The 138,134-nt window shown below is 50.5% G+C and overlaps 7 protein-coding genes and 1 long non-coding RNA gene across 17 annotated transcripts in view; 3 read left to right on the forward strand and 5 right to left on the reverse strand.

The window, feature by feature from the left end:
- Positions 1-11,618: 11,618 nt before the first annotated feature.
- On the reverse strand, positions 11,619-24,422 carry MVK (mevalonate kinase). The gene is made up of 10 exons (XM_027689601.1): positions 24,313-24,422; positions 23,923-24,070; positions 22,795-22,942; positions 21,500-21,655; positions 18,519-18,622; positions 17,686-17,731; positions 16,772-16,862; positions 16,247-16,363; positions 13,420-13,573; positions 11,619-13,098 (listed from the first exon to the last, which is right to left on the reverse strand). The coding sequence occupies exons 1-10, from the start codon at positions 24,388-24,390 to the stop codon at positions 12,947-12,949; spliced, it is 1,194 nt and encodes a 397-aa protein (XP_027545402.1). The 5' UTR covers positions 24,391-24,422; the 3' UTR covers positions 11,619-12,946.
- Positions 24,423-24,848: 426 nt separating this feature from the next.
- MMAB (metabolism of cobalamin associated B) lies at positions 24,849-29,162 on the forward strand. The gene is made up of 8 exons (XM_027689667.1): positions 24,849-25,023; positions 25,105-25,198; positions 25,312-25,369; positions 26,122-26,194; positions 26,946-27,043; positions 27,356-27,420; positions 28,326-28,385; positions 28,546-29,162. Exons 1-8 carry the CDS (start codon positions 24,864-24,866, stop codon positions 28,631-28,633), a joined length of 696 nt encoding a protein of 231 aa, XP_027545468.1. The 5' UTR covers positions 24,849-24,863; the 3' UTR covers positions 28,634-29,162.
- Positions 29,163-32,544: 3,382 nt separating this feature from the next.
- UBE3B (ubiquitin protein ligase E3B) lies at positions 32,545-57,258 on the reverse strand. Of its 4 annotated transcripts, none has more exons than XM_027689295.1 (29): positions 57,150-57,258; positions 56,261-56,363; positions 55,644-55,837; positions 55,088-55,208; positions 53,736-53,795; positions 53,280-53,384; positions 53,090-53,186; positions 52,346-52,431; positions 51,624-51,706; positions 50,574-50,679; positions 49,803-49,923; positions 48,971-49,148; positions 48,415-48,584; positions 47,512-47,679; positions 46,569-46,740; positions 45,857-45,975; positions 45,137-45,251; positions 44,659-44,758; positions 44,182-44,301; positions 43,672-43,848; positions 43,481-43,591; positions 42,775-42,912; positions 42,542-42,607; positions 40,258-40,316; positions 38,512-38,694; positions 37,927-38,038; positions 37,512-37,604; positions 36,651-36,856; positions 32,545-32,703 (listed from the first exon to the last, which is right to left on the reverse strand). In XM_027689295.1, exons 3-28 carry the CDS (start codon positions 55,802-55,804, stop codon positions 36,665-36,667), a joined length of 3,213 nt encoding a protein of 1,070 aa, XP_027545096.1. In that variant the 5' UTR covers positions 55,805-55,837; positions 56,261-56,363; positions 57,150-57,258; the 3' UTR covers positions 32,545-32,703; positions 36,651-36,664. The 4 variants fall into 4 exon arrangements, with proteins under 4 accessions (XP_027545096.1, XP_027545095.1, XP_027545094.1 ...); XM_027689294.1 differs by lacking the exon at positions 32,545-32,703 and adding an exon at positions 34,206-34,683; XM_027689293.1 differs by lacking the exon at positions 32,545-32,703 and having other exon boundaries at positions 34,206-36,856.
- Positions 57,259-57,303: 45 nt separating this feature from the next.
- Positions 57,304-70,396, forward strand: KCTD10 (potassium channel tetramerization domain containing 10). Its single transcript, XM_027689298.1, has 7 exons — positions 57,304-57,414; positions 59,106-59,319; positions 64,277-64,446; positions 64,595-64,681; positions 65,303-65,355; positions 66,135-66,330; positions 66,953-70,396. The coding sequence occupies exons 1-7, from the start codon at positions 57,412-57,414 to the stop codon at positions 67,169-67,171; spliced, it is 942 nt and encodes a 313-aa protein (XP_027545099.1). The 5' UTR covers positions 57,304-57,411; the 3' UTR covers positions 67,172-70,396.
- A 773-nt stretch (positions 70,397-71,169) lies between these two features.
- MYO1H (myosin IH) lies at positions 71,170-88,903 on the reverse strand. Its single transcript, XM_027689297.1, has 31 exons — positions 88,763-88,903; positions 87,966-88,081; positions 87,340-87,538; positions 86,824-86,904; positions 86,224-86,403; positions 85,786-85,884; positions 85,051-85,164; positions 84,649-84,720; positions 83,834-83,953; positions 83,621-83,688; positions 83,206-83,311; positions 82,644-82,724; positions 82,243-82,334; positions 80,804-80,898; positions 80,529-80,575; positions 80,233-80,313; positions 79,558-79,663; positions 79,174-79,291; positions 78,796-78,909; positions 78,369-78,445; positions 77,696-77,764; positions 76,975-77,059; positions 76,063-76,222; positions 75,623-75,706; positions 75,042-75,135; positions 74,446-74,501; positions 73,849-73,984; positions 73,385-73,452; positions 72,919-73,016; positions 71,866-71,965; positions 71,170-71,320 (listed from the first exon to the last, which is right to left on the reverse strand). The coding sequence occupies exons 1-31, from the start codon at positions 88,886-88,888 to the stop codon at positions 71,297-71,299; spliced, it is 3,066 nt and encodes a 1,021-aa protein (XP_027545098.1). The 5' UTR covers positions 88,889-88,903; the 3' UTR covers positions 71,170-71,296.
- A 20,569-nt stretch (positions 88,904-109,472) lies between these two features.
- On the reverse strand, positions 109,473-115,859 carry LOC113970633. Of its 2 annotated transcripts, XR_003535240.1 has the most exons (4): positions 115,093-115,859; positions 112,635-112,759; positions 109,840-109,911; positions 109,473-109,755 (listed from the first exon to the last, which is right to left on the reverse strand). It is a non-coding gene; the product is annotated as an uncharacterized LOC113970633 (long non-coding RNA). The 2 variants fall into 2 exon arrangements; XR_003535241.1 differs by lacking the exon at positions 112,635-112,759.
- A 1,032-nt stretch (positions 115,860-116,891) lies between these two features.
- Positions 116,892-133,400, forward strand: FOXN4 (forkhead box N4). 6 transcript variants are annotated; one of them, XM_027689328.1, is made up of 10 exons: positions 116,894-117,279; positions 118,205-118,405; positions 128,171-128,334; positions 129,155-129,270; positions 129,364-129,495; positions 129,646-129,773; positions 130,366-130,462; positions 130,542-130,749; positions 131,434-131,817; positions 132,385-133,400. In XM_027689328.1, the coding sequence occupies exons 2-10, from the start codon at positions 118,323-118,325 to the stop codon at positions 132,633-132,635; spliced, it is 1,563 nt and encodes a 520-aa protein (XP_027545129.1). In that variant the 5' UTR covers positions 116,894-117,279; positions 118,205-118,322; the 3' UTR covers positions 132,636-133,400. The 6 variants fall into 6 exon arrangements, with proteins under 6 accessions (XP_027545133.1, XP_027545129.1, XP_027545132.1 ...); XM_027689331.1 differs by having other exon boundaries at positions 129,367-129,495; XM_027689329.1 differs by having other exon boundaries at positions 116,924-116,984.
- Positions 133,401-134,494: 1,094 nt separating this feature from the next.
- Positions 134,495-138,134, reverse strand: part of ACACB (acetyl-CoA carboxylase beta) — a 25,205-nt gene continuing 21,565 nt past the window's right edge. Inside the window, exons 49-53 of the mRNA XM_027689325.1 lie at positions 137,764-137,876; positions 137,072-137,226; positions 136,684-136,854; positions 135,939-136,075; positions 134,495-135,817 (exon numbers count right to left, since the gene is read on the reverse strand). Coding sequence (XP_027545126.1) covers positions 135,691-135,817; positions 135,939-136,075; positions 136,684-136,854; positions 137,072-137,226; positions 137,764-137,876 — 703 coding nt within the window. The 3' untranslated portion in view covers positions 134,495-135,690. The remainder of the gene's footprint in view (positions 135,818-135,938; positions 136,076-136,683; positions 136,855-137,071; positions 137,227-137,763; positions 137,877-138,134) is intronic.

Consider the following 138,134-nt stretch of genomic DNA (forward strand, 5'->3'; position numbering starts at 1 on the left):
GTCTGTTCCCACATCGTGTCACTTTAAAAGGTAACATTTTGTTAATGGAAAACATTGCCTGGCTCTTCCCTCTCCTCTCTCCCAGCCTCCTCCGATGCAGGACAGGACAGAGGACAGGCCATGTGCCACCAGTGCTGTTCACATGCCACCACTGCTGCCATTTTCTGACAAGTGTGAGGAGGAGGAGAAGGGGGAAGCACAACCCCGACCTTGAGTCACACAGGGAGCGAAGCCCAGCTCCCCCAGCCATGGCAGGGAAGGGGACAGTGGGGGCTCCTGGGGGACAGGGGTGTCACCTGCACCGTCCCACCAGGTACAACCACAGCACCCACGGCAGGGGGCTGCTCCTCCGGGGTCCCACAGAGCTGTGGGGGTCCCACACTGGTTGTTCCCTCCCAGGGCACAGCCAGACTCCATCTACGCCCTGACCCAGCCTTGGGGTCCCCAGTATCCCCCTGGGCAACAAGCTCAGCTGCAAAAAAAGGCAAAGCCAAGTCTGGGAGGGGCGGGGAGTCACCAACCCTGTGACAGCAGTGACAACAGGCACTGGAGACAGTTAAACAGCCCCAAACCCACAGGAGAAGAAGGGTATTTTTAGCTGGGCACAGTGTGCCACCACCACTGCCGTCACTGTCAGCGCCTGCCATCCCCTTGGCGATGGAGAGAGCCGGGCCCAGTGCCGGGGATGGGTGGCCGTGTGCCAGCGCCAGCGCTGCTCGGGTGACGCTGATTTTCCAAACACGGCGTGTAGGGGAGGGAGACGCTCCCCCGGCACAACGAATTCCCCAGCCCCCGCTAATCAGCAGCCAGTGCTTAATTGGCACATTTCTGCCTGGCTGGGGTCTCTGCCAAGGAGGGAGCCTCGGCGCTCCCGGCAGCCGCGGCTTCCTGTGCCCTCAGCCGGGACGGTGACAGCGCGGGGACAGGGTGGCTGAGGGCTCTGGGGCCACCCACACGTCTGGCCTTGACCGCTTCACTTGGCCTTGGATGGGTCCCACGCCGGTGCCACCGCCCTGTCCCCCAGACCAGCTGTGCTCTGGCATGGTGACACCGAGGAGCCGGCGGGGCCGGCAGGGCCGCGGGAGCTGCACGGGGGTGACGCCGGCGAGAGCCCCCGTTTGTGTCGTTCCCAACCTGCCACCGCGAATCAAAGGATCTGCCACGCACGCCACAGCCCTTTCTTCTCATATCACTCACACCACTTCCACGCTGCATTGTGACAATGGGGTGTAATTAAGGTGTCAGCATATCATTTAGCCTTTTCAATATAAAACCAGGAGACAGGCTGGGAAATCTGTAGTCTTCTTTAATGAGGAATGCAGGGGGAAAATAGGAGAAGTGGAGGTAGTGGCTTGGCGAGGGTGGGACAAAAGACACCTCAGTGGTGTGGGGCTTTGGAGCACACAGGGCACTGGGCTGGCACATGGCAGTGGGCACCTGTGCTCCACTGGGGCCACACCGTCCTGGAGGGAGAGGGGACCCTGCCGGGGCCAGGCACTCCGAAGGCTCTGGGAGCATCCCTGGGGGGACTGCAGGAGCCACCAGCACCCGGAAAAAGGGACTGGCAGTGCCATACAGGGCATTCCAGGTGGTTCCCATTTGGAAGTTGAGCTTGAATGGTGCTCCCACCCTGTGGGAGTCTTGCAGAGCCATGTGGGACATACAATGAGCTCATGGCATGTCACTGTGTGACAAGGGACAGAGCCATGTGTGCCATGAGCTCACTCTGGTGCCAGAGCAGCACCAGGTTTGATCAGTGCTGGGTCTACCACAGTGCTGTTGGTTTGCCAAACAGCCGTTCCAGCCTCACTAATATTTTTCCCAGTTCCCAGCAGTTACTACATTGGGAGACCCCATCTGTATCACCCCGAAAGCAGGATGTCCCCATTCCCCCACACCATCCCGTGGGCACTGCAGCACACCAGGGGCCGGCTGTGATCCAGAGGGCAGCCAGCGAGTTCAACACCATCAATAATCCCTGATGGCTACAGAAAGCATTTTCCCGAGGAATAAATTCTTGCTGCATCAAAAGGAAGCTACAAATCAATGCGGGAATCGCTCATTCCGAACGCTGGGAACTCGTCTCGCTACAGTGGGAAGCATTAGCTGGGAACGGAGGGGACACTGAGCTGGGTCTGGGATCATCAGTCCCTTCCATAAACCAGGGACCAAAATTAATCATGGGGTGAAACAGGAGTGGGATGATCCGCCCGGCTGTCCATGCTCACCCTGCTGCTGTGCCAGCCCTTGGAGCTGTGTGCCAGAGGCCACGGCTGAAAACTCCTGGTCCTGCTGCCAGCAGGAGCTGGGAGTGGGTAGGGAATTGCTGCTGGGATTTATTTTTCTTGTATAATGATCTCCATCAACTTTTCCATGCGGCGCATCCCCGCTCCCGGCCGGGCGGTTCAAAGCCACAGCGTGGTCCCGGCACAGCCTCCCGCCTCCATCCTGGCCTTTGTCTGTGCCGGCTCTGCTCTCAGGGCACTTTGGGAGAGATGGATGTGCAGCCCGCCGAGACAGACGTGTTCCAGGCGAGATCCTGGGAAGAGGTTTCCTTAGCAACAATAATGAAGTGTGAGCCAGAGAAAAGCTCTCCTGGCTCTGCTCCCTCCTCCGGGGACTCCCGGCAGGTTTGGGTACACCAGGGGGAGAAGCACATTCCAAGTGTCCGGGATGAGCGCTGGAGCGGGAGTGGAGCTGCTCTGCATCCTGGCATCAAGATTAGCTGGGAGAGGGGGATCTGGATGCCAGTGCTGCGTGTGCTGGGAAGCCAAACCATATGCAGGCATTGACCACGGCACTGCCCGAGGACCCGTGGCCACAGAGCGGGCTCAGCTCCCAGATCTCCAAACCACCTCTGCTCAGGAGGATGGAAATGTACCATGGAAGCAGCTCCCACAGTCCAGCTCAGGTGGGAAACCCCGAAATGTGGCAGGTGACCCCATTCCTGGCAATGCCAGGTGGCACAACCTGTGCAGCAGCTCCTGGTGGGATGCTTGGGAAGTGACATGTGGAGCATCCCTCTGGTTTCAGGGGCTCGGAACAGTCCCAGCCGCATGCGTCGGACACGTGGCTGCAGTGGCAGGTGCCGAGGTGGTTCTTCCCAGTGGGAATGGTGGTGGACTGGACGCTCCCCTCCACGGCCCGGTAGTACCCAGTGCCACCTCTAATTGGCAGTCCAAGTTTTTAATTATCTTGTTTGCATTGGAGTGTTCCCCTTTCACCCCTTCCTGAATGGAATTGCAGGTGAGGCACATGCTGGCAGGATGGGAGGGCCTGGAGAGGCCGGGGCTTCCCGCAAATCCCCCCATGGAGCTGGCAGGTTTAACGGGGCTCAGCCAGCAACTGCCACATCCCAATATTTAGTGTTGCAGGGAAGTCAATCAGTACATCATTAGTGCCCTGCTCCCTCCCCTCCTTACACAGCCCCACTTTAGGGGGCAAAACCAACCCAATTGGGCTCTTGCTCCATTTGGCATCGCTGGGATGGTGTCCATCCTCTGGGAAACATCTGCTGGAGCAAGAAGCAGGGGTGGTTCCACTGGGAGAGTCCTTGCTTATGCTCTGGGTTTGGTGGGACTCTCTGCATCCCACTGGGAACTCCCTCCCCTGGGTTGTATCTGTTCTGCAGCCTCAGTGTGGAGCCGTGGTGACACCCCCTCCTCCTGGCCCCGCCGGCTCTCCGGGCGATGGCACTGTGCCTCGAATCACAATTACAGTAAATAAATCCTATTAGAAGGACTTTTACTACCGCATGCTCCTCATTACAATATGCCCAAACCCCCGGCTCCTGGGATCGCCCTCGTAATGAGGCCGGGATGGATGGATGCGGGAAAATTAGCGCCGATACAAGTTAATTTGTTTTTATTAGCGCGGCGCTGGCAGAGGGGATGGGGGGGTGGGTGCCACCCCACTGGAGTGGTGCAGGGATGGGAACCCTCCTGTGGGAGCAGGTCCATGGGCTGGATCACTGTGTGTCACTGTCCCCTTGGCCACCGCCCGGCTGCCCTTGGCCTTGGGGACATCCCTGTCCCACGCCGGGGTGGGACGGGCAGATGGTGGCGAGGAACCACACACTGGACAAGGTCACATCTCATTAATAAAGGCTAATTAAGAGGAAATCATCAAAAAGAGGGGCTGGAGTTGTCTATATAACCCACGCTGGTGCTGCTGGTAATTAACTCTGGGCTGTGACAGCTCCTGTGGCCGGTGCGGCACCGGGGGGTCACCGGGACAGCCCTGCCCCCATCCCCTGCCCTGTGGCCACCAAGTCTCCCCTCGTGCCCCCCACAGCCCCAACAGCTGGACCTGAGGGAACAGCTGGGCCTTCCTTGGGCTTGGAAAATATAGATCACACCGTTAATAATACATACATTTATTAAAATTAAACCACCGGCAGATATGACATCCAGCGGCACTGAATTATGGATAGACCTCAGCCCAACCTTTGTTTTTAATTAAAAAGCCCCTTTCAGTAATTCCATTAAAGCAGCAGCTTATGTTTTCCTTCTCTTCCCCCCTTTCAAGCACACGATCCGGCAGCATTCAGGTTGCGCTGATGAAACGTCTTTGAAGTTTCATGAATTGCTGATGTAATTGAATAAAAATAATATTAAGGGGAGAGAGAAGGAGGGGAGAGAGAGAGACTTTTCTCTAAACCTAAATCCTAATGAAATCACCTTACTGCGCCGGGCGGAGTGACAGCGAGCCGCTGGATTTGTGCATATTCCCGTAATCCTAAACCCATTAGCCAGGAGGCTCCGTGCGAACCACATGTTGCGGATTACAGCCGGAAAAAAGGCTCCGACAAACCCCCAAACCTCCCTTTAATTGCTGTGGGGAGGCCCAGAGACACAGGACCCCCTCGAGGGCGGGAGGTGCAGTGAGTGTGTTGGGGCTCAGAGCCCTCAGAGCCCCCCCTGACAGCAGCTCATTAGTGCTTTTTTCAGGGAATTAAGGTGGAGAGCTTTCCAATTATTTTGCTGTGTACTGTTATTAATGGAAATTTGAATTTTTGCCTTCCCTCACCTGCTAATGGAAGATTCCTGGGGAGGGATGTCTGGCTGAAGGGGATGCTCGGGATGAGCTCTGGTGGCTGTGCTGGAAGGAGGTGGCTGTGGGAAGGAGGCCACAATCTCTGGGACCGGGAGGAGAAGGAAGGTGTTCCTCTCCATGGGAGAGCAACCTGGCCCGGTGGAAGGTGTCCCTGCCCCTGGCAGGAGTTGAAATAAGGTGATCCTTAAGGTCCCTTCCAACCCAAACCATTCCAGGATTCCACAATTCTATGACAAAGTTGCCTTTCTTTTCTTCTCTCCCTCCTAATTCTTTCTTTCCCAATTTAAGCTCCTCTTCAGGATAATGCAATAAAGACATGAAGCACCTAATTTTTGGTGGGGGACAACAGACACGACGGTGTATTTACCCAGTCAAACCATTATGAAATCCTACAATTAAGGCTTCAATCAGATAAATGCAATTACATAATACGATCTTATACGATATAATTAAAAACATCTGCAATCAAACCAAAGCCGATGGTACGGCAATCCTTAATCAGAAATTACCCAGATACAGCAGAGAGGCTCCATCCCGGAATATATTGGGACATGGTGGTGGCACCGCAGTCCCCCACCGGCACAGTCACCATGGCAGGATGATGGTGGCCATGGGTGACCACGGGGAGCTGATGGGAGCTCTGAGCCAGCCCGCCTGATCCCAGCCTTGCCATGCCCCAAAATCCATGCAACCTCCTCCAGGACATCAGCTCAGCAGCACCGTGGGCACACAGAGGTTGTGCCACAGACAAGGGTTCACTGGGGGCCTCCCCAGCCCTGCCGCAGTCTCAGGCTGGCAGTCCCATGCCTGCAAAGTGACTGGGAATTCTCCCTGGGAAGAGGAATAGGCATCACTGGCTGTTTTTTGTTGCACTGGCCATGCCAGCACCACATCCTGGTGCTGGGACAGGCTGAGCTGTGCTGGGAGTGATGTGGGTCCAGGGCTGAGTGCCCAGCCCTGGCACGGCCCTGCGTGTGCCAGCTGGCACCAAATGAAGACAAATGGGCTGGTGAGACATTCACATCCATTAATGGCAGCGCCGCGCTGGGAGCGCTGGAGATGCGCCGGCACTGGCAGGAGCAGCGGCAGCAGCCCTGGGTCCAGCACCCCATCGTGGGGGGCCAGGGGTGACAGGGGGCTCAGTGGGGCCAGCACAGCCCTGGGGCTCTCACACCCCCACCTCGGCTCTGCTCAGAGCCAGAGCCTGTCCCAGGCTGCTGGCGAGGGAAGGAGCTGGATGGGGTCCAGCACTGGCAGCACGGCCCTGACACAGGTCCCCCATCGCTCTGAGCCCCTCACCCTCTGCAGCCCCAGCTCCTGCCCTCTGCCTCTCATGGGGATTGTATGGAGGTGCAAACATGACCCCCCTTTGTACGTGCTGACCCATCTTGCATGTGGCTCAAGCATCCCAGGACAGCACGTGGCACTTCCAGGAGTGCAGCACCAGCCATTGGAAGTGATATCCAGCTGATGTGGTGTCTGTGCCGCAGTTGTCTGAGGGGCGGTCAGGAAGAGCCGTGGGGTGAGGCTGGAGCACTGACCCTGCCAACCTTTTCCACCCCCGACCTTTCCCCAGCCCCTCTTGGAAATGCCACAGAGCTCCCCGCCCGGATGGATTAAATGTCAGGGAAGGTGGATTGAATATTTCCAGCCGCTTCGTCGGGTGCTGCGGGTGGGTTTTCCAGCACTGTGAGCAGCTCCAGAGGGAGCAGGGGCTGTGATCCAGCCTGTCCCCATCCCCGTCCCCATGCCCACCCCCATTCCCGTGCCACCCCGGCGCAGGGCTGAGCCGGTCGAGCCGCTGGGACGATCCGCGCTCGGCTGCCTGCGAGCGTTTAAGCAGAATTGAGTGTGTGTTCAGGCACTTTCAAACACAAGTAATCTTCATCTGGGAGACGGGAAGTGAAATATGTTATTGCCGGGCGCAGTAAATTACCCGTGCCAGCCCTGCCGTATAAAACATCGCCGGCGCCGGCCAGCGCAGTCACTCACCCGCGTGGGGCCTCCACCGCCCCCATCCATTACGGAACAAACAGCTGATGGTCAGCACGGACCAGGTGCTGAGGCTTGTGTGGCCACTCCAGCACCAGCTCCCACCCCAGCACACGTAGGCAGGATCTGGTGTTGGGGGAAAGCACCAGAAGGTCAGTGGGAGCTGGGGACAGACCAGCAGCGGCACCGCCACCGGCTCCTCCAAGCAGCACATGGCGCTGGCTGGTTCCTCTCCTGCTCCCGGGAACAGCCCCAGTGGGGTCCCACATTGGGGTGTCCTTGTCATCGTGCGTGTGCTGCTCCAGCAGGGCGGACGAGCTGCCGCAGTTGAGTCGGTGGGAGGCAACCACACAACTCCCACTCCTTTATTTTCCTGGGAAAGACCTTTGGAAAGACAACCCTGAGCTCGTAAAATAAATAAAATAAATTCCTGCAACTTTAACAATCATTGTGTTGGATTTGGGAGATGTTATTCCTCGTGACAGACAAGGGCAATTATCTGCTATCCGCCAGCAGTTTTAGCCTAATTTCATTACTGCTGTGCAATTCTTCCCGAGCCGCCAGTCTATCACTGTCTCCCAGAAAGGATTAGCCGGCACTTTCTTCATCTTCAAATGAATTTTAGCTGTCATGCCCTTGATGAATAGAAGAGGGAGGACGGCGAGCCCACGCCGGCGAGTGTGGCAGCCCGGCTGTACCACAACGCCGGCACCGGCGCTCACCACGAGCATCACCCGTGCCGGGCACATCAGAGCCACCAGGACCAGGCAGCTGGGATGTGCCCTGGGATTTCCTGCCGTGCAGGACGAACCAGCCACGGGGTTTTCTTGGAGAGCACATTGAGGCGGGCAGGGCAGCGCAGGGCAGCGCAGCCTTTCTCCCGGCATCCAGGAGGGATTAAAATGACAGCATCTGTAATACAAGGAAATAATGAACACGCCGTCCTTCTCCCTCTCCAGGAGATGCTTATCTGTCAGCGTGGGCCACTGAGAGATAGAGAAAAGCAATTTAAACTTCAGAGACGAAGCTGCAGAGGATGCTGCGGGGAGAGATGTCCAGGCGATGGCCCCCCGTGAGGATCTGCCATGGTCCCAGAGCCGACGGGAGAATTGGTGCTTTGCTGTCCTGGCCAAGCTGGAATAAGGCACATGGAGCCCAAATCAATGGCCCTGTGCCCTCATGCCAGAGCCTCTTGTCCCCATGGCCTCAAGCTGTGCCGGGGGAGGTTCAGGTTGGACATCAGGAGGAATTTCTTCATGGAAAAGGTTGTTAAACATTGGAAGGGGCTGCCCAGGAAGGTGGTGGAGTCCCCACCCCTGGAGGTGTCCAAGGAATGACTGGACATGGCACTCAGTGCTCTGGTCTGGTTGACAAGGTGGAGATGAGATACAAGTTGGACTTGATGGTCTTAGAGGTCTTTTCCAACCTAAATGATCCCGGAATTCTGCAAAATAATGGGGGAAACTCTGGAGCCCAACAGTGTGAAGAGCCCAGTTGCGCCCCAGGACACATGGAGTGGGTCCAGGGACCGTCCAGGGTCCCCCCGGGATGTGGGAACATCACTTGCATTAATGGGAACTCCGGAGCCGGTGCCAGCACAGGGGCTTCATTATTTTTGTAAACATTAATTCCCACACGGCGCATCGTCCTGGTGGAATATTTTAGCACCTTTAATGCAATTTCCTGCTCCCTCTGAAATATCATTTTAATAGAACCAGCCGCACCATGTACCTGCTCCCTAATAAACCTATGCGACTTTAATGAACTAAATAGCAAATTACTTTTTTATTCAAGAATGAAATTTCATCATATTCATAATTCATATTTTATTTCAGACATCTGCTGCTGATTACATTACATTTAACTAAAATTAGATGATGCTCAGAATGTAATTAAGCCCCTGCCAAATTCTCTGGCCCACCAATACCAGGCTCGCTCAGCGGGGGCCGCTTGGAACCTAATATGTAATTAGGAGCTATTTTCTAGCTGTTTTTAAAGTCTGAAAATTAGCTGCCTTTATTAATCACACAGACAAATATAAAGCAGAGCCAACGCTTGCTGAAATTTCTAAAAAGGATTTTTTTTTAATTATACACCACATAGCGCTGAGACTCATTTTGAATGTTGATTTGTTGTGCACTGACATTTTGACAACTAGTTCTCAATTTGTCTGTCGTAGTTAGGCAACAACAAAGCAGACGGTAATACTTAACTTTCAAAACCTTCAGTGTGCAGGGAGGGGAGAAGGGTGGGGGAGACGGGGGGACGGGCTCCCCCAGGCCCTTGTGTGTTGGTGCTGAGCCCCGGGAATGGGTGAGCCCTGAAATCCCCAGGGACAGGTGGCAGAGGGGACAAGGAGCCCGTCTGCAGCGGGAGATGATACAAATTGCCCTTGAAATGACTCTGATGGGGGTCTCGACTTGCCCTGGGGGCACCCCCAGCCCCAGGGGGACCCCCAGACACCCCAAGCCCTCCAGGCTCCCTGTGCAGAGCTCAGGACACAGTGCTGAGCCCTTCCAGCCTTCCAGGCGCCCCCCGGTCCCACTCCCCCACCCTGATCCCAGCAGGGACCCTGGGAGTGTCAGGGAGCCCTGAGGGTCCCCAGCAGCCCCCCACCCCTCCGTGGCTGCGCGCTGACATTTCCTCTCTCTCCCTGACCCTGTTTCTGCTCTCTCCGTGCTCTCCAATAATGTCACTGCCTCCTCAGCATCTATTCACCGGAGCAGAAAGAAGCCACTGCTGACATGGAGTGAAAACAAACAATAATAATACCATCTGTGCCTGGCAGGGGCCAGGCAGGGAGCAGTGGGGTCCCGGGTCAGGGGAAGATGTGCTGGGGGGCACAGGAGCCCTCTGGGGTGGTGGGAGACACTCCAGGGGCGAGGCTGCCCCGTGCACTGGCTGTGAAGGAAAAGGAAGGTATTTTTACACAAAGTGTTTTCCTTTTGGTGCCAAGAAACTCCAGTGACCCCCCCAGCTCTCAAGGGGCCCCCACACTTGCCCTCGGCAGCCTGTCCAGGGTGGCCAGCGTGTTCCCAATTCCTCAATCCATCCCTGAGGATGGAGCACATCTTACCCTCCCCGTTCCTGCGCTGGCTATTAGAGGCAAAGCCAGGCTCGTTAGTCTTTCTGCAAAGCTCATAATGTGAAAAATGAAGCTTGAGAAAAATTAGCCAAATTACCAGGCTAATCCTTCAGCAGCAATCGCTGCTCCACTGCACATCCGTAACGTGGGAGCGGCCGGAGCGCGCGGCTGTGGGGTGGCTGGGAGAGGAAGGATGATCCGTGGGGAGAACACACTCCACGGGCTTCGGCTGGGCTCCAGTTCTGCTCCCAAGGCAGCAAAGTGCAGGAGAGAGGCGGCTGTGCCTCCTGCTGCATCCCCCGTGTCTGTTTGGGGCACCATTCCCATGGGAGCAGCTGCTCCTGCTGCTCACGGCTGATGAGGGGCAGGAATGGGGTGCCTGTACCCCAGAGCTCAAGGAATCACAGGAAGTGGTTGCAAGTTGTTGCAAATGAAGGGGTGATTCCCCTGCAGAAGTTGGGATACATTCCAGACATCCCTGGGTTATCCCAGTGGGTGTATGAGGCCCCTGCAAAGCCTCTGATGGAGCTGGCGAAGGAGGAATTTGGAAAGGAGGGAACGGGCACTCCCGTGCTCACAGATGGATGTGAAATCTGTGCTTACTTCCAACAGACTGGGACTGGCTCCAGGTGCTGATTTCAGCAGTTCTGGTCCCTGTGGCACAGGGAAGGCAGAGTCCCAGTGTTGGGGTGGGCAGGGTCCTGCTGGCAGTGCCACCCTGGCTCAGGGCCCTTCCCACAGCAGAGTCCCACAGACCCCAGCCCAGGGCACCCTCCTGCCCCCCACAGTGCCACACCCCTCCTGGGCCTGGGAACATCCCCCACTTCCACTGCAGCAGTGAGCAGAGTGAGATGAGCAAACCTGGAGGAAACCTGCAGAGGTGGCTGGTTCAGGCTGGACATCAGGAAGAATTCCCTCACGGAAAGGGTGGTCAGGCTTTGGAAGGGGCTGCCCAGGGAGGCAGTGGAGTCCCCACCCCTGGAGGTGTACAAGGAACGACTGGACGTGGCACTCAGTGCTCTGGGCTGGTGACAAGGAGGGGGTCAGTCAAGGGCTGGACTTGATGATCTTGGAGGTCTTTTCCAAGCTCAGTGATCCTGGGATTCTGTGAGTTCCCTCTCCATTCTCTCCCCCAGCCCTCGCTCCAGAGAAGGCAGTTAATGAGGCTCAGCCCCTGACGTGCCGTTTAGAAGTGAGTTTTCCCCGTGCTGGATTTGGCATTTCTTTGTGCCAACCCTCACAAAGTACAGACACATGTAAGTGGTTAAAGTCAACACGCTCCCAGATACTCACATTGATTACACTGTATTAGAAAATAGTAAATTATTTATCAGCCTTTCTGACTTGTGATTAGTGTAAAGCCGTTCTTGGATGCAAATTGGAATTGTAATTAGACATGTAGAAAGCCAGCATCTGAGACCTGCTCTCCTGAAGCAGTGTAAGGTACTGTTTTCCTTTTGTACCCAGAATAATTATCAAAGAACACTTTGCACATAAAAAAAATCCATCAATTTATTAAAACCAGAGACAGTTTTACATGTGATCAGGGAACTAAAGCTGGTCACCACGCTGCTGGGAGTTTAAAGCCAGAACATCTCAGGTTCTCACAGTTGCTTTTGTTACTCCTGGGCTGGAAGGGGAAGGTGAGTTCCACACCTCTGCCAATTCATTACTCAGTTTTAAATGAAGCAGTTCTTGAGCAGAGATACACTTAAAAACCCACTTAAAAAACCCACCCCAGACAAAGAGAACAATGATAAAACCCCTTTGGCAGGTACAGCAGAGACCACAGTCACTCAGAGTCAGCTCATGGCTCCCAGAGACTCCGGCTTCAGCCACTTCCCTGCCAATTCCCTTCTGTTCCGTGGCACAACTCATTAAAATTTTAGGAGTAAAAAAATCCATTTACATTTGTGTAATAAGTCTAAACGCATTTAGGTTTTAGAGTTTGCCAACTGCAACTTATGGTGAGCTTTTGAGGACGTGGTTTGGGTTTCTTTCCCCTACTTAATTACATCAAAGTAAACCCAACACCAGGCAGGGTCAGGGACGTGCTGGTTTAAGACTGAAGCGTGAGAGAACAGTTATTAAAAGCAGAAATTTTAAGCCTGCCCTTGCCTGGAGTTGCCCTCTTTGCAGGTGACAGGTGCTGTTTGAGCCAGACCTTGAGCCTGTGAATAAAAACAGAGTCCGACTACAGCACTCTGCTTATCAGCCCAGGCAGAGATTATGGAAAAGAGTGAAAACTGATAATTTCACTGGAATTGTGCTCTATCTTGCATTTTAATTACCCAACTCTTAATTAGTAGCAGTAAGAGCGGTATTAAAGGTTTCCTCTCTACTGTGAATTGGAGTCCAGAAGAAACAGAGATCTGAGTGTCAACCCTCAGCTGCCAAGATGTTTGTCACCCAAAAATGTCAAAGCACATCCACCTTGCCAGCCCCCTCCACGGGACACCAGGGAGAAAGGAGACACCACATGCATCTGAAGCAGCAAAGTGTCATTATCCTGTTGGAATCCAGTCAAGCCCCTCTCCTCCTGCCCCTTGGGATTAGCATAGCAGTTGAGAAAGTAAATTCAAACCAGGATTTTGAGAGCCTGGGTCAAACCCACACCTCACCCAAGAGCAGGTAGGTGCTCCCGGGTCCCCATGGCAGCCCCCAGTCCCAGTGACAGCAGGCTCAAAACTGGCTCCACACCCATGTGTAGAGGTCCTCAGTCACACAGGAGAGTGGGGAAGAAGTTTCCAGGCATCCAGGCACACAAAGCTCCGAGCTTTGGTGCCAAGGGCTCTTCTTGCCAGAGGCAGCAGCTTAACTCTGGGAGAGTATGTGCAGCACTTGGGTGTTCAGAGAGGAGAGGGAGTGCAGGGTCACCCCGGGGGCCCCGATCTTGGTCTCCCAGCATTCAAATCCACAGGCACACAAGTCTTGCTTGGCTGCTTCCACGGCCAGCGGGGAGGTGTCTGCCAAGAGGAAGGCAAGAGCAGCCAGTGAGGCAGCTGGGCCACCGCAGGGAGAGCAAAACAGGCCATGGCACCTTCAAACACATGGCCCCTGGCACGGGGCCAGTGCCCTCAGGGCCTGACACACATAAATGAATGCCCTGAACCGCCCCTGGATGACACACTGCAACCCCCACCCCCATACCGAGGTAGCTCTGCCAGACATCCCACCCCATCCCACCACAGCCACACCAGGGCTGGCAGTGATCCCTCTGCCCCCAAAGTTGAGCCCCCCAGGGCTGTGGGGAATGGGGAAGGATGCCTGGGGTGGCAGTCACTGACCTGGTGGCAGCAGAGTGATGGCACAGCCACCCCCACCAGCCCCGGTCAGTTTGCTGTGCAGCCCGTGGGATGCCGTCACCTGGCACAGCCTGTCCAGGGACGGGTGTCCAACCCCCAGCACGTTCAAGTGGTGTTGGTTTATGTCAAAGAATTCCTGAAAGCAACCACACAGAGATGAGGTGAGCACATGTGGAGACAGAAGGTCTTTACAGAAGTGGTAGAGAGGTGCAGGGGAGCTGCCCTACCTTCCAACTATCCTGTTTCTGCCAGAAATTTACCCACCAGCACCAGGCAACAAGGTTAGGACAGAGTCTGAGCCTTGGGTTGCTCATCTGTCCCTGTCCCCCTCATCCATTGTAGAGTGACAAGGGTACAACAGCTCCTGGACCTCCTCAGAAAACCCTGATCACTGCAAGCTGCCAGCAGACATTTATTCCAGAGCTCTGTGATGCCTCCTGACTCCTTTCCTCTCCCTGTCACACGAGTGTTGAGCAGGAGGCTGTGCAAGGCCGCGGGAAGGGCACTGAGCCAGCATCTCTCATTCCTGTCCCCCTGCCCTGCCATCCATCCAGCAGAGCTAAAACCAGGGACTTCTGACACGACTGAGGCACCACTGCAGAGGCCACACAGAGGTACCTTCCCCTGTTTGCTTTGGGCAGCACTTCTCCTCCTCATGGGCAGGGCCTGGGCCAGGAGCCAAGGGGCCTCTTGGCAGCTCCACACTGGGAATCTGGCACCCAGCTCGAGTGGGGTCGACAGAGTCCTTCCCTCAGGAGCAGCACAGGCCACCCTGTGAATGCACCCACACCCTCCTGGCAGTGCTGTGAGTGCAGCCCTGCCCACTGCCCCAGCCAGGCATAGATCTGCTGCTCCAGAGAGAGCTGCCCCAGCAGCCCCAAGGGATGGGCAACACCACACAGCTGGGAGTTACAGCTTCTCTCCTCCCAGTACAACAGGTGATGGATTCAGGACCAGAGGGAAGGGCTTAGTCTGTGCTCAGAGTAGGTCTGGAGCCTGGTCAGGAGCTGACACTGGACCCCAGGTACCACGGGGCCATCACAGCTCATCAGCACCAGCAGCAGAGGAAGGTTGTTCTCAGCAACACCACTCTGACACCCCAACTCCACCACCTCCAAAGCACGTGGTGGCTGCTCCCAGAGGCTGTCACAAGCCAGGGGACACAGGACCAGTCCCAGAAAGGCTCCCTAACAGCAGCCCTGTGTTCCCTCCTCCAGTCAGTGGCCAAAGCTCTTACCTGTCTGCAGCTCACAGTGAGCCAGGAGGGATGCACAGGGAACACAGGGGCACATCACCCTCTCTCAGCTCCACACGGGTCTCCTGCCAACACTATAAGGAGGGGACAGTGCAGGAATAATCCCTCTCCCCCTTCCAGAGCATTTCTGTCCTGTTTAAAGAACAGCAGGGAGAGGAAGGAGCCAGCAGCACACAGAGCTCAACCATCAACCTCCTGGGCTGGGCTGGACACACGTCCATCCAGAAGCCTCTTTACATGCCTGAGTGAGGGCACAGCACTGTCTGTGATGATCCAAGACACCTGTCATCTCCTGATCCAAAATCTGCCAGGAATCAGATGACAGCTTATGACACACTAGACTAGTTCGATGGGTCTAATACAGCACTGGCCAGAACAGCACATTTCAGAAACAGCCAAAAAAATATAATCAGCTGTGCTCTTCAAGCACAAGACAAAACAACAGATTCAAGACAGGAACCTGCTCACTGCAGAGCTGCTTCCTGGGTGTGGGATGCAAGGATGCTTTGGCATCTTCCATGTGAGGATCTCAGAGCACAACTCCAATTATCTCCCCTCTTCCCTGTACCCCAATACTTGCAACAGCCTGAGGACATGGAATTAAGGGGAAGAGCGGTGTGAAGCTGTGCTGTGAACAGACTCCAGACCTCCCCCAGCTGATGCCAGCTCAGTCCACCCTGATGGGTACAGGATCCCACCACCCTTTTGGTGCAAAGAGAGCAAGACTTTTCCACAAATCCCACAGGAGACCCCTCACAGCTGCGGAGGGAACAACCCACCAGCAAGAGCAAGGACGAGCAGAGTCCTCACAGAAGAGATCCAGATGCCAACAAAGATCTGCCTTGCTGGTACCAAGTGGTTCCTGACTGTCCAGGTTGGCTCCCAGGGCCAGGCCAGGTTTGGCTGAGCTGGGACACACATCCCTCCCCCCGGTGCTGGGGATCAGCATTACAGCACTCTCAGCACTTCTTCCACTCGGAAGCGTGTTCCTCCCCCCCAGCAGCCTCTTCTCTGTGAGCAAAGCCAAGACAAACAGATCTTTGTGTGCACCTCGTGCATCACTGTCAGGTCAGCTCTGGGCACAGCTCTGTCTGTCGTTCTCCGGAGCCAGGACGAGCGCAGGGCACTGGGAGCTGGCTCAGAACCAGCCCATCACAAACCAGTGGCTCTGGGCTCCCACTCCTCACTCCAGCCCTGGCAGTGAAAGAGCAGTTGCTTCACAGTGACTGCCAGAACGAGCACGGCTGGCCCATGGCACAGACATCACTCCACGATTCTTAGGGAAGGGAAACCAACTCTCCAGAGCCACAGGTCCACAGAGCCCCAGGCTCACTGCCCCCGTTCCCAACCCACAGCTGTGGAGAGGCAGCAGCAGCATTTTGTGTCTCCTGGCTCCAGGAAGGGCATTAAAAGCAGCACACACAGACCACGGCTTCGCTCGGAACTGAACATTTCCTGCCATCACATTTTTTTCTCAGACCTAATGTTCTTTAAATGACATTTTGATGTTCAACAGTAGCAGTGTCTAAAAATACTGGCGAACAAGCCCCTTACCTCCAGCACAGGGTAATACTCTGGTGATGGATTTGCAGGCATCTCTTCCAGAACATTTTGGCACTCCTGAGAAATGGCATCGATGGAGTCCAGCACCGGGTTCATTATTGCAGGGAACTGAGAAAGGGGGGGAAGGAAGAGGTGAGACACTGGCCTTCCAAAGCACTGGCATGAAACCGGCCCCAGTCTCTCTGAGCTGGGCAATTCCTCACCCCATTTGGGGCTACTCATTCACAGAGCACCCCACTGCAAGGCAGCGCTGCTCCTGCCTGCAGAAAATGGAGGAAGAGAGGGGAAGGCCAGAGGAATGAACTGTTCTTTTGCAAAGTGGTGATTTTCGTGGCAAGCCCTGTTAATGCTGGAGAAAAGGAGGAGATGAGTTGAACCCCCATTCCCAGGCAGCTGGGTTTTAGGCAGTAGATAGGAATGCAGTGACCACAGGAGGAATCTCCCAAAGGATCACTGTGGGAGCTACAGTCCCACATGAGGGTTATCTCCATCCCCACAACCACACAGGTGCTGCACCTTCAGGATCTTCTCCTTGACCCCAGCCACCAGGACCTTGGTGCTTCGAGGGACTTTTGTGTTGGTCAGCAAGATCCTCAGCATGGGCACCCTGAAAGCAACAGGAGATAGAGAATCCCAGAGCAGTTTGGGTTGGAAGGGACCTTAAAGCCCATCTCATTCCAAGCCCCTACCATGGGCAGGGAACATCTCCTGGCCTCTTTCCTTCACAGCCCCCAAGGCCAAAGCTCATTCTGCCTCAAAAGGCCTCTTTCAGACGCCCAAGATAAGAAGACCCATTAGTTTTACAAAACTTAAGCAGGTGCTTCAGTGCTGGGTTCAGGCTTTTTCCTCTTGGATACAAGGAACAACTGCACTAGTACTATAAATAGGACTGAAATGTATTTACTGAAATCTGTGGTTTTCAAGCAAAATTTTTCCTTTGAAATCCTCTCCATGAGGGTAGCCAGCAGTGGCCATTAACTGCTAATAGAGCAATTTCATGCACTGTGAAAGATTTTAATGGAGTCAGATTATCCTTGGCTGGCAGGAGGCAGAAGGAACACGCAGGACCCAGATTTCTCTCTGCCAGTGGGTTTTCCCCCCACCAGGTAAGCACAAAGTTCCCCCTCCCCACAATGTCATTTGCTGCCAGGAGCAGATCCATTCCTGCTGCCCATAATGCCATGAAATTAATATTGATCCTCCGTGCTGTGTTCATCTAATGCCAGATAATGACCAAACGTTTCATTGTCCCCCCCATCCACCCCAAACCAAGGCAACACTCAGGCTGCCCACCCCCCAAATGTGGCTGCAAAGCCCTTCCCACGCTCCAGCCACCTCCCATCATCCTCATACCCACAACACCCACCCAGAGCCTCCCTGACATGTTCCACCCACCGTGTGTGAGGGTTATTTTTAAACTCCAGTATTACCTCTTTAATGGTGTGATTTTTCCTGCTTGGTATCTCAGGGCTCCACCTAAAGTAAAATACATGTATTGTCTCGGCACAGGGTGAGTGCAGAGATAACACAGGAGCTCTTTCATCCTCAGAACCTCACCCAGAGCCTGTGACAGTAATTGCAAGAAACACCAGCTAAATGAACCATGTTCTCCAGCAGCACAAATGTGCCTCACCCTGCTGCCTTAATGAGAGGGTCTGGCCGGACGTAGTTAACCCAGGGCCCTTCCCTTTGCTCTCCTCCAATCTGGGATCACATCAAATAATTTTTTAAAAGGCAAACAGTTTGGCCAGCAGTAAATCTTCCCTGAAAAAAAACAGAATCCAGCAGCGCTTCCCTGGGGCAGAGCCAAGGACAGGGGTTTCCATGGACTGAATGGGTGAGCAGCCATCCTTCAGCATGGAATTTCATTGTCCAGAAGGAATGTCTCACTTGGCTCCTACCCTCACAGAGGCACTGCGATTAGGTCTCATTAGAAAGATTATTAACAGTCTCCAAGGACACTTTCAAAACACTGGGAAGTCTCTGCTAATTGAAACTAAATGACAGCTGTCCAACTGCATTTTCTCCAGCATTATCCCTGGGATGGGATTAGGCTTCTTTGTTCCTGCCAGAATGTTTAAAATATCAGTTATTTGTGGTGGGGTCTCTGCCCCATGGCACCTGCCCAGGGGGACACAGAGCCCTGGTGTTCCTGCAGCCAGTCCCAGCTCACAGATGGGGCAAACTGAAGGATTCCCTCTGCTCTGAACAAAACAGGGCTCTGGATTTGGGAGTTAACGTGGGGAGCAGCACACACACCTACCCCAGGTACCAACAGCATTATCCACACCCGATGGATTCCCATGGATCACCCGCTCCCCTTGGAAGGCCCAGCTGTTAATTAACGTCAGCTCTTCTTCTGTCCACCTGGAAGGCAAGAAAATGACCCCAACACACAATTACCCCAGGCCAGTGTGAGGGAGGGAGTAGATTCAGGGAGATCAAATTTAACAGGATGCAAGTCCAAACCCATCCCCACCTCAACAAACACATTGGAAAGGCTGAGGGAGTTGGGATTGTTCAGCCTGGAAAAGAGAAGCTAATAATTGTGGCCTTCCAGGACCTGAAGTGGCTAGAAGAAACATGGAGAGAGACCATATATAAGGTTCAGGAGTGACAGGACAAGGAGAATGGCTTCCACTGCCAGAGGGCAGGGTTAGGTGGGATACTGTGAAGGAATCCTTCCCTGTGAAGGTGGTGAGGCCCTGGCACAGGTTGCCCAGAGAAGCTGTGGCTGCCCCATTCCCGGAAGTGTCCAAGGCCAGGGTGGACTGGGCTTGGAGCAACCTGGGACAGTGGAAGGTGTCCCTGTCCATGGCAGGGGAGTGGGATGAGATGATCTTTGAGGCCTCTTTCTACCCAAACCATCCCATGATTCTCTGATCTTGGTGTGAGATCCTGCTCATCAACAGGCAGGACAGTGCACTTACAGGAGCAGAGGGTGAGAACAGAATGGTAAAAGCTGCATTTCAGATGTGCAACTTTAGCCCCTGGTGACCAGCTGCTCAGCTGCAGAGCCTCCCAAAATGGGTCAAAAAGTGTATCAGTTCTAACTCCATCATCTCCAGCAAATACTTTGATTTTTAGGGATTAACTCCAAACACTTGAAGTTGCGCCAAGTGCTGGCCCAGGGAGCACAGAAGGGAAGCAGACACACATCCAGAAGGTGTTATCCTAAAAATCGCAAAAGCAGGTTTTCTGTCATCTGAAAAGCAGTCACACAAACTGGCGAATGCTTTGGGAGTTTAAATGCTGGCACAGACTTTGGTGCTGGGTCAGACTCACAAGGATCAAGGCCCCTTACTGAACACACTAATTAACGGGCTGCAGAAGCAGAAAAAAGCAAAGGCAGAGCTGCCACTTACAGAGCAATTGCTGGCTGTGACTTCAGAGATTTCTCCCCCACTGCCTCCCAAAACCCTACGGCTTCCCACACATCCCCTTCAGAACTCACCAGTCTCTCAAACCCACTTGTTCCCTCCACACTGAATGATTCTGGCACCTCAAGGGAAGCTCAACACCCACAGGGAGCCAGCTGAGCCTCCTGCACCCTGCAGGGACATATTTACCTCACACAGGGACCCAAATCATGGAATGGTTTGGGTTGGGAGGGACCTTAAAGCTCAGCTCATTCCATCCCCTGCCATGGGGAAGGACACCTTCCACTATCCCAGGTTGCTCCAAGCCCCATCCAACCTGGCCTTGGACACTTCCAGGGATGGGGCAGCCACAGCTTCTCTGGGCAACTTGTGCCAGGGCCTGACCACCCTCACAGGAAGGAATTTCTTCCCAATATCCCATCTAAGCCTACTCTCAGTTTGAGCAGAGACACACCTCTGACGCTCCTTGCACACCACAAGCCTGCTCTACAGTCCATTCAACAGGTCTTTAGAATAAAATAGGTATTCCATGCTAGAGCACAGGCACAAATACAGATTTTGGAAAAGCCTCACAGAGTCTTGCAAGGCAAGGCAGAAGTTCCAAGAGCCACCTGCTGTGTGGAAGCTGTTTCCCTTCACTCCCACTTCCCCGGGCTTCAGCTGAACGTCTTTATCCATCTCCACACACCTTGCATCCCACTTGCCAGTACTTAATCTGTGGAGCACTCAGAGAACAGCTCCCAACACCACCACTCCCAGAGAGGAGCGAGGCTTGCTGTAAACCACTTGTTTTTAATCCTCTTTGAGAGGCTGCGATTCCTCCCGACACAGGAGCCATTATATCACGCTGTTCTTTTCTTGCCACGTTAAGCAAAAACCCTCTGAAGTCTGACACCCCCATCTCTCACTCTCCCCTCTGCATGCCAGCTGCAAGGAAGGAATTATGCTGGATCCACGCTGCAGCCAAGGGAATGAATGAAGACATCCTGGCTGCTCCGAGTGGAGCTGCCCTTTCAGTTCTCAGTGTGGGAGATTTGCCCGAGCACGGGGGACAAACTGCTCCCTCCAAGAACCTGTTTCTGGGTCAAGCTGCAAATTCTAGTTTAGAAGCAGAACACAGTCTCACAACCCCTCCCCTTGCCATCTCACTCTCATCCCATACCAAATACAGCCAGAAAAGGCTGCACCTGGCACAGGGAGCACAAGGAAGTTCTGACCCCCCCAGCTGTGGCACACAGCTTCAAACAGAGCCTCCTCTCACACAGGGCACAGCACACCAGGCCTCCAGGGCTGAGCTCCAAGGGTAGAAGGAAAGAAACTCTCTTTCACCAGCCACTGATAAAGGGGAAAGACAGGCAGGAGATCAGGAGGAAACGTAGCACACACAGAAAAAAACCCCAAAAACATGGGAAATACAGAAAACCCAGAAAGGATCCTGGAGGACTCAAAGCAAAACCTGGAAGACGCTCAGAGACAACAGAGGAAATTGAGGTTAAAAAAATTCAGCACATTAAAGTGTGTGTTTTATTTGCTTGGAAAAAAATCAAGCTTTTTTTTTTCCCCCTGTTTAACTATGTATATGTGACACCAGACAAAGGAAATGGGGTGAGTTTTATGATGTCTCTGCATCCAGCTGCTTTTATCAGGAGAAGTGAATGATAAATGTGATTTCAGGTCAGGGCTCTGGGACAGGGTTGGGAACACTAGGGAGAGACAGGAAATGGGCTCAGGGTGCCACTGCTGTGGTCACAGCCAAGAGAGCAGGAGAGGTGGCAGTGCCAGAATTCCTGGAGGTAAAAGGAAAGATGTGGCACAGGGAGCAGAGCTGTGGATCCCAGGCAAGGAGGCTTCCCCAGTTCCTTACCTGGCTGTGGAGTCTCCCTCCTGCAGTGGGCAGGAGATGGCCCCACACACCATGAGCAGGGCAGCAGCCAAGCACACGGCATAGGCAGCACTGGAGCCCAGCCCTGCTCCCGTGGGCAGCTCCGACCACACCAGGATGTCCACACTCGGAACGTCCCTGGAACACAGACACACAGGAATGACACAACCACCCCAAATTCCACCCTGAGACAACACTACAGAGGCAAAAGAGGCCAACTGGGACTGATTGGAGGGAAAGCTGGTTGAAAACTGGTAACATCAGCACACACATCTGACACACAGGGGCTTCAGGAGGACTCATTCTCCAGTGGAGTGGCCTAGCTAAGCCTGAGACAAAGCCTTGCTGAGCTGGATCCATGACTGGCACAGTTTGTCAGGCTGATAGCGGGGACACTCGGTAACTAAATACTTGAGCAGCATCACAAAGAGCCCCTTCAAAGACTGCTGTGAACATTATTTTAATAGTATTTCTAAATAAAGCGTAAATATCCCAAATCTGTAATTGCAGTTACATCCCACTGGAGCAATGGGAAGACGGAATATGAACACATCCCTGTCCCTCTGCTCCACTGAGCACACCTGGGTTGTGCTACAGACCCCAAACTGAAACCCTGGAGTTTTTCCCTGTGGGTGAGTGTCAGAACTCTGTACTGCTGGTCTCAGAGCTGTGACAGCCCCAGTGCCACCAGTGAGCAACTCCCAGACTGCAGGGCCAGCCACAATGCAGCTGCACATCCCAGCTCTTTAACCCTTGGTTTCTTTGATGTGAATACTGAAGTTGGGGTCTGACTTGGTTTCTAAAAGCCAACAGGGCTGTATCAGACTGACCACCTGCCCAGTCACACCAAGAGCATCAATGGTGCTGGGCAAATTTGGAAACTGGAGCAGCCCTGAGTTGGGCTTACCCCAACCTCTCCTATTTTTAGGGACATTTAGCCCACAAAAGGATCAAACAGCTCAGATAACAAATACAGGAGCTGCCAGCTAGAGTGAGGGATGTCTGTGTTGTGACTGTGGGATGCATTGCTCTGATTTAAGCCCCTTGATGCCTAAATGAAAGCAGGTGATTTCCAACCCACCTGCCCAGGGCACCCACCCACTCACCCACCATCTCAGCTCTCAAGTCTCCTGAGGGCCCAGAACCCAAATGAAGTGAGACTCCTTGTAATTCCTTATTTTGCTCCCAGGATTTGTTTTCTCCTCATGACTTTGCAACAGCAACTAATAGTGAACAACACCCAACAGGTTTATTTTGGGGCAGGAGAAGAGCCTTACCCATACTTAGCTGAAATAGCCAGGCACATGTACAGGAAGGCAAGGGTAGCAAGGCTATCAGGACCTGAGGCTTCAGCAGCAATTCCAGCAAACTCCCTCAGTGCATCCAGCTGCTCTAGGCTGGGGGACTTAGACTCCTCAAAGTCAGCTATGGAAGCAAGCAGGGGAGAATTTAAACACTCAGAAATCAGGGAATTGTTCAACTGAAAGCAATATTTACAACACCTCCTGTTACAGTAGGCAGAAACAGGTGGAGCCGATTTTAGGTTCTACCTCAGGGTTCATGGTAAAAATCAAACCAAATTCTCCACCAGCCACTCCGAAATCCAAGTGTTTCCAGCTGCAAATGTCTCCTTGGCTACACTTCCCAGTGATCACTATGGAGAACTAGGGAAGTCACAAACTCTTCATTAAAGAACGTGGATTCTGGAACTGGGATATTCTAGGGCTCTATCCAATACAAGATGTTGCAGAAATTCCAGTGAGGGCTGCTGGGGGGCAGAGAGGCAGGAAACAGGGCCCCTTATCCCTGCCTTCCTCAGGAGCCCAGCTCTGACCAGCTCCAGAGAGGCTCCTTTTTGGCCCCCCATCTGTCACACCCCTGGACATAGTCCCTGCCTGGCTCCTGCCTGTGTTCCAACACTGCCTGAGCTACAACAGCACAGGAACAGGTCCCTGGGAGCCTGAAACAGGAGGGGACAGACACTGAAGGGGGCACACACAGACACCTGAGCACCGGGGGGGGCACATGGAGGGAGGGTGCGGGGACAGGTCAGCAAAGCACACACACCGAGCAGGGTCAGAGACAGCGACGGAAACACTGCAAATAACCCCGTGGGGGGTCCCAGCACAGTCAGCACACGGGGGGGTCCTGCCCCATGGAGGGGTCTCAGCACAGTCACCCCATGGGAGTTCCAGCACTGTCACTCCATAGGGGGTCTGCACTGTCACCTCATGGGGGGATCCCTGCATTGTTGCCTCACGGGGGTCCCACCACAGTCACCCCACGGGCGTTCCTGCACGATCATCCCACAGGGAGTCCCAGCAGGGTCACCTCGCAGAGGGTCCCACCGAGCAGCACCGAGGGCGTCTCACCCCACCCGGACAGCGCTTCCCCCCCAGCCTTGCCTGCGATCCGGCCCCGCAGGGCCCGCAGCACGGGGGTGTCCCAGCTCCTCTCGACGGCGACCCCGGGCAGACAGACCCGAAGCCGGCCCTCGGTCCCGGGCCGCAGCCGGAGGAACGTCCGCAGGTCCAGCGCCACGGCCAGGGCCACCTGCGGGGGGAGAGCGGAGGTCATGGGGGGCCGGGCAGCGCTCACCGAGACAGGCACCCCTGACCCTGGCCGGCACCACAGCCTAGAACTCAGCACCCCTCACCCTGCCCGGTTCCCCTCCTCTTGTCCGGGCCCCTTTCACCTCCTCCAGCCTCAGCCCCAGCCCCCGCCTCTACTCCCACCCCCACCCTGCCATGCCCCCTCAGCTCTCCCAGCCCCCTCACTCTGCCCGTCCCCCTCACCTTGCCGTGCACCACCGCGTGCTCCCCGTGCACAATCACCTTGCCCGGCGCCGACACCACCAGACCCCGTTCCCACATCGCCGCCACCTTACGGCCCACGCCGACTGACAACCCCGCCCACCAATGACAGCCCCGCCCACTAATGGCAGCCCCGCCCCCCCACGGCCCAGCCAATAGCCGCGAGCTCTTCGGGGGCGGGACTCGGTGCTGGCCAATGGGGAGGCGGCGGCGCGCGGTGGCGCGGCGCTGGGGCGAGGGCGCGGCCGGGGGGCGGGACGGCGGCCGCGGAGGGTCACGGGGCGGCGGGGACGGCGGCCGGGAGGGATGTGGCGGCGGGCGGCCCTGGCGATAGCGGGCCGGGAGTTGTGGGAGCCGCTGGGGGCGGCGGGGCGGCGGGGCCGGAGCGGGGAGGGCAGGTGAGAGGGAGGGCCGGAACCCCCTCACGGTGTCGTTTCCCGCTCACGGCGTGGCTCCCCCACAGTGTGTGTCCTCCCCTCACCGTGTGTCCCCCCGGTGCCGCCCCCTATGGTGTGTGTCCCCCTCCACCCCTGATGTCTTCCCCTCACTGTTCTCCCGCTCCTCTCTGTGTCACCCCACCCCACGGTGTGTCCCCCCTTCACGGTTTGTGCCCCCGCAGCTCCGACCACGATCCCCCCGGTCGTGACCCCCCCGCCCGGTCCCCGCGGATCTACACCAGGACGGGGGACTCAGGTAGAGCCCGGGGGGCACTGAGGGGGCACCGGGGCATGGTCCCCCCACACCCCTGAGGGTCCCCCCCCGCCTTTCCCAAAGGATTCTCCAGCACCTTCACCGGGGAGCGGCGGCCGAAGGGCGACAGGATCTTCGAGGCCTTGGGAGCCACGGACGAGCTGAGCTCGGCCATCGGGTAACTCCGGCCAGGAGGGGCCGAACTCGGGGGGTTTTCGTGTGGAAAATCGTGTTTGTGGTGATTTCTCCATTCCCAGCTGACTCTCCTTTTTTTTTTTTGCTCTAACCAAGGCTGGCTGGTGAGTTTAGCAGTGAAAAGGGCCACAGCTTTGTTGGACAGCTTCACAAAGTGAGTATTAATGGTAATCCTCACCCAGTGCAGTCGCTGCATCTGTGCTACTGAAACATAAACTCACAGGAATCCAATGCATTTAGTCTTTAAATAAATAAATACTAAAGACTCCCTAGATTACTCTCTGAGAGGTAATTTCTTTAACCAAGAAGGAAAGTGGTAGATCAAGTGATCAGTTATGGGCAGCAAACTCATCTCTAGGTTCATTCAGAGTTAAGTCAGATACACATTATGGGTACAAGTTTTGTTGTCACAGAGCCTCGGGTTTGAAATTGGAGCACAGACCCACGTGGGCACAGCAGTGACATAGGTGGCAGCCTGTGAGTTTGGCTAATTAACTTTGCTGAGCACAGGAATGCAGAAAGAGCTAATCAGAGATTTTAGGAAGCTTTTCCAGGCTGCCTCTCCCGTATCCCAGGTTGTGAAGATGCCCTGTGTGGAGGGGGACGTGGCAGTGCTGTCTGCAGATTGTCCCTGCTTTCCCAGAGGTTTGGTGTCCTGCCAGCCAAGGCGTTCTGTGAGCACTCCCAGTGTCCTGCACTCAGCCAGGCTGGTTTGATGTGCCAGTGAAAACAAGTGCATGTGCTAATCTGGCTTCTCAAGCAGCATTTGGGGAGCACTTCCCTGCTCCCTCTGCAGCAGGCTGGGGATGAGGCACAGCAAGGGTGGGATCTTTGATCTACCTCCCCTGGCATGTCAGAGCTGGGGAGTGACAGCACTTGTGGTTTCTGTCCTGGTGCCACGTGCAGGTCCAGTGCATGCTGCAGGATGTGGGCTCCAACCTCGCCACACCGCTCTCCTCGGCCAGGGAGGCTCACCGGAGTAAGTCCTGCCTTTTCCTGGGATGGCAAAAGTTGGGCACAGCCTGGAAGGGGTTGTGTGGGTGGTTAGATACTGTGCAGTGTCAGGGTGTTGGGTGAGGCACAGGGAGGAGCAGCTGGGGAGGCTCATCCTGGAGAAAAGGAGGCTCAAGAGAGACCTTCTCACTCTTTACAAATCCCTGATGGGAGGGTGGAGCCAGAGCAGGTCGGGCTCTGCTCCCAGGGAACAAGGGACAGGACAAAAGGAAACGGCCTCGAGCTGTGCCAGGGGACATTCAGGTTGGACATCAGGAGGAATTTCCTCATGGAAAGGGTGGTCAGGCACTGGAAGGGGCTGCCCAGGCAGGCAGTGGAGTCCCCGTCCCTGAAGGTGTCCAAGGAACGACTGGATGTGGCACTCAGTGCTCTGGGCTGGGGAACAAGGTGGGCATCGGTCACAGGTTGGACTCGATGATCTTGGAGGGCTTTTCCAACCCAAATGATTCTGGGATTCTGTGAAGCACACACGTCCCTGGGTGCTGAGTGACTCACACACAGTCCCAGCAGCTGCTGTGCTTGTGGCACTCAAGTGATGTCAGGTGGCCCGAGACACTGGCCCAGCACCCACCCGGCCCTGCTGAAGCAGGAGGAATTTTTTGGGATGCTTTCTTAGGACTTGCTGATCTAAGGAAAGCAAAAATAGATCTCTGTGTGTCAACTGAATCGTTTCTGAATCACTTTTTTTCAGCTGATTCTCCTTTTCCCCTCTGCAGAACGTACATCTTTCAGCGAGAAGCCGGTGCTGGAGCTGGAGCAGTGGATTGACAGTTACTCAGAGCAGCTCCCACCCCTCAAAGCCTTCATTCTGCCCGTAGGTACTGCCTGTGCCTCTCACCCACTGCAGGAGGCTCACTCACTTCCTTGGGGGAGCCCTGCTCCACTGCTTACCACAGGAAAACAGGTTGGGAAGCCACTATTTCCATTGACAAATGCCAAATAAAAGCAGAGAGGATTTGGGAGTTAAATTTCCCCATCCTGCTGCACTCAGATGTCCCTCCCCTTGCCTGGCCATGGCACAGGGATCAGTCCCATGTGTGTGAGAGGTGCTCAGCTTTTCCAGGGAGGAGAGGGGAGGCTGTGCTGTTGGTGCAGACACTGAGGGGGTGTTTCCTTGCTGTTCCAGTCTGGAGGCAGGAGCAGTGCTGCTCTCCATTTCTGCCGAGCCGTGTGCCGCCGGGCTGAGAGGTGGTGAGTGCTGTGCTGAGGCAACACTGGGAAAAGGGGATGGGGACACTACAACAGCAGCAAACCAGTGCAGTGGGAGCCACCAGCCAGGGCTGGGCTGCACTCAGGGCTTGAGCCAAGCTTTTGTTTGTTTAATCCAGTTCCAGGGGTGCAGGCAGCACAGAGCCAGACTGTGTCTTCCCTCCCCTCAGCTGGGTCATCTGAGTTGAGACAGCACAGACAGGGTTGTGTTGAGCTGCAGCTCCGTGCTCAGCTCCTGTCTGGTCTGATAAATGTGGGAAGGTGGGGCACTGGCAGGTGTAAGATTCAGGGAAGCTCTGAGCGGCTTAAGGTGTCCCTGGAAGTTTTCAAGGCCAGGTTGGATGGGGGTTGGAGTGGCCTGGTCTGGTGAGGGATGTCCTTGCCCGTGGCAGGGGCTGGAACTGGATGGGCTTTTAGGTCCCTTCCAACCCACACCATTCTGGGATTCTACACCCCCATCCAACCTGGCCTTGGACACTTCCAGGGATGGGGCAGCCACAGCTTCTCTGGGCAACCTGTGCCAGGGCCTCATCCCCCTCACAGGGAAGAATCTCTTCCCAATATCCCATCTAACCCTGCCCTCTGGCAGTGGAAAGACATTTCCCCTGGTCCTGGCACTGCAGCCCCTGTAAATAGTCTCTCTCTGTCCAATCATAGCCATGGATGAGTATCCTTGGAGGAGCAGAGCTGGGAGCCTCCGGGACAGTCACAAGCATTATTGGCACCATTTATGCCTCCCAGATTCCTCTGGGGAAGCCAGAAACCTTCACAGATAGAGTGGGGACCCTGGAGGAGGTTGGGGAGTGAAGGGGCTTCAGCAAATTACAGCCCTTTGTGCACGCAGAGCTGGAAGGTTAAACACTAACATTTTCCTTTGCTTTTTCCAGCGTGGTTCCTTTAGTCCAAGCAGGGGAAGCAGATCCAAATGTGGCCAAATATTTAAACAGGTAAAAAAAAAATATAATCCCAAACCCTTATTCTGTCTTACTGAAGCATTCCTGATGGTGTTCCCATAGTTTTGGGAAAAAACTGCGGGGTTTTGCCTCCTGAGAAGCTTCTGGTATAAGATCTTTGAAGTGGTTTTCCTGCTTTTCCTTTGGTTTCCAGGCTCAGTGACTATCTCTTTGTCCTGGCACGTTATGCTGCAATGAAGGAAGGGAAGGAAGAGAAAATATATATAAAACCTGAGCCATAGCGGGGAGCTGGAATGTTTATTTCCTTCATCATGGGAAGATGAATCCAGCAGACTGCTTTTGCCCATCAAGGATGGGAAAGAGAACAGTCCTGGACTGGAAGTGGGATCTGCCAAGAACTTCCAGGTGAAATAACCATGACCTTGTTGATAAATCCTAAGAGGAACAGAATCACAGAATATTCTGAGTTGGAAGGGACCCAAAACCAGCTGTTCTGTTCACTGGGCCTGGTCCACACATCCCATGTGGCGATGGCACCGGAGTCACTGCTGCTCCCAGGCTGGAGTTGAGGCAGGAAAATTCCAAGAACACTTTGGAGATGCCTTTGTTTCCCTGGGCAGTGACAGGTGCTGTGGGAAGGCCTAGACAGGACTCTGTGAAGTGAAGAAAACAATCAGGTTCTCTGTGTCAGTCACAGTGCTGGTGTGGAGCAGCAGCTGGAGGGATTTGGGAATTGTGTCCACAGCTTTGAAATAATAAATGTGAACTTCCTTTTACCAAAGGGCCCTAAACTGTCACACTCAACACTGAGCCCTGTGTGCTTTTCTCTTCCAAGTCCCTTCCGATCCATCAGCCTTGGCTGGAGCTGAGCCGTGCAGATTTACAGGAATGCACCAGGAATTCCTTGGCTCTGGCTGCCTCTTGTTGTGCATGTGAGGAATGTCTCTGGTGCTGACAATCCAGTGCATCCTCTGCCAGGAATGGGGCTCACAGGATGGAGGGGTTAGAGGAGGAAAGGCCGAATCCCAGGGTCGTTCTGGGGTTGACTCTGGGTGGAGCTGCCCCTCGCAACAGGGACCAGCTGGGGGAGCAGAGACCTGGGGTTGGCACCCTCAGGGCACTGAGGTTGCAGGAAAAGGGATTGGGATGAGGAGCAGGGCCCTGACAGTGCCTCAGCTGGGGGTCTGGGTGAGAGGGGCTGACACCCCAAGGGTTGGTCTCACACCCTGCAGTGTCCACGCTGACTTCAGGAGCGTTTCCCCACAGAGCCCCCAACAGAACAGGCTGGAGCATGGCCTGGAGAACATTCTAGAGCTTGGAGAACCTGGCTGCAAACACCATGAGAGCAGAACACTGCTCAGCAGAGAAGACATCCTCTGTTCCAGCTTCCCAAGAGACTGAACACTCCTATTCCACATGTAAACACGCACATTCTAGCAGCAGCATGAGCTCACACCCACCCCCATGTCCTGCACAAAACACATACAATTCCAGCTTTGCAGCCAAGTCCAAGCCCCTTCCAGCTTGGAAATAAAATTGGGAAGAATCTATGTAGGACCTGGTGGTCTCAGTCTTCCCCCAGGGAACGCTGTGGGCTGGAAAGAGGTCATGCCCATCAAGGGCTTGTCCACTAAAGTGGAGGCAGCTTTTAAACCCATCCTGCACCTTCCCCTGTTCAATTATTTGAGCAGAAACAACCTTAAACTTGTTCCCAAAAGAGCCCCCGGCTCTGTGTCCCTTTTTGGGCAGCGAGGAACACCCAGCACTAACAGATCCCCTGTCTCATCACTCACCTGGCTTTTAAGCAGATATTTCATGGCTATTGTTAATGCACATTTTTCATGGAGTAATTTTCTGAGCCTCAGCCTGGAACACATCCCAGTGACAAATGCTCTAGATTTGGATGGTCCTGTCAGCTTCAGTGTCACCTCAGCCATTCCCCCAGTGCCTGCTCCAGACAGGCCATCCAGGTTTATGGGAGCTCTGGCTCCGGGAGCGTTACTGAACCTCAGGAATCGAGAGGCTTTTCAAGTTTAATTGAATAAAATCCTTTGCTATATAAATTCTTCATGAATGCTCCATAAATCAGCTCTGAGAGGGATTTATAGTAGTTCCTTTTTTTTTCCAGCTGGGGGGAAGAAATCTCACTACTGGTTTGGGACCAAAGCTGGCATTGTTTGGATTGCAAGGGGAAATAAATTTAGCTACTACACTTTAATATGATGGAGAGATTAAATTTATTGGGGTGCCCCCAGCAGCCCCCCTCTCCCTCTCTATCCACAGCAGTTGTTTCTGGGGGGCTGAGGCAGAGGGAAGCAGGTGCACGGTTTTAATTTAGGAGGGAGCAGAGACAAGGCTGAGTGTGGCCCAGAACTGGGCCAGGAGCAGACTTTCTGTCCTGAGGGTGTCTCTGAGGTCACCAGGGAGCCTCTGGCTGTTACACTGAGGGGCCTCAGGCTGAGGGAGCTGGGGGGGCTCAGCCTGGAGAACAGGAGGCTCAGGGGGGACCTTCTCGCTCTCTGCAAATCCCTGACAGGAGGGGGGAGCCGGAGGGGGGAGGGGGGTCAGGCTCTGCTCCCAGGGAACAAGGGACAGGATGAGAGGAAACAGCCTCAAGCTGTACCAGGGGACATTCAGGTTGGACATCAGGAGGAATTTCCTCATGGAAAAGGTGGTCAGGCATTGGAAGGGGCTGCCCAGGCAGGCAGTGGAGTCCCCATCCCTGAAGGTCTCCACTGGACGTGGCACTCAGTGCTCTGGGCTGGGGGACAAGGCAGGGATTGGGCACAGGTTGGACTTGATGGTCTTGGAGAGCTTTTCCAGCCTCAATGATTCTGGGATTCTGTGACTGCTCAGACCCTGGTGTACCCTCCTCCCTGTGCTGGGAGCAGAGACCAGTGGTGGGGACACAGGGCTGGAGAAGGGACCTGGTGCACCAAGTCCCAGTGCGTCCGAGCTGCCCCTGCCAACGATCCCACGGCACCGGAGGCCAGTGAGGCAGCAGGAGCAGAGCCACTACAATGAAACACAGGCTCTAAAACAAATAAAGCTCCTCAGCTCTGGGCTGGCATTTGTTTTTCCAAGCTCTTTGTCCCTACCCAGCAAATCCAGCCCTACAACATAGGGATTCTAGTGCCTGCACCTCATTAATATAACGGGGGAGGCAGATGCTTTGTCCGTGCAGTGCCCAGCCACATTCCTGCCTCGCAGGGCGCCTGCTCCCGGGCTGTGCCGGAGCTGCCAGCACAGACATATGTTGCTAAGGGTCGTTTATTCTTGTTTGTAAAATGTATGGCTGCTCCCGGCTTCCACACTGTCAAAACTGGAAGAACTGGCCCCAAAATCTCTTGCTGCATGATTGGATCAGACGCCTGTACATCTGTTAACGCTGTAGGAGCTGTAAAACGGAATAAGTTGTGCTATAACTCAAGCCCCTCGATTGCCGCCGCGACGCGGGAGCAGCGGAGCCGCTGATGCTCCGCCAGCAACGACACAACATTCATTTGGCCAGTCAGATGTAAATTTACACAAGGCAGCGTTTCCTCGGCCAGTGCACAAAAGGGAGGAGGGGGATGAGTGTCGACAGGATGTGCTGGACCCCTCAGCCTGGTGAGCTTTGGGGTGCACAGCCCCAGCAGTGGGAGCCAGCAGCAGTTCTGTGCTCCTCCTCTCGAGCTGGGGGAGCTGAACAGACCACAGCTCCACCAGGTCAAGTCCTCTGCACTCACAGGCCCCTGAAATCCCCATTTAGCATGAAAATGGTCAAAGTGAAACCCTCCCCACTCAAACAGGTCGTGCTGCAAATAAGGGAAGCCCTGGCTGGGAAGGGCAGGTGCAGTTATGGCACCCCAGGGTAAGAACCACCATCCCTGCCCTGGACAGGAGCAGGTTGGGCCTGTTTGTGTGCAGGAAGGGTCTGTCTGGGCCCCTCGGCTCCACCTGTGCTGCACCCTGGCCCCAAGTGCTCACCTCAGTGCTCATCCCAGTGCCCCATCTCTGCCTCTGCTGCTCCACAGGGCAGGCATAGAGAGGCAGTGACAGAGAGAGGGTTCAAACCACCCCCAGGGGAACCTGCAGAGGGTCAGTATTGAACAACTCAACCTTGGAAACAGCCACAAAAGCACTTTTGTGAGCACCAGTTCAGTGCCACTTACCCAGGTGTGGCAGTGCCACACAGGTGTGCCCCCTCTACCACCAGGGCACTGACCTGTTGCAGGAACTGCTGCACATCTTGGGAAAAGTGAGCAAACAAAAACAAGCTGCAGGAACATCAGATCTCGTTCTGCTCAGGGATGTGGAGACCAGAGCATGGCACACACTCCTCCCTCTCCATCTCAGCCTGTAAACAGCCCTGGAAAAGGGTGCAGGCCAAGAGGCTGCACAGAACAGGGGTATCAAACAGGGAATACCAGTTTGTGGAGTGTGGTGCTTGGGAGAGCCTGTAGGAGCAGGAGAGGAGCAGCAGAACAGCTGTGTGCTCCCAGACCCCCTGTGCCCACACAGCAGCCGCCGTGGCTGGGACACCCAGCTCTGCTCTGTGCCAGCACTGCTGAGGAAGCACCAGCCTCCACTGACCACTCCCAGCTCCACCCCGGGCAGTGCCCAGTGTTTGCACGGTCCTAGTGCCCCGGATGACCATGGTCCCACCTCACCCTCGGGATGCCCCAATCCAGGCTGGGATGCCATGAGAGCAGGCGCTGTGCAGGCCTGCCTGGCTGCTGCCAGCTTTCTGCCTTGGCAGCATCTGCTGTGGGGGCTCTTTTTGCTCTTTCTGACAGTGCCAGATGCCTCTGTGTCAAAACAATGGCACTTGCACACTGACTGGGAGCCTCTCCCTCGCTCCATCCCTGCTCCCGTTCCCCACGGAGCCCCAATGCCCACGGGGCCGGCCCGGGGCACCATGGGCACAGGGAGTGGGGCAGGAGGGCTCCAGAGCAGGGACAGATGAGCAGCAAAGGGCCACAAGGTCACACATATCGTGGGGGGAAGCTGGAGCAGCAGCAGGCACAGCTCCTCGCTCCTTCCAGAGCCAGGCCAGGGGAGAAATATGGAATATTGTTATCAACATCAAACCCCACATTGGGTCCAGTGGTTGAACCTCAGGGCTGCCCCCCTCTCCTGTGCTGGGGGATTCTGCCTGGGTTTCAAGCCTGTTTCCTTCTCTGCCAGTGGTCCCAGTCACCATTCCCAGACATGCACCAAGCACTGCTCACCCCAGCACTTGTCCTGGGCCAGGCTCTCCTCTGCCTGCATCCAAGGAGCATCAATATCCTCAGGAAGGTACCAAGGACCAAAGTCACAGCACCCTGCGGGACCAGGTAAAGCTCCTCCAAGACACGAGCAAATCCTGCTTCAAACAACACTGCCAGGTCCCTCTGGGGTCAGCAGCCCTCGGATCACCCCATCAGCATCATCCCACGGATCCCATCTCTCAGGGGCACCTGAGCACAGGCACCAGTAACCAGACTGGCAAAAGGGATTCCCAAGGGAGCACCTAGCTCTGTTCTCCGCCTGGAAGAGAATCCCAGAATCCCAGACAGGTTTGGGTTGAAAGAGACCTTAAAGCTCATCCAGTTCCACCCCCTGCCATGGGCAGGGACACCCTCCGGTACCCCAAGTTGCTCCAAGCCCTGTCCAACCTGGCCTTGGACACTTCCAGGGATGGGGCAGTCACAGCTTCTCTGGGCACCCTGTGCCAGGGCCTCACCACCCTCAGAGCAAAGGCAGATTCCCACTAAAGGCAGGTGCTCCCTGAGAGGTACCAGCCCCCCATATTCTGCTCTCCCTTCTGCCAGGAGCATCCCACCCGGGCATTCCCTGCCCTAGGAAAGGACAAGGAGACATCCAACCACCTGAGCTCAAACCAGCTTTATTTTCTCTGCAGTTCTGACACACAGGGATGTAACCAAGGTCTCCACGGTAGCGAGGCTTGGATAGAAAAGCTCCTCATTAATCTCCCGTGGCACAACCATCCCTGCCCTGCTCAACACCTGCAGGACACACAGAGCAGGCAGGACTGACACACCTTCCCCACCTTCTGCTCAGGTAAACACAAGTTCCAGCCTCCCCAGGACACAGAAATCAGCCCCTCCACAGAAATCCTAGTCCACAGCTACTGGGGAGTCACCACACAATCACATTTTATACACCAGCTACAATGGGGAGCAGTGTCTCGCAGTGCAACATTTCCAGGTTTAGAGGGACCAAGCTAAGTCTGTAGGAAGATCTTTCCTAGGAATTGTACTCCTGAGGAACAAAGGGAAAAGGGGAGCAAGGATTTTATTTCAGTGTTCAACAACTCACTGTGCTCTAGTTCAACACACTGCATTTCCTAGAAGAAAAAAAAGGAGATTTTGGGTGGCATTTAAACTATGAGTGGTCCAGGCCAGTGCCTAGACCTCCCAACTACACAGTCACCAACTGGTTAACGCCAAAATGCTCTATGTAAAAAAAAATAAATAAATTAAAGAGAGACATTTCCTATCATCTTTAATTTCTCTAATTTCTCTGACTCACAGCCCAGTGCCCTGAACCCTGTGGATGCAGACATTCCTGTCCGCACCAACACTTCCCATCGCTCCTGTTTAATATCACGGATTTGACAGAGAAAAAGGATCCTGACATTGCTTTCCAGATGCATTTCCAGGCATCAGTTCTAAAAAAAGAGTTATTTCTCTGAAAACCATCTGAACCAGGACAGGAGGATGAGGCAAAGGCCACCTCTCTGCTCGTGGTTGGTCGGTGCCAAGTGTTTCTGATCCATTTGAAATGTGGAACATCGTGGGAAAGGGGGTCTCCCAGAGCCCAGGAGCCTTCTCCATGCTGAGCACACCTGGGGACAGGAATCCCATGGGATGGACCAGCAGGGCAGCAGGTGAGGCAGGGTACAGCCAGAGCAGGGCAAGGTTTGCCAGTGCCAGGAGGGCAAAGGAAACCCAGGGCAGACACCACCAGCCTGTGCAGGAGCTTGTTTCATTAGTGGGGTGAAGGGGAGAAGGTGACTGTTTTCAATCCTGTCCCAAACAGAGCAATGCCATGGTTTTCCTCTGTGTCAGAATCCCAGCATGGACAGGACAGCCCAGGAACAGCCCAGTCTCTCCTCTCCCTGGCCCAGGCTGGGGCAGGACTTGCAACAGCACAAGGGACCAAGGTGGGAAACTGTAGAGACACTTTATCAGTGCCTCTGGACTTCATCAGAAATGGCAGGAAGGGTCCCCACCTTCCCAACACCCCTGTCACACCCTGCAAAGTCACCTGCTACAGGCGAACATCATAAGGCCAGAAAGAGACAAAGCGACCAAAATAAATAGTTTGGCAACAAAGCAAATGTGGCTGTTACACAGAGGCCCAGTCCTGGCTGGAAACAGCACATCTCCCTAACGAAAAGGGCCTGCAAATGAAGTGAAACTTCCATCCAAGAGGAATTTTGCCAGTGGAGGTTTCCAGAGAGGAACCTGTCCTGCCTGAGCACTGTGCTGGGGAGCAAGGGCTGCCTGAGCTGTGTCCTCTGGAGCTCCTGCCCTCTGGAAACTACATAAAGTTAAACCTTTTCTGCTCCTGAGAAATTGAGACACAATCCCTTCCCATCCAAAGCCCCGGCTCTGGCAAGAACTTGGCAGAGGCACAGCTGGCTCAGCACACTGACCCCACGCCTGCTGCTCCAGCTCTTAACCTCCAGCACTCCCAGACCTTCCTGAGAGCCACAGGGTCCATCTGCTCGTGTTTAACCTGCTGCTTCCCGGGTCTGGCATGTGGCTCCTTCTCTGAGACACACCAAGGGCCTTGGAGGGCACCTGGAACCCCCCTGCAGTACCTGAGTGAGCAGTGCCCGTCTGGGGCACATCCAATGCTGCTGCCTCCCACTCGTCTCCCTGTGGGCTCTGTCATCTCTCTGCCTTTCCCACAGACTCACTTCCACCCAGAGCAGCTCCTGGGAAAGGGGAAAGCAGCACTCCCACAGCAGCAGCTGCCTGGCCTGCCCAGCCTGCTGGGGGTCTCACGGTCACTAATCTGACTGGCACTTGGAATGTTCCTTTTGTGCTCCCCCGGGGTTTTGCTTTGAAAGACAATTTATGTGGGTGTCAAGTGAAGTGTTTTGGGTCAGGCCCATCACCTCCTCCAGCCTGGAGCTGTGCCCAAGAAGAGCCAGCCCTGAGCCCAGCAGCTCTTCCCGGGATCCCAGTAAACCTCCACTCCCAGCTGCATGTCTCCAGCCCTCAAGTGAGCCGTGGCTCCTGGGAGCTGATCCAGGCTCCATGCATGAAGCCTCCCCTCCGGCAGCAGCTCCGAGCCCCATACCGAGTGCAGGCCGCCTAGGACAGCTCAAAGCCAGTGTTCATGCTGATGGCATAGCGCAGCTTCTCCCTCAGGATGCTTTTCTTGCTGTAGTTGGGCAGCTTGAGGAGGTTGAAGCAGGTGGAGGAGGTCGGGAGCCGCCCGCCCGGCTCCTTCTTGCGGATGGTGAAAAAGCCGCGCAAGACGCTGCCCAGAGTGTCCCCCGTGTCCTGCAACAGGCACACAGCTGTCACCTCCCTCTGTGCCACGGGGCCTGCACATGGGGCAGGGTTGCCAGTACAAAACCTGCCACTGGCAACAGGGAGGGCCAAACCCCAAGGCTCTGTCTGCCCACAGGGAGTTCTGCTTGTAACTGCAGTGCTGTGACACGGGCAGAGTGCGCAGGGAGACAGGGGAGGGGGGGAACAGGGGAACACAGGGAGATCCTGAGGGGAAAACACAGCCCTCGACACAGGCAGAGAGAGCCCAGAGCTGCTGTGTGTGGGGAGAGGCAGGTGCAGCCATCAGCATTCTGTTGGGGGGTGGGATTGTTTTCACTGTGTCCTATAGAGCACAAACAGAATCATGAAATGGTTTGGGTTGGAGGGACCATAAAGCTCATCCAGTGCCACCCCCTGCCATGGGCAGGGACACCTTGCACTAGACTAGGTTGCTCCAAGCCCTGTCCAACCTGGCCTTGAACACTTCCGCAGCTTCTCTAGTTGCCAAATTCTCTGGGCAACCTCAGGGCCTCAGAACCCTCACAGGGAAGAATTCCTTCCTAATACTAACATCTAATCTTCCCACTTTAGGAGTTTCCTGGTCAGACAAAGGGGGAGAAGCTGGGCAGGGAATGCCTAAGCCAGGAGTAAGCAGAGTGCCCACCTGATCATCAGAGACTTCCACACAGCGGATGGAAAAAGGAGGCTTGAGGTAGGCAAAGCCCAGAAGTGGAGGCCTGGAGCAGCTGGTCACAAACTGAAAAAAGCATGGAGAGTGAAGATGGGAGCAGAGAGGGCAGGAACAGCCATACAGAAATAACACAGCACTGCTGGGACTGGCACTGTGCACCCCAATAGCACTGAGCTCTGGTGCACAGCCCTGCCTGAGGAGTGACAGCTGTGCAGAGCATTCATGGTGACACCAGAGCATTTTCAGGAACTCTGCCTGCTGGGCACGTCTGGGTGTCCAGGATTCTGATACTCCTTTTATCAGTGGCAGAAAGCACCCAGGGAACTGGAGAACAGCACTGGCCCACCCACCCAAAGCCCAGGCTGGGTTGCCATGATTTCCCACTTACCTTGAGAAACATGGCTCTCTCCTCAGGGCTGAAGTCATTGGCCAGGATGTCCCACAGCCAGATGATGACCCGGTGACTCCCATGGAAGCCCCCGTAGTACACGGTGTGTTTTCTGGGGAGACAAAGGTTTTGCCAGGCCTGTGTCACAGCAGCAGGAGGGGCACAGCTGACAAGTGCTGCAAGGATCAGTCATGTAGGATGGTTTGGGTTGGAAGGGACCTTAAAGCTCATCCTGTTCCAAACCCTCTGCCATGAGTCAGTTCACTGCTCCAGCTGACACTGACGGCGCTGAGTCCCCACCAGCACTTACTGGGCACTCGGTCAGAGGAAAGGGAAGGGCAGGGAGAAATTCTGCTCCCAGGAACCAGTGGAAGAAAGGACCCTTCCCATTCATTAATTATCCAAATTAGCTTTAAGGAACATGTTCCTCAGCTCTGTCTCTGCTTGCTCCTCAAATTCCAATGAGGAAGAGCACAACGTTGTGGATAAGCCAGTCTCCTCCAGCCTGCCATAAGCTCTGTGATGAAGGGGCTCAGTTTACTGGCTTGCTGAGGGGAGGCCCAGCAGAACGAGCTGCTCACTTACTTCAGGTCCTCGAGGTCAATCTCAGCGTTGTCCCCGGAGATCAGGCGCTGCAGCTCCGGCGCGGAAAACATCCGGATCCACTCGGGCTTGATGATGGACCTGAAGCCGCTGATGAGAGCGGCTGTCTGGTTCTTGATCTGGGTGTGCATCCGGAAGTGAGCCATGAGGTGGATGTAGCTGATCCTGGGTGGGACAGGGCAGGGCAGGTGGCAGGGAGGGATGGAGCAGCCAGGGGTACCCCCCGTGCCAGTCCTGACCTGTCTCTCCAGCCCCAAAGGGACTGTGACTGCCTGGAAAGGGATTATACTTTCCCATTCAGGGCTCTGAACTTTATTTAAGCACATAAAGATGTTGTTCTGCCCAGACTTTGCCCCCTTCCCCACCTCTGTGATTCTGCTCATTTCTTGGAGCTCCTGCACAACCCAGAGACTAATTGGCTCCAATAATCCCTTCATCAGCCTTGGCCAGACACAGCTCACAGAGGGGAGCACACACCCAACTCCTCTTTAAAGGATCAGATCCTCAGGCAGACACTCTTCTAGTGCTCCTGCCCCCATGGCTGGAGAATGAGCACACCAAAACCACACAGCACATTCCCATCTCCCTCCAGGAGTGTGGAAGAGGAGCCCTGTTTGTTACAGGGAGGCACCATTGGGCTTCCTCTTCTCACCCACAGGCAAAACACCTGAATTTGCTGATTCTTCTTCCTCAGCTCCCTGGCAGACCCCATCACAATCCCACTGACTGGGTTTTTGGCCAGGTCACCTCACTCCACAATTCCCAGACAGAGTTGTTCCCAGATTGCTTCGTCTCCCAACACTTCTGCTCCTTCCCAGCTCCCAGTTTGTGTGCAAAAGCTTCAAAGTTCCCACTGTAAATGATTAGAGCAACATCCAGGACTTTCAACTTTCTCCCTGAGCTGACTTCTGACAAGGCTGAGGAAGATTCTTTCAAATGCAAACTCCCTGGTCAGAGCTGGAGAAGGGAGAAGACTGGGAACATCAGACTGCAGAGCACGACTAGCACAGCCAAATCCTCAGGTAGGACGCAGCTTTCATTTGCCATTAAAGAGAACAACCCCCAGATTACCAGTTCAAACACACATCTGCTTAATAGATATTTCATCCTGCTTTTATGATCACTGAAGGGGATAGGGAAGAGAAAAAAAAAATGAAGGGAACAAAAAGGTGGGGTTGGCTTTCAGGCTCCCGAGTTGACATTTGAGATAACTATCTAAAAGCCGGTTATCTGTGAAAATAGCCCCAGGGCTCGGTGTCTCCTCTCATTTCCTGTGTCTAAAGAACGACTGTCGACTGCATTTGAATTCACCACTGTCTGCTCCGACCACGGTGCTTTATACAACTGCCACATGTTATCATTCTGAGGAGATCTGTCTGCTCCAAGGTGTCTTTGAGCATCTGTGCCCTCTGTGTTCACCACCGTGTGCCTGAATTGCTTTGAATCCATCTGTCTGTATCCATCACCATCATTAAATCCTGCAGAATCTCCCTGACTGTGTGCCTTTGACCTCAGAAGTGCTGTTTCAAGAAGTAAATTGTCAATTTTTATTTTGCAAATCAAATTTAATACAATTTCTGCCGATGAACTGTAACCAGTAAATTCCATTAAGATATTTATGTGCTCCTTCTACTCCAATCTATCTCAATTCATTCCAGATGCAAGCCCAAGGAACTAGAATAAAGTATTTCGCAGTAGTGACCTTAAAAATGTAATTGCTGTACTTACTTATTTTCATTGGTAACGGGAATGGTCTTCCCTCCAGGAACAAGTTCATGGCAAACAAGCTGAGGGAAGAAATGATTGGATTGCTAATTACTGCCTGGAACCACAATGGAAGGAAATACCATGCCAAGCTGTTACCTCCCCATAAAACATTTATTTTTACAATAAAACAGTAGGATTTAAAATTTAAGTAATAATCCTGCTTCTGCCTTGAACCAGCTTCACTTAACTATTAACAGAGCAATGGAACAGCAGGAACTCCAACTCTCCCACCAGCAGAGCCAGCCCTTCTCCCAGGAAGCCTCCTCTGCAGCCTGATCCATCACTGCTGAACCGCACACAAATCAATTCCAAGAGCCCTGGGGGACTGTCACAATCCCAGAATCCACGGGCTGAACAAGCTCAGAGCCTCAGATAGCTCAGTCTAACAGCACAATCCAAAGCTGGCTGATCCACAGGTCTCATCCAGGAGCTCCTGTCCCTCCAGCTGGGCACTCCAGGCAGCAAGGGAGAGAGCTGGGAAGGATCTCCCAGCCTGGTGCTCCCCTCTGGCTCAGGGACAGTGCAGGGTCCTCCAGGTGCTGGCTACACATGACTCATCTTTGCACAAACTGAGGCAGAAAGTCTTTATTCACACATCAGAGCGGCCTCCCTGCCTCAGCTCCAGGGGAATTCCAAGGTCAGGAGAGAGCAGAGCTCAAGGAATGAGCTCAGCTCACCTGTGCCCAACACCCCTACCCCAGCAGGGACACAGTTCATTCAGGGTTATCCCACCTGGCTCCTTCAGCACGGCCAAAGCACAGGGAAAACAGGAGAGCCTGGTTTATTTTTAACCTTAGTGTTCCACAGCCTTCCATATCTCATTGCTGGGCTCTATACCCTGTTTCCAACTTTTATTTTTCAAAAAAGCCCTCAAAGCTGAACCCTCAGCAATCCTGAGGCAGCAGGAAGGTGTCCTGCAGTGGGCACAGCCCCTGGTGGTGCAGAGCAGGGCTGTGTCCACACTCAGCTCTTCCCACTCACTGTGCAGGTGCATTTTCATGGCTAGTGCTGCTCCTGGACAAACTTGCCAGCTGAGGAATAAAAATGCAGCATGCCAAGCTCTCAAGGACAAGCTGCCCCAGACAGACACTCCCTGACTCAGTGGTCTCTGTGCCACTGGATCTATCCTACTCTCGGTGCCTGGGATCAGCACAGGCTGGGGGCTCCCCACGGAATTTGCAGCCACAACACACTGACAGCAAAGGCATTTTTATCTTATCTCTCCAGATTTTCCAGCTACACTCACACAACATCACAGAGCCCAGGGCTCAAGTGCAACCAAGTACCTTCAAGCCTTCCTAAGGGACTGACAAACAGCTTTTTCTTCTCTAGGCCAAGAGACCTCCTCACACGCTTCAAGTTTCTCTGACAGAAATAGCTGTGCTGGAAGAAAAGGAATTTCTCCCCACATAGAGATTCTTCTTTAAAAGAAAGGAAAACCAGTTATGCAGGGAAAGCATTAAACACTTTTTCAACTAGAAAGGAAAAAACCCTGGCAGCAGAAAAATTAAGGGTCAGAGGGCAATCTTTTTGTGGAAAAAGCTGTTCTCTGCTCACAGCTAAATACTGAATCTCTGAGCTGAGCTCAGAGAAGCCCTGAAGCTGAGCCAGCCTTGCAGCACAGGCATTTCTTCTGCAAAGAAGAGCAGAGCTCAGCCCTCACCACAATCAAACACAAGTTCATTTCCCAGTCAGTCCCACGGGGATTCCTGCTCAGATGGGCCACACAGAGCATCCACCTGACTATGCTCAGAAACACAGTTCCAGAGTAAAAAGTGCGAGCTGGGACACACTCCTGGCTTTTAGATGCTCAACATCAGCTCTCGGAGAGTTCAGCAGAGAATAATATTTGTTTTCTGCTGGCAAATTTGACTGCAGGTGTATTTCTCTGCTCTAAGGACAACAAATCTGCCACTTCTGGCACCCCAGGCTTATCACAGCAGTGGGCAACAACCCTCAGGACCCCTCAGTGCTTCAAAGGCTCTTCTGGTAGCACCGGCCAGACAAACAAGGAGACACTCCCACGTGGATCAGCTGGGATCTAACCAAGAGGAACAGCCAGGGCTGTGGATTCTAACAGTGCCCAGAATTCTGCTCATCATCATCTATCAGGAGCTGGACCCTGATGATCCTTGTGGGTCCCTTCCAACTGAGGATATTCTATGATTCTACTCCATGACAGCACAAAGAGGGTGTTTGGGACAAAGTAAGGATAAGGTCTGACATCTCACTGGAAAAAACCTACCTGACCCATCACATCTTCATCATAGGACAGTGTTAAGCCCAGGTCACTGATATCACCATCATAACGCTGGAGAACAACAGGGAAAGGGAAAGAAGGTCAGTGTTCAGCAGCAGAACCACCAGTTACATCCAGGGTGGTTTTAAAAAAGTTCAGTACCCCAAAGGCACTTGTAATGGACTGTTTCTAACAGCAGTGATCAGGGAGGTGAACAACAGGAAAGTTGATGCTCAAACCTTAATTGAAGTGAGATTTTTATAGAATTCAGAGTCCAAGGAGGGAAGTTCATCCACGGAGCTGTAGAAGACACTGTGGTGGTGCCCAAGGAGCTGACTCAAAAAGAAGGAAGCAAATGGTACATCCACAACTATTCCCTGTGGTCAAGAAAAATGCACAGGTAAGGTCTTGCCCCACATATGTTATGTGTGACAACTTTGGTTATCTGCAAGGCCTGCAGGTAGAGCTTGTGATGTGGAAAAAGTGCAAAGGGCATCTTTGCAAGGCACTGAAATCAGCTACAAAACCCACATCCTCTTAAAATCCATTAATTACTGCAGCAAGTGCAAAAAGGAACAGGGGAACTCGATGTTTCCTTTGAAAGAACTTACATGGAGTGGGTCATTCTGCCACTCCATCCACCTTTCTGACACGTCCCTTTAAGGCACCAACAAATGGATCCTTGGAAAGTGTAACACCAAAATAACAGACTATTCCAGCTGGTGCCCCAGCATCACGAGGAATAATCAAGGTGTGTCCCAGATTATTCTTAACACATGCCTGAAGAAATTCCAGGCTGTTCCACGATGAGTGTCTTTGTGCAAGTCCTTTTTCCAAACTCGCCTCTTCAGTAACACCTCCCCAAGCACAAGAGATGCTTTCAAAGGTACCCCCACAGAACTGTACCACCAGTGACAATATTCTGTTATGGTGCTTCTGGCTCACCTCATATACAGCCTTCCCAAGCATCTTCCCCACAAACTCGAAGAGCTGGAGGTAGTTCTCATGGATGTAGGATGTTGGGGATGGATACAGCCTCTCATCACCACTGGTGGTCTGTGCAGAGAGGTAAGAGCACAGTGAGCCAGTCTGTTCCTGTCTGCAGGGGGTCACCACAGTCAGCACCTGGGTCATACCTTGAACAGGTTGAGTGCAGGGTCAAACACTTTTTTAATTATCTCTTCCAGAAACTCTTTGAAGACCCCATCCTGATCAATACCAGCCTCATCGACTCCCAGATCATTCACAAACTTCACTCTGATCACTCCCTTCATGGCGTTCTGGGAAAGCTGCCGGAGCTGTTCGTATCCATCCTACACAGACCGGGAGATCCAGGGCACAGTCACGGAGGGAGACACATAAAACACCCACACAGACACGCAGCAGAGACAAGAGACAGATACACCATAGAAGCCTGCATTGCTATTGAACCTTGTGTTCAAAAAGAGCAGCATTTTCTGAGTCAAAACTCCAGGTCTGGAGCAGCTGAACTGAACAAAGGTCCAGCATTTTTCCTGTATCATCAGTTCTGAGACTGACGGGTCCCTCAACACCCATGGAGAAGGTAAAAACACACCCTGGGCCCATGTTTTTGTCAGGCCAAGGTGCTGGCCTGTTAGTTGGCTCCTGCAGGGCAGGTCCCTCACCTCCAGCATCCGTGAGCGGCGGATGGTGATGTGTGTGACGTGAGGGGATGCCGAGCTGGTTTCAACCAGCCCCAGCTTCTCCTTCTCCTTTGTGACCATGTTTCGGAAAAGCAGCACCCTCTTCAAAAAGAAAACAAATGTCAGTCTTCATCCACAAGGATCCTTATCCTACAGTGCAGCAGGGCTTTGGAACACACACCCAGAACTACTCCTGGTTGTCCCGATCCCAGCTGGGTCCAGAAATGCCAGTGGCACTCACTCACTCCATGCAGCTACCCACACAAATCAGTTCTGTCTCAACAACAGAAATCAAGACATTTAGAGGAAATATACTGGGGAGAGGTGGGAAGGAAGGAGAAGACTTCTGTTCAACTGGCATTTCAATCACAAAATGCTCCAGACACGTGTCCCTTCCACCCCAGCCCACCCAGCTCGGTGCCTTCTCAGCCTCCATCCTCTGCCCCCCGTACCACTCACGTTCTTGTGGGGAATGACGTGTGGGATGTACTGCAGGAGCAGCTGGGCTCGTTTCTTGTCCTTGTCCAGCTCCTGGAAGAGCACACTGGGTTTGAGGTCCCTTTACAAAGAAAGGCAGAGTTTCAGACATCCCTGAGAAATGCCCAGGTGTGGGGAATAGCTGGGGGCAGGAGACAGGAAACCTGCAATGATTCAAAGATGACTTAAGTGCTCAGGTGCACCCTTGTAAGAAGGTGAGAAGGCTGGAGGCACTCAAGCTCTTGGGTGCTGAGTCAGGTTTCAAAGCACCACCTAAACCTCACACTACGGAAAAGCAGCACAACATGAGGGGTGTTCTTAACTGCAAACACAGGGAGCAGTTCTCACCTCGATTTCACAGGCAGAATTTAAAGAATGGATCTCAAACCAGGCTACACAGAGGACCTGGGGCACTGGGACAGGCACAGAACTGCACATGACCCCTGCCCTGGACACTCACTTGCGCAGCCAGTGCTCGTCGGGAGCAAAGCGCCGGCGACAGTCCCGCTCATACAGCACCATGAGCCAGCCATGCACGGAGTGGAACAGCTCCAGGGTCTCCCCTCGGGCATTCTCTGCACAGAAGGGACAAAGCAGACATGCCCAGGCACCCCAGGAAACAGGAGTGGCCAAGAGCAACCCATTGATCACCAGCCCACAGTAACAGGACAGGTGTGTTCCTCCTGACCTTCACCGCCCTTGCAGGGATGGATTTTGTGCCTTGCAGGAGACACAGTGTCTTCTTTGATCAGAGCTACATCAAAGCCATCTCATTTCACAACAGAACTGGACTATCTCATCTAATTACCAGAGCTGAGCTGTACCCAAATTAACCAGCAGACAGATCAACACCAGATATCTGCAGAGACCTGAGCAGGCCTGGTCCCAGCACTGCATTACTGTCCAACACACAGCCCAGCCGTGCTAAACTTCATCCCTGCCAAAAACCAACATGCCTATCATGCCTGTTTGTTACACAAATTCTTACTGGAAATAGGAAAGTGCTCAGTATTTGATGCCAAGCACGACAGTGGCATCTGGACATCAAGAGACTGGGACATATTCCCATATAGTAGTGGGTTTTGTGCCAAGTAATAATTAGCAGAAGCTTTAAATTCCAAAATTAATGCCATTTGTTGTTCTAACAGTAGTATCAACTCAAGCTACTAAAAGCACTTACCTACAATTCCATCCCAGATCATCTTAAACACGAAGGAATTCAGGAAAGAGGAGATGGTAACGAGCTCCTCCAGCTTGAATGAAATCTGCTCTTCATAGACCTCTATGTCATCAAGAATCCTGTCAGAGCAAACAAATGCAAATGCACAAGTGTAAATTTAATTCCCTTTTGAAATTTTCATAAAGGCACATTATCCTTTAGCAGCAGCTCTTATTTCTATGACAACTGACACCCATGAGGATCTAAAGTCATAAACAACTAAACCTTATTTATGGATTTTGATTGATAGCAGATCCTAAGAGAAGATGGTATGAAAGCCTGAGATACAAGCAAAGCCAGAGTTTCAGGCTTAAAAGGACCTGCGCTATCACCCCAAAAAAAACTTTTGCACCATTCAAGCTAAGAGAACTGCCTCTCCTGACCAGCAAGGGCAATTTTTCACCCCCTTTCCCATCCTTTGTGCTGCTTCTTTCTCCTCCCAGTTTTATTACCAGTCCAGCCAGCTGGATATTCCTGAAGCAGCACATGGCTGATGGGGAAAGTCCTTTTGAAGCCCTTTATTTCTCAGGACTTCATCCCAAAATCTTGCTGCTTTACCCTGCCTAATTATCTTAATGAAAAGGCATAAAACCTTAACTACTTCTCCTAAAACTTCAGGAACACAACAGCTTCATATAACAAATGCAGGGAGCAGCCCCCACGTGCTACCTACGTGATGAGGTGGCGGGAACAGTCACAGAAGAGCATCAGCATGGCCAGCAGCCTCTTGGATTCCTCTGTGTCATTGTTCAAACACTCCAAGAAGAGTTTTAACCCACCCTGTGGTCCCAGCTCACAGATAAAAGCCCACAATTTGGGCAATAGATCATCCAGGTAGGTGAGACCTACGAAAATATAAAGCACACCCAGTAAAGCTCGTTCTGCTGCCTGTGAAGTCACGAATGTGACTCGGAGCTCAAAGACCCTTTTGCAAAGCAGAAGAGGAACATGAGCATCCCATTTGGCTCCCAAGGCTGTCTGCATTAACAGGACATGTACTATCATCAGGAAAGCAGAAAAAAAAAAAGCTTTTAATGAGGCATTGTTTGCACACCTTAAGCCTTTTCCCCCTAATTCTTTTGCAACTTAAGAAAATAATGAATTCCTGTGATCCCATCACCATTCCAGCACCTTGGAGATGGGAATACAACAAGGCTGTACCCCTGGTCACCACTACAGCCACAAAGCACCCATAGCTCTGCACTCTCTCTACCCATCAGACCAAAGCAGTGCTGATCTCCTCCTCCATCCATTCCCGAGACAGGTAATTTGTTCCCAAGATGTATGAAAGCATCCAGTGTTCCCACCACAGAAAGATTAATATTGCCAGCCTTCCCAAAAACACTGACTCAGGCTGAAGTTTGACATGGTGTAAGCAAGGTTTCACAAGAGGAAAACTTGCTTCAATTTGTATTCTGGAGAGTTAATGCTTGATCAAGTAGTGCTGAATGTTATTGACCAGCTGGATGATTCAGGATGGAACAAGCCTTCCACCCCACCCAGTCAATAAACTCTTGTCAGTAATAAAACTACCAACAAGTCAACAGAATTTAATAAGGGAAATCTCTTTTTTCTGCACATTGGAAAAGATTTGAAAAGCACAGAGGGGCCCTGACCTGTGAGGATCTGCAGGCGGATCTGGGTGAGCGTGGTCAGGGTGGTCTGGTACAGGACACAGATGCTGCAAACCTTCTGCACCTCCGCGGAGTCCACGCGCTTCCCCCCCACCGGCTTGAGGATGTTCCGGACAGAGGCGGATTTCTGGAACGCTCTCTTGAACAGGTCTGGGGACAGAGAAGCACAGAAGTGATGTTCAAAACCATTCCCACTGCCAGAGGGCAGGGTTAGATGGGATATTGGGAAGAAGTTCTTCCCTGTGAGGGTGGTGAGGCCCTGGCACAGGTTGCCCAGAGAAGCTGTGGCTGCCCCATCCCTGGGAGTGTCCAAGGCCAGGTTGGAGTAACGTGGTCTAGTGGAAGGTGTCCCTGCCCATGGTAGGAAAGTGGCCTAAATGATCTTTAAGGTCCCTTTCAACCCAAACAGCTCTGTGATTCCATGATTCTAACTGCAGTAACCACAGAATCTGGTGCTATGGGCAGCATCTAGAAAATATCCGATTTACAGTTACTGCAAATCCTCTTCTGCAGAACCATCACCTGTCACAGGTGCATGAGCCAGCTTCACCTTGCTTGTCACAGGGGAAACTGCCCCCCACCTTACCTTGGGAAATACTAAGTTATGCAGTAAACATTTCAGCTCCAGAAATGATGAAAAGAAACTGCTAAAACAAGCAAATATTTTCCCAGCACAAATAAGAGATTTTGCCCCAGGTCACAGAGCCACTCTGAGCAGGAATTACAAATAGGAGAGATCATATCCCCACCTCAGCAGCAGCAGCTGCTGCAAGTAATTACTCAAAGCTTTCAGCATAAGTGGAAAAGCCAAAGCCCTGCGAGTCTGGGAGTGAGACACATGTACAAACACACACAAAACCCCCCCTACAACCCTCCAGAACTGACTTTTCATAGGAAGGCTGTTCTGAGGGGAAACTGGCTGTGTTGGCAGCTGAGCTATTTCCTGATTTTCCAGCAGTTTCTTGCTGAGCACATCACTGAAGAGGATGCGGATCATATGGACTCCCCAGAGGTGCTGCAGTTGCTTTGTCAGCAGAGGCATGGACTCATTCAGTCTGGAAGGAAAGGCAGGGAGGCAGGTTGGAATAGAACACCAGGCAGTGACACTGATACATTTGCTCATAATCCAAATTGGAATATGCTCCCACCCTACAGATGGTCCTCATAGGAAGGGCTGATACACAGGTGCTGTATCAGTGTACCAGTATGGCCACTGGTCACCAGTTTAACTACACGCCATGAATTTACTCATGGAATAGTCTGTGTATGAAAGCAACAATTTACATTGTGCAGACAGAACCTGAAATATCTGAGAAATTATTCTGAACAGGTTCTCACTGTTCATCTCAAAACATAAAACACATTGCAACATATAAAAAAAAGGAAAATAAATAAAAGGAGAGGCTTAATCATCTCTCCCCATAAGGTCCTTCCCACTCACCCATAATCCACTGTCTGTGAAAACCAGCCCAGAACAGGGTGCCAGTGGGTGAGGTTGGATTTCTTCTGTGACACGTACTTCTGGCAGTAGGAGAGCATGTGGATGAGCACCCCCACAAAGTGGGCTGTCTCCTCCTCCAGGACCTGGTCATTCAGGGAGCCCAGGAACACCAGGTTACCTGGAGGAATGACCAGAAAAGCATGACTTAACAGGAACAGATGCTGTGGGACAGTGGTTACAGGTAAAACCAATCCTTCCTCAAGCCCAGGAAAGGATTTCTGTCAATAGTGATTCTTAGAGATCACCCTGCAGCAAGCCATTTCCAGTGACATGTCCCTTTGGCCACCTTCTCATCTGAGTGCCACCAACACCCTCTACAAAGCACTACAAGCTACAATCCATGGTTATTCCAGAGCTCCAACTGTTAATCTTGCAACTTTTACCGAAATGTGAATTTAAGTATTTCAGCAGCATGTCCATTGAGGGAACTGGATCCAAGTCTGCCACATTTCAATACTTTCTCCTTTCTTGGAGTCCAAGTCAAAAGCCGGTTGAGATGATGCTTCCCAGTTCAGCATGATGACATGCAGACAAAAGCAAGTCTCTGACCCTTCCCCCATCTGCAGGTCTCTGACCCTTCCCCCATCTGCGAGATCTTAAACCATGTTTGTAATGTCCCAATGACTCAGTTATTATTTGGAAAATATAAATAAATAATTATCTAAATAACGATCAAAAAATTATGAGTTGGAGGCAGCTCTGACCCACGGAGAAAGAAGATCTGACTCAAGACTCTCTTCCAAACATAGTAAGAAGTGTTGCAGGTGCTTACCCAGCAAACAGAGAGTGTGGCTCCCCTCCAGGCACACACAAACATCTCGGCATTGAGCCTCACGGCTCAAGAACAGGATGAACTTGCGGAACAGATCGTGAGATTCTATCACTGCCAGACGCTGAAAGACACAATTGACCTGCCCGTGAGGCACCACACAAAGCCCCGCACCTGATCTGCCACAGCACCTGGGACTGGCCTTTCTTTCCAAAGAAAGCAGCAAGTTGAGACTGTTGCCCTACAGAGAGTTTGACATGGAGCTGGCCTGGGAAATAAAACCCCTTGCAGGTGAACAGGTCATGTAGTAGTTGTAGACAGAGCTTTGCAATCATCTGTCTGCAAGGACACAGGATGCCCATTTGGCACAAAACCTGCCTGTCTGCACCAAGCAGATTAAATTGGATTAATGGACAGTCCACTAGTTACCTCCTCAGATCCTCTGCCATGCAACAGAGTGATTTTTGCTTTGGCTCTGTCTATGGTTACAGAAATGGAAGAGTAGGGCCATGAAAAATTCAAACTGTCGGTCATATATGCCTTTATTACTTATTTACTTATTTTAGGGCAGTTCAGCCCATCATCCCACCAGTGTTAATAATGTCTGTATTATAAATCCAGAGTATTTGTAAGGATCAAGCACTTTCACAACAGAGTTGAAACTGGCAAAGAGAGAAATGCAAAAGCTCTGTTCCAAGAGCTGACAAAATGGAATAACAAATGGTCTGATGTGACAATCAGCAGATTTTTGATCCTATGAGATCACCCACTTACCTCAGGTGTGAGAGTAGCAAGGTGAGTCATTATAGCAGGCACAGACATGATATGGATCAGGAAGGACCTCAACAGGTTGTCTGAGAACTGTGCAGCAACCACAGGGCTACAGAGAGAGAGGAACACTTCAGAGCACAACCTGACCCAGAAAAGCAAGACACAGCCTTCAACTGAGCTGTTCAGAACTGGTTACTGATTATTCCCTCAGCAGGAATCAGAGAATCATGGTTTGGGTTGCAAGAGACCTTAAAGACCACTTGGTTCCACCTCCTGCCATGGGCAGGGATACCTTCCATCAGACCAGGGTGTTCCAAGCCCTGCCCTTGGCCTTGAAGCATCACAAGAAAAACAACATTCACTTACACTTCTCTTCTCAGAGCAAGTTCACAGAACTGCTCTGGCTCAAAGGAATATAAGACAGCTCAGAGAATAAAGCATTTTTACACAGCACACTCACAACACTCTCAGGGTTAAATGGTTCACCTCCTAATTCCCCTTCTCCCCAGTGCCAGAAAATCAGTAATTAACTGCTTTCCTTAAGAAGAAGTTGGATGACATGGACACCCACTGCTTCTCTCCTGACCATCACACACTCACCATCCCAGCAGTGACAGCACAGAAAGGAAGTGACACCCAATTAACCACTAAGGTTTTAATGCTCATTAGTGGCTGCAGGTTTCCAAAGTGTTGCTTCAGGGACAAACTTTTCCCCTGCAGATGGAGTAAAAGGTACACCTGCAGCAGCAGTTCATCGTGGAGAGGCACAACAAGCTCACCTGGAGAGCTCTAACCCTTCTGAGGTTCAACAAACAGACCCTGCAGTCTGAGCTGAGCTGCACCCTCAAGTGCTGCTCACACTAATTACTGACTCAAAGGCATTCTGAGCTGAAAAAGGATGACAGCAAAGCAAGCCATTTGCCTAAAGCAGCTTCTTTCATCAGGGTGATGCTCTCAAAGGCATGAAAACACTGGCAGAAGGAGAAGTCTTTAAAAAGCACAGTAAAGACAAGTTTGGCTATAAATCCCCGGGAGCAGCTCCAGCTCCCTTACCGCAGTGCCAGGGAGAAGATGGCAGTTAAAGAGCCCTTGGACAAGGAAGGTCTGGATCTTGCCAAGCCATTAGTTAGCAAAATCTGGAATAAAAACCAAATAAATAAAATAAAAACCTTGTAGTACTCAGAAAAAAAAATTATGATTACTCCTAAAAGACATCAAGTTTATTTAATGCAGAGAAAAAGGACACCAAAGCAACCAAAAATGCAGTTCCTACAAGTTATTTGGCAGCACTAGAAGGGCTTCAGGTTAATAATGGCAGAACAGAGAAGCTGCACTCAAATCAGACACTCTACAGCACTTATTTCTCTAGGACCTGTACTCACAGGATGCTCAGGCTTTCCTAATTAACAGGCAATAGTTCGGTAATCCAATTCTCATTTAAAAGGTTAATTACATAAGTTCCAACAGACCAGTAAACAAACCCAACCCATACAATGTGGCAGCAGCAAATTTCAGGAAAAACATTTAAGATTCCTCTTTGTCCATCTCATTATGAGATGATTAAGAGGATTTAGATTCAGCAGTACAGACAGAAAGGAGGGAGTGGGGAGACTGTTTTACTGTTTTGAGAAAAATATGATCACAGACAAATCCCCAGCAGCTTCTTCCTGACACTCCATCACAGATCCAAATAGCTCTTTTAGGACAAGGAGCACAGGCAGGACTGGGGTTTGTTTGGATAAAGAGGAGACAGGAGTGTACCAGCTGAGACTGACCTGCAGCACAGAATAAAACCCCTTCTGGTTCAGGTGTCCCATGATGTTTGCACAGATGTGGTTCATTGCAGGCCTCAGGGTTTCACCTTTGGGTTAAAGCACTGGTGTCACCAAAAGAGCATCACAGCCCCACTCTACATTTCCCCACACACAGCACAGCACTTTGGAACTGCCCAAGCCCTCCTTGCACAGTGTCCTTATCCTTATCCACAACCCCATCATTTGGGCAGCATTTCACACGGTCTTGCTTGAGATGGAAGTCTCATTTCCTCACAATATTTGTCTATGTGTATTTCCTACAGAAACTGAGAGCTAAAAGCATATTCCCTATTCCCTTATCCCTGGACCACTTGGGGGAGGGAATTGAAATATTATAAAAACATTGTAACAACTGTTGGTGTCCTAAGGGAAACATTCTAATCTCAAGGGGAACAGTCTAATCCCAAGGGAATCCTTGTTTTGTGCAAGCACAGGAGCAAAATGAAACTTTGTGGTAACCATGGGGAGGGGACAAGGTGCAAAAACACAATCCCAAAATGGTTTGGGACCTTAAAGATCATTCAGTCCCACATCCTGCCATGAGCAGGACAACTTCCACTAGGCCAGGTTGCTCCAAGCCCCATCCAACCTGGCCTTGGACACTCCCAGGGATGGGGCAGCCACAGCTTCTCTGGGCAACCTGTGCCAGGGCCCTCAGAGGATTTTAATAGCGAGTCCCAAATCTTAAGGAATTAATGCACAAACCTTTTCCCCGGAGGATTTTCCAGGTCGAAGTGTCTGTGAAGGTGACGAGCATTGTGAGGTGCAGATTGACCAGTCTGGAGTCCTGCAGGATGTCAGGCTGTGATAACAAACATCAGGGTTAATAAACCTAATTACCTTTGTGCCAACTGTTAAATGTAGGGAGAGAAAACACAAAGAAAACAGTCCTTACCTTGAGCTGCTTGAGAAATTCACAGCAAAACCACAAAATATCTTTGATCTGCTTTATCCATAGGAGCGTGAGATCCTTGGAGAGAGCCAGGGACACGTACCACACCTGAGGAAGGGGGATACACTCAGTGATCAGTGTTTGTGCTTGGCAGAGCACATTGCCAGAAGTTTTGTAAGTGACCCCAGATGTGGGACCAAGACACTTCTCTCCCCAAACTCCCTGGTCAAAGGACACCACCCACTCCAGAATCAACTGCTCTTTAACTCCCATGGTTGTACACAATAAAAATATCAGAGCAATAGTAAAGGGCTTGCCCAAACTTTCACCATGGAATCTCTGCAGAGTTCAGAAGCTTCTGAAAGCTAAAAATTCAAATATCACCCATGTAAATCCCCACACATAGAATTTAAAATACAAACAACCCCCCCCACTCCAAACCAAACCCCTCCTGCTGACCTTGGGCTCGTTCTCCACATCCATGCTGTTAAGGATACAGCGGCACAGCTTTTCAAATCTCTGGGGAAATAATAAGGTGAGATTAGTTCTAACTACAGGAAGGGTTATTCTGGAAAAGCACGAGGAACAGCTCAGCAGAAGGAGCAAGATCTCCCTGGGTCAAACAGCAAATGTTCTACACACACACACACTCCAGTCAGTACTGATGGCTCCTTCCCTGGAAGCACACGCACACCGCTGCTGGGCAGAATTCCCTCCTTGAGCACAGAGCTCATCCACAGGAGGAATTCCTGCAGCCTCCCTGCTAAACTGCCTCCCTCACCAGCACCAGGAAAAGCATCTTCCTGCTGGGGTTCAGCAAGAACAGCTTAGTGCCAAAGAGTGCAGCAGTGTCCCAGACTCCTGGACATCCCAGCAGAACTCAGCCATCACATCCACAATGCCTGAATTATCATTTCAGTCCAGGTTTACATGTTCAGGCCATGTATTTCCCACATGCTTGCAAGGTATAAAGCCACCCTGAGCTAAGGAACTGGCTGCTGGGGTTATTCCAGCTGAGAGCAGTGTCTGGAAATGGAGTGGGAAGGAGTAGAGTCCAGTCCTTGGCTCAGCACGGGATGGACTTGCTGCTGGAAGGGGAGGGAGAAGAGGAACTAGAAGGGATTATTTCACCAATGCACCCAATTGCTGCAGTGCAGAGCTTCTGAGGGATGCCAGGCACTTAAAAATGTGTATGTAACATGCACAGGGCTTTTTCTGCTGCTGTATCTACAGAAAACTGCATTTGCAGCACAGACTTCAATGGAACAGAGATTGAAAAAAATCGCCCACTGCTGCAGTTTAAACACAGCCTTTCATTTCCCAGTTGTTTCCTTACAATCAGCCCTCACAATTTCCTGGAGCAAAATTCATCATCTCAGGGCTTCACTCTGAACCCACAAATTCAGGGCATGTTCAGAAAGCCAAGCCAGATATATCAGATATCAACAGACATAGATCAGACACAAAGAGCCAGCACAGCTCATTGGGAGCTGCCACAAGGTCCCCACCTGGGGAACTGCTGTGCCAAAATCCTCAGCACTGCTCAGTTCCTGCAGCTGGCACAGTCACCAGGAAAAACATCCACCAAACCATGCCCTGAATACAGAACCACTACTGAAAAATTCAAGGCATCTCCTGTTTCATTCCTACAGGCAGATCCCTCCAGGAAGGACCGGGAGACAGGGACCACATTTCTGAGGCCAAAATACATTGCAGGAACTTACGGGATCACTGGATAATGAATTAAACATATTTAACATGTTAAAACATGTCCTCAAAAGAAAAGCAGCAGGTCAGGGCAGTGTCCTCACCTCCTTGTCCTCTTTGGGATTGAACACAAACAGCAGTTTCCTGGCAATTCTGAACACAGACAGAGCACTTCTTTTACTTGAGCCAGATTCATTTGTACCAAAGAAATCATCCACCTCCTTCCTATCAAAGTGAGAAAAATGAGTTGTTAAAAGCCAAGAAAATCTCTCCAGATAAGAGCAAAGGTAGAATTCCAGGAGGAAAAGGGGAGGGAAAGGGAAAAGGGAAGGGAAATGGAAAAGGACAGAAGAAGAGGGACATTTTACAAGGGCCTGGAGTGACAGGACCAAGGGGAATGGCTTCCCACTGCCAGAGGGCAGGGTTAGATGGGACATTGGGAAGGAATGGTTCCCTGTGAGGGTGGTGAGGCCCTGGCACAAGTTGCCTAGAGAAGCTGTGGCTGCCCCATCCCTGGAAGTGTTCCAGGTCAGGTTGGACAGGGCTTGGAGCAACCTGGACTAGTGGAAGGTGTCCCTGCCATAGCAAGGGGTTGGAATGAGCTGATCTTTAACTCCCTTCCAACCCAACCCACCCCATGATTCCATGAATCCCACACACCTGATGTCCCTCTGGAGGCGGCAGCGGCACAGGAACCTCCTGACCAGGGCCTGGAGCTGCACAGCCGCTCGCTCCCTCTCCTTCAGCTCCCGCCGCTCCTCCCGCGCCTGCCGTGCCTTGTCCAGGAACTGCGCCCGGGAGCTCTGGCTGGCACTGAACATGGCTGGGGCTCTGGGGAGCAGACACCTGGAAAACTGGGAGCAGAGGGGGGAAAACACACAGGGTAGAGCAATTCTCTGCCTCTGCACTGACTGCAGCAACATCCAGGGAGGGGAGAACCCAACAGCAGAGGAATAAACGTGAGCACACACAGGCAGGGCCCTGTCACGGGGCTGCCCCAGGACACACACACTGACACAGGACCTTCCAGCACAGTCCACAGCTGCTGCAGGCAGAGAGATTTTGAGAAGAAAAAAATAAATAAACTGGTGTTCTGACACTGTTTTCCACTCCTGAACTCCACCTCCCCTTCCAGCCTCTATTATGTTCACAGGCAAGAAAAACTCTACAGGCAGAGACAGGGGACAAAGGGCACAAGGGACACTGATCTATTGCCATTCACCAGATAAAACACCCAGAGCCAACAGGAACTTTATAAACAGTGACAAGGAACTCACCTGAGGGGTCCCTTCTTCAGGAGAAGTGTGCAGTGCTCATTTACACACACACATGATCCCACCCAGTGCCTTGGGGCAGCTTCTGCACGGATCAGCACATTCCCTGTGGGTGGTTTGGAGGTTTAGAGCTTCCCTGTGCAGTTCTAAGTCCTTTGGGCCAGATTTCCCTCTCGGTGCACCAGCAAGGGAAGGGTAAGTGGGAAAAGCTCCAGGAGAGGAGCAGCAGCCCCAGGGCTGTGGGCAGTGGCTGCTGGGGAGCAGGGATAACTCCGTGTGGGAAGGACAGGGCGATCCAGGGCCACAGGGACCGGCGGGATCCGAGCAGGTGCCACCCCCGAGCTGTGGGGGGCAGGACCGGGAGCCACCACAGCCCCCGAAGTGGGCTCCACACCTCGGGACTGGGCCAGGCCGCGAGCAAAGCAGCCAGAGAGCGCCCCCGGACCCCTCTCACAGCCCCCCCAGGGCCCCTCTCATAACCCTCTCAGACCCCTCTTACAGTCCCTCCGGGCCCCTCTCAGAGCCTCCTCGGGACCTCCTCGCAGCCTGCCCGAGACCCTCTCGCAGCCTCCCGGCCGCCCTCAGAGCACCCCCAGACCTCCCTCAGCCCCCCCCCGTCCCCTCCCAGCCCCCCACCCGCGCTCACAGCCCCCCCCCTCCGGGCCCAGGCTCCCTCCGCGCCGCTCACCCCGCGGACCCCGCAGCCCCCGGGCCCTCACCGTCGCCCCTGGCGGACACCGGGCCGGCCGGGCCGGGCCGAGCGGCCCCGGGACCCTCCGGGACCCCCCGGTCCCCTCAGGCCGCGGCCGGAGCCCCCTCCTCGCACCCCGGGTCCGCTCCCCGGGTCCGGCCGCCAACCCGCTCCGCCGCTGCCGTTCCGCCCGTTGCTCACCGGCTCCGCGCGGGGAGAGCAGCCGGCGCTGGGCTCCGCTGGCACCGGAAAGGTTGGGCTGGGCCAGGACAAACCGGGTCGTGCTGGGCCGGGCCGGTCCAAGCCGGTGAAGCGGGAGCGTAGCGCGGCACCGCCCGGAGATGCCCGGCGGGACATCGGGCGGGTTTGGGGAGCGCACCCGGGCGGGGCCGGAAGGACACGAGGGGCGGAAGTTCCCCCGCCCGCCTCGCGCTCGTTCGGTCCGAGGGGCTGCGGCCCGTTCATGGTGAGGGGGGGACGGGGGCAAGGGGGGCGGGAGGAATGAGGGACGGACGGGGAGATCTTGGAGGGTAGAACTGAGGCATTCCAGGGGGGCTGAGGGGCTTCAGCCAGGGCGGGGGTTTGAGGGGGATCGGGAGGGGGGGACTGAGGGGGGCCGCGGGAGGGCGTTGGTTCGTGTGGGGGAGGATGAGGAGAGCTGGGGGGGCTTTGGACACCCGGGAGTGGGGTGAGAGGTCTGGGGCCTGTGGGGGCTGCAGCCCGGAAAGGGGGGGAGGCTGAGACGGGCTGGTGGGGTTGAGGAGGAGGCTCCGGCCGCGGGAGGCATTGAAGGGGGCCGGGGGGTCCTGTCCGGGGAGTGTGTGCGGGGGGCGCTGTCCTGTGGAGGATTGGGGTGAGGCAGCATTTGGGAGTCTGGCCCTCACGGTGGGATATGGGGGTGTGGGGGGGTCAGTCCCCACGGGTCGGGGGAGGTTCAACCCCGGGGTTGGGGCGCTCAGAGAGGAGAGCAGGTCCAGGGCCCCCAGGTGGGGTCCGACCCCCGCAGTCGGGGTGCTCGATTTGCACGTGTCCAAACTCCCCGGGTGTCCCTTGACCTGGGGCCGATTGTTTGGGGAGGACAGGGCAGGGGTTTGGGGTGTAGTCCCCCAGCTCTGTGTCGTGGGGGTGGCAGGGCACTGAGCTGAGGCTGCTGCCTGTGCTCCCCTGAGAGCCCCGGGCACAGGGACCATGCCTGGGCCAGCCCTGCCCATCCTGCTCCTCACCCTGGACACACAACATGGACACACAGCTCCAGCTCCATGGGGATTTGCCGCAGGACAGTGTTGTGTTTAGTGGCAGTGCAGCAAAACTCATTACAGGAAGCATTATCCTGGTGCTGTGGAAGGGGTGGGAGCTGGGTGTGCAGGGATGGGGGGTGTTAATCATCCCACCCTGTCCCTGTGAAGCAGAAGTCCAGGGAGACTCAGGGTGATTAAGGATTTGTGGTTAGCGGCTCTGGGGCATTTGTGGAGCTGAGCCAACCTGTGCCTGTTCCAGTGTGACCTCTTTAGCTCAGGGACAGGGAATGTGGCTGGGGGCCACTCTGTGTGTGGACTGCAGGTACAGGGAGTGAGGGGTGCTGGATGGTGGGATTTGGTGTGTGGAGAAATGTGGGAGGGCAGGGAACAGAGTGGGAAGCTCATCTGTGCTCTCCCTGGAGCCACGTGTGCTCTCTGGAGAGCTGTCTGTGCTCCAGGGGAAAAAAGCCTTGAAAATGCATTTTGACACATCTGCTCTAGTTGTGTGTGTTGGGAATTGCCCAATTATGTTCCAGATTATTGATGGAGTAAGAGCTTGAGCCGTAGGAGTTGCATAAGAAATGAAAGCAGTTGTTGTGGGAAAGTGTTGGCTTTGCAGTGCAAGACCCAGCTTAGCATTCCCAGGAAAAACCCTGAGAAAAAAATCAGGCCGAGTTGATTTCTGTCCTTCAATTTCTGATAGTCAGAAAGAAAACAAAACAAAACCAAAGGTCTAAAACATTTGAGAACTTCACAAAGGGGCCGAGGGGAGTCGGGGTGTGAAACACCCGCTGGGAACACAGGGTTGGGGGTCACACAGTGGGACTGCCAGTGTGGGGGCTCCTTCCTTGTCCCCTTGTAGGGGCTTCTTTCTTGACCTGGGAACTCCTTCCTTGACCTGGGGACTCCTTCCTTGCAGGAAGAGATGTCGGGAGAGAGCGTGGTGAGCTCAGCGGTGCCGGCGGCTGCGACACGCACGACGTCCTTCAAGGGCACGAGCCCCAGCTCCAAGTACGTGAAGCTGAACGTGGGGGGGGCCCTGTACTACACCACCATGCAGACCCTCACCAAGCAGGACACCATGCTCAAGGCCATGTTCAGCGGCCGCATGGAAGTGCTCACGGACAGCGAAGGTAAGGAACGGGCTGCTCCCACCCCCCCCCACCGCGTCCTCCTGCTGCAGGCAGAGCCAGAGGGGCTGGAGAAACATCAGAGAACAGATAGCAATTCCCAGTTGTGGGGCTGGGTGGATGGTCAGAGGGATGGAGCAACCGGGGATTGTGCAGCCTGGAGAGAAGGAGCTCAGGGGTGACCTAATTGTGGCCTTTCAGGACCTGAAGGAGCAAAAAGAAACATGGAGAGAGACTGGTTACAAGGGTCTGGAGGGACAGGACAAGGGGAATGGCTTCCCACTGACAGAAGGCAGGGATAGATGGGATATTGGGAAAGAATTCTTCCCTGTGAGGGGGGTGAGGCCCTGGCACAGGTTGCCCAGAGAAGCTGTGGCTGCCCCATCCCTGGAAGTGTTCTAGGCCGGGTCGGATGGGACTTGGAGCAACCTGGGCTAGTGGAAGGTGTCCCTGCCCGTGGCAGGGGAGTGGACTAAATAATCTTTAAGGCCTTTTCCAACCCAACCCATTCTGTGATTCCATGATTATGCAGCTAGGAAAAGATGTGGAACAAAAGACATGGGTGACTTGATAGGTGCCTGGACACCAGCAGGACACTAAGAAGGGCCAGTGCTCCTGCCAGGCCCAGGTAGCACCTGGAACATCTTTTCCTTTTGAAATACTGACACTAAAGCTCAGAAGCCCATGGAAAATGGGGGGGATTGTGATTAGGAATCCAGGAGTCAGGACTTGTGTGTTTACTTTGAAGCCCAGGAGGCTGTTCCGTCTTGTCTCCTTAAATATAAAACTTACTCTGAACGTGGTGGGGGGTTTATGAGCTAAAGCCTGATTTTTTTAAAATGAGATTATTTTCTTGTGAGACTCTTGTTTGTTTTCTTCACTAAAACTGAACCAGTTGCAAAATTTTCCGAGAATTTGTAGTTTTATATCAGCATTCCCATGTTTGGGGCATGTCACAGTTTAAGTGGAAGCTCAGCTTTATTTCTATGCTGATGTTTTGCCCATAACAATGTTTATGGACTGGGATACCTTTGCATTAACAACAGCTACTGCAAAGCTGAGCCTGGAGGTTCAAAACACCTTTCTTGGGACTATTATTATTTGAAAATTTTGTTTGAATTTGCTGAAGGTATAGCAAATTTGACACATGGTGAGGGGGGTTGGACTGACTGTGAGTGCTTTGGAATAGTCTGTATTTAGAGGCTTATAGGGCTCTTGTGATAGGAGGAAGTGGATTTGGAGGAGAAAAAATGTAAAAAATACAGTCTAATTAGCTGAATATTCCTGTTTTAGCCAGAAGTCTTCGTATTTAAGCTGGGGAAAACAAAGCTGTGTTGTTCCAGGTGTTATCCCAGGACAAAGCAGTAATGTGGGTCCTGTGGTTTGGGGCTCCAGATCAAAGGGGGGGGTCTGTGGGATACTTCTCATGGATACAGACTATGGAGGTTGCATAAAAAGGCCAGTCTTTGGGCCAGATTGGGGAAAAATCCTGTTAAAGGGGAATTAGTGCCCTGACTGGGAGCACTGGAGGCGTGGAAATGTGAACCCCCTCCCTTCGCTGCTAAACTTCAGGCAACTCCAGCAGGATCCTCCTGTCCCTCCCTAAAGCTGCTCTGTGCTTCACTAAATTTGATAATTCCAGAGTTCCCAAGGTTGGAAATGGATTGAAAATTCCAAATTTTTGGAAGCCCACCCTGGCATGATCCCAGAGCTTTCTCCAGGCATCCTGGGCAGGTACACGAGGGCTGGTACATCCCATTCCCAGGGCTCAGAGGCCCTGGAAATGCAGGTACTGTTTGCACCCCCAATCTGAGAGTAACTGGGCTTTCTTCTGCTAAAATGTCATGTTTGAGACATAAAATCCCAAGTTTGTTTTGCTGTGACTCCCACAGTGTCTGTGTGGGATTGTTCCATGAAGCCAGTTTGTGTTTTAATAGGAATTTGATACTTCCTGTATGTTGTAACCCAGACACTCCCATGGCAGCAGTTCTTGCTTTATCTCCCCTTGCCTGGAAACTGGGACAATAGCATTGGAGCTGTCAAAGGAAACACTTTTTATCTGGAATTCTTCAAAATCCTGCTAATTGGTCACACCCAAAACCTGGCACCAAGCAAAATGTTTCCTAGGAAAAGAAGCCAGAATGTTTCTTAGGAAAAGAAGCCAGACTTGGGGAGAAACTGGAGGGAGTGGAGTTTAACCAGTCTGGAATGTAGCACACAGGGTCCTGCTCTGTGTCTGGATCCTTGTGACCTCAGACCCAGCTCCCAGCCCCTTCTTCCAGCTGAACAATTCAAACCTGCTGCTCCTCAGGCTGTAGGAGAAAAGTCTGGAGTTCTCTGGCTGTGGGTGGCAGATGATTATTTTCAGCTTAGAAATTGGTGATGAACTGTAGCAAATCAGCATATTTGGAACATTTTATTTGCATGGTAATGAGCAGAGAGAAGGATTTGAGTTTTCCAGGTGCATCCATCTGTTTTCAGTTCTCTTTTGCTGCTGTGGGATTTTTCCTCTCACTCCCAGTGGGATTTTTCCCCTCACTCCCAGTGGGACTTTTCCCTCACTCCCTGCTGCTGTAGCCAGCTGATGGAGATACTGTTCTTTGTCCAGCTGCTGATAAGAGACTGGAGCATCAGGCAGTGTCCAGTGTCAGGCTCCTGTTTCACCTGTCAGAGCTTGGCTGGAAAATGTTGTCTGGTTTGGCTGAGTGTTTGGATCCTGTCGTGGACACTTCTTGTAAGACAGAAAGTTAATTCCCTGAAGGTGTGATGTGTGCATGTACCAAGGAGTGAGGGGAGGGGGGAATTCTGCCCCTCTGCCCAGGTGAGATCCCCCCTGCAGTGCTGCTCCAGCTCTGGGGTCCCAGCACAGGAAGGACATGGAGCTGTTGGAGTGAGTCCAGAGGAGGCACCGAGATGGTCAGGGGGATGGAGCAGCTCTGCTGTGAGGAAAGGCTGAGAGAATTGGGATTGTGCAGGGGGTACAAGAAACATGGAGAGAGACTGGTTGCAAGAGTCTGAAGGGACAGGACGAGGGGAATGGCTTCAGACTGACAGAGGGCAGGGATATTAGGAAAGAATTCTTCCCTGTGAGGGTGGTGAGGCCCTGGCACAGGTTGCCCAGAGAAGCTGTGGCTGCCCCATCCCTGGAAGTGTCCAAGACCAGATTGGACTGGGCTTGGAGCAACCTGGGACAGTGGAAGGTGCCCCTGCCCATGGCAGGGGTGTGAGACTGGATGAGCTTTAATGTTCCTTCCCACCCAAACCATCCCATGGTCTCTGATACATACAGCCTGTGGATTCTGTATCTCTGCCTAAATGGATACAGGAGAGTTTTGTAACACTGCAACTAAAAACCAGCTCTAACAGACTTCAGCTCAACCCACTTGTTGGCTCTGCTGTGGCTGAGGGGCGCTGGGGTCACCTCCCTGTGAGTCATCTCGTTTGGGCTGTTTGGGTGAAACAGAAGGTTTTTAAAGCTGTTTTAGTGGTCACTCATGTTTTGCAACACTGCTCCAAATGTTTTCTCATTTCCTCTCCCTCCACATGGAAATGAGCAATTCTGCTTTGGTTTCACCATCTGTAAACATGAAGTTGCAGCAGATTTTTCGAGCCTACAGAGGAATCAGAGAGGATAGCAGAAGGGGGATGGTAATTCTGCCCTCAGCTTGACTTTTACCTCCCTGGGTGTTGGTGTGCTCTGGTGAACTTGGGCAGCATCTGCACTTGTGGAATATGAATGTCCTTGTTCATTGCCATGGCTTATGCTTCCTCTTTGTCACAGAATCCCACAATAATTTGAGTGGAAAGGACCTTAAAGATCATCCAGTTCCAGCCCCGCTGCCATGGGCAGGGATACCTTCCACCAGATCTCCCACTAAAATGGGATTTCTTGCTTTCCATATTTCTGCATTGCCAAATGGGCTTTTTTCTGCTCCACTTGGATAAGTGTAATGCATTCATTAGGCTGGATGAGTCCTTTGTTCCATGGTTTCTCTGTCTCTAGTTCTGCCTCTTGCTTTCCAGTTTGTTTCTGGTCTGTAAAATCACACTTGGAGCACACATTGTGTGTTCTGCAGACAGCAGGAATGAGGGAGATGGGAAGCCTGGAGTAAAACTGCTGCAGTGTCTCAGTTTCCCTCAGGACAGCATGAAAGGGCTGTGTTCCCTTTCCAAACCGAACCGAATGTTCAGACTTTACTCGTAATTCCATTCATGCAGAACACCCAGGGTCTGCCTTAACCTACTTTCCTTATTTGTCCAAAATATGACTCCTTCCCCACAAGCGTTTCCTCACTGCATTCCTGAGCCTCAGCCTGAGAGTGGCCATCTGTTCAGGCAGGGAGACTCCAGCCTCCACTGCCTTGTGTTCCTCAGGGTCCTGATTCCAGCACCCAGAGGTGACATGTGGATCCTGCAATTGCAGCTGTCTGGGGAGAGCTCTGGTTGTAGCTCTTTTTGTGCACCTGGAGAAGACAAGGCTCTGGGGAGACCTTAGAACCCCTTTGAGTGGGGGTTTCCAGAGCTGGAGAGGGACTTTAGACAAGGGCCTGGAGTGACAGGACAAGGGGGAATGGCTTTAAGCTGAAGGAGGGAAATTTAGATGAGATATTGGGAAGAAACCTTCCCCATGGGAGTGGTAAGGCCCTGGCACAGGTTGTCCAGAGAAGCTGTGGCTGCCCCATCCCTGGAAGTGTCCAAGGCCAGGTTGGACGGGGCTTGGAGCAACCTGGTCTAGTGGAAGGTGTCCCTGCCTGTGACAGGGGAGTAGACTAAATAATCTCTAAGGTCCCTTCCCACCCAAACGATTCCATGATTTTGTTCCCACGGGGATCCGTACATGGCAGTGCTGTTGAGCTCCAGGGCAGGGACTGTCCCCCTGTCTGTCAGCACTTTGACACTGTCAGGGCCTTTTGCCACATTGGCCTCTGCTTGTCCTCACTGTGCTCTTCCCTGTCCCCAGGCTGGATCCTGATCGATCGCTGTGGGAAGCATTTTGGGACCATCCTGAACTACCTGCGGGACGGGGCCGTGCCGCTCCCGGAGAGCCGCCGGGAGATCGAGGAGCTGCTGGCTGAGGCCAAGTACTACCTGGTGCAGGGGCTGGTGGACGAGTGCCAGGCAGCTCTGCAGGTGGGGCCCAGGGCTGGGGAGGGGCTGGGAGAGGCTGCTGGGGGTGGGCAGCAAGAATTTCTCCTGGTCTCATTGGTGGTTTTGGAGGCTGGGATGAAATTGGAACAGTTCGTGTCATTGAGCTGCCATGCGGTCCTTGCTCCCACAGAACAAGGACGCGTACGAGCCGTTCTGCAAAGTCCCGGTGATCACCTCCTCCAAGGAGGAGCAGAAACTCATCGCCACCTCCAACAAGGTGAGAGGGGCCGGGCTGTGCCCTGGGGAGAGCTGGGGTGTTTAGGTGAGAAGGCTGTGGGGACACCTTAGAGCCCCTTCCAGTGCCTAAAGGGGCTCCAAGAGAGCTGGAGAGAGGCTTTGGACAAGGGATAGAGTGCCAGGACAAGGGGGAATGGCTTCCCACTGCCAGAGGGCAGGATTAGATGGGATATTGGGAAGGAATTGGCTCTGAGGGTGGTGAGGCCCTGGCACAGGTTGCCCAGAGAAGCTGTGGCTGCCCCATCCCTGGAAGTGTCCAAAGCCAGGTTGGGGCTTGGAGCAACCTGGGCTAGTGGGAGATGTGCTTGGCCATGGCAGGGGGTGGTGATAAGGCACAGGGCAGGTGAGAATAGCTGAGGATCCAAAGGCAGAGGATATATCATCTATAAGAGTAGCTGAGGATCCAGTCCCAGAAGGGGTCAGGAGGGACTGCAGCCCCACTGCCAACCTGTGCATCACAGGTTTGCAGCAGCAGCAGCAGTAACACCACCACCAAAATCCAACTGGGAATTCTGGAGTGTTTCTGTGGGGCCTGGGGCTGGGCTGAGGTTCCACCTCTCACTGTGCTTCCTGTGACTGATCTGGGCTTTGTTTCTTACAGCCAGCAGTGAAGTTGTTGTACAACAGAAGCAACAACAAATATTCCTACACAAGGTAAGTGACTTCAGTTTGACTGGTTGGAAGTTTTTCATAGACTGAAATCCATGAGAAGCGTTTCCTTTTTCTTCCCCCAGACCCAATAACAGATTGGTGTTGGCATGCACTCCATTTTTCCCCAATTAATTTCAAACTTGAGTCAGAAGGGAGTCTGCTGCCATCAGTGGAAGGCTGAGCCTGTGCTATTCCTGTGCCAGAGCAGTTCCTCTTATCCTTAGGTGCAGCTGGCAGAGGCTCCTGGCCAAGTGCTATCTGCTTTCCCATGGATTGCAGTGTGATAGTTGAGTACAGGAAGCCTTCCATGGTGCAGTGTGCCCAGGGAGTGGTGAAATTGTCATCATTGCCCTTTTAAGCTTCATGGCATAACACTGTGTCCATCCAGCTGGTGGAATGGCTCAGGAATGGCTTTATTTGAGCCACAGGATTTTGCACACAGGTGAAATGGCCTTGGGCAGTTGTTCATAGGGCTGTTGCTGTTGAGTTGTTGCTGCTTCAGCAGCAGGTTTTCCTGCTTGTAGTACTGAAATAGTAAGAATTAATGTCTTGGGTTTGCCCCATCCCTGGGAGTGTTCAAGGCCAGGTTGGACGGGTCCTAGTGGGAGGTGTCCCCGCCCATGGTAAGGGGGTGGAACTGCATCTTTTAAGGTCCCTTCCAACCCAGACCATCCTGTGATCCTATGACACTGTAAGTGAAAGGAAGCTGGTTGTTTGGGGCTTTAGATGCCCCGTGCTCTGTTCCATGTGCTCTGTAAATCTCTGCTGCCTCCATCCCCCAGCAACTCTGATGACAACATGCTGAAGAACATCGAGCTGTTTGACAAGCTGTCGCTGCGGTTCAACGGGCGGGTGCTGTTCATCAAGGACGTCATTGGGGACGAGATCTGCTGCTGGTCCTTCTACGGGCAGGGCCGCAAGATCGCCGAGGTTTGCTGCACCTCCATCGTCTACGCCACCGAGAAGAAGCAGACCAAGGTACGGGGAAACCTGGGATGTGCCTGCCGTGGGCCCTGCTGCTGCTGCTGCCTGGTACCCTGACAGCTGCCCCAGGCTGAACACTGGCACTGTTCAGCTTCTCAGTGGGGCGGCACATGGAGCTCCTCCTGGGGCTCAGAGCAGGGACTGCCTGGCAATGGCACGTAACACTGGGCAGTTGTGATATTCCATAAGGCACCTTCAGCCCAGCTCTTCATCTTTAGGCTAAACCTGTGCATTTAACCAGGTTTGAGGGTTGGAACTAGATGGTATTTAGAGTCCCTTCCAGCCCAAATCATTCAGTGGTTCTACATCCCTGTGTAAAGAGAGATCCAGGCAAGCAATGGCACATGTTCCCTGTGCTTCTTACCTTTCCCGGGAAAGACCTGTCTGAGCCTGCCCTGCGTGTAGAGTGATTTTGGGAAAAGCCCAACTAGTTGCAGGGTCTCAAAGGCTGGAAGCCAATAATGGAATGGAAAGGGTTGTGCCAGAAATCATTTCTGTGGCTGGAGTGCAATTAAGAAATTGTAAAAACAGGTATCAGGGGTTAAGACTGAGGTAATCCGGTGCCTGCAGTGACAGGCAACAGGTAAGAGTGACCTTCTCTTCCCTGGGTGTGCAGGTGGAGTTCCCAGAAGCCCGAATTTATGAGGAGACACTGAACATTCTGCTCTACGAGTCCCAGGATGGGAGGGGACCTGACAATGCACTCCTGGAGGCCACAGGGGGGGCAGCAGGTCGGTCCCACCACCTGGAGGAGGACGAGGAGCGGGAGCGCATCGAGCGCGTGAGGAGGATCCACATCAAGCGCCCCGATGACAGGGCCCACCTGCACCAGTGAGCCAGGTGAGCACCAGGCCCCAGCTCTGGGCAAGCAACAGAGGACCAGGAGGTTCAACTTCTACCCAGCACATTCTGTAAATTATGTTTTGTAACAAACTCTAGGTTATTTGGGGTATTTAAATGCTGTAGTTGTAGGACAAGAATAAACGAGGTTACTGAGCGTACGGTGGGTTCTGTAAGGGCCTGTTGAGCAGCTGGAGAAATGCCCTGAATTTTTAGCACTCTTGTTGTTGCTGTTTTGTGATAGAGAGGAGGAGGGCTGGCTGCCTTTGGCTTTGGTTATTATCCTGCACTTTAAACACAAAACAAAACAACAAACAAACAAAAGCTCAGCCAGCCCAGCCATCCTCCTTCCCTCCAGGCACTCCCTGACCCACACTCCTGGCACTCAGGAAAGGCTGGGATCTGGACACAGAGCTGCTGCACAGCTCCCTGTCTCCCAGGTCTGCAGGGCTGGGAGCTCGGGAGTGCCTTGGGGTGACTCCCTGAAGGACAAATGGCACTGGCTGGTGATGTTCCTGGAGTGCTGGGGGCAGAGGGACCCCTCAGAGCAGGGGGGTTGCTCCCTTGGGCCTGGCTGTGGCTCCCCACAGCTCCCAGAACCTGCCCCTCCAAGGGTTCAGTGGAGCTTCTGCAGCACTGAGGGGAGACCCCTCCCTGCTTTATCCCTGCGGTTCGAGGTTAAAATTCCTCCAAAAAGAGGAGGATCAGAAGCAAATTGTCTGTGATTGCTTTCCCTTAGGGTGATGTTGGTACTGGTTATTGCTTAGAGCTTCTGCCTGAGCCTGGAGCTGGGGAGTTGGTTTCCAGCAGCTCCCAGGTCAGCAAAGTGTGTTCTGTGCTGTGTAGGAGTCACAGGAATAACTCAGGAGTCACAGCAGGTTCAGTGCCTCCGTGACAGGGGACCATTGGTGGGGGGGGCAGAAGTTCCCTTCTGGAACTGATCCAGGAGCATTGCCTTGCTCTGAATGAGGGCAGCACCACAGGGAAGAGCAGCAGACAGTGGCCCAGAGGCAGATACTCCTTGTTTGACTCCTTTATCCTGAGCATATTCCAAGTCTTTTTAGCAGAGGCAGCTGTGTGTGGAAGGGCAGTGTGGAGAAGGCAGTCTGGTTTTCTGAGAGTGCTTTTCTGTTGTAAATGAATATTTCATCTACCTCCTCAGCTCCCGTTGCCTGTTGTAGAGTCAAGTGACAATGATGGTGGGAGATGGGGTATCATTCCATAGGGCTGGAAGCAGAGCCACAGCTGTGATAGTTCAGGTAACAAATCCTGGGAGGGAGAGAAACCCAAGGTAGGAAGTGTTAAACTCCCAATTCAGCAGCACTGTGGCCGACACTGGAGCACTCTGGCCTGGGCTAGAGTTTCTTTTGACCCTTTCTCTGGAATATTTAGCACTGCCCTTAACAGCCAGAGTCCTCTGGAACAGCAGCTCTGTGTTCTGCTCCAAGGATCCCTGCTCCTTGGGATCCTCAGCTCAGGGCTGCTGAGGGCATGTGAACAGTTATAAACCAAAGGTGTTGCAGCACCACCAGCCCTGTTACCCCAAGGCTTCTGTTCCACAGAGCAGTTACACCCCAGTTACTCAGAGCTTGTCTGGAGGGGCTGAAATTCAGTATGAAGTGTTTGTAGACTTTTGGATCATCAAGTAAAGCTAAAAAATTTCAGAGTTAAGCTGAGGACATCTTTCTAGTAACCAAAGACTTCCCTAAGTTATGGGCAGCTGGTGTCTGTGGCAGGTGGGGTTGTTGTACCTTTCTCCTCTTTCTTCTTCAGCTACTGGTTTACAAGAGCTTAACAGTTTTACCCTGAGGTTCAGCAGCTTCAGTTCTGTCCTGACAGTTCAGGGCTTCAAGTTTGAGTTGTACTTACGCCTGTTTGGGTTTGTAGCAGTCCAGAGTGCAGAAGCTGAAGGAGCCAGAGCCTCTCCCCTCCTGGCTGAGATAAGCTGGGGAGCGAGGAAGGGAAGTCCTGGATTGCTGGTTCTCCAGCACTGTGTACTTTGACACTTACTGGTTTGTCGCTGGGCTGCTGTGGTTTCTGAGCTTCTGTAACAGACCTGCTGCCCCTGAGGGGTTGAGACTCTGTGTCTCAGCAGTGGGTGAACAAGGACCACCAGCCCAGGACTGTAGAACACCAACAGTCCTGCAACAATCCCTGCTCCCTTCAGCTGAGCTGGGTCTGACCTACCTGGGAGACTCCAGACAAACTCCAGCCACGTCCCGTGGGGCAGAGCAGGTTCAGCTCCAGGAGGTGACACCAGTGCTAAGCACCTGACAGGTCACATCTATGTGATTAACTTCTCTGTAAATAGAGTCTTAACTGGCTTCAGGCTTTTCTCGTTCGGGTTTTGCAAACTAAGTTCTTTAAAAAACAGGGAATGGTTGTTTTTAATCTTTGTACAGCGGTTTGTAGGGCTGTTGGTTTAGTAAAGTCACTCCAGGAGAGTTTAAGTTCCAATTTCAGTTTTGTTCCTGTGTTTGTGGGCAGACTCTGCCTTAACACACTCCTGAGTTCACCCTCTGTGCTGGAGTGGTGCACAAAGCTGTGCTGTGGTGGTGGGGTGTCCTTTACCTCCTGCCCCGTCCTTGAGTGCACACTCTGGTAATGCCATTGCACAAATGCTCTCAGCTCCTGAGCCTCGTTACTCTAAGTGGTTTTGCCTCAGCTCTCAGGTGCAGGTGGGGCTCAGGGCAGGTGTCCTGGGCACAAGCAGCTCTTCAGATTATCCTAGGGACAGCAGACACATCTGCTTTCCTTCTCCAGCCACCAGCAGTGACAGCATAGCCCAGGAGAGCTCAGCAAAGTCTTCCCTGGGGAGAGATTTTGTGGGCCTGCAGCTCATAACACAGGTGGGGCTGCAGGAGAGGTGGCAGTGACCACCACAGGCTGACACCTCCCCACCTGTGTCCATGTACCTGGAGCACCAAAGCAGCTGCTCCTGCACTCCCAGAAGCAGGTCTGGATCCCCCTGAGCCCCATGACCTGTGGAAGGCTCTGAGCTCCCATCTCACCTTAGAGCAAAGTGTAGGTAGAACCTTTCAGTCTTAATGGAATTGTTTCATTGACAACAGCAGATTCCTGTTCTGTACAATCATTCTCTCCTGTTCAGACTTAGGCACAAAACAAGCTTCCGCTGGATTTCATTGTATGGTTGATGTTTGCAACATGTACTTTTGGTTTTTTAATATAACACAATAAATTAGAAGAAATTTCATATTTACACGAGTCACTTTATTACTTGTCGGAAGCACAATGGCCTCGTGGGCCATGGAGCTGGGAGGAGCTTTGGGGGAGAAATACCACCTCCTTGTGGATGTTAATTTGACCCCCTGGCACTGCTCAGGGCAGAGGCCCCAGGGGGTAAAGGCAGCAAGTCAGGGACCTGAGCATGGGGCATTTTAGTTGTAATTGTGGTGAAGGGACAAGGGGTGGATTTGGTGTAAGTTGTCCATTTTCACTTCGTGTTGTGATGATGCTATTTTGATTGGGGGAGGGGGAGTTTTTGTTTTGGTTGGTTGGGGTTTTTTGTTTTTTTTAGGTAAGTGAAGGTTGTGTGGTGAACGTGGATTTTTCAGTTTAACTGCAGTTTCAGCTCAACCAAAGCACCACCAAAACCATCTGCACCAACCCTGCTGTTGCCCTGACCCTCCTCTCGTCATTCTGAGCTAAAGGCTTTGCCAGTCTGCCCACAGAAAAGGTGTTTTCAGACCAGAGTTAACATCACTGATCTGCTCTTTTTGCAGTTCTCCTGAGTTGTGACTCAAAGTACAGCTAAAGAAGCCTCTTGGCTTCTGTCTTAATCCTTCCTGACCAGTTGGAGCTCTCAGAGACAGACATTTTACCTGTGGAATTGCAGCTTTTGGTTTAAACACATCCCTGTGACTGTGTAACGAGCATCTCTGCTCGCTGGAATGTTACAGCAACATCATGGATTTTGTTTAGCTATAGTTGAGTAGTTTTAAGCTATAAAAAAAGAGCCTAAAAGATGCAAGCAAACTCTCAAATCACAGCAGCCCTGTGGCATCAGAGATTCCAGGGGAGATGTGAGGGCTGGTCTCATCCTGCAGGCTCCTTTCTGCTCCCAGCCAAGGCAGGGCCCGGGAACAGGAACTGGTTCTCATCAAGACTTTACCTGGGTTGACACCTGGGATGAGGAAAAGGAGTCATTACATTAGGGACAGCTGACCAGTGTCCTGAGGGTATTACACCTCCATGGAATTCTTCCTTGGAGCTCTCAGCTCCTCACATGACCTGCTAGGATGACAAGTGCCTCCTCTCCATCCCCCAACCGATTCCAGGCATAACTTGGTTGAGGGAGGCAATAAGAGGTGGAAAATGTCACCTGAGACCTCATTTTGCAGGTGCTCATTGAATTTGGGTCAGGTTAAATTCTCTAATTGACCAAGCCAGGGGTGAGCCTTGCTCCCCCATCCCTGTGCCAGCTCAAGGGCAAGCAGCAGTGGCAATTCCTACACAATTCATGGAGCTGCAGCTCCCAGCACAGCCAGAACCAGCTGTTGTGCATCACCTCATGCACACCGGTGAGTAGTGACTCCTGTACCTCTGCTCTGTGAGAGGACTCAGTTCCTCCTGAAGTCCCACGAAGGGCACTTGGCTGTGCTCTCTACAGGTGTAGGGTGTCACAGGAGGAAGCACAAGGTGTATTCCCGTGCTCAGATGAGGCCTTACCACTGTTAGTTGTCCAGTCTTGTCCTTGAAGACCTGAGGCTCCTTCCCCACAGTGAACACCATCGTCCCCTCCTTCCCGGAGCCGATGCGGAACCGGAGGCTGCAAGGACAGAACCCCCAGGAGTGCTCTCCCCACAACAGGCTTTACTCTAAGCCTCCTTTATTTCTGTTCCTTGGCAAATCTCCTTAGATGAGAGATCAGAGCCTCAGCTTAGGTGAATTTCCTAAACAATTGCATTATCCCCCCAGGCTGATGGGTTTGATGAATGGAATGTCCCTGCCTGGCCCAGGCTTTGAATGTTCCTGGTGCAATTAAGCACTAGAAGTTAAGCAGATCTGACCTGGAGAAAACCACTGAACACACCAAATCTAATTACAGCTGAAAGGCAAAAGCCAGGGAGAAAAGCTGGAGCAGAAGTGCAGGTTTCACCTGCCAGCTCCAATTCACACGGAGATCAGAGACACAGACCATCCACCTGCCCTCAGCTCGGGGCCATGGCTGGAAGGATCCTGAGCTCTGCAATCACATTTTGGGCCTCCTCAATCCCTTTGGGAGAGAAGCATTTATCCTGAGGTGACCCCCAGCTTTCCAGCTGGCTTTCCTCAGACCTGGGGCTAATGGGATCCACTGGGAGATCACTAAACTCACAACCTCACGCTCAGGACACAGCAGCAGGAACCTGAAAGAGGTGGTTTTAAAGTGCAATCACCTATAAATAAGTTTGGGGTTTAGGCAGCTGGGGCACGGGCAGCTCTCAGAGCAGAGCAGCACACCCAGCAAGGTGCACCCACCATGGAAACAAGCCTCATTAGCCTGGGAAAAAGGTTGGAATGATTTTTAATATATTTTCTCTCAGTGCATCCTTTCCTGTCTCTCCTGTGCCTATGGAAGCCATGGAATGCTGCTGCATTAGACCTGACCAGCTTTGGGCACTGTCTGCTGGGGGAGGGCAATACTCTTGACCTGAGTAGTCCAGACCTAAAAGGTTTTGAAGCAGGTTTTTCCATAGAATAGAGCCTGCCCAGTGGTGCCCACCCACCTTCCTTCCTCACCTTCCCTGCACAACCTTAACGAGGCTTTGCTTGTTGGCCAACATGCAGAGCTTCGTCACCATCTCGAAGACGTGCTCGCACTGCAGGATCACATCGCCCTGGAGAGGAGAAAAGAGGGATAAAGTCACCTGGCACCACCCCAAAATGTGACCACAGAGCAATGGTGCACTCAGGGAGACTCCTTTGGAATGCCAGAGCAGTGACTGCCTGGCAGAAGTGACCGAATTAAACATCCTTTCCAGGGATTATTTAGGATTTAGAGCAACTCTGGCTCTAAAAAAAGGCAAGAGCATGTCCAGATACAGGAACATAGCTGGGGAATGGTCTGGAGCACAAGTCTGAGGAGGAATTAATAAGCATCAGTAATTATGTAATCCCGGTATTTTATAGGATGATATTGGAAGCATCAGCCACAAGACCTTATTTCTAACCACCAGCTCACACGAGTTACATCACAATTTTCTACCTTCTGTTTGTTGTCCTCTGGAACATGAATGACCACGATCCCATCACTCAGGTTACTGGTGGAGATCCCTTCAAAAGAAATCCAAAATTAGAGGAAAACCCACCAAACCCAACTCCAGAGGGCAAAGAACTGTGTTCTCTTAGTTACAAAATTCTACTTCAAGGCTGACACTCAAACCCTTTGTCCATCCCCCAGGAAAATCTGTTCCAGGTAGGTAATTGCTCCAAATATCTTTGTAAGACTAAGTTTCAGAAGTTCATCCTTCCCCCCAGGGTCTCTGACAGGACATGAAGCCCCACGATGACTCATGGAATCATCACAGAGTCATGGAATGGTTTGGGTTGGAAGGGACCTTAAAGCCCATCCTGTTCCACCCCCTGCCACAGGCAGGGACACCTTCCACTAGCCCAGGGTGCTCCAAGCCCCATCCAACCTGGCCTTGGACAAAGGACTCCCAGAGTTACCTTTCAATGTGGAGTAGTCGATCTTCTGCTTGACCTTGGCCACCTCCACCACGTAGGCCGAGCTCTGGGTCAGCACCAGGAGCCGCTCCCGTGCCTTGAACCCGTTCCTGTCATATTTTATCACGGGGGTCACATACTGAAAACAACGAGTTGCAATCAGCACTTTCACTGCTGCGGGGCCTGGGCCAGGCAGTTGAGTTTTCCTGACTGGAAGCAGCTCAGTGAGGAGCAGCTCTGCCTGTGGAGCTGCAGGCCCAGCTCTCAGCAGCTCCTGCCGAGCTCTGCTCACAGGGATCTGGATTCTTTATACTGGGAAATCCAGAGAGCAGAACCCTGCTCTGAGCAAGATGGGTCCCCTGTGCCCTCTCTGCCAGAACCATGGGAAGTGCATGGACACCCTGGCTCTGCTCCTGCCTGTACAGCCCGAACAGGGCTAGGAATAGAATCTTAAATAACTTATTTAGGTACATTTTGAGGCCTGTCTCCAATTTAAAAGCAAGGAAATAGTGGCTGCACTGCTATTCATCAGGCCCTGTGTGACCAACCAGCTCCAGGACTCCGGTGAAGCCTATTCCAAGGGTTCTGTCCTTCCCTTACCTTGATGTTCTCCCCTTGGATGACCTGCAGCACTTTGGGGTTTATATCATTCACTTCTGAGGAGCAAACCAGAAAGAGAAACTGAGTGTAGGTGACAGACCTATAGCCACAGACAGTTACCACTGCCCCAGCCAACACCAGACAGCTGCATTGTCTTCATCCCAGTTGTCCTCATCTCTCTGGCACAATCCCTTCCAAACTGAGGGTGGTCACTTCCAGCCACCCCCAGACCCATTTTGGTGACTCTCCTGCCTGACAATTAATTCACACTGGAAGTTTCTGCCCGTTCTTGAGTCTGCTCTTGGTTCAGACCCTGATCCACCCCAGCCTACAGGGAATTCTGCTCAGGTTTCTGGCTCTGTGTCCCAAAGGGATCCCAGTACCCCCAGTGTGAGAACCAATCTGGCAGATTGATCTCTGAGTAGGTGTCACTAGACATGAAAGAGGAAGAAACTCCAACTGCAGGGCCCAAATGCAGCAGATGATGCTGCCTCTGCCAGGTGGGAATTTCTCTTGGAAATGAGTCTGTTTGGTCCAACAGACCTTCCCTGAGCAGGAGCCCGTGGCCAAGGCCCTGGGGGTTGCTGTGCACTCACTCAGCCGGGTGTCCAGGAAGGGCTGGTTGATGCTCTGGACATATCCTTCCTTCTTCCCTTGGAAAACAGCACTGGTCACCACCTTCTGCTGCAACTGAGGTGGGGAGGAACAGCCTTTATCCTCAGAGATCCTCCATCAGGAACATCAGGAGGTCTGATGTGAACACTGTTACTGCCCAACATCCTTCCACTCATGCACTGCCCACCTGACTATGGAATCATGGAATTGTGCTGCATTTCTTCCAACAGCTTTAGGCTATTCCTGTATTACACCAAATAAAGGGGCAGCAGGGACAATCCTACAGATTTTTCTGATTTATGGATCTTTTCTAATTACATGGAGTGTGGTTTTAATGCCCTAAGATAAAGCCCCACATGTCTGGAGGAGAACTGCTCCATACATTGCAAGAGACACTGGAAGGAATCCCTGACTCCAGGCTCCCATGTGATTGCTCTTATCCCTGAGTGGGTGAGAGCAGCAGCAGGAGGTGCAGCCTGTGTTCCAGATGCTCCACAGGGAACAGAGGTCACTCAGGCAGAGTGTGTTTGAACTCACACACTGGCACTCAGGTGTTGGTTACCTGTGCTTTCCTCTCGGCAGTGACCCCCCGGCAGTATTTCCTCACCAGGTTCCTCATGCAGATCTTCCGGAGCAGCTCGGATGTCTACATCAAAAAAAGTTAAAATAAAACAGTAGGGAAGTTGTGCAAACAGGTCTGTCTGTGCCATGAGCCTAAAAGCTCTTGGGATTAATTTTGTCTTTATAGGGCTTGTGAGTTCACTTTTCTGTCTGTGCATTTTTCCTTTGTATTGTTTAAAACAACACAGAGCTCCCTCCTTTCCCTTGGAAACACAAACCTGGGGCCATTCCTCCCACTCCCATCCAGACACAGCAGATCTCAGGCTCTTCCAAAGGGGACAAGCCAGCAGATCCTTGCTCTTCTCCCACACGAGGAGTGCACACACGTGACCACGGAACAGAAGCACCTTCACCTCTCCCAAAGCCTCCAGCAGCACCCACCTCTTCCAGGATGGAGGGAGGTTGGAGCCAGCTCTTGTCCAAGACATTTTTTGGAAGGTGGTCTCGGAGCTTCACCAGGTAGTTGTACTGGGCAAGCCTCACAAACTCCCTGTTCTCCGGGCAAAGGGGCTTCTTCCGATTGATGAAGCCAGTTATGAACCTACAGAAAACACCAAACCAGAACTGACATGTGACCTTGAGAAATCCATGGAGTGAGGTGAGGGACAGAGGACACACAACAGGTTAACAGATCACTGATGTTAACAGAGGTACAGCAGTGGCAATCTTAAGCTTTATAATGTCTTAAATATTAACTTTTTTTTCCCAGGTTCTGTTGGCCAGAACACGGTGCTTTGGAGACTGAAAGGAAGATCAGCTCTACTTCAGGAGCTGGGTTTAAGGGAGTGGAGAGGGAGGATGTAAGGGGATGGAGGGGTGTGCAAAATATTAGGAAGCAATTGTTCCCTGTGAGGGTGGTGAGGCCCTGGCACAGGTTGCCCAGAGAAGCTGTGGCTGCCCCATCCCTGGGAGTGTCCAAGGCCAGGTTGGATGGGGCTTGGAGCAACACGGTCTTGTGGAAGGTGTCCCTGCCCATGGCAGGGGTGGGACTGGATGAGCTTTAAGGTCCTTCCAATCCAAACCGTTCTGGGATTCTATGGTTTGGAAATACAAACCAGCAGAGCCACAGAAATTTGTGCCAGTCAGAGAATTCCTGAGGAGGTGCCAGGCATTTCAGACCAACCCCTGGCACTTGTCCTCCTACCTACAACCACAGCTTGGAAATGGCTGGGAAGGAGCTGGTTTTGACCCCCTGCACTGTCGGTACTCTGGGCTCGTTGTCCAGACACCATCTCCACGCTGGGACCCCCCTCCCACAGCCCTCCCCAGGACCCCCCCCACAGTGATAGTTACTTCCTGATTGTCTGAACTGCCCACGTCCTCTTCTTGGCCTCCTTCCGTGCCAGCACTCCTCGCCAACACGCCTCCAGCTTGATGGCTGCAAGAACAATCAGGTATCAGAGGGCCTGTGCCAAGCTGTCCTTTAATCCACACAGCAGAAGATAGAACTGGTTCTCTTGCAGCTCTAAAGGTCAGCTGATGGGAGCAGCAAGAATTCTAGGATGTTTTCTTCTCCATCATAAGTGGTTGATCCAGTTTCAGCTGCACTGGGGAGCTCAACCCCAAGGCAGGACCAGACCTTGTCACTGCTCAGCCTCCTGCTGTCCCTGCACACAGCCCATCTCAGAAAGCTGCCTTTGAGCCTGCAGATTTTAGATCAGCCTGCCTGATGTGGTAAAAGTTTTTTTCCCCCCAGCAGCTGATAATCAGCTCCTGGGTACTCCAGAACATCCCCATGTGCGTGGCAGAAAGTGCTGCTGCTGCTCAGAGCTGCTCCCACAGCTGGTGCCTGGCTGGGGCCAAGAGCAGCTTGTGGTGTGAGGAGCCAAACACAACTAAAAGGGTCTCTGTAACTGCTCTGTGAATGCTCTTTGTGCAGCTGACACCTGCATCTCACCTGACACCCACAGCCCTGCAGGGAAGCCACGAGTGTTACCCACAGCACCATGGATTTGTGACCTCCCAAAAATACAATGCCCAGCCCTGAGAGAATCCTCCACTCCAGAGCCCATACCTGCTTTCCTCTTCTTCTGGTATGCTCTTTTCCCAAGGAATCCTTTGTATTTGGCCTGTAGTCTTGAAACTGGAAAAAGAGGCAGGGGCATCACTTGTACCTCCAGGACCAGAGACTGAGGAGCCGAGATCCCACACTCCACCAGCACAGGAGGGGCTGCACAACCACCAGGGAACAGAGGAGCCACAACAGCAACAGGCCCAGGAGTGGCCTGTGTAGGTACTGTGCCCTTCATTTATGCTTTTCAGGCAGGTGCAGACAGGTGAGATCCCAATTCCAAGGGAAAAGTACTCAGTGCATCTAGGCATGGACTCATAGGACTGAGGAGCTCTGAAGGAGCCACAGATCCAGGACTCAAGCAATAGAGCCAGTGATTTCTCCCCACCCTGGGAGAGAAAGATTACTGCATTTTCCATGGATTCTGCAGAGCTATGCAGACCAGGGGGCTCAGCTCCCACCACGGTGCACAGAATCCCAGAGTGGTTTGGGTTGGAAGGGACCTTAAAGCCCATCTTGTTCCACCCCCTGCCATGGGCAGGTACACTTTCCACCAGCCCAGGTTGCTCCAAGCCCCATCCAACCTGGCATCTCCTACATCAACCTGGAGCCCAGAACACGGTTCACCAGGCCCTGCTGCTTAGTCTGTGTCAGAGGAAGGGAACTAGAACCTTACTCAGCAGTTGTTTCCTGTACTCAAAGGCATCTTCTGTAGCAAACAGAGTCTTTGGGAAACGAATGAATATTTTGGTTCTGAAAAAGAGACCAGGAACAGGTTATCATTCATGGTGGGCCCTTGTTTCAGCTGCCCCAACCAGGTTCAGGGTCCTCCAACCAGCTGTGATGCCACCCAAGCCTAAAGTTGCCCTGGGCTGCCCAAGCAAGCAGGAAACCTGGAGCTGAGGCAAAGCAGCCCATCTGCCCTAACCCAGAGATGGAAGAAACGAGGCTGGATTGAAGCTTCCATGGAAACAAGTAAAAATAAATAAGAAATGTCTGTATCTGGGGGCTTTATCTGTCTCCTTGCTTGTGTCACAGACAGGACAGAAGATCCAATGGTAAACAATGAGAGCAGAGATGACAGCCAGAGCAAGGACATTTACCTTCCTAATTTGTACTCCTCAGGCTTGTAACCTATGTGCTTGATGAGCCTCTCCACACCCTCAGCTGCTGTCCCGTGCCAGTTGGGCCAAGTAGCTGGACAGAGGCATTTATACCTGAAAGGTCAGCAAGACATCAACACAAATGGCATAAAATTTGAGAAACCCTTTCCTGAAAACTCTCCCCCTCAAATTTCCACTGCTTTATTCGAGACAGACTATGCCAAAACAGGTCAAAACGGATCCAGACAAGACACGTGCAAAGGTTATTTTTGGTGAAGAGGAGTGTCTGCTGACACCTCCCATCACTGAGACTGGACATTCAACCACAGCTTGCTCAGCAGCCCCCATGGGAGGGCAGGATTCCCTGGGAAAGCCCACCTTTGCAGGAAGAGCTCGTACTTGCGCCGGTACGCGAAGCCGGCTCGTCGCACCCGCAGATGCTCCATCAGGCCCAGGTACTTCACCTGGTGTCGGATCAGGAAATCATCAAACTTCCCTGCAGCAAGGACACACACTCACTGGCAAGTTCTGCCTGTGGAAGCTCCCCCACTTGTCCATGTGTTGGGAGAAACCAGAGAGGAATCAAATCCCCAACTATCCAAGGTGATGACTTTGCTGCAGCTTAACTAAGCTATTTACGTATACATATATATAAAAACACACACATACACAGGCACATACACAGCACATACACAGGCTGCACCTTGCTACAAACAAGTCTCTCAGTTCACTCCTTGACCTCCTCAGTGTCTCCAGCCTTACCAGGCTCCTTGTTGTCGTTGGGTTTAATGCAGCGGATGTAAGAAGGCTCCTTGGACATCAGGATTTCTATCAGACTCGTCAGGCTGTTTTTGAACTGGGTTGCAACCTAAGACAGCATTGAAAGAACTTTCTTAGCCTTGGAACACATCACCGCAGGAATTGAGATAACTCACTCCCTGCATTCAGCTTAAAGCTGGAATTGAAAGCTGTCGTGTTTTATATATATACATACATATATATATATATATATATATAAAAATATAAAAAAACACTAGCTGCTGTCTCAGCAGCATCACTGCTCAGCTGCCAGGAAGTTTGCAGGGGTGGAACAACAGCAAAAACATCCACCAAGTTCAGGAATCCCAGAATCATTAGGGTTGGAAGGGACCTCTGGAGATCATCCAGTCCTGTCCAGGAAGGGTCACCTGGAGCAGGTGACACAGGAACTTGCCCATGTGGGTTTGGAATGTCTCCAGAGAGGAGATTCCACCACCCTCCCTGGGCAGCTGTTCCAGTGCTCTGCCATCTCTATGGAAAGAAATTTTCCCTCATGTTGAGGTGGAACTTCTTGTGTTTTAGTTTATGGCCATAAGGACTAAGGGCAGGATCAGTGGTTAAACCAAGGCTTGGGGAGTTGAGTTTACATTCAAAGTTAAGACTAAAGACAAAACTCACAGTCTCTGGTCTCCTCCTGTTGTCCAGCTCTGACAGGAGGAAACAATCTCTAATGATGGCATTCTTGGAGTTGCACAGAACCTGAAACAGGAGGAACTAGAAGTTGCCTTATTGAGCAGCACTTCTATTGCTCCTGTGAGCAGCACAGCCCTGAGGGGACACACACAGGTGCCTAAAGGTCACTGCTAAAGAGAAAAGTATGTTCTTTCTTGCTGCAGGGATTAAATACATCTTCTGCAAAGCATTTCTGCTCCAAGCAGGTAACAAGAGAATAGAATCCCTTTTTTTGTCCTTACCTCCTTCAGGTTTCTGTACAGCAGATCGTTATTCTTCTCCAGAAATCCTGAAAAAAATATTTTAAAAAAAGTTTAATTATTTTGGAGGCCACAAACTTCAGCACAAAATCAGGACACTTCCGTCCTCAAAATTCTCACTGCAGTCACGTGTGAGACATTCAAATAACAGTGCCTCCAGAGGGCAGGTATTTGGGAATTCCTCTTCCCATCAAGTCCTCAGCTCCCACATCACCTGAAGAGCTCAGGTAACTCCCAGACTGGGCCTGCTCACTCACCAACAGCACAGTAAGTGACCTCTCCTGCGTAGTGGAGGAGCCGGAAATCCACCCAGTCGATGGATTTCCGCGTTTTCTGGTCCGCGAGTTTGCGACTGCAGGGGAAAAACAGCAAAACACCAAGAGAAAGGGCAACAAACAGCTTTGCTCAGCTTGGAGAGAGTCACAGCTGCAGGACAGCTGGAAACAGAGGGTTTGTGCCTCTTGATGGGGCTCTGACTGTAGAGTTACGGCCCAGACTCAAACCATCATTTATCTCTGGTGGCAGCAGAGAATGAGAGCAGCTCCCATAAACTCAGAATACCTGTGACCTTCCTATTGCCTTTTGACAAGGATCACCCTTTCCAGAAATATTAAGATTTCTTCCCATAACATTCATTTAAATACATTCTTATTTGCTTAAATGGGGGGAAAAGATTAGCAACTCCCTCAACTTCAAAGCAAACCCGGGGCAAAGGATTGCTCAAGATATTTTGCCCTAGGGCAAGAACCCAAATACAAAGGAGGAATCCAAATGTTCAAGAATAGTGGAGAAATTTTAGAAAGCAAGGATTCCCTGGAGAAAAAAAAATACCAAGAAAAAAAAGAGCAACTTCACAGTTGAAGTTTCAGCTTTGTAAGCAGTCAGTAACTGCAGAGCTGGGTGTCACAACAGCACATTAGTCTATCAAAGCTCCTTCCAAGAGCATCGCCAAGTACAGATCCTGTTTAAGTAGCTCCAGCACTGCTATTTAAAGCTTTAATCAGGCAGAACAGCATTAAGGCACATTGTGGTGACAAGGAAGTTGGCTCCAAATTTTCCACTTGGCTGTGGCGAAGTTCAGAGCTGTAGGAACAGTGACAGCTCAGCAGCGGGGCTCGGAATTGATGCCTTGTCAGAGCCTTCAGCAGCTCCTGCTGGGAACCAGCCCAGCGCCAACGCACTCATCTGCCACCAAAATGGGCTCCAAACCCACTGCAAACACAGTATCAACCAAAATGTCACTCAGCTCAGGGATAGGAGCAGGAGCATTTTCTCTCCTTTGCGTACTCAAATCTCACAAGTGGCAAGATGAATGTCAATATTTATACAGCCCTCAGGCACTGGGCTCCTTGTCACAACATCCTCAGCTTTCCCTGGAGTCAGTGGGGCCAAAGCCACCTGTGGCCAGAGTCGTCTCACCTTCATGGGCTAAAATCATGGGCTGAACACAAGTCCCTAATTTTAGTGTGGAATGAAACCAGTTCACAGATCAGCATCACACCAGCAAAGAGACAGGACCCCCCTCCACCTCCCGGTGCCCCAGGTCAGACTCTGCCAGTGCAGCACATTTCAGTGTCAGACACTGCATGGGCTGCTTGATTTGCTTTGGTACAAAGCAAACATTGTTCCCTCCCCAACACTGTCATGGATTTGAGATGGGGAGAGGCTGGGATAGGATACAGAGGTAAATGCATACGTCACGAAGTGGGCATGATCTCCTACTTTCTCTTCCAGCTTTTCCAAGAAGCTCAGATCAGTCGCTTCCCCAGGCCGTAAACATTCCTCATCCTGGAAGAGCAGACACTGGATCAGGGCTGCTCTGAGCACCTGCTCCCTCCTCCACAAAATATAACTGTGTTACACAAAGCCTGAGACCGGTTGGTGGAGAAGCAAAGCACCCACCCCCTTCAGCCCCCACAGCTCTCCAGCCGTCAGATCCTCCGCCTTCAACTTTTGGGTGTTTGTTTGCAAGGTCAGTGTGTTTACACTCTGGATAATGCAGATCCATCCCATAATCAGAGGAAAAAAAATGTGATTATAGGTCATTAGAGCAGGGCACAGGCCAGCATTTTAATTTATCACAAACACTGTTCTTACCAGAATGGAGATTATTCCTTTGTGCTTCTGCTCAACCAAGTCACAGATGATTTTGTTGTTAAAATATGGGATTGGCTCCCACTGGAAGATGAAAACAGGAAGAACAGCTTTAGATGAAGACCTTTTCTTTGCAATTTTAAAGTTCTTTGGAACTTAGATCCCACTAAAGATCAGTGTTGTGAATTAGGACCAGCTGAAGGGAAAAGGTGACAGCACAGTGATCCATGACCTCACTCCAGAGTTCTCCTGCTTTCAGCAGCCCAGACCAGCTCCTTGTCCTCTACATGAATGTTTTCCACCTTCCCATGTCTTGCACTGCTGGAGTTCCTCATTCTCCAGGGACATTGTCACTGCTTAACATCTGGGTTTTGGGGAAGGTCCTGCTTCTTTGTTAAATGATGTAAATTAAGTCTTGGCTAAATTACACTTCAAAAGGGGATTCTCACACTTCCCATGGGAACAATAACAAACTGAAAAAAGCAGGATGCCTTTCACATTGCTGATCAAAAGCATTCAGTGTAATGGCAGTTCAAAGAGAAAAGGAGGGGAAAATATAATGTACCTCTATCCCTTCCAGTTCGTATTCCTCCTGCTCTGCTTTCAGGGTCATCTCAATCAGCAGCTGCTGGAGCTTCTCATTGCAGTAATTAATGCAGAACTGCTCAAAGCTTCAGGGGGTTTAAATGAGCATCAGGTTTTATGTGTTTCATGGGCAGTTCAGCTTCTCCCACCAGCACCTGCTGTTCTCAAGCCAAACCACCCACTTCCACACAAACCAAACCCACACATCGGTACCAACAGCCCAAACCCAGGCCTGCAGCCCAAGCTAGGTTTTCAGTGGGGTTCAGCAAACACCCTGCACCCAGATTTTACCGTCCCCCATGTCTTGCCTTGTGGGAGGAAGAGCACACTCCAGAAGTCAGGCAGGACTTCAGCACATGCCCCAGGTCACCCCAAGCCTCAGGAACAGCCCTTACCTGTTTGTGTCCAGCACTTCAAAGCCATAGATATCCAGCAGGCCAATAACTGTTTTCTGAGTTGAATCCTGTTAAAGACACCACAGCTCTGCAATTGCTCCTTCCCTGCATGTTCCTTCTTCCACCTGAATTTTAAACTTTCTCTTTGAGACTTTCATGTCACATCCCAATGGAGAAGCCACTTTAAAGCAGGACCCCAGGCAAGAAACCAACCTTGTTGGCCAGAGAGCTGTTGATTTTGTTGACAAGCCAAGTGAAAGTCCGTCCGTAAATCGCCTTGGCTACGGCATCCCGAGCATAGAATGCCAGATCCACGTTCAGCGGGCTCAGGACCTGGAAATAAAGATATGCCAGAGGTGCCAAACACCACAGGTAATCACAGCAAACTTCTGCCAAGCCAGTTCACACTTGTGGCTTGGTGTGCACCCCCACTGTTGTGCACCACAGCACAGCTGGGCTGCAGCTGCTCCTGTACATACCCATGGCAGGGGGTGGACTGGATAATCTTTAAGGTCCCTTCCAACCCAAACCATTCTGGGCTTCCATGATTCCACCTATAGCTTTATTTCCCATCAGTGTTCCTTCAACCACTACATGCCAGCAGGCTTGGGACACTAAATTTTGGAGAATACTAACTTAGACAAGTGGGGAAGCTATTCTGACTTCCTCTTACTTTTATTTTATTAAAATAAAGATACAAAATGCTCGAAGAGCAGTTTTTACCAGTGTTTTCTTCCAGTTTCCCAGGAAGCACTAAGGACTGGACGAAGGGAAATTGTTTGGCTCTAACACAGGGCTGCCTGCAAGTTCCTGCTCCCAGGTTTTTAACAGTTTCTTGTTCAGCAAGAAACCCTAATATGGGGGATATATTTAATTTAATGTCTCAGCTAGAAGAAGGGAATGTGGAGGAGGAGTGGGACAGCCAGAGTGACCTGTTTGTACTGTAACATGGAGAACAGAGCTCCTTGTTCCCCCCCTCAGAGTTGGGGGTCTCCCAATGTCTGGGGTTACACAGAATCACTCGATACCTCTTCGGATCTGGCCTCGATCTTGCGGTGGGTGAGAGCTTCCTGCAGGATGGACAGGTGAGCACCCAGGAGCTGCGGGAAAGGGAATATTTGCACTCGGGGCCCAGCCAGCAGGACACTTTAAACAGGCAGCACAGTGTGACCAGTGGGGCACAACCCCCAGTGCCTTCCCAGTCACCCTCTTCTTTGAGCAACAGCAATTAAGGAAGTTCCAGGGAGATGAGCTACAGAGAAAATTCTAGACAGTTTACAGCAAGAGCTGGGTATTTATATAGTTAGGTATTTATATAGTTATCCTCCTGTTTTGGGGAACAAATGTTTTTTCCTTAAGAAAAAAAATACAGCAGGGTTAAGGTCTTCTTTGTAGCACTGGCAATACTGGCACTGTCTCAGCAAAGGTACCTTTGAAATCCACTTGATCTGGGTGCCATCCCGGATGATGGCATGGCCATTGCTGTCCTCTTCGAACTGAATGTTCCCGAGGTGCAGGACACTGGCAACAATTCCAAAGAGGTGCTAAGAACAGGAGGTAGACCATTAGAACACAGGTTTCCAGAGCTTGGGAGTGGTGCAACTCTTTCCTACACCTGCTGGTAATCAGAATATTGCCAGGCTGAGGGAGGTGAGTCACAGAACCTGCTCCAGGGGTGTGATGCCCCCACGGGTATCATGCTCCTCACCCATCCACTCCCTCCATCCCGTGGAGTCGCAGAATGGCCTGGGTTGGAAAGGACCTTGAGGATTTTCCAGTCCCACCCCTGCCATGGACAGAGACACCTTCCACTAGCCTAAGTTGCTCAGAGCCCCATCCAACCTGGCCTTGGACACTTCCAGGGATGGGGCAGCCACAGCTTCTCTGGGCAACCTGTGCCAGGGCCTCACCACCCTCACAGGGAAGAATTCCTTCCCAATCTCCCATCCAACCCTACCCTCTGTCAGTGGGAAACCATTCCCCCTTGTCCTGTCACCCATGCTCTTGTAAAAAGTCCCTCTCCATCTTTGTTGTCGGCTCCCTCCAGGTACTAACCACCAAAATAATGCCCTATTCCACCCTTAACACCTCTCCCAAGAAAGGCTGTTTCCATCAGTTCAGGAAAACAGCAGTTCCCTCCTTAAATTCCCTTTTAACACACACACCTCGATATCTTTCTCAGTGAAGTCAATGATAGAAAAAGCTTTGCGGACTATTTTCCAGTCATTCTTGTCATTAATAGAAAACACTTTGGCACATCGACCCTACAGTAAAAGAAAGATGGATTAGTACAATTCATTGGCAAAGCAAATTTATTAATCAGCAAACAGATACTTCTGGGCAGACTGCTTTCATTTCCAGTTTCCTCAGCAAGTTATGTCAGTGCTATTAATCCTAAAAGTGGCTCTTTTGATGAGATTTTTCAGTTTATACTGAAAACCTAAAACAAAGCACTGAGTGTTACCATAAATTGGTTAAAGCTTGTGCAGAGCCTGAGCTTGCAGCTATCCTCTGTTTTTCAGGGTAAGAATATCTCCTGCCCAAGCTGCCTTTGCAACCCCTGTGATTCCTGGTGTGCCACAGGGGGAGCAGCTCCCACTGACCTGGATGAGATACGTGTACTTCTGGGGGTTGCGCTCCAGCCCGAGCCAGGACAGAAGATCCTTCTCTCCACCCTCCAACAACTGGTAGAAAATATGGAAATTCCTTTCCCCGTGGTTTTGGTGGACAACTCTGGATTTCTCAATTAGGTAGCTGAGGATGTGCCCTCCCACTGGCGCTCCCTGGCAGGACAGAGCAGTCAGATCAACACCAAAAATACCAATAACATCCCTATGATGGCTGGTTTTTTACACCCAGGAATGAGGAGCAGGATCAGGAAAAACCCAATTCTGCTGTCACTTATCTGCCACCTTTTATTTGAGAGTGAGTATCCAGCAACATTACAAGGGTTTGCTGTCCTGCTAATTGTGCTTTACAACTCTCTCTCAGCTTTCCAGGGAGCACTGGCTGGATTGCCAGTGATGTAGGAAGCTTTCAGGATGGATAACTTGTGACCTTACCTGCAAAATGCAAGGCCTGTAAAAACAGGATCACAAATGTGCAGCGTAAGGATTAATAAATCCTGGGCTGCCTGGTCAGTGCCCAAGAGGTTCTCTGATCCAGCTTGTTTTCCCACAGTGCTCCACTGGGTTTGTTCTCACCTTAAAATCAAACTGGATGTCCATGTATTTCCCAAACCTACTCGAGTTGTCATTACGCAGAGTTTTTGCATTCCCAAAAGCCTGTGGATACACAGACAGGTAAAGTCACTTCTCACCTCACTGAGAACCTGACACAGGACCAAGTTCCAGTAACAAACCTGAGTCCCATTGAATTCAGCGGGATTAAAGAAATACAAACTCATGTATTTCTGTAGCTTCAAGTGAAATTCAGCTAAACCAATTATTGCTTTACAGAACCTGTAACTGAAGCCCCAAGGAGCTGTTGCACAGTTTCCTCGTACTCCCAGGTTTCATCCAGCCTCCGCTAGAAACCCCAAGTTTAAGTTTCCAAACATTAAATTGTATTAAATCCCAAGGATTCTTTCAGAGGGTGTGCCACCAAGAGGCCAGTGTTGGCCATTCCTGGACCCTGGGGTGCAGACTTGGAGGAAGCCTTGAGCAGTGAGGCCGCCACCAACAACCTTTGTGCATTTTTCCCCTGATTTAGTTTCTTACCTCGAGGACAGGGTTGGAAAGGAGCAGCCGGTCCCGGACGATCTGCAGCTGCTCCGTGGTGGGACAGGTCACTGCGTAGTACTGCAGGATCTTCTTGGATGCCTCTGTCTTCCCAGCCCCACTCTCCCCAGAGATGAGGATGAAGTGGTTGTTGTACTCGCTGCACATCACCCGGTAGGCGTTGTCAGCTATGGCATATCTGGACATGGCACAGGAGGCATTTGGAGGGGAACATCCATCAGGAATGGCACAGGAGACAGAGTATCAAAGGCTTTCCAGGGTATTTACGCCTGCTCTAACTTTACAAGTGTTGGACAGGATCATAGAATCCCAGATGGTTTAGGTTTGAAGGGATCTTAGACATCATCCCTTCAGTGAAGAGCTGGACTTAATTATCCTTGTGGGTCATTCCCAACTCAGAATTCTCTGATTCTGTGATCTCATTCCAGCCCCTGTGGTGGGCAGGGACACCTTTCACTGGGAAAGCTGAGCTCAAAATGAGTCTGACTCAAAGTCTCATAGTAAAAACCAGACCTAGTGCCTGTGGACACACCCCCGTGGTGCCCCAGCATTACTGAGAAATCCCAAATCAGTGATCCAAGCTGACATCCGAAGGGATTACTTACAGATGTGGTGGCAGTTCAAAGAAGTTCACCCCTCGGTAGAGCTGCATCTGAGTCACGGTGTAGATGTCCAGCTCCTTGTAAGGGTTCACAGACACGAGGAGGGTGCCAATGTATGTCTGCAGGAGAGAGAGCACTCGGGTGGGAAACCTGCTCCAGTACCAGAATCATGGCTCCCAAAGCAGGAGTCAAGTACTAAAGAAGCAAGAACCAAAGAAGATGGCACAGAGCTTGTTAAGAGAGAGCCAAACAAACCAACCAAAAAAACCCCTCCACAGCCTTCATTATTTCAAAGTCAACACCAAACTTCTTCCAAAATCTCTAGTTATCAGTAGAGCTGAACCATGACAGCAAGCTCAGGGCCTGACATTTTAGATGCAAGGTCCCATAAGCATGGGACCATCCCATTAGCATGGGATCCTTATGGGATCTTTCTCCTACTTATGGAATCCTTCTCCTACTGAAGTTAACATAACATACAACAAAATCCTCGTCACTTCCCAGACAAATCAGGTACAATGTTCTACCTTACCTTCAAGCATTGTGTTTCCTTTCCCATTCCATTACTATTTACTGCACATCCTTTAAAACTTTGCAAGGCAACTCAGAGCAAGCTGTGACTGTAATTTTCATCAGCTAAAGTAGACAAACCACTCCTGGATGATCACCCTGCTGGGTACTACAAACATCCAGCAAGGCTCGTTGCTGGATTCACAGACTGCACACAGCTCTTCCTCCCGGATCCAGCCAGCAAGGCCCCTTGGAGACATTTCACACAAATCCACACGACCAGCACTCACATAGATGAGGTTCTCCTGGTACCGCTTCCGCAGGTTGTTGAGGAAAGCAGCCTCACTGGTGTGGGAGTCCAGGAGCACAAAGTCCTGCACCCCGACCCTGTCCCGGGCTATCAGAGCCCCCTCCATGTTCTCGTCGGTGTTGTCGTCCACTTCTTCCTTCTGCAACACAAAGGTGGGGGAACACAGGATTAGGAGGGAGGGAGCAGAGTTAGGAGAGACCTGAAGGGCCAGATGAGTCCCTCCCCAGGGCCAAATCATCCTTGCACAGGTAATGCCAAGAGATCCTTATTCCAGCTTGTCCAGAGATGGCAATTCCACACTATGAGAGTTTGCATTTTGACGTCTTCGAAGTCAAGACGTCTGAGACTCACTGCTGGGATCAGGGAAGGAGACCAGGGTTTCCAGGCACCCTCACTGACACAACAGCAGGGTGAGACAAACCCAGCCCCGGAGATGCAGTTGGGATCTGGACACTGCAATAACTCAGTCTGGACAGAGCCCTTGCAAGGACAAAGCTGGAATAAACAGTGGAGACACCAGTCAAACCAATAGTTCTACACCTTTACACTCCTTTACACAGACAGAACTGCATAAGTGGAGAAACTCTGGGAAAAGCTTCATGGGACCTGACTTTTAGGGAAAAAAGATACTACTTCACACAAGGCTCCGTTATTTCCAGTGTCTCCAGGTCGAGTTCTGGTGCTGGCAGCAGAGGTCCCCACACACCAGCGGGAGCCACGGCCACCGCGCTGATAAAACCAGTCCAACAGCGACTCGGGCACAGTTAAACCCTTCCCAGCACACCTTCCCAAAAGGCTGACAGATGGCAAAAAGGGTGTCACTGATCAAACCTAATTCTTTTGCACCCTTCACCTCTGATTCTTTATCGTGGAAGTTGACTTCACACTGGAAATCCTCCCTGCCGAGGATCAAGCTCGATTCCCAGGCTGTAAGAATAAACTGTGCTTTTTATTTAATTAAATCAAGCTGCTAATTTCACACTGGCAAATAGAAAAAAAAGTTTTGGCTACATATTCTCCATGTATTTGCCTACATTACACATATTCTACAATAATATTGTGCTAAAGTGGTGTTTTCCGGGTTTCTTTTTTGTTTGTATTTTAAAGACATCAGAAGTAGACAGTTCAGAGAGAACTAACTAACTAATGCATTAAATGCTTCCCTTAGGACAGAAATGAAATCAAAGAGTTGGAGCAGCTTACCTTGCAAGGTTCCAGGCTTTGGGAATTAGGGGAGAGGATGTGGCCGAGCAGCCGGAGCAGCTCTGGAGGCTCAGGGCTGTGATCACCAGCCCAGCACCTTTGCTGTTCTGCTCCTGCCCTTGGGGACATTGGCTTTGCACATTTTGCTGCTCCACTGCTCCAGGAGATGCTGTGATTGTGTGTGAGGTTTCCAACAAGCACTAAAAGGGCTGTGATGGCCTGTTTGTGCAGTGCCACCTCATGTTCTCCCTCCCCTTTTTTTTTTGTTCAACTTTTATTTTTCTAAGGCAGAAGCTTTCAAATTGTAAATAGGCACAGATTAAAATGTTTCTGCGAAGCTTTGGCAAACCCTGGCTCCGGAAGGAGGCTTTTGGGATGAGCCTGGACTGCACTGGTGAACACTAAGGACACCAAGTCTTGGGGGATTTAGGAGCAGGGTTGAATAAACTGAAGAGCAAAGGACCCATCCACACAATATTCTTTATAACTCAGGCAAGCTCAGAAGAATCAGTCCTTTAAGAGCTATTTTAATGTTATTCTCATTTTACAGCCTGTTCTTTACATTTATCTGTTTATCTCACTGAGAGTGATCTGAGCTTTGAGATGTATATTCAGCAGTAACACTACCACATACTCCAGAGAGAGATCCCCTGAAAGCCTGTTATTTAAACCTTTTCACAGTTTAAAAATAAATAAATCAGACCTGCACTAACTTCACACACGAGGAATTACATCTTTGCCTTTCACATCCTCTGCCTCCAGCTGCCTGTCCCAGCCCCAGGCTGGCAGGACACAGCATTCCTCATTTTTCCTGAGCCAGGCCACAGTGTGACTGTGATCTACCAGAAAGATACCCCTAGTTTTTCCTTTTAATATTAACATCCCTTATTTTCCCTCCTCTGCACAGGACCTGTCTTAACCATTTGTTGAGCTTGTCCTTATCTCAGGATCAGGCTCTCAGTTTGGAATTAAAAGTAAAGGATGATTTCACTTCTCAAACCAGTACCTGGACAGATACCACTACCTGAGTAGGGAGGGACATGGAGGGGGAGAGGAAAAAGTATAATAATAATAATAATAATAATAATAACAACAACAACAAAAATAATAGGATGTATCCTTCTTAGAAAGCTCTTGGGACAAGCTGCACAGGAGACTTCCATTCTTTCCCAGCTGGGAATTAGGAAAGGATAAGCCTGAAACCACAGTGACCATCTCCCTGCTCAGGTTTCCCTAACCCAGTTCTCTCACGTGTATGTTAATTGGTAAGTGACAGTGGTGCCCATCAAAATTCCTGAACTCTTTTCTGGACTTTTTTGTGCTCAGATTTTCTCAGTATTTTGCTGTTGCTGATATTTTTATTATCACAGCACCATTTACTGCCATTTACACCCATTTCTGGAAGTTTACCACAATTTTCTGCTTGCCTGGTATCACCCTGAGTAAGATACCCCAGGACTCAACAGGTCGCAGAACCCCAGCAAGACTCCGCTCTCTTTTAAGGATTATTTTCCTTTCCTCATCACTCAGGAGTCAGGAGATTTCTTTCTTGCCTCCTGAGATAGGAGCTCTATCAAAAAAACTCTCCCTTGCTACAATGAAGGGTTTTACTTTTCCCACAGGGATTTGTCCATCAACACAGAAACTACAAGGAACTACGTCAGATCCCAACACAAATTCTGTGCAGCTCTCAGGAAAGGTCTAAAATGAGGTCAGACAGAACAGGCCAGCTTCTTTGACAAAGTTTGTACCAGTTTGAAGCAAGGTCTGGCAAGGAATGGGTAGAAGACAAAAAAAGAACCAGAAAGAAAGAAACTTCGCAAAATTATCACTTATCTTCACCAGAGGATCAAAACTTCGTTTTTCAACAGGTTCTAAAGGGAATTGTTGATGTTTCTTTGGTTTAATGTCATAGAACAGAAGAGATTAATGTAGAGGGGGAGAGGAGGAGCAGCTATGAGGCCACTGCTATTTTGGAAGCACTAGAAAAGCCCAAACCCTGCAGGTACAACGAGGTGAGAGCAGGAACAACCTCACCCCCTGTACCTTCGGAGCAGCCTCATACTACCCACCCATGCAGCCAGGCCCCACCTGCACCAAAATGCCATTCAACCCCCAGACCCAGGTTATTGGGGCCACCCACAAGGCCACCAGTTCCCACCACAACAGCAGAAAATCTTCTCAAGGATTCTCCACACCCCCAACCATCCCAACCTGCCGGAGCTGCTGGATTTCCCTCTTTCCCTGCCACCAGCACACTACAGGTGCAGAAGTGGTTTTATTTCACATCTGCCTCCTGCTTTACCTGCACCCTCCTGTCACCTCCTTGTCCAGCCCGGCTCCTTCCACAAAGAGTTAACGGGGCTGGAGTTGAGGCCCGTTGACACCCAGGATCGTGTGTCGTGTTCGCTGCCCCTCCTTGGGCAGGGCTGCACATCCTCCTTCTGTCATGAATTATCCAACGTCCTGTCAGCGCCCGAGCCCGGGGAGTGCCGACAGCAGGCTCGGGGAGATCTTACATCTCATCTAAGGCTGAAGGTGGACCGACGGACTGCGACCTTTCTGATGGGCAACTGGAGCAAATCCAGGCACAAAATACATCCCACCACCCCGACCAGGCTCCTCAGCCCCTTCCCGCAGCTCCCGCCTTGGTTCCCACTAGAGGTCACTGCAAAACCCGGTTTAATTTGCAGTTTCTGCAGACTATGCCTTTTTTTTTTTTCCCTTATGCAACAGTTTCTCCCCCCAAAAATAACTTCTCGGGTTGGACCACCACCAACGCCCAGTGATCCCTGAGCAGCCCCAAACACCCTCTCCATTCTATTCACCACTCTCCAGATGATGCTTCCAGGAATTAAGAGCTCTGTATTTAAGGAGATTCACACCCGAGTCCCACCTCACTGAATGACGAAGATCTCACGAAGGGACTCGTAGCAGGATCAGGGTCTCCAGAGGTGGAAAAACCTACAAGATTATCTTGGTTTTACAGCAACACTTGAGGATTAGAGCTCTCACCTCGTGGCTCAGAACCATTGAGGAAAACCAGCACAGAGCACAACCCAGGGAGCCAAGTGAGGCAAAGGCATTGCTGACTTTTCCTTAGCTAATAAATACTGATTGTGAACAAGAACACTCAAAACTTCAAAGAAAAACCCCCTCAATAATGCATATTTCCATAGAGAAGTGGGAAAACCACCTGTTTGACAGTTTATTTAGACCCACCTCTTTCGCAACAGAATCAATTTTTGGTATCAGAAATACAATTCTTCCCACCAAGAGCACATTTGTGTTATGATCTCTGCAAAAAACGTCCCCTTCCCACCCCCTCCAAAACTCCAAACCTTATCTAAGGCTGGACATGATGACCCTAAAGCCCAGTTCAGCTCTGTCTCCATATGTCATCATAGAATCATGGAATATCCTGACTGGGAAGGGACCACAAGGACCATTCAGTCCAACCCCTGGCCCTTCCCAGGGCACTCCAACAATCCCACCCTGTCCCTGAGAGTGTGGTCCAAACACTCCTGGAGCTCTGGCAGCCTTGGGGCCCTGACCATTCCCTGGGGAGCCTGTTCAGTGCCCCACCACCCTCTGGGGGAAGAATCTTTTCCTGAGATCCAACCTAAACCTCCCCTGACACAGCTCCAGCCGTTCCCTCGGCTCCTGGAAGTTTCCGTGACACCAAACATTTACAACCTTTTTTTTTTGCGTGTGTTCTCTGTAGTTACAGCACTGAGAGAAAAGCAAATCAAACTAGTGCCACGGGAACATGCTGCAGTATGAGGACATTTCTGGGGTCATCTTTAAAACAGACATGAGATATCAAACAGACACCAGATTTCAAATGGACAGAGAGCCTCAGGCTTGCTCAGGACAGGTGAGCGTGGAGCAGCTCTGCTAACACAGATTCCCTCAGGAATGTCAGAGTTCTGTTTTGGAAATACTCATTTACGTGGGAGCAGCAGCTCCCTGACCCAGCCCTGCTCTCTTCAGATGCAACAGGAATTCACTCATTGAGAGTCCTGGAAGTTGGGCTGCAGGGATCACAACGAGGAAACCCCTGGGCCCTGCCTTGGCTCTCAGGAGGAGTTGGCCAAAAGGGCAGTGACATGAAGGATGATAAAGAAAGATGTTCTGGAAGAGGCCTTGGCAGGGTCAGCAGGGCAGCAGGACAGGTCCTGGCAGTCCTGGAACTTCCCTTGACTCCAGCAACAGCTTCAATGTCAAGGTTTCAGCAGGAAGGGGCTACAGGCAGCTTCGGGCTCTGTTTCTGCTCCAGGAGGAGTCAGGACACCATCTCGACATCCCCAAAGAGAATTCAGACTGTCACAGGTAGGACTTGGGGCAACACGTCCCCACCCAGGAATAACATCCAGCCCAGAGTGACTGGGAAGCATTTTCCCTGCCCTGTGGAAACCTTGGTGTGGCTCATGAGGACTAATCTGTTGAGGGCAGTTTTCAGATAAATGGGAACCACACATAAAAGAGATTAAACCAGAGCAGATTCCACCAAGGGACCAGGTTACGGTTGTCCCATCACAGCAAAGCCAACAGAGAGACGAGATGATTTTTAGATATTTCACTGAGATTGGCCCACAGATCTCTGCAAACCTCTTTTCAGATTTATAATGAAACCAGAATGATGTACATTGACTATACTTGGGAATGCTGCAGCAGCACCGTGGAAAAGGGACAGTTTGGATCTGCAAGGAGGAACTTGGGCCTTCTGGAATTACTGTACACATTCCTCGAGGCAAGAGAATTCATAAATACAATTATACTGCGGAAAAATTTACACATTGTAACCTAATTTCTTTTCAAAAGAATACAGAATAAGAGGGTTTTAAGGTTAATCAACAGCCCAGGGAAACGCCAAGAGTTCTTAAGGCCTCTTGTCTGTCTCCAGGGCATAGTCTGCTATAGACTTGTTAAAGGGTGACTGTCTGTCTTTCTCAATAGAGGAGAGGTCGAGGTGAACCACTTCACTTTCATAAATCAAAAGAAAGAAAAAAAGTGAGAAAATCTCCCGAGTTCAAACATTCCTTTAAAACCCAAACTTTAAATACTAAATGGGCTTCATGGCTGCCATTTTGAAAAACATTAGTTTGCCAAAGGACCCTTTTGATTTCTATTCGAAATGCGAGCGCTCACAGATAATCCATTGAGAATCAAACCCCCACAAAAGGCTTCCTGAAACAATCGCGGCGCTGGTGAAGGACAACATTTTTGTGCCCAAAATAAAACATTTTAATGCGCTACAATCCATTACACATATATTCCTCCATTTCCTTTCAGTAATTATTCATTAGAAAACATTTAACGTCACTGCAGATTTCACACTGGGCAGTCTGCACACAAAGGAGAAGAGTTGGCCCATTTATAAGGGGCTGAGGCCGCCTTTTCTCATCCGAGGAGCTCCAAGGCGGTGGGGGCTGCCGGACACAACGGGCAGGCGAAATTGTGCGGTTAACGGTCAAAGCCCCCCTGCCTACTTTGACACTCATTTAAAGATGACGGGGAACAATAGAGATTTGTTCTTAGCAACTCTTTCTTGTTGCACGGGGGCTCCGCCGGCCGCGCCGGGCGGATCCAGGCACGGAACCGGTGCCGGGTCCCACCTGCCCCGCTCGCCCCCCGTTAACGCGGTGGGGCAGGTAGAGGGCAGCGTTAAAAAGAGCCCCGTTCGGCGCGTCAGCTCTAATAAAACATCCCCTGTCGGGTCCACATGAGCAGCTCAGTTTTGGGTCAGTGCCAGGAAGCTGCTGGGCCAGGTTGGTCAGACCAGCCCTTCTCACCCTTCAGTTCCCAGTGCTCCCACGTTACAGCGCTGTCAGCAGCACCAGTGCCTTCAGACACCTGACTTAGAGCATAAACCACTTATTTATAACTTTTTAATTGAGAAAACCACGCCAACTGCTAGGAAAGCCCCTTTTGCTGTATCAGCTTGTTTCAAATGCAGCAGAGATACCCAAAATTCCGTGTTCATCCCTGTATCCCAGACACTCCCGTGTGATGAGCAAGGAAAGCAGCAGCAATTGAACCTCCCAGTTTAGGACCAAATAAAATCCAGCTCAAACTCTGTCAGGTCAGAACACAGACACTGAACTGCTCTCTCAGTCTTTGGCTTTTGATATAAATGCCAGAGTTTTCTTCATGCTTAGATTTATTGCCACCACTGAATCAGAGGCAGCTCCTTAATGAATCCTGGATCTTTATTAATTGCAGAACAGGATGTTTTACTAGAAAGCATCAATTACTGATGAGCTCCGTAGCCAACCTCCATATGCTCCATAGCATTCCCTGTTTAACAGAGCACAGGATTTCCAGCTGGAAAGATAACATTCAGAGTTTGCTGGAAATACAGGGCAGATTTATTCAACTCCTAGGAAAGAGAAGGACATTCTTTGAGTATCTGACAGCCCAGAAGTTACAGGGAAAGTAGCATTAAAAAGCAGTAAATTCAGGTATTCAAAAGTGAACACACCTTCATGGTATTTCAAGACAGTCAGAAGAGAGAACTAGAGGAAAATGGTACCCAAAACCACACATCTGGACACAGGAAGAAGACCACTGATAAAATAAGGATTGGGATCACATCTCCCCTAGAAGTGTTCCAACAGAAACCCCAAAGGTAAGACCCTTTGGGCACCAGGAAGCAGAGAGGAGCTGCCTGTGTGAGTTTGTGTCAGAACTGGGAGCAGACACCTGGGACAACAAATTACTCTCCAAAACAGGATCACGACTCAAGTTCCCATTGCAAAACCAATTTTTATCTCTGCACAAGAGGACCCCCCAAAAAAACCAGGGGCTGCTTTGGTAACAGCTACAAAGCAGTGACTTGCAGAGGCTGCAACACAAGGTTTGATTCACACCAAGGACAGCAAAGGTCACCCAAGTGCTCCCAGTAATTTAGAGCAGGCTCTTGCTCCAGGGCTGCTCTGTCAAGGCTGAGGGAACAGCAGGTGCCAGGGCTGCAGTTTTGGAGGCAATGGGGTGAACTGGGAGGTGCAAGAGGAAGAAGCTGCAAGGACTCATTGCCTGGCTGCAGATTCCCTTGCAGGGCAGTATTTCAGCAGGTCCTGGAGAGATACTCACAATGGGAATAAATAGCAAAACCTCCTTCCTACTAAGCCAGGAAACATCTTTATCAGCCCTTCCTTGGTTCAGTTTTCCTGGACCTGCTGGCACACAAAGCACTTCACTAACAAGCATTGAAATTCAGAAGTCAAGCACGAAGACATGTTATCAAGAGGCCACATAATTGCTTCATTCTGGGAACTGCCATCTGAAGGCACAGGAGAGCCCTTGTTCCCCACCACCCACCCACCTGAGAGAGGGGGAATGGACCAGACCTGCCTTCCCCCACCTGCAGCATTGACCAGCAAAGAATCTGGTGAGACTTAACACAGCAGGAGCGTCTATAAAGGAAATAAATCATCTTCCCTTCAGAAGACATCCCTTTACTGCCCCTCACAGTGCACCAAAACCATTTTTGAGGGTGGGAAGTATCTGGTCATGGTACCTGTGAGGAACGTCCCTCACTTCCTGCAGCTCTGAAAGCAAATGAGAGGAAAGGGGAGCTCTGTTCTTGGCTTGTTACAGCAACAGGGACAGAGAAGAAGGAAAGGAGGCAGAGCAGGGATCCCTCTTAGAGCATCCACATTGCTTTTACTCCATAACAAGTGCAGAAGGGGGGGGATCTCCAGCATTCCAAGTGCAGCAGGACCCATCCATGAGGATCACCAAAGGGCTGTTATTCTGGTTTTGGTTTTAAATAAGGATCAAAGGTCCTCAGGCAGTCACACTCTGGTATGCCTGCAAATCCCCTTCTCCACTGATCAGAAAAGATTCCCTCTCTTCTCCACACAAGTGAAAGTCAACTCCTTCTCTCCTCCTCTGTCACACCATTCTCCCCAAAACCCCCCAAAACCTGTTCTGCCTCTCTTCCTCTGAGGAGGTAGACAACCAACACTCCCTGCATGATGCCAGGCAGGTCCCAGCTTGCCACGAGCCAGAAATACCCATTTTAAAGCACACATGAGCATAAAACCTTAGGAAGAACTCTGCACTTACCCCCACTTCTTCCACATTGCTACATAAAGGCAGCCCAAGGCAAGCCAAGCCAAGCAGGAAAGAGGAAAAAATTAATCCCTCCCACCTTCTGAAACACAAAACTACCCACTCCATGTGGGATCTGTGGCAGGGCAGAGCAGGTGGAGGCACAGGGGACTCAGCTGCTCCATAAAAGGCTGCTGGATGGCTGAGAGAGGGAAAGATAATCCTCTGGAACAGGGAAAACCTGGTAACACAGGTAAAAAAGGTAAGTGAAGAGCCACGTTTTATAGGGGCAACAAAGCAATAATCACTTCTTAGGCTTAACCCTTTACAAAACAACCACTGTGGTGAAATTGCTGTAAAACCTCTTTGGTTTTCCTCTCACAGGAAAGAAGAAAGGGAGTTTGGAGTTATTGTACTATCAGTATTTCAAAATAAAGCACGATTTTTCCGTATGAAATTATTTATGCTTAACCAGGATAAAAAGAGGATAGAGAGAAATGTGTGTTCTGCTACAAATTTTAGTTCCTAATGCTTGAATTTTTCAAAACTAAACCCTCAAATAGAAACTGCTGTCAAAAGTTAGATGGCAACAGAATTACAGGCTAACAAATGTAACACCAATATATCAGCAGATGCTTTTGTATTTTACTGTGTTATATACCAGGAGGTGATAGGAAATCCTTGGATTTAGGTGCATGTTTGAATCAAAAAGTGTTACTATTCCTCGTCTTGAAACTTAAATCTACCTAAAATGAACAGGTTTCTTTTAGAGAGTTTCCTACAAGGGCATAAGTAGCTTTATGAATTATTTATCTTGTTTTTTATACTTAGAGCTGAATGTTATTTGAGGAAATAGAAATAACTGCAGTGATTTAGATGTAAATGCTTTCCATATAAAAAATAACCCAGAGGGGGATTGGAGGAAGGGAATGTGTCACCTTTATGAGACTTCCCTGTAAGAATTCCTCACCCAAGACTGTTTACAGGGAATGAAAATGATCCTGACAGTCAAACTGAGAATTTCCCTTGTGCTGGGTGAGGAGCAAAGGGAGGATGTGGGGGAAAAGCAGAGGAGGGAGGATATGGGGGAAAAGCAGAGGAGGGAGGAGGGAGGAGAAGGCAGATCCTGCAGCCTGAGCTCTGTCCCTGTCCCGGCTCAGAGGGAACAATTATCCCAGCAATTATCCCAGTAATGAATGTGCTCATCCCATTTGCTGGAATTTTGCCTCGTGTCATTAATCCAGTAAATAACCAGTCAGGGATCCTGTCTGAGGGGGGAATAAACCCCCCCAACCCCGAGCAGTGTGTGAGTTGCTGTTTGCTCCTCGGCAGCTCACGTTGGGATAACGTTGGCTTTGTTTTGCCTTTCACGCTGTGTCAGATCTCCATTTCCATGGCAGGTGCCACATCCCTCCCATCCCTCCCTCTTCCCAAAGAGCCCAGTGGTGCCGGAGCAACAAGCCCAGTGCTCCCCATGCAGGGAGGGAAGAAAATTCCATGGAATTTTCCTCCAGGCCTTGCAGCTCCTGCCAATCCAGGGTTGGATGCTCAGCAAACAGGAGGATGTTGTTCCTGTCCCTGGTGGATTTGGACTCTTGGAATGAGGAGCTTGGGATACCCGAGCACTGTCACAACTCGAGGGCTCCAGAGCTGGGGTAAGGACACACAAAGCCTGAGGAATTATGGATCCTATTGGAATCACTGCTGATTTTGTGGTGTTTAAAGCTGACCTTGAAAAGGACAAATTGAGAAGAAGGAGCAGGGTAAGGCTTGAGAAATGCAGACCCTGGCTGGTTTTTCCTAGGAGGATGAATAAAGAAGGAGTAGGTTTAACATCAGTAGGGCCAAAATAGCTGCATGGGGTTGTCTGACAAGAGCAAATGAGTTTTAATTTGAGCATTAACTGTAATTTATGTCAAATATTTGTCATGTAGAATAACAGGAAGGAAAGTTTTTACAGCAAAGTAGCAAAAGCCCCAAGTTACTAGAAGCTGTTAATAAATCTGGATCTGTCACAAAAACATATATTGAAAAGGAAATCTAAGAATTTTTTTAAAATTGAATAAAATAGTTTTCCTGAAGAGGAATAATTTTTGAGCCTTCTTCAACTGTTATTAAAAAGAAATTCCCTCATTCTTGTACCAGTTTAAAGCCTCCATGGCAAGGTCCTTATCACAATGGATGGACTGTTCTCATGCTGAATTTTGGATCATTACAGGGGGGATCTGCTGTCTCTGACTCAGTCAGACCATGCCCAGAGCAACAACACTGGAAATCATGTGCAGAGTAAAAGTCCCTTTGGTGTTGCAATAAGCAGAACTCTAAGGATTTACCAGGATCATTGCCCAGGCACCCCCAGCAGCTCCAAGTGCAGCAGTGAGGGCTCCAGCCCCCTCACAGATCCTTCACCCCCCTCTCTGCTGCTGGGACACAGCCAGGCAAACCCACTCCCACCTCCTTTCACTCCGTGTTATCACCAGACAGAAGACGTGGAAGGAATTAATTATGGCTGATTAAAAATTAAATCCTCCCTTGCCTTTGGTCACTGTGTTTCTCTCTCTGCCTCAGTCCCTGTCATCTCTGCCTCCTTCAGTCAGGGAATCATTTCCTTGCTTCTCTTTGGCCTTGGCATCAAGCTCTGGCATCTCTCCAGCCTGACTCCCACCTCTGCTCCCAGCTCCCTACCTTTGCTCCAGCCCCTCTCCAGTGACTCAGTGTCACTGCTTCCTCCCTCCTGCCCCTCTCCAGCCCAATCACTGCAGGGAGCAGCTCTCTGGGAAGCTTTTCCACCACAGCTCCTCCGAGGACACAGCTGACCTTCATGGAGTGAAGGTCAACAACACAGACAACAATTTTACATGGGAAGAGGAGAACAGGAGGTGCAGAGGGAGCTTTTTGCCTTTGAGCAGGTCTAAACACGCCAATGCTCAGTAAATAAAGGGATTAACCAAGTTATTTTGCAGCAGGTGGAATGTTTGCCGAGTAGACCACAGGAATTTCACCGTGTCACTCAGTTCCTCCCGAGTCAGCTCTGGACTCAGAAGGTCAAGCTTACCTGGGTGTCTGTCCTCCAAAACCCATCAGCAGGTTTTGGGAGGGGATTTGAGAGAGATGGCTGGAGGCAGAGCCCCACGCCAAGACTGTGACCACTGTCCAGGTAGGGCAGCTCCAGAACCTCTGGAACGTTTAGGAAGACTAAACCAGACTGTTTAAGAAACCAGCCAGTGTTAGTGATGCACTGCTTCCATGGAGCTCTTGCAGAGTTTTCCCTGGAAGTTTTCCTACGGTCTATGGTGAGAGAAAGTCATCAGCAGACACTGAGAAACCTGCATCTTCATTATCATTTGTTATAATCCTTTGAATTTTAGTATCTTCTTGGGAAAAAAAGTAGCTGGTTTGATCCTCGAGTCCCATCTCCTCTCTCAAGGCTCCATTTGCATGCAAGTGAGAGGTCACCCCAGTCCCAGCTTCCAAGAAATTTCTGTGTTGAAGTCCAAAAGTCTAATCAGCCAGCAGAGAAGGAAAGGGAACATTAGGAGCACACAGGTATCGAGGAGAAAAGTCGCTCTTACCTCTGAAGGCACATTGTCCAATATAAACTTAACACACAATTCTGCACCATGAAGTTTTGGAATTGAGTCTTGATGTCTGTGCCTGAATTACATCAGTTGTGTGCTTAATAAAAATATTATTTCCAAATCATTATCCCATCATTTAGCCTGTGGAAATGCACTAATGCAATATTTACTAACACAGTTAATAGAAATCATAGAATCGTAGGATGTTTTAGGTTGGAAAGGCCCTCAAAGACGATACAGTTCCAACCCCCTGCCATGGGCAGGAAATGCCCCAAGGAATAAATCTCGAGCTGTTAATACATCCACCGCTACAGCCACTAGAATTAGAGTTACCTGAGTGTCCATCCTGAGGCCTGTTACCAATTATTCCAGGTAAACCATTCAAAAGGTGCTTTGAACTTGGTTAAGGTCCCTCGTCACACTGTGCACTGGGCAGGAGACGACGTCCTCACCTGAATTGAGCACCTTGAATAATTCACTGGGAGCCAGGCACTTTGTCCTGTGGCACTTGCATACATTTAAGGGCCACTTTTCCAAGATAAGGACTAGAAACTAGATCTTCCTTGAGATTATGTTGCACTGGGATCTTTGCTGAGGCAGTGTAAGTGTTCCATGTTAATTACAAACCACCCAAAGAAGTGAGTGCACCCATGTGCTGCATTAAACCTGCCCTGGAGTGAGCCCAGCCCCATGTCAGCACAGCCCAGGGCTGGGTGCTCACCTGCTCCTCCATGAGCCAGTGTCAGAGGCTGCAGGAGCCCACTGGAGCTGGGAGCTGCAAGGTTAATAATGTATATTCCCCTGGTTATAGGATCCCCCTTCCCAGGCTGAGGCTAAGCCATGCTTAAAAATTAACAGTGCAGATATCCCACAAAGGAGGAGCAGGTGCTAAGACTACACATGAATCTTTCATGTGATTCCAACTCACACAGGAAATTTTATCAAGTTCCCTGCACTGCTGCAGCCTCATGGGTCTCTCCTCCTCCCTGTCCACTGGGACAGGGCACAGGGTGGGGACAGACTTACCCTAAAGGGATCAGAATAAAACAGTGTTGTGGTGGAGGAGGATTCCACTCTCGCATGCACATATTGAATTCTGCCTCTTTCTTCTCCAGGGTCCTGACGTGCTGTAACCAGATCTGGGAGAGTCCATCCTACCTCTGCTGGCATCTGCTCAGCACCAGCCTCACACTCAATATTAGCTGGTGGAAAACTAGACCTCGAGCTTCAGGTGATTTCTACAGCTGCTTAAACGAAGAGAAACACAGAGAAAATATTTATTTTTATTATTATTTCTGTTATTATTGAATTCATTCAAGATTGATCCTATCCATTCCCTGTTACACATTGTCCCAATCCCTTATTTTGCTGACAGAAAATCCCAAAGTCACTGTATTTTGGCACAGACAAGCAGTATATTTTCAGCAAGCTGGCCTGGGCTGTTGGATGTGCCATGGTGGTGTTACCTTGTCTACCTGGGCTGTTGGATGTGCCATGGTAATAAAATAAAATAAAATAAATAAAATAAAATACCAAACAGATCTTTCCATGCTATCAATGGAAAGAGGATTCCTCAGGCAATACTGAGGAATTGTTTTGCACAGAGTAGGAATCCCAGAATCATTCAGATTGGAAAAGACCTGCCAGACCATTGAGTCCAACCCACCTTGTCACCCAGCCCAGAGCACTGAGTGCCACATCCAGTCATTCTTTGGACACCTCCAGGGATGGGGACTCCACCACCTCCTTGGGCAGCCCCTTCCAATGCCTGACCACCCTTTCCGTGAAGAAAGCATGGAAAAAACAAGCATGGAATTAAATGAGATAGCAAAACAATGTCCTTTTCTGCCAAATGAAACTGGGAATTAATTCTGTGGTTGGACTCCGGGTGCAGGGATGGGAAGAAAGGGATGGGGCTCTTCAAACATTCTCTGCAACTCAGGCTTGAGACTTTAACCCCGAATCCTGCTTCACTCCAGCCCCCACACTGGTAACACCAGAGCTGGGAATGCTGCACTGAGTCCCAGCTGCACAGGGAGCAGGGAGCTCCTTTCCACAGGCAGCTCCTGGGGATGTCACAGGAAATCATTTTGTGTGTCCTGTTCTCCCATCCCCAGAACAACCCCCAGCCTGGCCTGGCTCCAGCAGGGACCTTTCAGCAGCTGGCACAGGCTCCATGGCACAGCTCCTTTGTGTAGGGAGATCACCTTTAGCCATTACTGATTTCAGGAGTTCAGATTCCTGCCTTCCTGTGACATGATGAATGACTTTTAAGTAACATAATATCTGGTTTCCTCCTCTGTCACACACCCATTTCATTGCAGTGACCAGATCTGCAAGGATTGTTTGCAGTCAAAGGGGAAAGAGAAATCCTTTACCTCGTGCCCAGCCCCCCCTTTGTTCATATTTAATGAAATTCTTGCTTGTGTTAAAATGGTGATCAATTATTCACCCCTGGACTCAGTAATTCCAAACATCCCAAGTAACAAATAGCACTGCTCTGTGCTGTTAAAAATTCCAAAATATTTTTATTTTCCTTTTCCAGCTGTTCTCCAGGTAAATGCAAGATGGCCAGTGGATTGTAGGGGCTTTCCTGGAAATATTAATTAAAGAGTAAAGCAGGCCAGGTGTGTCAGAAGGTAGCACAGGGGCAGATCCATAAGCTCAGGACCCAAGTCTCTCCCATCACTGCTGGGAAGAGCACTGGGAACAAAGTCCTCTCCTTCCAACCCACCAGCTCAGGCTTCTCCTTCAGCCTGTTTTCACAATTGAAAAAAGTAATTTTTGTCTGGCTAAATTCAGCTTCAGCTCCACATCCGAACAACGTGACTGACAATCCTTCCTCTCCCTTTTGTGTCTGTGGTGAACATTCCAACATGGATTATTCTGCAGTGCCCAAATGCTAATGGCCAAGAATCACTAAAAATCCCAAATATAGACACAGAGGGGCATGGAAAAGCTGTAATAAACCCCAAATATAAATATATAAAGTCATGGAAAGCTGCAATAAATCTCTTTCAGTCTCCCTTCTCCCACAGGTCACTAAATCTGTGTCTATAACACGAGGAGGGTGTGGGGAACAGGCCACAAGCTGTACAAAAGCCTTTTCTCTCCAAGTTCAATCAAAAGGACAACAGCAGATGACAGACCCCTTGGATCCTGTGGTATTTTAGGCTGTCACAGCAGGGACCTCCTGCAGGGCCAGGGACAGAGGGGGCTCTGCCAGCCAAGCTAAAGCCAACAAAAATACCTAATGAGTGAAGAGCTAGGAAGTTGGTTCTGTCTGGAGGACCATGTGCAGGCTGGTTGTGGGCATGGAAAATTCATTCCAGAAGTGCCACCACATAAAACTTCAGATGACTGGTTGGGCTAAGAAATTTACTATTTAGGTCACTATTTTTACTTCCATGTAAAATATTTGGAGGAGAAATTATATCATTCCCCCTTACCCTTATTTTCTCCCTGGAACACAGGAAATTCTGCTCTACAGCCCAAACTCTGGCACTGAGCTGTGTCCTGCAAGCTGCTGCTCTGGCTCTTCCCTTCCTGCTTTCTTTCCCTGCTAACTTCCACCTCTCTCACCCCTTCCACAGTTTCCCACCTATTTGAGCTGCTCCCTCTCCAGCTTCCCATCACTGAATCCATTTGGTTGCTCTGAAATATAAAGGGCATCCCTGCAAATTAATTAATTGGGGGGAAAAAAAGGCCAGATGAAATCTATCAGGTGAAAAGGATGGCCACACCCCACAGGAAGACTGAAGGTAGAGCAGACCTTTCATCTGTGATCATGGAATGTCAGGATGGTTTGGGTTGGAGGGGAACATAAAGATCATTTCATTCCACCCTCTGCCATGGGCAGGGCCACCTTCCAGTGGAAGGTGATGGCACCTGTGTCCAGAAAAAGCAATGCTGAGAGGAAAGCTGGAGTTCCAGCTCTTCCAGGTGTTGTTCTCCAGGTGTGATTTGCTTCAGAAGAGCCTTCGGAGGCAGCCGGGAGAGGTGAGGAATAACTGACTCTTGCTCTGGGAGGGAGGTCAAGGGGAGCAGCTGGAAAGGTGCAGTGCCTGTACAAACATTGGGTAATCCTTGCTGGTTTTCTCCAGGATAATCCCAGCCTCCAGGTTTGATGTCATAGAATTCCCATGAATAAGTATCTGCTAATTAAACACACGGTGTATAATTATTAAAGCAAGCTGCCTAAACTCTTCTGAAGGGGAGAGATCCTGCTGTTCCAAACTGAAGAATTCTTGTCTTGAATTCCTAAAGACACATTCGTGAAAAAATGTCCAATTTGATGTGTTAAACCTCATGAGAGAAGTACTGTTGTTTCTTTATTTGACCGTCAAGCAAAGCTGAAGAGGAAGCTGCAGAAAATGCAAATATATTAAAGGAAATGTCCTCTGAAATGTGTGTCTGTAACTTCACCTGTGTAAAGGGAAACTTGTATTGGAAAATTCAATATTTAATCAAAGTCTTCTGTAATTAGACTTGGTTCCATAATCTTTATTCCAAAGAGAAATATTGTGATGGATTAACTTTGATAACTCTGGCAAAGTTATCAATATTTCAGTATTCAATAAAAAGTGACTTGGCCTCATACCCCACGGCTGACTCACTAAATGCTGCAAAGGAAGAGCTCAGGAAATGATTTTACAAACTCCTGTGTGGCTGAAAATCACCACAGTGAGGATGGTGAGACTGTCCCTTCATCAACAGGGACTGGGATGTTCCTTCCCAATGAAAATCCAACACGGGATCACTTTTAATACTTAGAGCAACAGGACGGTTCAAGTCCTTCTCTATTCACAGGTGTCTTCACAGAAAAGCACCACCCAATAGTGACAAAAATGTTCCTTCATGACAGAAAAAAGCCCAGAAGCTCTGAATGAAGCATTAAAAATGCCCTTGTTGAGGTGCAGAAAAGTGTCTTCATTTTTAATTTTTGAATAAAACTTCCCACAGAGATTTGGGAAAACTTTCAGGAGTTTCTTATATTTGCATGACATCACTGCAAATCCTTGATGTCCAGGGCATATGAAACTCTTACAGACAGTCTGAGCTTCTTCCAGAGTCGTTCACCACCACCCTGTGCCTGCACAGCACTTTTGGTATAAAAGTGGAGTGAAAGGGTCCTCCAGGTGCACACCCAGGTCAGATCCTAATTAACATCCATGTCCTCACACCAGGCAAGTTGGAAATAACACAGAGCTCAAAGCAGTAACACTCTGCAAAAGCAAAGCCTGGAAACAAACCCTGTTGTTTCATTAAACTTAAAATACAATTTGACTGTGTCATAGTGAGGGAGATGAGCTATCTGCATTAAATTGTGTTTAATTTCACTCTAGAACTATAGGGCCCAATTAAAAATAATGAGGCCTGTCTCCAACTGTCAGGCTCAATTAGAGCTAATGGGAACTGAGAGCTCCTGGAATAGATTCATTTTTGTCTGATGGACGAACTGGGGCAGGGGTCTTGCCAGGGGTCAGTGGAATAGACCTGGCAACAAAACGTGGGTCATTCAAGCTTAAGGAGTCTTAAGGAACCTAGTTATTAAATAAGGAAGTAGGAAGGAAATCAAATCCAAAAGCACATGAATAACCCCAACAGATTCTTTTTTTTTTTTCCTGGTACATACCCCTATATTTTAATCCATCCATTAAACTGCCCATTATAAACAAAATATATAATCCATAAAGGTTAAACCTATTTGACAAGGCCAAAGAAAAACTAGAAAAAGAAGTGCCCAACTTCATATTCCATTGCAGTTTTCAGGAGTTTAGCAGGACCAATATTTTCCTTTGGAAATGCTCCAAAAATTGTAGCAAAGAGACTGAACTTTTATTTTCCATATAAAAAATAAACCCAGGAGAGATAATTTGAATGTAGCAAGAAACCAAGCTGTCATGAGAGACATTATGAATGATGAATTGATCTCTTCCAGTTCTGCCTCAGCAATAAAACCAGGAAAAATTTATCATTTCTTGCTTTCAAAACTGCAATGGAACAGTCAGACAAATTCAGAAATGAAGCCATTTGTCCTTGAGGAAACATGAATGGGCAACAACTTGGAGGCACTAGACAGTAGCTGTCACTTCCCATGAGTAATTAATCCTGAGGAGAGGGAGGTGTGGAGCCTGTTGCCTGTTTACTCTGCTGGAATGACAGCCCGTGTGTGTTCGCACACTGGGCCCTGGTGGGATGGGGATGTCTCCCAGGAAAGCCTTTCCCTGAGCAGCTGTTGTCACCAGCAATGACTCTGAGGCTCGTGTTGGGCAATGCTGACACGCCAGGCCCTGGCTGGCCCTTTGTCTCTCTCTGGAGACACCTTTTTAATCTAATGATATCTTTCTCAATGTCTAACGCTGCTCGTGCAACGCGCCGCCCTCGGCTCCTCATCCCCTGCTCCCCTCCCCCCCCCCCCCCCCCCCCCCCCCCGGCACATCCCGGCCTGCAAAGCCAGGCTTTGCATTTTAAATCTGTGCCCTGGGACTTCTGAGCACAGAAAGAGCAGTTCAGCCTCTCCCCAGCAAGTTTTGTTAGGAAAGAATGGGTAAATTTATAAACGAGACCCGTTATTTTTATTCGTCCTTCCCTTCCTGCACACCAAGAACCTCACGAGGGGACTCTGTGGCCACATTAGAACAACAAACAGAATCACAGAATCACAGAATATTCTCAGCTGGAAGGGACCCACATGTATCATGGAGTTCAACTCTTAATGAATGGCCCATAAAACATGTCATTGCTAAAATACAACCTAGGGTTGCTGGCAATACAAAGGATCAATGTTATTCCCTTCCCCCCATGTCTTCTCATGGTTGAAAGCTCTGAAAGACTCACATCACCTCAGGTCTGGGTGAAAATCTTTTTGACTTGGCCCAATGGATGTGCTCAGGTGGGAATCACTGTAGGGAGGAAGATCTTTGGGGGCCTAAGCCACAACTCTGCATCTGTGTAAAACTCACAATAGGGCACAGATTTCAATTACAATCCTTAGATATGGTCCAGTTTTAAGAAATTAATATAAAGATGTCTCTATTTCCTCCATTCTGAAGGATATCCTGCTCAGCTCATGCAGCACTTGGGAAAACAGAAGCACTGGGGTTTTGGAGAATTCTTTATTTGCAGCAGGTGTTACCTGCACCCAGTACAGAAACTGCTCTTAGGATGCACAGCTGAGTGCCCCTGGTGGGAAATCAGGTGTAAAGTACAATGTCCCATTCCTGGAAGTGCCCAAGGCCAAGTTGGACAGAGCTTGGAGCAACCTGGTCTAGCGGAATGTGTCCCTGCCCATGGCAGGGAGCGGGACTGGATGAGCTGTAAGATCCTTCCCAACCCAAACCATTCCATGATTCTACAAGTACAAGTGTGTTTCAGAAAACCCTCCTGATTATTTCACATCTTAAAATTTTAAGTTTGGAGCGTTACATAGGATCACCTGAGGGGTTTAAACTTCACTAGAGACAGTTACAATTGTGAAGCAACAAACCTGACGCTTGTGAAAGTGTCATGGGTGTGACAAAAGCCAGGAAAAACAGATTTAATGTAGAAGCTCCATGTTCATATGACACTGAATTATTCCTGTTTCATCTGAGGGCACAGTGCCATAATCCAGATTTTTCTGGTATTTTAAATTAAAGGCTGAGCACACAGAAGGGCATTCAGAGTCAAGCATAGAGAAGTGCTGAAAAACAACTGGCCACCAGTAAAGATAAGAACAAATACCTCAAACTTTGATCTGCCAGGTTGGCCAGGGAGAACATTCTGATGCTGAGTAGAAGAAAATAAAATCAATTCTCCATGCAGCTTGTGAAATGGCAATAAAATCCTGTGTTTACAGAGCACTGAAGGAAAAGCAAAGCCAAGTGCCACCTGCTAGATTTTAATTTCCATTTATCAGATCCCACGTGGAAGATAATGTCATTTGTGGCTAGTTCTGCCTCCCTCATGAAACCAGAGATTTTTTTGGCCCTCAGGGGCCAGTAGGAGATTTCTGCTTTCTTTTAGATGTCACAATAGAATCGGCTCCGTGCAGCTCAACGGTGTCATCTCTCCAGAAGGGCTCAGAATGGGTTTGTTGACTTCCTTCAGCAGGTGCATCCCTGAATCAACTCCTACTGCTCCACAGAATGCCCTTAATTTGGTATAAAGAGCTAGATGTTGCTATCACTTAAATCTGAAGACTGTCAGCACTGCAATAATCAGACGTTTATCTTACGCTGCCGTTTGGAGGGAATTCCAAATACAAAGAAACTCAGCAGGCAGTCCATGGACTCGCCCCAGCCCCTTCCTGAAAAGAAGAAAGAACCTTATGGGAGGAAGAGAAAGAGACACATAATTCATCTTGGAGATACCAGAGGTTTTTCCTGTTGAGTGGCTCCGGTTTTGCCCGGGAGCAGCTCCGGGGTCCCGTCACCCGTCGGTCACTTTTTACTGTAGCAGGAACCCCCAAACAATCAGTTTCTTCCCTTGTGACAGTAACCCAGGGAACAAATCTATGATGACACTGGTACATGCATTCGTGAACTTCGTGGCCTTGTAGGTCACTGGACAAATCTCTCTAAACTGAACTGTTGACAGTTCTTTGCAGGGTTCCCCACAGGAAACCCAAGGTTAATTGACCATTCTTTCAAACCATGAAATGCTTTTGAAAATGTTAGTTTTAAGTCTCGGAGCCTAAAAGCTGATGAAACAGCGTGTCCGTACTGGGGTGTCTTCTAATTACTGAAATGAAGAGTTATGGGCAGGGGAGGTGCAGAAATGGTTTAATTAGACTTGTGTGTTGTGGAAGCATGAAACAATATTCACTACATTGTGATATTGTTCAGAGCAGAGATGCTGAGGGAGCAGGAACCTGCCAGAGAAGCTGTTCATAAAAGAACTGACGACTTCTTGATTATGTTAATTTGATGATGGCCTTATTAAGAGAAGGATCTTAGAGCCTTAGAAAAATATGCACATTCTTCTCTTTGCCCATGTGGTCGGTCCCACTGACTCCAAAGGAATGAGCAGTGCTGGCTCCTGCAGGATCCTTCCACCTGGGAAGTCGTAGTTATGCAAGTCCTTAGACCAGGAATCACCTAACACGTGAATGACTGGCAGGAAAGTGAATTTGCTTTATGAGGGATGATATATGTGTATAACTAGTTATATATTCAACTAAGATTCACAGAAGCCAGGAAGAAAATGGAAATCAATATTCTTGTCATGAATTCTGAAAGGTCTTTATCACACTGAATTTGGACTTTACACTTCCAAGTATTACCCTGACACCCTATGAGTGTCATTGTTTATTTGAGATAAAATATGCCTGTGTATACACTGAAAATATGGCAGAAATAGAAGCAAAGAAAAAATTGTGTGGCTTTTTTAAGGCTTTCCTCCAGCAACCTTGAGGAATGTTTTATTTTAGTGTCTCTAGTCCTGGTTAATAAACCCGATGTGATCAAGGAGATTCGAGTTCTGCAAATAATAATTAGAATACTAAGAACAAGAATTTCCCCAAGTACTTCTGTAATTAGTCAACATTCATTGCTTCTGCAACAAAAAAGTTGTATATTCACCTGAAGCTGAAAACAATTGGCTCTAAAATCTCCTTTTTTTTTCTTTCCTCACTTTTCATCTGCAAACAGGAGAACTTTTATGCGAGCACACATGTAGATAAAAGCATTCACTGCCATTATCTGCATGATGCAATCCATGGGAATCTGCTGACAAAGTGAGGAATATTAATTGAGGAAAAACTCATTACTATGGTGAAGAAATAGGTGAGACCTACACAAGATTCTCTGTACAGTTCTTCAGCTGTAAATAAACCATGGACTACAAAAGAGCAATAAAGAGATCAAAAGTGACAATTTTCTGTGTTCTGTGACTCAAGTTGCCTCTTTCAATGACAAGCTAGATTATAAAATATATCCATCGGCCAATAGCATATTGATTTCCCTCCATATTTGAAAAAAATTATCACTTCCAAAGAACTTATTTATTTCACCCCCAAAATGCAAAATAAAAGCATTAATACTGTGCTGATATAGTAAAAGGATTTGTTCTCATTTCATTGTCGAAATTTAGGACATTTAAATTAATAATGAAATTAATAATTAGGCCATTAAAAATTCAGGGGGACAATAAGTTTTTATTCCAACCTTCTTCCCCTTCCTGTCTTAAGGGAATATTGTCTCCTGCACATGCTGCTCCTAATTGTCACACACAGCACAATATCTACGGAAAACAGGATGGTTCAAGGAAGGAATTTTGGCTTCAATCCCAATTTTTCTAATTTCTACAATCTTGTACTAAGCCCTGTATTTGAAAAAGTAATTATTTGGCTGGAGGCTATGTGAAAATACACTAAAACTACATTTCTCAGAGATCACTTTCTCATTAATGACATTATGAGGGTTGAAATCTCCTGACAGCCTGTGACAAAAACAATTCTGTTGGACATTTGAAGTGGTGGAAAACACACCAGCCAACCAGAATTCTCCTGTCACAACACTTCCTTCATATTATTGCATATAATAACTGCACTGCACAATTATATCATCCATAAACTGTGTTTTGCCCCAAAACAGACAAATATCAAGGCAAAATATTCTTGTTTTTCACTCACAAAGATAAAACTGTGCTAAGCTTAGGGTGGCTAAATTATAAATATATTGTGAGGTTCTGTGTGCCTTGGTGTGTTGGTTTGGGGGCTCTGCCAGCTCTTAAAGCACAGACAGTTCTGGCTCTGCAAGATTTCTGTTACGGGGGGAATTAGGAGCCACAGGTCAAGTTTTCCAGGCATTTGGCAAATCACAGAAGGGTTTGGGTTGGAAGGGACCTAAAGCTCATCCAGTGCCAGCCCCTGCCATGGGCAGGGACACCTTCCACTATCCCAGGTTGCTCCAAGCCCCATCCAACCTGGCTTTGGACATTCCAGAGACTGGGCACTGTACTCACACACCTGAATTCCCACAAGGAACACGCAGCACGATGGATTTTGTTCCTAAGTGTGAACAATTTCACCTTAAAGTCAGTGAGGAGGTCAGATGGCAGTTTTAACTTCAACATCATCATCTTCATGAAGATGAAGATTCATTTCTTCCAGGCCAGACTTTCAGTACTTCCCAGCAAGCAGGACAATTGTGTCCCTGTGGAATACAGAACAGCAGGCACTGTTTTAGGAACAGGGCAGTGAGGGAAGCTGCCAGACTGCAAAAGGAGTCACCATTTGTTGGTGTTTGCTGCCTAAAGAAGCAATAAAACAAAACAACAACAAGAAAAAATAAGAAAAGTCGTAATTGCCTTAGGAAGTAAAAAAGGGATTTTAAAGGGAGTAAAAGCAGGTTTCCCTTTGTTTGTGCCACATTTTCAACAGTTTAAAATGCAGTTTCCCTGCCCAAAGCAGGCACTGGGACCTCCGGTGTGTTTTCCTCACCTTCTCCGTGGGGAAGGGCTTTTTGTCCGTTACATCCATGCATGTAATCAGTGCCTGTGCCTTTTGTCCCTCTCAGAGCCACCATCTGTGTGCTCCCGAGTGGCCAGACAGGGCTGAGCCCCCAGCCCGGTGGGATTAATCTGCAATTTCACACCAAATGATTTTTAAGTATAATTTGTTACGATACAGTATCCTGGAATAAAACAAACGGTCGGGGCTTTTCCAAGGGGATAAAAGGGGGAAGCTTGTAAAGTTTCCTGGGTTTCAAATGGCTTGGCCAGAATTCACTTGCACATTGGTTTCATTCCGATATGAATGCCCTGGGAAAAGAGCCCGTGGGGAACTGAAATAGCTGCTTTTTATTTCTGAGGGAGAGAAAGCAACCCCAGATTTGGGCAATGGGGGGGGTGAAGTACAACATGATTCCCATCTTCATCAGGGACTGAGAATCTGCGGGATGAAGTTGCAGTTTAAAGTGTAAATAGAATATTTTGTAAGGAGGGCACTGAAGGGCTGAATTGTAAAGGCACTGGGTAAATAAAGGAGGAGCTAAAGAATCCTCTCTTTCACATCAAACAAAGCTGGCTTGAAGTGTGCAAGAAAATTCTTCCTTTTTACAGGGCACTAAATGCTTTAAAATCACCACATTTCACCAAGCAGAAGGTACTGATCTGAGTTCACATCATTATTTTCTCCACCTGTTTTAGGTCCTCAGGCAAAAAAGGATGAAAAGTATGATCAGATAAAAAGCCGAGTGAGGAGTAGGAAGATTGAAGTGAGGACACACCAATGTCCCTTCCCAGAAAAAGATGATGAGTAAACATGAAGCTGCTTTTCAGCCATTCTGGGTTCACCACAGACACCAGTCCCAGTCCAAACTGGTCGGAGGTGGGGTAAATATTTTGATTTTGCAGCCTGGCTACACAGAGGTTACCAAAGTCTTCACAGAGTTCTCATAAATCTCTGCTTTTGAGGGTTCCTCAACTCTTCTTTGCTTGTTTTTTTTCACTTGTCTCCTAAAGCAAACTGGAGAGCTTGGAAAATAAACCAAGTTTGTTTTATGATGACCTCAGCTGGCAGCAAAATGAATTCAATTACTACAGTTTAAATGAAAGTCTATAGAAATTCACAATATTTTTGTAGAAATTCACACACAAGAAAATGATTGTCTTTACAAAGCAAATCCCTATTTTACCTGTGTGGTTTTATTGTGTTATTTATTTACTACAAACCAGTTACTCCAAAGAAAGGAAGAAACTAATTGCTGAACATTATGTTATTTTAAAGGCTACATGTGATTTTACACATCACCAAATAAATTCGACAAAAATTGGATGAATAGAAGTACCTAAAACACATTTCTCTGCTAATATTCACCGTAAAAATTACTTCAGTTGCGGCAGGTGAACTTGCCCTATTCCTTAACTTAAATAAGACTATAAATAAAAACAGCAATTGTCCATATCTTGGGTTCTCTCATTTTAAAATTCACATAAAGGAACCCAGTTATTGTATATTAGAAGATAAAACACACTGATATTCCTTTCCTGCACAGTATAATGTCTCCAGAATAACAGTAACTGCTGAGAAAACACCTAAAACAAGGAAAAATTGGCTGGATTCCAATCTCTGGAAATCCAGTCATCAGTTTGCAGTTTACCTGAATTCAAACTCTGAGCTGATGTGACACAGAGCGCTTGGCTCTGAGCATCCTGGGCTGGTGGAAGGTGTCCCTGCCCACGGCAGGTGGGATGAAAGGAGCTTTAAGGTCCTTCCCACCCAAATCATTCTATGAATTTCTCAGAGCAATGTCATATCCCATTCCGAGTGCCTCCAAGGGCAGGGACTCACCACCCCCCTGTGCCCCGTTGCAATGTTGGACCTCATTGTGAAAATGTTCTTTGTAACAATTAACTGGAATTTTCCTTGTTGCAACTTGCCATGTCCTCTTCCAAGTGTTTGGAGAACTAAACCCTTAATCCCTCCCCATTCCAGTTTAAGCTCCCTCCGTGAGCCAACGAGGCAGGAGCCACCCTTTCTCCTCACCTGGTCTGATGTGGCCCTTCCAAGCAGGAGGTATGCAAATCACCTGGAGAAATGAATCCTGCATGGAATGTTCTGCTACAGGAAACCAGTCAGGCGAAAAGCTCCACACAATGGCCTGAACAGGCTCCAAGGAAGGCTGAAAGAAATGGTGTGTTTTATCCTCACCCTTCCTGCAAATATCCAGCTCCAGGAATGCATTTTTTAAAATGGTTTTTAAGATATAAGGTAAGGATATAATGACTGTAAGATGACATTTTAATAACTCTGTAATTAAGGGAACACTTGCAACTGTGCAAACTCTGTGCCTTGGGCTCTGGCAGTACTGAGACTTTTCCTCTTATTTTGGTTCTCCAGATGTGCCTGGTATAGGCCTTGATGTATAGAAATATTGATTAATCTGCACTTCTATCAACAGCAATTAACAGAGAGAGATTTGATGCTCATCAAAGTGAACAGATTCTCATTAAGAGCAGAAAAAGAAAGATCTCTGTCTTCACATTTCCTCCACTCCATACTCTGTGGTAAAACTGTGAAGCACAAGGAAATACATTTATCATTAATCTTCTGGGGTTTCATCGTGCAAGGATACTGGAAGTATTTCCACATTTAAGCTTTGCTATGCAGAGCCCAAATGACCTGGTGTCATCAGTGACCTCAAACTGCTTCTACATAAAAGCCATTTTCCTAACAAGGGAGGCTGGTCCCTGTTTTGATGCCCAACAACCCTTTCTGTGAAGAAATTCCTCCTGATGTCCAACCCAAACCTCTCCTGGTCAGGGAGTTTAGAGAGCCAGAAGGTCTCCCTGAGCCTCCTTTTCTTCAGGCTGAGCCCCCCAGCTCCCTCAGCTGCTCCTGGGGCACCAGACCCTTCCCCAGCTCCGTTCCCTTCCCTGGACACACTGACAGACATCCCCAATGTCTGTCCTGTCATGAGGGGCCCAGGACTGCCCCCAGGATTTGAGGTGCTTCACCAGTGCTGAATACAGGGGGACTATTTGTTTATTTTATGTATAAATGTAGTTAAATAAAGGTGCCCACATTTACCAGACCCCTCAGTTTCCAACCTGGGTCCCTCCCTCCCACTCACATCCCCAGGGCTGGCTGGGCTCTGTGGGTGCCTTCCAGGGGCAGGACCGTGTCCCCTCCACCTCTGCCCACCCTTGGTGGGGCAACTGCCCCTTGCCCCATGGCTGCAGGTCCATGGGGAGCCACCTTCATAGAATCATGGAATCACACAGTGGTTTGGGTTGGAAGCGACTTAAAGTGGAAACCCTGCCACGGGCAGGGACACCTTCCACTATCCCAGCTTGCTCCAAGCTCCGTCCAACCGGCCTTGGACATTTCCAGGGATGGGGCAGCTACAGCTTCTCTGGGCAACCTGTGCTGGTGCCTCACCACCCTCACAGTGCCAGCGCTGCGGCAGCAGAACGGGAGGTGCAGCCTCCCGGGCTCTCCCGGCTCCCTTCCCGCTGCGGCGGCTCCCGGGCTCTTCCCGCGGCCATCCCGGAGCGAGACCGGCGGCGGGAGGGGAGAAGCGCGTCCGGGCGCTGCCTCCGCTCCGCTCCCGCGGCGCCGAGCGGGGCTGCGGCCACCGGGCACCGGGCAAAGGGCCCAGGGTACCGGGCAGCAGGCTCCGGGCTCCGGGCACCGGCCTCCGGGAACCGGACACAGGGTAGCGGGCACTGGGCGCCGAGCACCGGGCTCCGCACACCGGGCACAGAGCACCGGGCACCGCGAAACGGGCACCGGGCAACGGCCACCGCGTTCGGCCATCGGGCAGCGCCCACCGCGCACCGGCCCCCCCGAGCCGCCCCCCCTCCCCTCCCGCCCGGTGCCCGTTTGAGCCGGTGGGTCCCTCCCCCTCGTCCCTCCGCAAAGTTGCCCGGAGTTGGGTTAGTTGGGTTTTTTCCCGTTTATTTGCCCTGCTCCCCCTCGACACGCCCGCCCACCCCATCCCACCCCACCGCGGCCCCTCCCGGGCCGTGCGGGGGCGGTGCGGGAGCGGCGGGCGCGGGGCCGGCCCTGCCCGCGCTGCCCCGGCGCTGACCCCGGGCCGGGCCGCGCATGCTCGGGCTGGACAGCTCCGGAGAGGGAAATTTAAACCGGGGCCGGAGCGCGGCCCCGCCGGGCCCGAGATCAGACCCCGCCGGGCCCCAGATCAGACCCCGCCGGGCCCCCCGCCCGCAGGTTCGTGCAGCAGCGGCAGCGCCCGGCCCGGGGCGCGGGGGGTCGGCGCGGCGCGGCGGGGAGGGGGAACATCGGGCTCTCTCCATCTCCGGGCAGCGGGGCTGGGATCACCCGGGATCTTTCCATCGCCGGGCAGCGGGATGGGGTTCTCCCGGGGTCGCTCCATCCCGCGGGCAGCGGGGTTGAAGAGCCACGGGATCCTCCTCCATCCCTGGGGCAGCGGGGCTGAGTCCCCTGGGCTCCCCCTCTACCCCCAGGGCAGTAGGGCTGAGATCACCCGGGCTCTTTCTATCCCCGGGCAGCGGGATGGGGTTGTCCGGGATCGCTCCACCCTCGGGTCAGTGAGGCTGGGAAACCCCGGGTTCCCCCTCCATGTCCGGGGCAGTGGTGACGGGGACCCCCGGCTCACTCCATCCCTGGGACAGCGGGGTTGGAGATCCCCCGGGATCCCCCTCCGTTCCTGGAGCAGCGGGGCTGGGGTCCCGCTGTTTCCCTCGTTCCTGGGGCAACGGGGCTGGGGTTCACCCGGGCTCCCGCCTCATTCCCGGAGCATAGGGGCTGGGAAACCCCGGCTCACCCCATCCCTGGGGCAGCGGGACTAGGGAACACCGGACTCTCTCCATCCCCAGGCAGCGGGGCTGGGATTCTCCCGGGATCGCTCCATCGCCGGGGCAGCGGGGCCGGGGTTCCCCAGTTCACCCCATCGCCGGGGCGCGCCGGAACCGCTGCAGCTCCCGCAGCTCGGGCTTCCAAAACGCGGCGGCGGCGGATGCTGCCTGGGGGATAAGAGCGGTCCCGAGGCGGGAGCGCTCCCTGCTCCCGGTGCTCCCGGGACCCACAGCCCCTGCCCGTGGCTGTCCCTCCCTCGGCGGTCCCGCTCTGAGCCGGGATTATCCCCCGTGAGATGTTCTCCTGCCTTTCCCAGTACCACCAGTGCACGTGGCGGTGCCGGTCCCCGGCCGGGCCGTGCCCCGGTGCCTCCCGCCGCTGCTGAAGTGCTGGATAGCTACTGCTGCTGACCCTGCCTGCTGCTGCCCAAGGAGATGATAGAGAGTGATATCCCGGCCATAATGTCAGGAATCATTAGGAACTCAGGGCAAAACCACCACCCTTCCCAGGAGTACAGGTGAGGCACTTCTCCGTTTCCAAAGTGACCCCTGCACTGTCACATCCTGCTAACCCCTGTTGTTTCCTCCTTATTTCCCCAAAAAAATCCCTTTAGCATGTAGAAATCCATTTTTCTTCTTCTTAAAAATTATCTCATTATTTCTCCACTCAAAATAAGATTTCTAAGCTGATGACTGGTTACAATGCATTCCTTATGTAAAAGCATTTCTGTTTGAAAGATTCACAATGTGGTACAGTGGGCAGAGTGGGATTCAGATGGAGGTTGGACTTGACAATCTTGGAGGTCTTTTCCAACCTTCTGTAATTCTATGATTCTCTGATTTTGATACCAACCTATATTTGATATACACACCTCCAAAGGAGGTGCTGAAGGAGGGCCGCCTTAAAAGGAGGGCTGACCTTCCTTTAAAACTCTTTCTCCTGCACAAGCGTTGCCAGAGAAGGATATTCTTGTTAAATAATAATTATTGAAAAGTTCCGTTTCAGATCACTTTTTGCATTGTTATGGAGCAGCCGTGGAGAGCCTCAATAAGTGCAATAGGCACTAGAAGAGATTTTAATTAAAACAAGTACTTGTGTAGCCCTCCAAAGCACTGATATGTCAAAGGTCTTTTAATAGTGGTGGGAACAAACCTGGATTTGCCAAGAGCCTTTGATAATTTAATTTACCTTTGCCACTAGGCTTCCATTTATCATTTAAAAAGTATTGTTAGGAGTCACAGGAGAGTTCTGCATGAGTTACAGAGCCCTGGGTTATGTTAGGTTACATCTTGTCACATGATGCAAAGCTCCAAGAAATACAGAAATACAGGACACGATCCAGGGGAAAAAAATAAAAAGAAATTAATTTCTTGCTTTAAAATAAAGAGTGAGAGACTCTCTCCTCCCAGCCTTGGGGGTTTGTACCCATTTCTCGGGTGCAGGTATTTTTCTCTCAGCCTCCCTCTATTCAAAATGCAAACGCTGCAGCGCAGCCTCTTGCAGCTCAACAAGTGATTTGTTATAGTCCCTGGAGCCTCTGTGGAAAAAGGTTTGTGGAGCTGTTTTGCTGTTTACGGAGGCACTGTTTGCTCTGGGCATTTTTCTTGGCTACGTAAATATTTGTAAAGAAATTATTCAGGATTTAATGAAGGGTGTGGATGAGAGGGGCTGGTGGGGACTTGGATTTAAGTCTGCATCTTCAGTGCCCTGCAGAACTCACCACCTTAACAAAGACCCTTTTTATAGGGAGAACTATTTCAGTCATAGCCGCAGAAAAATCTGTCTTTTTGGGGGAGAAAGATAGAATTTTTCTTACTACAGTAAAGGAATTGCAATTTTCTTTTACTCACAAATCAACTGCTTTTAAAAACTGCTTTGTGAAACATTTGGAACTCACAGATCCCAGTTGTCTAAAGTTTTTAACCCACTTGTGGTTTCTTTAATACGGCTTTAAAATAAATTATTTGACCTCGTTTAATAGTGGCCAATTCTGATAAAAATGCATAAAATCTGCACTGCACCATAAATGCAGAGCAGTATTTGTCCTACTTCATGAGAAAACACTTTGGATTATGTAAAAGCAAATCTTTTAGACTGAATGATTTTAAGCAAAGAATAGACCTGTCAAATTCTATCAGCTCTGTTTACTCTCCTGCTGTCACCACAGTCCGGGGCTGGAACCCACAGTCCCGAGTTCTCCATGGGGGAGCATCAAGGCTCCACAAAATGGGGACTGGCCTCCAATTAGCGAGTGGGAGGCTGGGGCTGTGCTGAGAATACTCTTCTGTCTCACTTGGAATCTTTCAATGGGACAGTTGGACTCGGGGGAGCCCCGGCTTTTCCTGCGAGTGCCGGAGGAAACGCGGGAGAGGGAGGGGACCAAACCCTAAACACCCCCAGTCTGCAGCAGCTTCTGCTTCCAGTTGGAAACTGTGGGATTTAAAATTTTTTTTTTTAGGATAAATGAGATTAAAAAGTCTGTGATTTTAGCAGATCTTTGAATTCTGTGCATCCAAAGTGTCCATAGTAAATTTGAAGTAGCTCAGAGTAGTGATGAGACTTAAACTGCTTTCGGCCGCTGAGCAGAGTCCTGGGAGTGTTTGCACCACAGTGAAATGATTTTAGGCAAATATCTCCTCTGCTAGTGCAGCTGTGGGATATAAAACAGCACAGGGATGATTTTTCCAGGGCCATCGTATCTTCTCTGCTGCCTGTTTTTATAGCACTGTCACTGCCTGGCTGCCAGTGCAAAGTAATTCTTTATACTGGCAAATGCCTCTCTTACTTTCCTGCAGAAAATACCCCCACGTTCAGTATTTCCATCATCACAGTAGTGACAAATACTTCTAATGATTCTGTTTTATTCCCATTCAGGGAGTAAAAGTAGAGAATTGTAGCACACTGGAATTTTTTAACCCTTAACACTTTTTCCTTGTTAATAATAATTTAACATGTTTTAGTGTCAATATTTCAATTTTAAATCAAAAGTTTTACTCCAAGTTTACTGTGCAGTGGTGGCTCGTGGTTGTTTCTGCACAGAGCTGTGTAAATTATAGGAGCCAATTCAAGGCTGTTCTCAGGGTCTTCCATGGGCTGCTCTCTGGGAATCCAGGTTCTCCAGCTCCTGAACACTGCAGTATTTGGGCAATATTTTTAACTGAAATCTGGAAGCTATAATTCTGATTTTAAAATGTGATTTAATATAAATGACCAGAATGAGAGAAATAAAAGATGTGCTGTGGGGGTGCAAGCGCAGAGTGAGGTTTAATATGCAGAGCTTGAGCGACAGAAGCCCCAGGCGGGCCTGGACTAAGGCTGAAAAACACTCACAAACCAAAGTTCTCCCCCATGGAAAGGCTCAGTGTCATCCTAAATCAACATTTTCAAATGCAGCAAATATTTCTCTGGGCCCATCCCACTCCCAGCTAGGTACAGTTGTGTGTGGTTTATCACATACTATATAATAAATTCATGACATGAAACCCAGGCCATTAGAAGGGAGACAAGGAGTATTTTGCCTTGGATCATTTGGCATATGTGGAAACCCAAATTTAAGGAATGAAATCATCAGTCTATAAAAATGTGGTGTCTATATTTTGAAAGAAATACCCAAAATGTTTAATACTATTTGAAGAAATAACATTACTTAGGATGTGAAGCCAGCCCTGGACCAACCAGATAAACTAATTTCATGTTTTGCAGCTCAATATTTTGTGGAAGGACCACGTTTCTATTTTTTATGTTATTATGTATTTCCAGTTGACAGAAGCCTTATGTAGCATTTTTAAGGACTTGCAATGCACTTTTTACACATTAAACAGGAATTAAGTTTTAAATAGATATATTTTTGATCAAAAGGTGTTAATCAATCATTAATAATATGACATATTAGTAGACTATATTGTCCTTCATTTTAATTGTCTCTTTGGTTTTTAAATAATTGGTCTCTATTCATTAGCTCATTAGATAGTCTGATAAATTTTTGTTGTAATTACTTTATTCTTGCATAGTTTAGTGTAAAATCAGATTAAGAGGCATAGATGTATGAACACGGGGCTGCTATATCCCAAAAATTCCAGAAGTGCCACATTCCAGTGATGGAAAAGGTGGCAAATTTTATCTTTATGGCACACAGAGCACATTTGAGCTCTGCTAAGGGGTTCTCTCACAGCTGCTTTTGCACTTTGGCTTCTGGGGAGCAAGTTTTACCTTCAGGCTATGGAGGGATGGTGGGAGGGATGTGGGTGGATGGATGGATGGACAGGTGGATGGATGGACAGGTGGATGGCATCTGGGAGTGTGCACAGAGGACACAGCTGTACACCAAAGGTTACAAATGTATAACTAACCCCTCCATAACTGTTCCTGAAGAAAACATCACTGTCCATTGCTGTGACACCCCGGGTGTCTGGCAGGGAGTGAGATAATGGCTCGATGTGTTGCAGGAATTTCATCCCAGTTGTGGCTTCATTTTTTCAGAAAAATGTGAGAAACCTCCAAGGAATCAGTCCAAGTGGATTGATTTAAGTGGATTAGTGCAAGTTTCCTCTGCAGCTCTGAAATGTGCTAATCTGGAGGAATAAAAATTGGGGCTTTGCTTCTCAAATTGTCCTGTGGGGAGGCAGAGCTGGGAAGGGCTGGTGGGACCCAGCACAGCTCAGGTTCCTTTGCCCCCAGTGAGGCCAGAATGATTTCATCTCATACCTCTGAAATGGAGCTTGTCCTCATGTTCAAAACAGGGGAAGAGAAAGGAATTTGGACTTTTCCAGCATTTTAGAGGCTCACTGCATGCATTTCAAGATCTCCTATGCACCTCAGCAGAGCTGCTGCATCACCGGGGCAGTGAGTAATTGAGATGGTTCTTACCACACTGCACAGCAACAGGTAGTGTAATTTATATTCCCTTTACACTGGAGTAAACAACAAGGTTCCAGTGCTAATAGGCAGCAAAGTTCAAGGAAAAAGTATCTTCCCAGGTAGACAACCCTCCTGGAATGAATGTAAAACATTCCTGTAGCACCTGGTACTTCAGCACATTTTTACAGCAAAGAGAAGCTTGTTTTGACATTAGTCACAGGTTTGGGGTTTGGTTTGTTTAGTTTGGGTTTTTTTAAACAAACAGATTTCAGAGGCAGATCCTACTTTGGCAAATCCCAACCTGGGGGTGGTTAAAGCACAGCAGGGAGTGAGTGGTTGGGAGTTTAGTGGTGCCATTTCTCCAAACTTCCTCTTGGGCTTAAGGAAATCACAGAGGTCACTTGTAATTCACTTTCCCTTCATCCAAATGGTGTAATCAGGGTTGTGAAACACGGAGCTGAGATGCATAAAAGGCTCCAGGGGCACAGCTGTACCTGCTCTGTTGCTGCTCAGTGCCTTTGCAGGAGGGTTTTGGAGAATTCTCTTCTGAATCATGGTGCAAGAGAAGAACAGCAACACCTGACAGGTTAATCACATTACTTGCTTTTTCCTCACTAGTTTTGGTTCCGATAATCCAAAGTCTCTTGAGTTGTAGGTGAGGAGGGACTTTCTGTTTGTCTCTGGAAAGCTGTTTAATTTCTGTTTTTACTTCCAGCAAGGCCAGAAATAAGGATCTTGAAGAAGGGCGGGCTGGTGGTTTGGGACTGGATGTGTGTTGTGCCTTCAGAGAGGAATGGCAGGCCAAAGGCAGACGTGGGACCTGCTGCTGAAGCAGGAGAGGAGCTGGTGCAGAAACAGGGAGAGGGCAGGTGGTTTTGAGGATGGAAAAAAGAACCTGGGGTGAGGCAAAGCAGCTGGAAGAGAGGAAGGTAAATGGAGGAGAGCAGATGGAGTGAGAAGCAAAGGGAGGTGGCAAAGCTGACTCCTTAAAAAAAATGGAGAACATTTCTCACCTGGACATAACTCAAGAGTCAAAACCCAAATATTTTCCTTGTCTTACGTATGAGAAATCTCTGTGCTTGTTCTGAGGGCCTTGCATGATCCCAGACAAAGGAAAACAGCTTCTCATCACCACTTCCAGAAGAGGTTTTCTCAGAACTCTTCCTGCCCAGTTGTCACTCACTGGATAAACCACAGCAAACAGTAATTAAGAATCTATTGCCTCAGTTGCTCCTGATTGTTGAACTGTTGTATTGCCCAAGCACAGGCAAAGAGCTCAGTGCTGGAAATGAGAATAAAAAATGGCTGTTGAGTGAGAGACAGACAACTCAAAACTGTGGATGAAGTTGAATATGCCAAATGCAGCCTCAGTGTTTTGGGCTGACTTTGTTTAGAACGGAGGTGATGATGAGTTGCCACCACACTCTTGGTTGTTGAGGGGATGGTCCTTTTAGTCTCCAGTGAGCAGTTCACCCTCCCACGGAATTTGCAATGTGGAAGTGGATAGTTCACCTGACAGGGGTTTCTGTGGTGATGAACCAACTCAGATCCAGCTCCCTGGAACAGCTCAGTCTGAGGAAAGGTGGGGAAGTCAGACTCACAAGTACAGACTCACACTCAGCTCTGATGTTGATTCAGATTCCTGCAAGGTCAGGCCATGAATGACTTTAATTCCGTTTATCCAGCTGTTGTGCCAGTAGGATGCACTTGATGGGGGAGAAAAAAGGTAAAGATACCTTTAGGTGCCTGTAACTGAGGATTTTGTGCTGCTGAAGCTCTGGGGAACTTTGCCAGGTGTGCAACCAGTGCAGGAGCCCAATCTCTCTGTGACAGCAGGCAGGAAGGGTCACATCTGGAAGGGGGTTTCATTGCAAAGGATATTGTTCCTCATCCAACATTACCCATACGAGATAAATATTTTGGGCACATAATTCTAGAGCAGACAGCAAAAACTATGACTACCACAGAGCATTTCTGTGTCACACCCCCCACTCTCCAGGCCCTTTTCACAGGAATATCCATGGATCAGTATCCTTGGATTCACAGAGAACAGGGAATTGAATCCTCAGCACCCTGTGGATTCTCATCAGTGCAGGTGCCTTTCTAGGACAGAAGCAGGAGGGGGTTTTCTGCAGAGAGCTGAAAGCAGAGGGGGAAAAGTAGAGTTGCAGAATTTCGCCACACCTTTAAAAACAACATCGTGTTTGCAACACATTTGTGGGACTGTAACCTCCCCTCCAGAGGGGTTTGGTAGGTCCGTGGCTGTTCCAGGAGCCCCATTCCCCGGGAATGCATCGGGGACGGCTCAGAATCGTGAATTAATTACAGCCCATCGCTATTTATCTCATTTACATGCCCTGAAAGGCCGTGGCTGCTTTACCACAGTGCCCCATTGTGCCAGGGGCTGTGAGCACCCGGCCAGAGGCAGGAGCTCTGACTCCTGGAGTTTATTCTCCCGGAGTTTACCCTCCAACCTGAGGTTAAAAGGGTGGTAGAGGTGAACAGAAGCAAAGCACACACGGTATTCCGATATGTACCCGTGGATCTGTAGGTGTCTTGGCACAGGGAATTTTTCCAGGCTGGAAAGATTGAACCCTACAATATTCCTGTTGGGTATTCCAGTGCTCTGCTCTCTTTTTTTGCAGTTAATTAGCATTTTTCACCAAAAGCACGACACACATTGAGTCTGTGTCCTGGGAGATAAGCTGGTTTATGCTGCGGAATATCTGGGCTTTTAAAACACTTCATATGGGAATATTTTAAAAGCTTCACCTTCTTTAAGATATGTGAAAATTCAATATTGGTGTTCAAGACAGCCTGAAGAATAATCCTTAAATGTGAAATCATAGAATCATCAAATCATGGAATCACGGAGTCACAGAATGATTTGAGTTCAAAGGGACTTTAAAGACCATCCAGTTCCAACCCCCTGCTAGGGGACCCTGCAGGGATGTCATGCAATATTTTATATTCTAATTACATATACTTTTTCCCATTATTAATTGAAAGTTATTCTGATAACTAGCAAATCCATTAAAAAAAAAGTGTAAGTGAACAACCAGAGGCGGTTTTAAAAAAACCTGTAAACTCAAATGCAAACAACTGTGATGTGTTCAGAGGGGAAAGGGAAGGGAAGAGAACGAGGGAAGGGAAGAGAACGAGAGAAGGGAAGATCCTTGACTTGGAAAAAGAGACACTTGTCTAGGTATTATATATTTCTGCATCTTTGTATCTGCATAAAATAGAACCTAGTGACTGTGATACTAACTTTTATTGATATCCACAAGGATATTGGATCCACAGGGTTTGTGTGAGAGGACGGTGAGGATGCTGGTGCTCAGGGGCAAGTGGGACAGTGGTAATTCCAGCTCCCCATGACATCCAGCCGATCCAGGGGTATTTCTCCTGCTCGGAAGAGCCCCGCGCTGGTGCATCCAGGGTGAGGGCGAGGAGAAGCCTTTGTTTTCCAGCATCCAGCCGGGGCTGAGCCCCCCGGGACAGGAGGAGTGCGCGGTGGGCGCTGACCCCGGACCTGCTGCGGCTCTGCCGTGCCCGGGAGCCCCGGCAGGGCCCGGGTGCCAGATGGCAGCGGGGGGGAGTTGTGTGTCCGCCGTCACTCGGGCAGATTAATGGGAAGTTTGGAAAAAGGAGGAGGGGGGGTGGGGGGAAACAATTAAGCAAGAATCCCCAAAACAATGGGGGCCACGTGCCACGGGCAGCGGTCGTTGGGCGCACAATGGGTTATCGGCTCCCCTTGAATGCGCCCAACTGTTGCAAACGACATGAGCCTGCCCAGTTTTCAAATCATTTAATGCTCTTGTTTTCTTCCAATCCAGCCAATCTCCGCCAGCACAGCCGTCACCTGATGGTCTTTTTCTGGATTTAAGTCCCAGGCCTCACAAAATAACTGAACAGCGTAACCATGGCAATGCTAATTATTGCCCGATAACTACAGTAGGAGAAAGAAACGGGGCAGGCTGGCAGAGAGATTGGAAGATGGGGTTTTTGGCTAGGGTTTGAGGTTTTGGCTCCTGGTCCTGTGTTGATTTTTTCCCTCTTTTCAAAATGTTTTTACAAACAAATCACATTCTGCTTTTACAAACAAATCACATTCTGCTTTAAAGATCTCCCAGATAACAGTTTAGGGAGCTTTGATAGGTATTTCTGGAATTCCTGACTAGAGGAGCTGAAAGCTCCAGGGCAGGCAGGCACTGAAGTTCTGCCTTGTTCTTTTAAGCTGATTTAGAGTCGTGTAAAACATAAAAGATGCTTCAGCAAGAGACCAGATTTATTTAAGGCTTCTGCAGCATCGTTTGGCAACAAACACAGATCAGCACCATGCAGCTGTTTAATACGCTCTGAGAGCTCTTTAAAGCCTTGGTTTTGAAAGCAAAATCAACTACAGCCAACTAAATTGTGTTATTCTGAAAGATAAAGATGTTTCCCTGAATGTGAATCCCTTTGTATTTACTCTGGGTGTCTAATGACAACTTCCTGACATGTCCTAATTACTGCTTTGCTCCTCGAGGTACCAATGACTCCTATAATACTGTTCCACACAAATAAATTAATTTAGTCTTTCACTTGCAATAGTTCTTTTAGTGACTTTAACGGGAGTTTGGACCACATAGGAATTTTTGAGTACTGTAAATGTGTCCCAATATACCCCTTTTGTACCACGGGCTCTACCAGAAGCAAAGCAAAACAGGTGAGGTGGAGGGTGCAGAATATGGCAAAACCAGAGCTTTAAACCAAAAGCAGCCTGTCATTGCTGTGCCTTGGGTTTGCTGCCAAAGGCATTCTGGCAGTTATGGGGTGTTCAGTCACATCCCCTTCATTCTGGGCCTTTAGGATGCCAAAAACTGCCTCAAAATTTTTTGTTGAGTGTCAATTACTTCATGTATCTGAATGGAAGAGATCACCAGTTCATTCTACAAAGTTCTGTAATGCAGCAGCTCTGCTGATCCATCCCTACTGATGGGATGCAGCAGCTGGGTAAATCCCAGGACCTGGCCACAAAAGTCCTTCCAAGGCTGGTTGGCTACTGGATTTCAGGGATAATACGAAATTATCAGTTTAAAATTCCTGACAGATTTCAGCTACATCAAAGCCAAACAAATGCAAATTTCTGACAAATGTGACAATAACAAATCAGCTTTAGGCTTGCTTCCAACCAGTTTCTCTCTGGGTTCCTGGGCCTTCTTCCCCTATAAATAACCCATGGGAAGTTTTCTTCACCAAAATGTTTCCAACTGTACAAAGGAACACGGGATCAGGTGAAGGGCGTCAGTAACCAGCTGGGAAACCAGCCTGATGCGTTTTCCCACTGACCCACATGAGCTGTGGCATCCCAGCCATCTCCCCCCTTTCCAGGGGCAGTGCAGCACCATCCCTGCTCCCAATAACCTTCCCTGCTGCTCTGCAGGCTCTTGGCTTCCGACCCATCCCAGCTGAGCGAGGATGAGCTCCCTGGGGACCTACAGTCCCTGTCCTGGCTGACGTCTGTGGATGTGCCCAGGTTACAGCAGATGGCCAGTGGGAGGATGGATTTCTGCCTTGGGGCCCAGAATGCCATGCTCCAGCAGCCAGGTAACGTTGGGATTGGGAATAATTGCTCCTTAACACCACAACCTGCCCCTGCCTCTCTCTCACCCCACAGACTCCCTCAGTTGATTCCTTTTAAGTGCTTTACATTTTGCTTCCTGCCCAAGGACCTGAAGTCTGTGGGCTTCTCATAAGGACACTGATGATCCCCTTCCTTCTTTCCAAGAGGTAAAGCCCCAGCACTGACAGCAGATCCCTGGATCCCATGGGAATTTCTGCTCAGTGCAGTTGCTGGTGCCTTGTTGGGTGAACTCAAGCCAAGGTATTTCAGACTTGGGGTTTAGAGGTTTTCAACAGCTTTGGAATTAGGTAATTAGTGCTTCTGCCTTGTTTCAACACAGATAAAACCAAGAGCACTTGATTTACCTCACCCCTCTTTGCTTCATGCAGATTTACAGCCTGAGTTCACTGAACTCCTTTCTTTCCTTTGTGAACATCCTTTAGGTAAACACTCTTGTTCCCTGCAGCATCATCCCACCTGCCTTGGAGCACAAATCCTCCTGGAGGAAAGACAGTGCTGAATATATTGTTTTTCTTTTGTAAGACACAGTGTCTGTAACCTCTCCATGGACTGTTACACAGCTGACACCTTTCACTCCCTGCGTAACGAGTTTTAGAAGCAGCTGATGTGACCTTTGCAAGCTGTGAAATGCTCTGGGTTCTGTGGGGATGGAAAGGCAGAGAGGTGTGATTATCCACTCCAGAGCCTGGCTGTATTCAACTGCATCCATTAAACATCAGTGTCAGCTCTCTCTCCTGAAGTACTTCCATGTGAACATTCCTTGCCTTCGCTCTCTCCACACAGGTCCTGTGACAAACACCCTGCACTCGACAGGAGCTCCTGGAGCAATGATCCATGTCCAGGCCAGCCTTCCCCAGGGAATCCTGGGCCTCAATTCTATTTCAACACATGGACCAAATGTAAGAGCAGGCCTTGATGGCCCATTATTGCCCCACCTCTTAGGAAAAGGTGCTGGGAATCCAGGGGTGCCACGACTGGTGTGTCTCTCTCAGCAGATGAGCCCCTACGCCGTGGGTGGGCAACTGTCTCCTGGTTTACAAACGCAGCAACAACTCTTTCCTCCTCCTCCTCCTCCTCCTCCTCACTCCCAGCAGGTGTTTGCCCTGGCCCAGAACACCCAACAGGTACTGCCATGTGTGTCTTGTCTGTCCTGAAGTACCTGCCAAGACAATTTCTAGAACTATTTAAAAAAACCCACAATAAAATATCCCTGAACCTACATACTCACAGTCATTTTGCATCCAACATTTCCCTTCTTTTCCTCCTGCACACAGTGTAACCCAGCAGGAATCTACAACACATCCTATGGGACACAGCCACACTATTCCCAGCCACGCCTGGCTCCTCACTCTGCCCAGGAACTGCATCCAAAGCATTATCCCAAGCCTATCTATTCATACAGGTGAGTGGAGAGCAGGGATGGCTGTAACACTGCAGGGGTGGTGCCACGGGAGCGTTTGATTCCTTTTGAGGGAACAAGAATCCCATCACCCACCCAGGAGTTCTGTGGGAGCTGCCCCTCCAGGTGTGAACAAGCAAACTAGTTCTGGATATCAGCATAAGGGTGGAGTAATAGCAAGAGGAGTAAATCTGAGGATCACAGGGTGACTTCTGAGCCCTTGAGAACAGAAATCCCAGGATCATCAGCTGTTTGTGATTCGAGAGGTGGGTCCAAGGTTGCTAGGCGAGGAGAAGGCCTGGAGTGGCAGGACAAGGGACAATGGCTTTAAACTGAGAGAAGATTTAGATGAGATGTTAGGAAGAAATTGTTCCCTGTGAGGGTGGTGAGGCCCTGGCACAGGTTGCCCAGAGAAGCTGTGGCTGCCCCATCCCTGGAAATATCCAAGGCTGGTTGGACGGGGCTTGGAGCAACCTGGGCTAGTGGAAGGTGTCCCTGCCCATGGTAGGAGAATGGAATGAAATGAGCTTTAAGGTCCTTCCAACCCAACTCATTCCATGATGGCTCAGTTCTTCCCTGTCTTTCCCTGTCCCAGCTGTTTGATCGCGATGGCTCTGAAGAACAGCAAGACCGGGAGCCTCCCCGTGAGCGAGATCTACAGCTTCATGAAGGAGCACTTCCCCTACTTCAAGGTACCTGTGCAGCCCCAGGGGGGGAAGTGCAGCATCCCAAATCCATGGCTGGTTAGTCTAACACCCCCTGCACTTTCAGACAGCCCCGGATGGCTGGAAGAACTCCGTGCGCCACAACCTGTCCCTGAACAAGTGCTTTGAGAAGGTGGAGAACAAGCTGAGCGGCACCTCCCGCAAAGGGTGTCTGTGGGCCCTCAACCCCGCCAAGATCGACAAGATGGAGGAGGAGATGCAGAAGTGGAAGAGGAAGGACTTGGCTGCCATTCACAGGAGCATGGCCAACCCAGGTAGGGCTTTTATCTCCCTGCCTCATCCCAAACATCCACGGCCTCCCCTGAGGGTCCCACTGCCTCCAGTGTTACTGATTATAGTGTCACATTTTCCTGTCTGTTCTTCTGCAAAACCCTCCCTTTATTAAGCCTTTCTCACTCTTATTTATAAAGAAACCTGGTTTCTTTCAGGAGCTCAGTGTTGACAAAATCAGCTGGAGTTTTTTGCTGCAAAATCAGTAACATACAATCAGTGATAAATTAGTTTTATTTGTTTACAAGCTAAAGGGCCACTGAAACTGTCAGGAATCACTTTTATGAGTCCTTTTTAAGAGACAAGCAGAATTCAGTGTCCCTGTGAGCAGGGGACCTACTGAGGGCATCTAGTTCTGCACCTGAGGGTGAGCTGCCATTGGGGCAGTTTGGTTGCTCTGTGTAAGTCTAGTGATCATTCCTTTAGCTCAGTCAGGGGTAACCGTGGGAGTGGACTTGGGTAAGGGCTGAGGGTGAGGAAGTAGATGGCCCTTCTTTGCTCCTTGCACAGTCTCAGCCTGTGCTGTGTCTCATCTGGTGACAGACACTGCCAGGTCAGTTTTATGGCAGAAATGTGTGGAACCTGTGAAACACTTTGGCCCATCCCTGCTTCAACAAATGGGTTAAACTGTCTTTTTTCCTCCTTGGGAATGGGCATTGCCTGTGCAGAGGAGCTGGACAAGCTGATCACCGACAGACCTGAGAGCTGCAGGCGGCCCAGCAAGCAGGCAGAGCCCGAGGTGCCCCCCCTGAGCCACATGGCCACAGCCCAGGGCCGGATCCCCGTGTCCCAGCTCCAACCTCAGCCCATCATGACGCTGTCCCTGCAGTCCCTGCCCCTGCACCACCAGCTCCAGACCCAGGCTCGCATCACCCCAAACTCTCCTGCCCCCGCGCAGACACCTCCCCTGCACACCCTGCCTGACATGAGCCACAGCCCCCTGCCCCACCACCCCCTGGGACGGGCCCCTCCAGAATTCCCCAACGTGCCGGCGGACATGAGCACGGAGGTGGACGCCCTGGATCCCAGCATCATGGACTTTGCACTGCAAGGTAAGGGACAGGGCCCAGGGGAGGGCAGGGAGGGGGTTCTGTGGCTGGGTAGTCACTGAACATCCAGCCAGGGTCCTCTGGGGTGGGGTGGGACTGAGCTGATAACTGGTGCTGGGTGTTGGTCCCTGTCGTGTGACTTCCTTGGCTTTCCAGGATGGATTTTGTCCCTGTGCCAGGTAGGACAGCAAACCCCTTTTCTGGCTCCAGAGCAGGCACTGCAGCAGATGTCAGCAGGGATGTGGGACACCACATCTCACTGCCCACGGGAAACCAGGGCTGTGCTTGTGCCTTGGTGTTCCCCTTGTGTGCAAGGAGAACTTCCCTGGCTTATGGCAATGCCTGGTGTGGTCCCTGGGCATGTGGTTAGCTCAGGTAAATAGGTGCTGCTTGGAAAGGTCTGGAACCAGAGGATTTGTGGGGAACAGACACACTTGCTGCCCTTGCCCCATACTGGTAGCAGCCTTGGCAGTGGGTGAAGCCCTTTAGTTACCCTTGAAGAGGGTGACCTACACACAGCTCCCAGGGGTGTCGGATGTGCTGCTGTGATCAGGATTTAATCCTTTCCAGGTAACATCTGGGAGGAGATGAAGGATGAGAGCTTCAGCCTGGACACCCTGGGTGCCTTCAGCACGTCCCCTCTGCACCTCTCCGACTGCGACCTGGGCACCCCTGGCCTCACACCCGTGTCCAGCAGCAGCGACCGCTCCTTCCCAGACCTGCAGGTCACCGGCCTTTACACCACCTACACCACCCTGGACAACGTGGCAGCTGCTCAGTACATGACCCCCCAAGGCAACAAACCCATCCCTCTGCTCTGAGCTTTGCACCCTTCCACAGATCCCAACACCTGGAAGCAATGAGAGCTCCTCCTGCAGACACTTGGGATGTGTCGGCTACTTACAGCGTGAGAGGCCAAAATAAATCAGACTGTGACTGGTAGAACCACTGTGGCAACCCTGAGGAAAGGGTGCAGATACTTGTGTTGGGGGGCTGGTCAGCTCTCCAGAAGGACCTGGAAGGCATCAGGCAGCAGGAACTTTCACTGGAATGGAAGTGAGCTTAAAGTAACCCAGTTAAGAGAAATACATTTAATCTCCCCCGTGATCTGGTGGAGCTGGTTGGTCACCACCTTCACAAAAGCCAACAGAGTCAATGGGCTGGTCAGCACCGAGGTGGAGCCCAAGATGGTTCATCATGCACCTGGTGAATCATTTTCTCTTAATTTGCCAAATCCCTGTTGCTGTTGAACAAAGACCTCACCCAGTCCCTGGAAATGTTTGCACCACTAACACTTTTCTGACTTAACTGTTGTTAATTTATTGTTCTGAGGTAGGAAAAAAGGAGCAAAAATACTAAAGAAGAAAACTCAACCCCATAGCAGACAACTGCTGTATCTAGATTTAAAAAACAAAGTCCTCACCCCTGAGGGAAGTGGTACTACTGAACTATTAAACTGGCTAGAAGATTTTAGGAATTATGCCTATTTTTAGGATTTTTAAAAGAAATAGATTTGTTTATAGTCTTGTGTATTGTGCTTCTGTCTATTCTTGTGCTAGGCAGTATTACTATTTGTAAATTTATTTATATTTATTGTCATGAAGAGAAAAGAAATTATTGAGCACTGTTCAAGTTTTATAATGCTGCAGTACCCTGGTTTACAGCCACTAAATTATTCAGCATCAAAAATACAACCAGCTCATCACAGTCTTTACACTGCATTTCTTTAATAAGCACTTTTGATACTGTGAAACTCCTTTTTTAAAAAAATTCAGAGACCAAATATTGTCACTGTACCATTCATAATAGTCTGTCTTTCCTAATTAACTAAGAAAAACTGATTCTAATGTAGCTTTTTTAAAAACTTTCAAACCCTGCTTTGTTCTTGCTAACGTACACTGCAAAAATGTGATGAAACATCTGAAAGTAAGTTGGGATTTAGCATTTAGTCCACTTATACCTCTGTGACCACAGTGATATTTATATGTCTGGTTTTGTCTGTTCCTGTGCATTAATAGAATTTTCCAGGGTCATATCCAGGTGCTCACAGGCTCCTCTCTCCCACCCCCATCCATGGATTAAACCTGGAGGGTGCAGGATGCTGGAGTGAGCCAGTGGGCATCTTTTTTCTTGGAAGTCCCTTCTGTGAAGATCAGGGGATAGAAAACAACTGTGCCTGTATCCTCCCAGCATATCCGTCCGTGGAAACCTCTTCCCAAGGGCAGGATGCTCCACGTCATAATTTATTGCTCAAGGACAATGTGATTGATGATCATTTGCTGTGACTGGCGTCATCTATGATGTCTGTGTTTTTTAAATAAATATTTCTTAGCACTAAGCCTGGGTCACTCTGGATGTGCTGGGTGATAACTGCTCTGGTGGCAGGGAGTCCCTGCCATGCTGGGCTTTCCCAGGATTCATTCCCTTTACAGACACGGTTCTATAGGTGTATCCTTGGCTCAAATCCTCCAGGAGAGTAGGAGTTTACAGGTATTTGGTGCCACCCTGTTCCTCACACCCTCTGTAGCCAAATTCCTGAACAAGCTCTGGTGTGGGGACAGGGATGCTCAGAGATGCTCCACACCCAAACAGGTCCTGAGCCACAGGAAGGGGACAGAGGCACCAGACCCTGCTCAGATCCACCATGTTTGTACAAGGACAGAAGACACAGAGTCAGGAATCCTTCCCTGGAGCTGAGCCCCTTTATTCCCATTGGTTTGGCTCCTGCACGTGAGGATCAGCAATGACACCTTTCAAACCAGGAAGTGTCTCACAAGGTCCTTCCTACTCCCACCCCAGGACAGGGAGACCTCCCATAGATCCCAGAGGGACCCCCAGCCCAGGCGTGACCAGGGAGGTGTCCAACACCTTCACTCCACAATACCAGCACCGCTCTTGAACAATGTGTCCCACCTTCCACCACCATCCTGTTCCTCCTTTGTGAGCCAAAGATAACCCTGTGCTGGTGAAATGACACAGTCAGAGGCACTGGAAAGCACATGTTCAAATGTCCTCTCCATGACCAAGATGATTAAAGGCCACCTGAGAAGCAAGGTACAGGACCAGACAGGTGACAAGTCACCTCATGAGCTCTTCTACCCTCCTGTGCTTCAGAGGAGGAACCAGGTCACTGGGGCAGGAGCACCTGGAGCTGTGTCCTCCCTCTTCTCCATCCTCCACAAGAGCCAGAAAGGACATGAAACGGGTGAGAGGAACAGTTGGTCAGTCAGTGGTGGATCCTTTGACATTCCCACTGCAACAGCTCCCAGATGAGCTCACTTAGGTCTTTCCTGGCCATCAGCTACTCGCAGTCTCATCTACTCTTCGCCCTCCAACAAGGGGAAGGACAAGACAAATTGTTCCTCCCAGTTTCTAAACCATCAGTTGAGGCTGCTGCTCACAGGATGTTCATTTCCTTGTGTTGGTGCCTGGGCAGCTCCTTTGTCCTGCTCCCTGTGGCCTCTGGGCCAGTAGGTTTGAACCTCCAGCTCTGTCCAGTCTCATAACATGTGTCTGACCTGGTGTTTGTTTTAAAGATCAGGGCCAGGCTTTGCAACTAAAACACAGTAAAAGATTTTAGATTCTTATTAAAACCAACTTCTGCACCAGGTCCAGATTCCAGGCTTGGCTTGGGACAAGTTTATCTTCTGCCCAGCTGCCCCTCTGGTGAACACCCCAGTGCCAGAGGGGCCTCTGCATGGATGGCAAAACCATCTCCATGGCTTAAAATACAAACACTGGTGTCCTTTATTTAGGCATGTGAGGAAGAGTCCAAGGCTTCAGTTCCAGGGCTGAGGAGCCATGAGGGGAGGTGAGGCTGTGTCCTGGTGCCCCTCCTGCCCCACGGAGATTGCCCTGGGCAGTGCTGGCTCTGGCTCAGGAGGGGTCATCCGTGTCCACCGTGGACAGGAGATGGGCCACCTGGGCCTTCTGGGCACCGGTGATGTGCTGGGCCATCTGCACCATGCAATCCATGGTCACCTCGGGGTTGGCCTGGAGCAAGCTGCAAGGCAGATGGGAGAGGGCAGCTGGCTGAAGGAAGAACCACCTTCTCTGCATCCCCTGCTGTTCCTACCCTGGGGATCAGCATCAGCCTCCTCATCCCGGCTCCCATGGCCCCTCACCTGCGGATGTGTTTGAGGATGTAATCCCTCCTCAGGTGCTTGATGTTCTCCCTGATGACTGACTGGGTGCTGTCATCCTCCTGCATGTGCTTCTCCAGCCACTCCACCACCACCTGGTTGTTGTCCCAGAGGTAGCCCTGAGGAGAGCAGCACAGTGGGCAGGGGGTCCTGCTGCCTGCACAGCCTGAGCCCCCTCTTCCTCCTGTGGCCTCAAAACCAGGCAATGGGAATTTCCTTCCCAGTCCTGCACATATGGCATGGCACAATCCCCCACTCCCATGCTCCAGTCATGGGGTAAAAGGTTCAGTCTGGAAACCGAAATTCATGAAACCTTTGCAAACTGTTTAAAATGCAAAAAGTTAAGGTAAAACACATTTCCTTTGCATGTCATCACTTCCTGGCTCAGCAAGAACAGGACTGGCACAGCGACACGTGTGTGTCCTTTGAAAGCAGCTCAAATGCAAAGAACCCAAGTCTCTCATCCGCCCTGGGAAGCCCTGTCATGGTAAAAAGTGTTTATTTGGGGACCACCTTGCTATTGCTGAGCACCAGCACCCAACTGGGGTCACTTAATTTGGAGAGACATCCCCAGCCTCAGGGCTGCTCAGCTGCCCACTCGGACACATTCCCTTCATACATTTAAACCTTCAGGGAGGCACCACCAAAACATCTGAGTGATGGGAGAGAAAGGTGAGAGCCCTTGGGACGCCCAGGGGCTGTCTCAGGAGGTTGGGGCGGGAGGTACCTTTTCGGCTCCCTCCGTCTCCATGAACCAGCGCCGCAGCATGGACTGGATGTGGATGTGGCTGAGCTCACTGTTGGCCTTCAGCACCTCCGCCTTCACCCCCTGCTCCAGCAGCAGCCGCCGCAGCCGCCAGTAGAGGAAGGAGCGGGCATTCCTCCACTCCAGGATGTCCTGCAGGAACAGGCGCAGCCGGGTTTGCCTTTGCAGGAGGAGGAGGAGCCGATGTGCTCGCCCATAGCTCCGGATCGAGGGCAGAGGGCAGTGCAGGGGCAGGAACAGTCTGGGAGCTGCAGCCCCTCGGGAGGGGATTTGCCTCCTGCCTTTGTGCCCCTACCGCAGAAATCCCTGCCCCGAGCCCTTCCCCTGGGCTGGTGCCCTCCCAGCTCACCGTGATGACTCCTTTCTCCTGCATGCGGCCCGGGGTGTCGTGCAGGTCGGCGAAGCGCACGGCCACCTGGTGGTACACGGGCAGGAGCAGCTCCTCCCGCGCCTTCAGCTGCTTCTCCAGCTCCTTGCGCTGCACCTCAGACAGCTCGGGGGTGCCTGGGGGACACACTGTGCTGAGCACTCCCAGCGGTGGGATCCACAGGCACCGTGGGATCTGTGGTCCCTCTGTGCTGCCACATCAGCCACTCCCACTGGGAAACGGGGTGCCACGTCCCTTTGCTTTGGCACAGTTACACCAGAGCCCAGCCACAGAGGTCATGGCCACAAAGGGGTCACACCATGTTTGGTGTCTGCCACAAGAGAAGGGAGGTGGCATTTGCAGGACTCTGTGGGACTGTGTTGTGGCAGGATGGAGCGACATGGGGGCAAAGACCACCCAATGCATTGGGTACAGTTCAGCATAGCCATTGCCATTCTTCATCTCAAAGCATGGGAGAAGACCCCAGCCCCAGCCCTAGGAGATACAGGTGTTCTAAAGTACCACCATAGCCTCTTGGTAGGCATGGTATCAGAAAAGCCATGAAGAATTTTCCCAGAGGAACACTCAAGGATTTCCTGGTGGTTGCCATCATAATGCTTAAGCCTCATTTTTTAATTTACCGCCACCAATGCCCTGAAATCCCCTCCCCTTACCCAGCTGCTCAACAAGCTTGGCATAGACTGTATCAATCCTTCTCATGGTCTTCACCAAATCCTTCTTCCTGAACTTAATCTCCACTGTTCCTCCAGGCTCCAAAATGCCTCCCCTGGAAGGAAAGTTTGGTAAAGCAGGGACTGCTCTTCATGGAGAATAAATCCTGGGAGAAGAGAGGCAGCTCTCTTTTCTGAGGATTAGGGACAGAAAACCTAAAAGGATTTTGCTTCCAGTGTGGGATTCTTGTCTACCCTGCCACTCATAGCTCACTCCAATGTGCAGGTGAGAGAAAAGGCCTCCTGATTGCAGAACTGTGTTTTACTCGCCCACAGCCTTTGCTGGAGGCAGGAGGATATTCCAAGGAGACACC

This window comes from Neopelma chrysocephalum, unplaced genomic scaffold (assembly GCF_003984885.1).
Source record: "Neopelma chrysocephalum unplaced genomic scaffold, ASM398488v2 Primary Assembly neopelma1_77, whole genome shotgun sequence".
Lineage (NCBI taxonomy): Eukaryota > Metazoa > Chordata > Aves > Passeriformes > Pipridae > Neopelma > Neopelma chrysocephalum.

Bases quoted from the DNA above. Each gene is read 5' to 3' on its own strand.
- KCTD10 (XM_027689298.1), top strand. The intron at 64,682-65,302 runs GTGAGAGGGGCC...TGTTTCTTACAG, and splicing joins TCATCGCCACCTCCAACAAG to CCAGCAGTGAAGTTGTTGTA. The intron at 65,356-66,134 runs GTAAGTGACTTC...TCCATCCCCCAG, and splicing joins AACAAATATTCCTACACAAG to CAACTCTGATGACAACATGC.
- MMAB (XM_027689667.1), top strand. From the start codon at position 24,864: ATGTCTTCCCCTCACTGTTCTCCCGCTCCTCTCTGTGTCACCCCACCC. The intron at 25,199-25,311 runs GTAACTCCGGCC...GCTCTAACCAAG, and splicing joins GAGCTGAGCTCGGCCATCGG to GCTGGCTGGTGAGTTTAGCA. The intron at 27,421-28,325 runs GTGAGTGCTGTG...TGCTTTTTCCAG, and splicing joins TGCCGCCGGGCTGAGAGGTG to CGTGGTTCCTTTAGTCCAAG.
- MYO1H (XM_027689297.1), bottom strand. From the start codon at position 88,888: ATGGAGGGGGCTCTGATAGCCCGGGACAGGGTCGGGGTGCAGGACTTT. The intron at 76,223-76,974 runs GTAACTATCACT...TGTTTTCTGTAG, and splicing joins GCAGTTCAGACAATCAGGAA to GTTCATAACTGGCTTCATCA. The intron at 71,966-72,918 runs GTGAGGAAGGAA...CTGTCCTTGCAG, and splicing joins GTTAAGGTTGTGCAGGGAAG to CCTCCGGTTCCGCATCGGCT.
- FOXN4 (XM_027689328.1), top strand. From the start codon at position 118,323: ATGATAGAGAGTGATATCCCGGCCATAATGTCAGGAATCATTAGGAAC. The intron at 130,463-130,541 runs GTACCTGTGCAG...CTGCACTTTCAG, and splicing joins AGCACTTCCCCTACTTCAAG to ACAGCCCCGGATGGCTGGAA. The intron at 131,818-132,384 runs GTAAGGGACAGG...AATCCTTTCCAG, and splicing joins CATGGACTTTGCACTGCAAG to GTAACATCTGGGAGGAGATG.
- UBE3B (XM_027689295.1), bottom strand. From the start codon at position 55,804: ATGTTCAGTGCCAGCCAGAGCTCCCGGGCGCAGTTCCTGGACAAGGCA. The intron at 51,707-52,345 runs GTCAGTCTCAGC...TTTTTATTCCAG, and splicing joins GGTTTTATTCTGTGCTGCAG to ATTTTGCTAACTAATGGCTT. The intron at 43,592-43,671 runs GTATGACCCAGG...CTCTCTGCACAG, and splicing joins CTGCACTCAACCTGTTCAAG to ACCACCAGTGGTGATGAGAG.
- MVK (XM_027689601.1), bottom strand. From the start codon at position 24,390: ATGTGGGAACGGGGTCTGGTGGTGTCGGCGCCGGGCAAGGTGATTGTG. The intron at 21,656-22,794 runs GTAAGGCTCTTC...TCTGTGTTCCAG, and splicing joins GCTATTTCAGCTAAGTATGG to GGACGTTCCGAGTGTGGACA. The intron at 18,623-21,499 runs GTAAGGAACTGG...CTTGCCTTCCAG, and splicing joins GAGGGAGACTCCACAGCCAG to GTGGACAGAAGAAGAGCTGA.